This window comes from Cuculus canorus, chromosome 6, assembly GCF_017976375.1.
Source record: "Cuculus canorus isolate bCucCan1 chromosome 6, bCucCan1.pri, whole genome shotgun sequence".
In the NCBI taxonomy this organism is placed as follows: domain Eukaryota; kingdom Metazoa; phylum Chordata; class Aves; order Cuculiformes; family Cuculidae; genus Cuculus; species Cuculus canorus.
The window spans coordinates 24,280,666-24,421,143 of record NC_071406.1 but is presented as its reverse complement, the minus strand read 5'-3'; the positions used below and the strand labels follow the sequence as shown (position 1 = coordinate 24,421,143).

The 140,478-nt window shown below is 46.4% G+C and overlaps 9 protein-coding genes across 13 annotated transcripts; all 9 read right to left on the bottom strand.

Moving 5' to 3' along the window:
• Positions 1 to 16,774: 16,774 nt before the first annotated feature.
• Positions 16,775 to 51,121, bottom strand: MTX2 (metaxin 2). Its single transcript, XM_054070053.1, has 10 exons — positions 51,019 to 51,121; positions 37,100 to 37,147; positions 36,069 to 36,115; positions 25,110 to 25,182; positions 21,970 to 22,046; positions 21,199 to 21,291; positions 20,463 to 20,501; positions 19,934 to 20,059; positions 19,256 to 19,332; positions 16,775 to 17,247 (listed from the first exon to the last, which is right to left on the bottom strand). The coding sequence occupies exons 1-10, from the start codon at positions 51,056 to 51,058 to the stop codon at positions 17,037 to 17,039; spliced, it is 831 nt and encodes a 276-aa protein (XP_053926028.1). The 5' UTR covers positions 51,059 to 51,121; the 3' UTR covers positions 16,775 to 17,036.
• Positions 51,122 to 63,006: 11,885 nt separating this feature from the next.
• Positions 63,007 to 65,865, bottom strand: HOXD1 (homeobox D1). The gene is made up of 2 exons (XM_054069822.1): positions 65,513 to 65,865; positions 63,007 to 65,411 (listed from the first exon to the last, which is right to left on the bottom strand). Exons 1-2 carry the CDS (start codon positions 65,863 to 65,865, stop codon positions 65,159 to 65,161), a joined length of 606 nt encoding a protein of 201 aa, XP_053925797.1. The 3' UTR covers positions 63,007 to 65,158.
• A 6,839-nt stretch (positions 65,866 to 72,704) lies between these two features.
• HOXD3 (homeobox D3) lies at positions 72,705 to 85,498 on the bottom strand. The gene is made up of 4 exons (XM_054070136.1): positions 85,190 to 85,498; positions 79,535 to 79,618; positions 75,677 to 76,222; positions 72,705 to 75,301 (listed from the first exon to the last, which is right to left on the bottom strand). Exons 3-4 carry the CDS (start codon positions 76,170 to 76,172, stop codon positions 74,550 to 74,552), a joined length of 1,248 nt encoding a protein of 415 aa, XP_053926111.1. The 5' UTR covers positions 76,173 to 76,222; positions 79,535 to 79,618; positions 85,190 to 85,498; the 3' UTR covers positions 72,705 to 74,549.
• A 1,964-nt stretch (positions 85,499 to 87,462) lies between these two features.
• HOXD4 (homeobox D4) lies at positions 87,463 to 92,683 on the bottom strand. Its single transcript, XM_009555616.2, has 2 exons — positions 90,601 to 92,683; positions 87,463 to 90,196 (listed from the first exon to the last, which is right to left on the bottom strand). The coding sequence occupies exons 1-2, from the start codon at positions 91,007 to 91,009 to the stop codon at positions 89,892 to 89,894; spliced, it is 714 nt and encodes a 237-aa protein (XP_009553911.1). The 5' UTR covers positions 91,010 to 92,683; the 3' UTR covers positions 87,463 to 89,891.
• Positions 92,684 to 106,122: 13,439 nt separating this feature from the next.
• HOXD8 (homeobox D8) lies at positions 106,123 to 108,188 on the bottom strand. 3 transcript variants are annotated; one of them, XM_054070712.1, is made up of 3 exons: positions 107,909 to 108,188; positions 107,515 to 107,662; positions 106,123 to 106,955 (listed from the first exon to the last, which is right to left on the bottom strand). In XM_054070712.1, exons 1-3 carry the CDS (start codon positions 108,038 to 108,040, stop codon positions 106,660 to 106,662), a joined length of 576 nt encoding a protein of 191 aa, XP_053926687.1. In that variant the 5' UTR covers positions 108,041 to 108,188; the 3' UTR covers positions 106,123 to 106,659. The 3 variants fall into 3 exon arrangements, with proteins under 3 accessions (XP_053926687.1, XP_009553973.2, XP_053926686.1); XM_009555678.2 differs by having other exon boundaries at positions 107,515 to 108,188; XM_054070711.1 differs by having other exon boundaries at positions 106,123 to 106,952; positions 107,515 to 108,188.
• Positions 108,189 to 112,420: 4,232 nt separating this feature from the next.
• Positions 112,421 to 116,671, bottom strand: HOXD9 (homeobox D9). 3 transcript variants are annotated; one of them, XM_054070692.1, is made up of 4 exons: positions 116,622 to 116,671; positions 115,114 to 115,165; positions 113,226 to 113,819; positions 112,421 to 112,820 (listed from the first exon to the last, which is right to left on the bottom strand). In XM_054070692.1, exons 1-4 carry the CDS (start codon positions 116,622 to 116,624, stop codon positions 112,579 to 112,581), a joined length of 891 nt encoding a protein of 296 aa, XP_053926667.1. In that variant the 5' UTR covers positions 116,625 to 116,671; the 3' UTR covers positions 112,421 to 112,578. The 3 variants fall into 3 exon arrangements, with proteins under 3 accessions (XP_053926667.1, XP_053926666.1, XP_053926668.1); XM_054070691.1 differs by having other exon boundaries at positions 115,099 to 115,165; positions 116,622 to 116,652; XM_054070693.1 differs by lacking the exons at positions 115,114 to 115,165; positions 116,622 to 116,671 and having other exon boundaries at positions 113,226 to 114,192.
• A 278-nt stretch (positions 116,672 to 116,949) lies between these two features.
• Positions 116,950 to 120,208, bottom strand: HOXD10 (homeobox D10). Its single transcript, XM_009555615.2, has 2 exons — positions 119,396 to 120,208; positions 116,950 to 117,969 (listed from the first exon to the last, which is right to left on the bottom strand). The coding sequence occupies exons 1-2, from the start codon at positions 120,135 to 120,137 to the stop codon at positions 117,692 to 117,694; spliced, it is 1,020 nt and encodes a 339-aa protein (XP_009553910.1). The 5' UTR covers positions 120,138 to 120,208; the 3' UTR covers positions 116,950 to 117,691.
• A 7,493-nt stretch (positions 120,209 to 127,701) lies between these two features.
• HOXD11 (homeobox D11) lies at positions 127,702 to 129,150 on the bottom strand. Its single transcript, XM_009555614.2, has 2 exons — positions 128,544 to 129,150; positions 127,702 to 127,937 (listed from the first exon to the last, which is right to left on the bottom strand). The coding sequence occupies exons 1-2, from the start codon at positions 129,148 to 129,150 to the stop codon at positions 127,702 to 127,704; spliced, it is 843 nt and encodes a 280-aa protein (XP_009553909.1).
• A 5,950-nt stretch (positions 129,151 to 135,100) lies between these two features.
• HOXD12 (homeobox D12) lies at positions 135,101 to 136,207 on the bottom strand. Its single transcript, XM_009555613.2, has 2 exons — positions 135,646 to 136,207; positions 135,101 to 135,339 (listed from the first exon to the last, which is right to left on the bottom strand). Exons 1-2 carry the CDS (start codon positions 136,205 to 136,207, stop codon positions 135,101 to 135,103), a joined length of 801 nt encoding a protein of 266 aa, XP_009553908.1.
• Positions 136,208 to 140,478: the final 4,271 nt, after the last annotated feature.

The following is a 140,478-nucleotide window of genomic DNA, read 5'->3' as shown; positions in this document are numbered from 1 at the left end:
GAAGTATGATCTCCTCATACATTGACTGAGTCAGTGTACAAACATGAATGTACACACTTACTATCTTTAACATGATTTGAAAAACTTTAGCTCGTGAATCTCAGGAGTGTTCAGTCAGTCTCAGTAAAGGCGATAAAAACTTATTTGTTAAGTAAGTCTGGGTTCTTTTAGGAAGTTCATAAAGAAGGGACATTTCAGAAATTAACTTAGAGAAATTAGTGCATTTTAATACTGTTTGTAATACGCAGAAAAATACATGGTCTTGTTTCCACTTTTCTCATGTAGGTGTTGGCATGGTAAAAACAACCTCACATTTGTGATTATAAGACTGTGGTTTTAATTGTTTATTGTTCTCTAAAATCTTAATCAGAACAGCTAAGATTTGCTGTGGCTCAAAATTATTTTCTTAATCAAATAAATATGTTTAACCATTTCTGACAACAAGTTGAGAGAAAAATAGGTTGGTTTGTTCCTGTTAGAAAAAACATCAAACAGATGTTGAAAAACTTTTCCATGCATTGTCACAGAAAAGATGTCAGGGTACTTACGGTATTCTGCTGCTCTGGCTGTCCTTATTCATGTGAAAAAATCTACCGCATTCAGCAAAGCTTCCAACAAAAGCATGGTAAAAAAATACCTCCACAGTAAACCAGTAAAGAAATTCTATTTGTATGAGCTTAGAGATTCAGTAGTCTTGACTAATACAATCTCAGTAGATGCCACTCCATTAGTCATTCATGGCACCTCTGTCTTGGCCAAAACATCATCTTCAGGGTGCAAGCGAGCATCTCCTGCACAGTGGCCACAGGGCCCAGACCCTGTGGTGCAGCTGCTTTTTATACAAGCTGTAAATTATTTAGAAATTTAGAAAATCATTTAGAAAATTTAATTTAACAAAGAAATTTATTTGGTACAATAATTTGGGAATTTTTATTCTCAAAACTGAGGAACATGTGTAGAGCTTAATCCTGTATAAATAGTACTTAAATTTGTGTATATGCATCCTCTTCAAGTAGCAGAGCAGAGCACTATAGCATGTGCTTAATCTTAAGTGTGTAAGCAACTTCCATGGAAATTAAAGGGAATTTTTTTAAAGTGCACTTTGAATGTTTTGACAATATGAATGGAAATCAAAGGATTACCTCAGTGAAGTTTACTCGCATTCCTTTAAATATAAACAAAGCAATTACTTTAAAGATATATACACAAGTACCATTTCTGAAATTGCAATGATCCGTAACAGCAAGATGTATCCTATGGGCTTGAGAGGATGTTCAGTGGCTGGGATTCTCTGCACGTTACACATTTGGACAGAGAACCTAATAGTTTTGGCCATACAAATCGCTGACTCCTAAGCCTGTGATGACTGTAAGTGAGAAAAAAATTAGTAATTAAGTGCTTTTCCACTCACAAATAACCAGAAATGCCACCTCACAGATATATTCAATAGAATTGAGCCACACAATTAAATCTTTCCTTTTTCTTTGTATGATCTACTGGTTTAAATAGTTAAATGACTGCAGATAAGATCACAATGAGAGTTTTGTTTTGTTGGCTAAGTAGCCATGTTTCTTCCTGGGGAAACATGGAAGCACGTGTATACCCTAGGGAGAATTTCTTAAGAGATGCACGACCAAGAATTTTGCCTTCTAAATTTCCAGATAGCTGAAGCAAAGAAGGACCAGCAGAGAGTCACAGCCTCAGAGCTGCTGGCGGGAGGTGACCACTGGGGTGTCTAGTCCAACCTCCTGTCAGATCAAGGCTACTCCCATCTCCAGAGCCGGCCAGCTATGGCTTTGTATACATCTCCAAGGATAAAGATTTGACAGAGTCCCTGGATGACGTGCTCCTGTGCCACACCACCTCCAGGGGCAACTCAGCAATGCTGGTATTCAGCAATGTGCTCAACTCGAGCCAAAGGCCCAAGGAGGTTGCTGCCAAGTGGCTCAATGGAGGTTTGTAATTTATTTATATTCAAATTGTCTATTGTCTCCCAAAGAGAAGGAGAAAATGGGAAACCAGGCACCAGGCTGGCTTGTCATTTTTGTGCCTTAGTTTTGTCCTTCTTAAGACCTTTACTTACTAGTGAAAAGTTTGCTACAGAAGCAAACCCAGACACTGCACTTGAGTGAGACTGACAAGTCTTGTTTGTATTATAGGCAATACAAACATCACCTGGCTCACATCAGCTGGCAAGAGATGATGAGAGCTATGTAGAGCAGATTCTAGTCTGGAGTTAATTCCGTTTAGCTAGAAGTCTGTTGTGATCTTGAAGTGCTTGGAAATATAAGCATTACATTCAAATGTGATGTTGGAAACAGGTTGTTGCTTGCAAGTTTGTTCCAGTCCACAAGCTTGCTACAGCTTGTGATTTAATTTTAGCTCTGGAACTTGCTCCAGTTTCATAAGGTTACTGAGAGCCTGAGAGAAGCCGAATTTCTTACACGCACCAAGAATAGCATGATAGTATTTTCCTAAGAATTAAGCCACCCCAAAAAAAGTGCCCTTAACTCAAAGGACTTGAACCATGGTTTCCCACCTGTCAAACACATGCTGGGTTATTGCTGTTTGATAGGAATTATCCCCATCCCTTTCTTCCCATCAGCTCTAGCTTAGCTACAAAGATTTAATTAGTGAGCTTTTTTCCAGCTTCAGAATCCAGAAGATGCAAGGAAGACCAGGAGCAAAAGTTGCTTGGAGCTGTGGTTTATCTTGTGCCTTGCTTGGCTTTGTCTCCACCACCCGTGTTGTCAATAAAAAAAAAAAAAGTTAGAGCAGTGTTGGTTTGACTAACAGCCTGCTCTTTGCAAAGTATTTGTATTTGAGCTTATTGAACATTCATTATGTATCGGACACTCAGCCTTGTAAAATTGATCCAAGAAAGACTTGTCAAATCAGGCAGGCTCCTGCCTTGCTGGTTGTGTGTTGAGGAGAGCATCGCTTTTGCTTCCACACTCAAGCAGATAGCGCAGCAATAGCTCCCTGAAGCAGCCTACCAGTGCAGGCACAATAATAGCTCTTTTCCTCACCATTAATTCGGACATCATGCAATCAGTCAAATGAATCTGTCCTCCTAAGCAGCTCTTGTGGAGACTGCTGTCCTCTGAGCTCCAATGAAAGGGACCCCGACTTGGTAGGCTGTGTCTTCCTTTAATTAGAGCCAGTGATAACCCACAGACCAGCTCATTTTGCCAACGACCATATATCACAGGGACCCCGCTGCCCGGCATCAACAGGTTGCTGTCTATGAACAGAGCACCTTTGATAGGAAGACGGCAAGCATGAGAACAGCCTACACAAAGTACAGCTCTTGTAGTCCTCCTCTGAGGCTGTTGCACACCGCCTGGCTGGGTTTTCATGTGATTCCTAAGCTTTAATTTTGATCCCATGTCATAGCCTTAAGTGGCACGTCAGCCTTGAAAGAGCCCTTTAAAAATGCTTACGTAGGCAGCCTTGTTTCAGAGCTGAGCTTAACTGCTCCAGAGCAATCTGCATTTTAAAGAGAAACAGCTTTGGCAGTCCATCAACTTTCCTCTGTTTGTTGCTGCTGCATATTTTATGTCACCACCATATTACAAAACAAATACGCCATATTACAAAATTAATATTGGGAATATTTTCTTTGCATTTCGTGGACTTGATTTGTGCTTTGTTTTCACACTATTGTCTTATATTCATCTCTAGAGAATTAGTAGTATTATTATCAAGGGCAAACAAGCCTGGAATTAATCTGATTTAACGTTTAATTATTACTTACAATGTTTTTTAGATTACATACCAGCATTGTAGAATGCCATTTTGCAAGCTAGAACAGAGAGATGCACAGTAAGATGGGACACTGGGATTACTCTGAGACCTCATCAGTGAGATTTTTCAGCAGTAGCTTCAGCTGTTGTGTGGTGTGAGGTTTGGTTTAAACTGCCGTTGCTCTAATCAAGGGAGCAGGCACCACACTTGGACAGGAAGCTGAAAAAATAATAAAAATTTTAAAGCTGAGCTGAGAGGACCCACCTGGATAATTTTGTTTTGAGCACAGCTCAGGCTTCCCAGCCTTCCTCTTTGACAGCAGCTGTTGTCTGCGAGGTTATGCTGAGCAACTGCTATGAAAAGGAATAAAAAAGGAGCTGGAAGAAGATTACTGCACACGTGTTTAGTATCATCTATTTAGAGGTGAGTATTTATGTGGCTTCCTTTGAAAGCTGATAGGGTTGGGATTCCCCTTGAGTGTACCTGGCTGTCTTGCCTGCAGAAATTCTGAACAATACAGATGGAATTTTGGCCTCTCTGAAGTTCACAGATAAACCAAAGTTGGCATCAGTGAAAGGGAAGGGGTGAGACTCCAGTTTTCCCCTAGTCTTTACTTTCTGCCTGCCCTGGGAGCTAAAGCGGGGACCTGGCTATGTCAAAAATGGCTTTGGCAGGGGCACTCGGGAGAGCTGGGCAGATGCCCACCCCCTTCAGCCTGCACCCCCCCTGCAGCCTGTGCCCCCTGCATTTAGGACAGGGCTGTGCTGAGGAGCTCTGTGTCAGCAAGCCGGAGCCTGCGTGGCACACAGCAGTGCTGATGTCTGCTTTGAACGCTGAGGATGACCTGAAGATGTTCCATGCAGGCCTGTGAGCAGTCCCTTCCTTGGAGGATGATGATAGCACACAGGCTAAACAGGGCTGTCTTCATCGGGTAGGGCTCCGCACTTCATAGGGGAGTGCATGCGTGATAATCTTTTGAGATCATTTGTAGGCTTCCTACTTTGTGTGTGTGATGAAACCCTGATGCTCCGCACTGTCTGGGCATCAAAATCAATAGCAGGGCAGCACCATCCTCTTAAAGATGCGCTTGCAGCCCTGGAGGTGTTGTTCTGAGAGAGATTAAGTTGTTGGAGGGGGAGCTCAGGTCTAGCAGAGTTGGAAACACTCGATTTCTACTCCAGAGAAGAAAATTTTACTTTCATATTTCTCTTTTTCTCCTCCCACTAAAAAAAAAAAAACAACCAACCTTGAATACTAATGGTAATAGTGGAGGTAAAGGGTGACTAAACATTAAATGCAAATTATTTGATTTAAAATAGGGCTTAGAACCTCCTGGCAATTTCCAGGCAAATTGTTCCTAAAAAATCCTTATGAACCATTGCTTATTTTTGTTTGCATTTGAAGTTTAGTTTACATAAAGATTTAGGAGTAGTGCTAAATAATTACATGGCAGGATAATCTGTTGGTTTTATATATGCCTCTAATCAATTAAAAAAATCTATTCATGGAGTAGTTCAGGAACAACTCTTCTTCTGCAGCTATTTTGGGTCAATTCAATGCATAGTTTATTAGAGGTATTCTGCTGCAGAGTAATGAATCATATTTGCAGTCAGGAAGGCTCATGTAATTGTCACTAAATATAACGAATACAGAGCTATTTAAAGGATTTGGGGTTTGTCTGATTTTCTGGAAGACGATTTCTCTGGAGAGGAAGGGTAGAAACCCCTTATTCCATCTGCTCTCAGAGGTTCAACATGGAAGAAAGGGACCTATCAGGTTTTGTGCAACAGCAGATTGTCCCACCTTTGCAATTCCTATATAAAGTGAAAAGGGGGCTTCTTAATTTGGAAAATTGACTTGTAAACTGGGTATAAAAGTATAGCAGAATTCCTCTGTGTATTAAAGCCTAACTTATCAGTTTTAAAACTACCCCCTTTGATTGTGTATTCTGAGTTGTATGTTTACACAGGAATAAACCCCATATTGCAAATCAAAGCAGGGACTCTGAATCTACTCTGACTGCTGCAGGCAAATTCCCTGGTGCTTCATTTGACAAAAAGATAAAGTAAACTCCAGAATATTATTATGGCCACCTACATGAAAGATTGTTTCTTCTATTTCTATTAATTACTTATTATTATTATATGGAAAGAGCTTTCCATATTTTCAGCTCTTTCAGATGTTTTGAACAAGATGTATTGCTTTCTATAGTTTCTTATTTAAAGAGAACCCTGACAGAAAACTGGAATCTCGGCCATCGTGCGCAAGGAAATCATTGATGTGCTCAAACGACGTCCTTCAGGGAAAACCCCGGGTGAGATTCTTGGAAAGGTAAAAATAAGTTTACAAATAGTACTGCAGATAGGTAATTTCCCACCCAACAATATTGTCAAGAGTTAATATAGTAATTCATTTTAAATTGGAGCATGGAAGGAAAAAGGAGCTGAGCATCTGGGGCTCCTTGGGCATATGGCTGTTGGGGAGCAGCCCAGGGCTTGCAGTGGCCCTGATTGTGTGACAGGACCACAGCAGCCCCTCACTGGATGGCTATTTGACCAGGATGCGGCTGCCCAAACACCTCCTTCAAGCAGGCCGGCATTAGTAACATCATCTGCCTGTGGTAATGCTTGAGAGCTTTTAATTAGTTGGAAAGAAACACAGCAGAGTGGCTCCTACAACACTGGACTTTTATGCTAATCGGATGAAGAGCAGGAGGGTGAGATGTCCTAGCTGAAGGCTTCATAGACAGTGTGGCCTCTCACTGTCCGGTCAAACATTATAGATCAGATGAGAGCCCTTGGTCAGGCAGCTGCTAATATGGCTGTTGATCGTTACAGCCTCATCAGTGCTACAGCCTCAGCTGGGAGGGCCTTCTCATACAAATCCTCTTGGTCTCACCATTCAGGATGAGCAAAGGCCTTTTTTCTGCCTAGGAAAAGGACTAGAAGAAGAAGAAGCAGTTACACAGGTAGGTGGAGGAGATCGTGTGTAAGAACCTTAGAGCGTCACTGAGCACTCACTTTTTCTGTGGAGATCTCTAAATGGAAATAACCAAGGCAGGTTGCAAAGAGGACAGCACTTCAGCATCCTGTCTGAGAAGAGGAAAAGAAGCTTCTTCCAGTTCAGGGGTCTGGGTTTCATGGCTATTGTGCACAGAAGTGATCACAGCATCTTGGATTTGAGGCAGAAAGGCCTCACAAGTCTAAGGTATCAATTAGCAAGAGACCAATATTTTGTCAGCTGACTGCATGAGATGCAGTGGTGAGCTTTTCACAGCCTGAGTTTGTTAAACGGGTAGTTTTAAAATAGCTCCTTGTACGTCATCAGCTGATCTGTCATTTTCCATAATTCATGAGCACTGGGGCAAGATTAGACAATAGAGTCTTGAGTGAGAATTCATGAATTTCCTCCATGTTTTTAGAAATGTCAGAGACGTAAAGCTGAGAATAGTAGAAGTCAAACCTCCTTGGGTATATCTACTGTGCTACAAAGAATATTACTCTGAGCATCTCTGATAGTATACACTGTCTTAGTGTGCATGTGTCTTTAATTGGTATGCAAGGAGTTTATCTGCTTTACTGCTTGCACTTATCAGAAAAGATATAAAATGGGATGGTGATAATGGCTGCCTTCAAAGAAAAAGATATGCTCTTTCAAGGGTGTAAGTGCAATAAATCTTTCCAGTTTAAGGGCTCACTGGAAGCAGAAAGATTCTATTCTGCTGACAACTGTATACGGGAACTTTCCCAGGGGAAAACAAATCATGTTTCTCTATTCAAAATATAGTAAAAAGTCACTGAAATGTGGTACTCTAGAATGTAAATTACAGTGTTTCCTGACTCCTTTACCAATTAAGACACACTTACATAACTAATATGTTTGTCAGACAGTTAATGTATAGTATCTGGCAATGAATACACTTAGAATACACTCGTGAATGATTTCCACAGCAATCTGTGGTTCAAATTTAAAGACAAAAAAAAAAAAGGCTGAAAATAAGTGGTCATCTTTAGGTCTTTTTTAAACTATACCAAGGAATTAATTTGCCTGGAATAAAAGAGACAATGCTGAGTTCATTGCTATTCCACAACCATTCTGAACGTCTGTGGAGGGCAGAGTTAATACTACAGGCACCTACTGGGTCTTGAAGGGGTGTTTTGTGAGCTGAAAAGAAATCAGTATATTTACTTTAGAAAAACCCACGTTATTCATAAGAATCAAATGTTCTGCCTGACCATTACAAACAAAAGAAACAAAAGAGACAGGAGTGTTTAAAATTGATCTGTCAGTATGGTGCTTTCCCAGTGCTCACTTTGTTCATGCAGTCAGCAACTGATCTTAGCATGAATTTAAATAATTCCTCTTGCCTTGAATAATGACCACAAAAGTTGAGTAACGGTATCTAGGAAATATTCTAACTTTTGAGGAGCTGCCTCTTATCTGGGACTGTTTGTTTGCACCTCATCTCCTCCTGCCCCTAATTGCAGGGAGGTGCTCCACACAGCATATGACTAAACATAATACAATTTGATTTGTGTTGCAGTCTTCTGCAAAGAACAAATCTGTAAAATTACAACATGTGAAAGCTTAACACAATGATATAAAATGGCAGTGGCACGGTTCATATCTTAAACTGACAGACTGATGGTGATTATTGCAAGGACAATGCCCTGCATATGTCAAACGATTTGCAAATAATTTATGTCACCTTATCCTCCATTATTGTTTTTGCAAAGGACATAAACTGTGTCACTAATATTAAACTGTCTGCAAAAAAAAGCTTACCTCAGCTTTTTCCTAGCTGAGAATGCAAAGACGTCTGCACAGAGACAAACATGCATATGGCCATCATTTGTCCAACATCTTACACATTGTGAAGGTTTTTTTACTTGAAATGCCAACCTATGTGGCAGATGATGTATGTGTTTCTTCAGTCCTGTGATTACCAGCACAGAGCTGCTCTGCAGTGCTCTTCACCTCATCAGTTCCACAAGCTGCACTCCAAGGTGTGTGAAACATTTGCAGGGAGATGGCATCTGACATGCAGCGAGGCAAAAGCATTCCGGTGTGAATATTTGACTCCAGATTTTGTTCAAATCAGGGTCAGATTCTGACCTGGAGAAATTAGTGTGGGGAGAGATTTAGCACGACAAAATAGCAATTTGAAAACTGAAATGAATATATTTTAAAGATGGGGAAGCAGAGGAAAGTGGTACTGTCTCCTAGGTGACTCCCAAGGGACTGTAAAGGAGAGGGGGAAGGCTTTATAAATGACCTGGAGATTATCCTTTTGGAAATAAGCAGAGGACAAGGCAATCTTAGTCATTTATGTTTGTTGTGTTGCATCATCTCAACTGCTGGGTTCTTTGTTTAGGTTCTGATCGTTCATTTATTACTACCAAGAAATGCCTTTGAAGGGTTATTTTCAGAGGCTGTTGTGGTTTAAAAAGCAGCAAAGAATGCATTGTGGTGGTTGGTTGGAGCGTGGAGCTGAGAAACCAGCCTTCAGTCTCCTGCTCTAGATTTTGCACTGCTCACATTTGGGACAAATTACTTGCAACTGCTGTGGTTTAACTTGCTCTTCTGTCAGGCAGGTTTTTGTCTGACTGACTCACTCGGTCAAGTTTGCCAAGTATTTTGTAATCTTTGGCTAGAAATCACTCGTTTGATTGCAAATCAGTGATGTTTCAAATGGGATGCATCAAACAACTTCTGTTGTCTTCAGTGCAAGAGGTGGCTCCAGTTCACTGTAGTGAGATTTTAGGCATCATAGTTTATGGAAACACGAGGTGCTTCCTGTGGCAGTAGCATTTGGACCCACTGTAGAGATATAGAGCAGAACCTGATAGGTTCGAAGACAGAACTCTCTGCCTAAACAAATCCTAGAAAGCATGCTGGTTCCTCTGTTTGTGCTAAGATGATTTTACTGGCACAAGGAATCTCTTTTAAAGCAGAAAGAAGAATGCAGTCCAAAGGTGTGAAAACCTTTCCTAAGGGTGAACCCCTGTTTTTTCCCAGTGGAGGAAGATCCTCAAGCAGCAGCAACGGCAGGGGGATCATGAAAGGATGTCGAGGAGAAGGGGAAGCAGGAAGGGCCCCAGGAAGATGCAATGAACCAAATGAAAGCGCCTCTGTAGAAACAGATCTCCAAGAGTCAAAAGCATTTCCATCAGATGATGGGTAGTGTTTTCCACAGCAGTGCTTTTAGGCTTTGCCACAAGTGTGCTTTGGCCTAACAGCAAGATCTTTGCACTCACACTTGCATGTGATACGCAAGTCACAGTCCGGTCTGTGATCATTACACACATAGGCAGAAACCTTCCTGCCTTTCACAAGACATAACAACCTACAACAAAATATGCTGGAGAGAAGTTTATTTTAGTAGATAAAAATGTACCCTTCCCATAATGCCTCCAAGCTACTGATCTTCATCAAATGGTTCCTTAAACATGCTACAACGTGGACTTAAAGCTACAAATGAAAGAGATCATGGAGATAGTCAGCAATCTCAGCTAGATACTTCTTGGCTAGGAGGCATCATAGATCAAGATGCTCTGCACTTCTGAGGGAAGGAGCAGAACAGAAACAGCAAAGAAATTTTAAAGAGAAATTTACAGGAATCACAATAGAAACAGCAGTGGACATAAAGGAAAGGTTTTATTGTCTTGACAAGAAAAGGCAGGGGGCAGCTCTTAATCTAACAGTCCAAGTGATAACACCTGAGAGATGAAGGATGACATTCACAAGTTAATCTCAGGCAACAACCCTGTGCATTAGTGGCAAAACTGTTGATCTCAGCAGTGAGAGAATGGTGTGACCAGCAACAGATAGCTCCAAAGTCAAGAAACCATGCCAAAACTGTATTTTGTAGCTAAAAGGAGAGACAGAGATATCACCAGCCATGAGAGGATGATAGAGGCAACCTGAGATGTATGACTAAGGAGGTCATTTGCTACTGACAATCTTTGGTAAGAAGAAGTTATAGAGAGTGTAAATTCACACTGAGAGAAGAAAAGAAGAGGAAGATGCTCTGGGGAGTGGGTCATGCCACAGTTTGACCAGACCAGCTGAGTTATAGCTGGTGTTCTTTCCAGCTGTATAGGATATCTCATGGCTAAGCTGCACAGGTTCCTCCAGATGGTACCTGCAACAAGGTTCATTCAGATACCCTCTGATGGCTGACTGCTTAGACTAGGAAGATGGGCTTCTGTTTGCAACAAGTCCTTTGCTGCTGCTTTTATTTTCTAGGAATGATCATTGTTTTCATTCTTGATTCAAGTCTTTGTCGCTGAAATGAAGTCACAAACCTTGGAAAACTGATGATTTGAGCACTGCTTGCAGGGAAGGTGACCATCATGCCCTATGTCTTCAAGATTTCCAATTTTCTTCTTAAAGGCAGAATTATCTTTTAGTATTAAAAAAAAAACCCTACATGACAGATCATTTAGGTGACATAAAACTTGCTTACAAAAATGTCTTTATTGACAAACTGGGTTACTGTCAACATTAAGCCAACTAGGAGATATATGAGTTCATGTTGACCCGTCATGCCAGCTCACTATTTCAAGTTAGCCTCTGGGCACACTGGCTTAGCAGACAGGAATTACTTTGGCTGCCACAGGTGCCAGCAGGAGTGGTTCATCTGTGTCAACAGTAGGAAGTTCTTCACCTCAACTAGTACCAAATTTAAAGTCTGCAATGATAGATGGGAGTTTTTGATGCTCTCTACGGAAAAAGCCTATGCCTTCCTTCTGGCAACTGAATAGTTAGAGCCAAGAGGAGTCTCTAAAATTCTAACTATTTTTCTTTTTTCTTGTAAGCCTCAACAAGCAAACCAAATTGTACCCAAAGTTTCTGGTGACACTCCTCTCTAGGGCTGAGTTCTTCAACCATATTCAAGGCTAACAGTCAGTTCTTACATCTCATTTATGAACCCAGAAAATGGCATTTCTGTGGACATTACTACAGAGTCAGGTCCTCAGCTCCCTGCAATGGTCTTGCAGGGAGAGGACGTGATTGGACTTAGTGGCTTAGGGTTGTAAGAGCACACATAGATCTCATTTCAGTGTAATCACTTCTGTGTAGGTCAACCCTTTCTGTGAATACATGTGAAGTACTTCTGATTAAGCATCTGGAATCTGTGGGGTCTTTTAATCCTGTAGATGACTTATGGCCTCAGTATGGATATAGTTACCTGGGTGTAAACTTAATTCTCCTCATGTCACTGCTTTTGTTTCCTGCACTTTCACACAGTGGTGTTTTGCCAAGCTGGTAACTGTTCCAATGGCAAACCTTCCCAGCCTAGACAAGCCCTAGAAGGCTAAAGTAATTTCAATGTTCCTTTCAAGACAATTACACAATAGGCCTTGAGCTCCGGGCCAAATGCTACTTTTTACAGAGTTGGTGATGGGGGTGGGAGCCAAGTATTGCAAACCTGTGACACAGACAAGTGTGTGTTAGCAGTTAGTGAATGACAGCAACAGAGATCAGCCAGGAAAGTTTCAAAGTACATCAGGGTATAGCCTGACTTTGCTAATACTTTCTACTTCCAACTCCTTTTATCCTAAGATCAGATAACGAGTAGCACTTTTTCTTTGTAACAATTCATTAATCAGAGAAATGATCCTTGCTAGTGTTTAGATGTTTTACTTAATTTGGTACTTCTGGCCTGCTGCCCCAGTAGTGCCAAAATTATTATTTCTCACCCAGCAGGTGATAAATAACAACTTCAGTCATGATTAATACCATGAATTTCTCAACCTGACTAATGCAAAAAACTTCAAACCTGCAGAACAAGTGGGTGCTAATTGTTGTGAGAGTCATTGGAGCTGCGCTCCCTGTAAAGAAAGAAAGCCACAGGAAATGAAGCGTTTTCTAGCAGCACAGCTGATCCTAAGAGGCATCATTAAGTGCAGCTCAGCAGCATTCTCCTGTGTAGAGCTGCGTTAGGCTCTTTTTTTCCACAACGCTGAGCTTTAAGTACATTTGAGAAGCAGGAGATTGCCAGGTAATTTTTCTTTCCTTGGGGAGAAGGAAGGAAAACAAAATAAAAGGCAGAAAAAATAGCAGACTAATATCTCATTAACACCAATCAGTACTATAATTTTTACTAACTGATATGTGGAGAGTGATAGATCATAGCAAAAGTTGTTACCACTGCAGCTCCTTCACATAATGTCCGTCCTGAAATCTCATCACAACATAAAATGTAGTATCAGAGACCGTCCATTCAAGGAGCGCTTTCTTCAGAGAGGCACAAAAACCAAGGGCTCAGGAAGGGCTGTAAACTGGAAATGATCCAACACTATTAATTAGTCAGTGGCTGAAACCCTGTCCACTTTTGAATCATAAGCTGTTTTGCCACAGTGTGTGGTGGAGCCGGATGGTTGCTCCATTTTCTGTGCTGTACATGCAGTGGTGTGGGATACACAGGATCCACTGTGCAGCTATGCCAGCAACGCTGTGCTGGTCAGGCAAACGAGACCTTCACAACATCTGGAATTGGCATCATGCATTTGTGATAGGAGCAGACACCAGCTTCCAGCAAGGGCAAGAGCAGGTAACTGTCCTGAGCAAGATTAGTTCCTTCCACAACCCCAAAGAAGCATCTTGGGAATGGAGGAGCAGGCCTGTTTTCACCAGGACTTTCCCAATTGTTTTAGCTCCAGAAGGCAAGGAAAGCATCTGCTACCTTCCAACCAGCATTTCGCTTTAATTGAGCATCTTCGTATAAAGCTGTTAATTTGTGGAACATAAAGACTGCAAGAAGCAAACCGCCATGGGCAAGTGATTCATACATTGTTCAGACTCCATAACGTCTGTTCACTTGTAGTTATCAGTGGGTTTATGACTCTGTGTACTGTTTTGGTTGAGTGACTCCTGCAGTTCCTGGTAGGACATATTCGGAGGATATATGTTAAGCCACGTTGCAGCTGCTCCTGATGTTCTTTCTGTTAGAAATCTAATTTTTGTCTTAACTTTGGGAAATCGAAGAAGTTCCAGCTGTTTCTTCACCCAAAATAGCCTCTGGGAGCTTGGGACTTTTGAGCTTGAACAGCTAGGAAAGAAAATAATTATCCACACTGTCCTGCCTACATGAAACAGGCCATAGGCCTTCTTGGCCAGATTCCTGCCTCTGATTCAGCAGTTGTACTTCAGTCATGCAAAATCTTCTAGAAAAAAAACACACAACCCAAGAGCAAAATTCTCACAGGCTCCACTTGCACAGCCTCATCTACCAAAGGGCCGCCTGGACTAACAGAAAGTCCTCTGTCCTTGGCCTTGGATAAGGTCTGGCATTTGACTTGCTCAACTCCCTTGCTATAAAGGTTACTGGGTTTGGGTTGGTTTTGGGTTTTCATTCTTAACTGATTTTATTGCTGGTCTTGTTTCAACTACTCATTCTTTTTCTTGAACTGTGCACAGCACTTCAGAGCAATCAGCACCAGTGGCCTTTGTAGGATTGGGGCTTCCCAGCGTTAAAGCATGGCTTACAAGCTCTGGTCTTCAGCGCTCATCTCAGTCTGCTCTGTAACACTTAGTCACACTGGCAGTGTCATTTAAAGAAAGCATAATTGTTTTTTTTTATTTATAAAGCACAAGGTATGTCCTTTGTCTAGGATTTTAATAGCTATTTTCAACACTGATAGCAAAGCCAAGATTTTCCTTTTAATTTTATGTTGAGATATTGCACAGAATGAGATGCAGCCTGAACTACCAGCCAGCCCTGTGGCAAAGCCTCCTCAGTCAAGGAAGTCAAGAATGCCTTTTTCCATTTAAATTTTGGTTTAATAATTAAGTTATCAAAGTCACACACAAGGAACGAGGAGTGGTTAAGCTCTCAGAAACTATTCAGTTTGGCTTCCAGAGCTCAGTTGCTGCTTGTCCTCTCACTTCAGTATCAAAAACTCCATGTAATTTGCCTGTCTCTGTATCCTTAAGTGCAGCCTCAGTGGCTCAGGTGGATTTTCACAAACTTTGTTTGCAACAGATCAGTATCTTTTGCCGAACCACTTCCACAGCATTTGAGTATACTTTGTAGATGAGACATTCAAAGTGGGTTAATGCATATGGCTACCTCAGCGAGTTTTTATAATCCTCTGAAGTTATAAAGCATTTGAAGGGTTGTACTGCCACCAGTGCTTGCTCTGCCTCACAGAAACCTTGCCACAACAGAATAAACATGGTTTAATTAAATGCTGTTTCAAAGCAATTACTAAAATTTGGTTACAAGTTGGCTAATAGCCACTCTCACCTTGAAGGAGGAGGAATACATGCCCATTTGCACTTTTTCAGACTGCGTATAAACTAATGCCTGTGCATAGGTGGGTTTGGAAATCCATTCAGTAAATTACTCCTGTAGTTCAGTCTGGTGGTAGCAGAACTGCTGAAACCACAGAAGCTAGGTTGAAATCTTTACTCGTGAATGGTGCCCTGTAAATAGCAGGAAGTAAAAGGCAAGGTTAATTGCTCTGGATTAAGATACTTCACTTTTCACACAGGATTTCCCCATCACCAAGGCATTGCTCGCTTTAGAGAGTGGTTTTCTCTAAAGTAGTGTGTATCACAATATTCTCTCCAAACTAAGAAAAAACCCACAACAAATTCTCTTCCAGTTTTTCCAGAAGCTGCACTAATGCAGAAAAGGAGGTTTGAAAGAAAGATCTGGGTTCTCAACTACCGACTGCTTTGATAGTGGAAGCTGTCACTAAGCAGTCAAGAGTTGGTGGGGTTTAGTTTGAAATGATATTGAACATACCCACGTGAAATTTTTAGACTGAAATGCAGGATACGGGCAATTTTCCCTTCCTGGCAACAGTGATTTGATAAAAGGCCTCCCCTTACACATTGCTACTTACATTAGCGTGACTCCAGTAGGCCTCCCGTATCAAAAAGGAGGCAGTAAGAATCCAGCTCCGTTTTCCAGTTGAGCTGATAAGAGTGGTCCCCCACAGTATGGATGAGTGAACAGTAGTGGCTCATGAGCCACAGAATTGAGGAAGACCTGGCCAGTCCAAGGGACACAGCGTCTTTCTGCTCAGTTTTTGAGAGAGAAGGAAATAGCAGCCAATGACCACTGCATAACCAGTTCAAGCCATTAAGTATTTTGACACTGAGGAGTGCAGTCAAAAAATGTATTTCAAAATAAGAAAACACAACGATTCCAACCAGCCGAACCTGAGCTGGTTCCCAATTGTGCCCAGGACTTCCCAAGTGTTGTTCTGGCCAGCAGCACATTCCTGGGGTTGCTGGCACTTTTGGAAAAGTGTCAAGGATAACTGACACAGCAGAACTGACACCAGGTGCCATTTAGTGCATCCAAGGTAATACCAGTCAGATCAAGTCCTTCCCTACACATGGAAACTCTCCCTTGACAAGTTCCATATTGCCAGGGTTTTTGGAGGACCACAATGCTATTTCTTTGCTTGCTGCCGTGTCATTGTGCCTACCTACAGCACAGGATATCACAGAGCAGAGGGGCCAAGGCATGCCAGCCACAGGCTCAGACCGAGCCCTTTTGCCATGAGAACCCCCCCAGCAAGTACCTCAAAGTTCAGAAGCAACGTTAACATACTAAGTGAAAGCTCTGAGACAGACGCTTACCTCACAAATTCATTTCTTAAACAAAGAGCAAGACAAGCTGAGGATTAGAACTGGGAAATCATAGGAAGAAAAAAAAAGTAAATCCAAAAACCAAAGGTGAACAAGAAATAAAAGCAGAGGTAAGAGACACATAAGAAGAAGTAATGACAGCCAGGAGCTACTTTGACACAAAATAAGAACTGACTGAGTAAAATCACATCACTTATGTGCTGCAGAGCTCCCAGACATTTTCATCACCCAGTACCTGAATGAATTTTGGCTGAGGCAGGCAAACTTAAGAGCTCTAATGTGTCCTTTCATTCCCAGCTTAATAATTCTAACCAGTTTACCGTACAACTGTCTTCCAGGTGTCCTGCCAACAGGTTCCCACACATTAATTACGTAGACACAAAACTTAGTAAAAAAAGCATTTAGAAAGATCAGAGAAACTTTTGAAAGTATTTTACTTTTTTTAATACAGATACAATATCTTTCCAAGGTCACTTCAAAGTAAGTGGCATGCAGGCTATTAAAAGTGGAAGTGCCCATGCAGTCATTTTAGGTTAAACGTGCACAGTATATTCTACAACACAAAAACTGCATTTAGAGTGTTTTCTTTATCCAGAATGATTTGGCAGCTTCAAAAAAGCTAACACACCAAAACCCCAAACTGAAATGCAACCCACCCCAGCCAGCACACAATGTGCTTATCTCAGTAAGGACCTTTTAGCAGATCGGGCCGTGGCAGTTGCAGAGCTGTCTTTATCGTGACCCCCAAAGTACTGCTGCTCTATGCGCCGACAAAAGGCCGTGAGGTTACTGTAGTTTTTCACTTTCTCAGAGAGTTCGTCAGTGATTAGTTGAGTAGTAAGGATTGTGAACAGATGTCCAAATACCAGAGCATCCAATTCAGTTGGTCTGTAAAAACAAACAGAAAAAAGAAAGAGATTTTGGAAGACAAGTCCTGAGCAAGAACCACCCTGCTGTTCTGAGTAACTTCTAGACAGCCACAGAATCTAAGAACTGGGAAGAAATGAGGCAACACTGAGCTTACCAAATGCATGAAAACTGTGTGTACAGTACATAAGCATACTGCTTGTACGACACCTTTCTTTGCTTTTGGTAGCTTGGAAATGTGGAAATAGCACTTATTAGAAGGGGCACAGTTACTGATCCCATATCAAACCCGGCTCCACCTTTTAGCTCCGTTAAGAGGGCAAATGCTTATCAAGTCTTTTGGGTTTTCTTCTTTTTCCTCTGCAGATGTATATGTTAAAACAAAAAACAGTACTTATCTCATGAAGGAAAATAAAAAGAAGGAGGAGGAAAAAAAAGAGGAGGAGGAGGAGAAAAAAGCAAAAATTCCCTGTTCTTTTTGTGCTTTTCAATAGTTGGGAATTATTTAACGAATAAGAAAAGGAGCTCCAGGGTGACAGCAGCTAGAAACATCTCTTTTGAAATGGGACTAGAAGGAAGAAAAAGTATTTTGGGAAACAATGGTCTATTGAATGTTTTCAGTCCTACCTTATTTTAGGTACAAGCCTTCTGAATTGTCATCCTGGACCTTTGTATATAAGCAGCCCATTTACAAACAATTTTTTTTTCAAATATATTAATAACTTAAGAGTCCTTCTTTACTAGTGTCCAAGGTAAACAGCACAAGGCTTTTCTAAGGGATAATTATTTTGCCTTTGTATTTGTGGATCCCAGTGGAGATGTGGACCCTTGTGAAACAAACCTAAATCTGTCAGCAATAGGCTGCTTTTCTTATTTACTTCCTACAGACTCCCAGAAGCCACAGACTGAAAAATGCTGGATTAAAGCCACATACTTTCTCAGTAATATTTCAGATAGATAAAAAGCTTAGAGGTAGAAACTGTACCAAGAAAGCCTGTTTAACAAATAACAAAAAACAAAATCCCTGATCTTCAATTCTTTACAGATACAGAAAGAAAATTTAGGAGATACCATGTTTAGGAATGATTTGAGAAGATGCAATTCAAACTTCTCTTCTGTTATGCATACTTCTGTATCCACCCAATTGACACTACCCACCCAGTGGCCACTTGGAAAAGATTAAGGGGCAAAGACACACACAGGAAAGTAACCAAGACCTTCTGCTGCCTTTTGAAGACATTTCTCTGTCCAAATGCAGTTAACTGAAGTCCAGACTTGAGCATTTCTAGTCTAGTTTATGCACAGAAGACAAGAAGGAGCTAACGTGATTTCATCTAACTAAATACATTTCGAAAATATTGAATTACAGAACAGAAAAAAAAAAAAAAAAGGAAAAAATCCCCACATTTTGCAGTTGGGAGAAAAGGGTGAGAGCAAAGGACTTCCCATGAAAGCCAGGTTTCATTTTTTCTCCCCAGGGAATGTGAATCTTAGTTGTCATTTTGCAACTGATCCTTTGTTGATACAAGGTTGGCTTCTCCCCCAGTTCTTACAACTCGCAGGCCCCCTCACACTGATCGAGCTCATTCAGAGCTGACTCTGGTGTTAAGAAGGGCAGCTAAAGCTGTCCTGCTCCAGAGGGTGTGATGTACATTCACTCCCCTGTACTCAGCAGAAAACATTACCCACGAAATACAAGTAAAGCTTTAAATATATAATTTTTAATAAGAAACTAACTGTATAATGGCATACATTTGTAGCCTACACAAGTTGTGGTAGACTCTGTAGAGGAGACAAGCAGGAGTAAAACTAAATCATACAAAGCAAAAAATAACAAAAAAAATCACAGAAACTTTCCTTTTAAAACCTTCAATTACCTTTTTCCCTGAAATTTCACGTTTACAATTCCAGTCACACATTTGTATTTCCTCAACTAATCATGTAGCATTAAAATAAAAGTTTTCCGTGTGTGGATGTGTATCTACATCTCACATTCCTGGATGTAATATTTCAATAAAGAGTAACTTACTGCTTATTGAAGAAATATGGTTGTGTTCCTAATCTCTGGGAGAGAGCCTGACAACACTGATCTACGTCCTCAAGCACCTATCAAAACACAAGAGATAAGAGATTCGTGTTGTCAAGAAATACCGACACTACAAAAAATAACCTTCTTGCTGTATTTGCACTGCCAGTGGGAACAAGGAACATACCACGGTGGAACATTAAAAGCTGGTAAAGTCAGTCAAACCTACGCAGCAGCCAGGTAGCTCAGTGTTACTTAATCTAACATTTGATGTAAAGCAATTCTGATTAAGTGCTTCCCATAACATTTATAACCTAGCATAATTAAAGGTACTAACTTACACATCAAACTACTTCACTTTTTTTTTTGTTTTAAGACCTCTGACAAGGGAAGCCACAATCATGCTAAGCCGGCCTAGGAACACCACACAGCCTAAGTTAACATCATCGGAGATGGACACTCATGGTAAAAAGCCACACTCATCCTTCCTCCCACCCCATCGGGTTGCACATAATTTAAGATTTATTGCTGCTGAAGGTAAATACCCGACTCCAGATAATGTTTTAAGTTTTACTACATCTGTTTCAAGAAAGTGTAACTCTCCAAAGCCTTTAAAAAAAAGAAAGAAAGAAAATAAAGATAAAACAAGGTAGAGAAATAAGCTTCACTTTTCGCACTGACCTGGTCAAGTGTCTTGCCAGCCCATCCAATGGCTTTCATCTTTCGCCTTACCTCCCACTGCTTCTGATAGGACAAAATGCGATTAAGAGGCCACGGGTAAGGAGAGCCATACCTCGGGTGAGTAATCTTTGTTTGGAAACAGAAAGGTACTGCACTATAACATCAGAAAATACAGATACCTCTATGCACAATATATTCACATATTTCTATCAGAAAGGAAGCTTTAAAAGAGAAAGCAAGCTCTGTGATACACTGTAATTATGTGCACGGAATTTATAGTTTGCAGCAGAACCATTTACAACTATTACTTCAGGAACATGTACAAAACCTGTATCTACTTTGCAGTCAGCTACCTCCAGTAATGACACAACTTTCCTAAAATGTATATGCAAGCAAAATTAAAGTGAAAAGACTGTATCATTAATGGTAGAAACCTCAATGTTTCATTTATGAGTAGGGACTTGCAATTGTGAGCAAAAGTGTTTTCTCATTAAATTTTAATTAAGATAAATGCTGCAGAACCACTCACCTCCTCTACTGTAGCATCGTCACACCACTGAAGATAGAGCTAGGAACAGAAAGAACAATTGCTAAAACTTCTAATAAAGAAGAATACAGAGACAATCATTTCTCACTAGTAGACTTTTCTGTATTAGATTAAATTTCTATTTCATTCCTTCTCTTAGACCTCTGAATGTAGAGAAGAAATTAAAACTGGAAGGCAAAAGCCCAGTTGCTAGGCCTTACTTTGCCAGCACTAGGACCACGCTGCTACGGAAGGCCCACTCCCACTGCTCACCCTGCACACAGCTCGGTACACAGGCTACTAGCCCTCGGCCACCTGCAGCTTGCCAGCACTTCCAACACTGCTCCTATACTGGGATTGCATCATGTCATCTGGCCATGGACACGAACCACAGGGGATCCCAACTAGGCACGTGAGCACGCACACTGCGGAAGGTGACAGTGGGATGGGGTAGGATCCCAGAGCCACCGTCATTTTCCACCTGCAGAGATCAGTTACTTCTACAGCTACATGACATACTGCAGGTAGGTTTGGGGAATCCCCCCTGTGGCTTGTGTCTACAGGAACATTTCAGCAAGCAATCCATAGGTACAGAGAATTAATTCCTGCCTCCTTTCACCTCAAAAGTCAATGACCTAATCTAAGAATAAGCAGTATTTCTAATACAGGGAAAAATCTTAAAGCTTTCTTGCCTATAGCCACATATGTAAGTGCGTGGAGTTACTACGGTTGGCTATACCTCTGCTGTCAAGAGCATATTATTGACTAATTCCATGTAGGCTTTCATCTCAGCTTTTTGGACTTCATCCAATCCATCACTGAGAGAATGGCCCTAATGGGGAAAAGAGAAGAAAAAGACAAGACGCACACATGTAAGAAAGGATATTGGAATATTCAGCAATGCCTGACCCAAGAACCTCTGAAGCCAACGAGCCTTGGCTCAGATCCCTATCTCTTACATAGTTCAATAACAAATTACATATGCAATTTTTACATAGAGTGCCCTTTGGAATTAAAAAAGAAATAATCATTCTGTAATACAGGTAATTCACAAGAAGCATAGGCTATTATCAGTTACTGGTGAACACAGTTTGAGCACACAGCCTCCTGGCTACTGTTACCTGTGACAAAAAGTAACATAAATTTACATCTGTGACACAGCTTTACCAGCTGCTCAGTGAAAAGACAGTGTTATTAAGAATATGGGAAGGAGGGGAAGCAAAGGCTTTGAACAGTACCTGATAGTTCAGGTCTTATACCAGTCACTTCCAGGTTTAAGAGCTCTGAGATCCAGAGACAGGGCATGGAGAAAAAGTCTCAGAAACTGGCACTGACATACCGCTATCCCACATAGAATCTACTTCCAGAATTTGAGTAAATGTCAAAGAAAAACATTTCCACCTCAATAAACTCCTATTCCAGGATATCTTTCTTTTAAAACAGCACCAGATTTCTACACTGTAAATAAAGTAACATTCCAGAACTGATGAAAACAATGTACTCTTATTACCTTGGCTTTCACAAACTGGACTATGGGCCCAAGCTCAGACACCACTTGATTTCCCACGTGAATAAAGGGTACTTTGCCTGTAACATGAGAAATACATTTTAGTGAGAGGTTTTTATACATGTAAAACATAATTTCTAATTTTCAAAACAATTAAATATTGCAGGTACACCTGAACATCAGTGGTTGTTTTCAAATGAGTGCAGGTAACGCTCTAACATACATAGCTCACCCACCAAATTCTTGTATTAACAAACATCTCACTCCTCCTTAACCTTTTCTACAAGTAGTAGTTGCAATAGTGTATTTCAAAGCTACTGAGTGAGATCTATCAGCTTGTATTTTAATAATGGATTTTTACTTTGCTGGAAAGACTTAATTCAATGTTTCTCTGAAGCATAGCAGGGATGTCCCAGGAAAGCAGACAGAGCCCTTGGCTAGTTTTATGCCACAATGCATTTCCACCCTCCCTTCTGGCCCACTGGCAGGGAGAAGGCTGCTGAAAGGATGATGGGAGATGTGGCACTGTGCCCAGAAAAGCAAGCAGGGGGAAGTGCAAAAGCACACTCAGCAAGGCATGGTCTTTACTCTCCCTCCTCCAGTCCTCCAGACTTCCAACGACTGGGCTACTCGGCTCCTGTTGGCTGCCCTGTCTTCGCCCTCTAATTGCAAGCTGACACTTGAGCTCCCATGGTCCTGGGGTCAGGAACAAGTTATTGGTATGAGACCTACACCTTCACAATCTGGGGAGCTTAGAGAGAGGAAGGAGCTTAATTATCATGGAAGCAAAATGGGGTCAAAGCTTAACATTAGCAAGGCTCAACAATCAGTCCATGGAGCTGAGCCCTGAGGGCCCAGCATGGAGCAGGACTGAAAACGGCCAGTCCTCAGAAGGAGACTGGGAAATGACTGTGTGGAACTTGTCTCCTGAGTCGGGCACTGGGCTCCCAAGTCTGTACATACCACCTTTTCTGCCTGCTAAATTTTCTTACATGCAGATCAAAGCCAAAGTTTTGCAGCAGGCAGATACACAAGAGGAAGCCCTATCACACAGAGCAAGCCACAAAGAACAGCAGAAGGTGCCTTACAGCTTTTTTTCCCAGCACTCAACGTGAAGCTGAGGGCTCCTGCTCCAACTCACCCTAACTACATATGTCATTCTGAAAATCTTCATCCAGATGTAATTGACAAACAACAACCTTAAAATTAAGACTAAATATTTTAGGATTACTTACACGATTGAAACCATTCACAACATGGAGATAAACACTGGATGTTTCATATCACTGAGAACATTCCCAAAGGCAGCACATGAGCCTGCCCAGTGGGGCACAACACACTCTTGCATTCCGACCTCTCACTGTGGGCAAACTGTGCTCTCAATAGACAGCCCAAAGATCAGCACCTGCCTGGCTCCAAATATCATATTAGTAATATATTCACTCTTTTCAGTGAAACACAAAAATTCTACTGTTCAGCCTAGCTCAAACACACTTCCTTCTAACAGTGAATTCAATCATGGTTTTTATCATTCACTTCTTACTGGCTTGATCAGCCTAAGGGTAATAAATGAAGTGCATCACACCAACAAAGGCTTCATCTGCATCCACACGCTACACGTTGTGGAAGGAAACACAGACCTCTCTGAACCGCAGAATTCAGTGTTTTCAGTCAGACTGTACCTCACACCCCAAGACAATCCTTTGGTATTCCCTTTTGACTCCCTCAGAATGGGTTTCATCATTACAATGACTGTGACAAGATAAATAACCATCCCCCAAAACGATGAGATGCAGATCTCTGACTGCTGCTGCTATGAAACAGGGAGAGGTAGGGAGGGAGAAGGGAGTAAATGAAAACCTCTAAATTATCATTAAATAATCAAAATATTATAAAGGAAGGAAATTGGAAAAGTAAATAAGAATAACAGGGACTCCAGGAGTAAAGGCAAAAAGAACACTTATTTCTACCTACATTTAAAATTGAAACAGTACCATTTTCCCTCTCGTGCTCCTTGTTTTCAGCAGAAGAAGGAAGGGTTCAGATTCACATTACAACATCAGATACCAGCAAGTGTGGACATGGTGTGCTGGTGGCAGAGAACGGAGAGTCTGCAACTGTCACCAGTCCTATCCTGTGTGTGCAAGATGCTCCTCTGGGCATGGATTCAACATTTCAAAGCTGCTTTTATTTACTGACGAATAACTTATATACCACCATATTTTGCTGTACTTCCTCTGCTGCCCAGCAACAGTTTTATTTATTTTGTTTTGTTTTGAATAGCCTAATTGCAGCTGCTTTGACTGAAATAACAGTAGCAGCAGCAGAATCCATACAGTTGGTAAACATATACTGACAGGCACTTCCATATGGCAGGCATCAGCCAAAGCCAAGTAGTTGGTAAATAAGTATCTTCTCACACAACAAAAATCTGAAGAGTGTAAGGAGTACTAGACTTTTGCCTCTGCATCCAGCAATTGTCTCCGATTTTCAGGCACCCTTCTGGAGCCAGCCTCTGGGGCGTTTTAGACAACCAGTCACCTCCAGTAGAAGGTAGACTGTACCCTTCTCATACTGAATTTATTGTTGGTGAGTTTGCACTTCTTTTCAAGACAGTCTCATTGATGAGAGGAAGGTTTAAAATCACCTGTCACCCTTAACAGTGACAACGTACCCTGCAATCTTCTCCTGCATCAACATCCTAGCAATCTTCTTCCAGACAGGGTACCAAAACATACTCCTCCAGTGTTATCCCACCACAGCAATGGAAAAATATGACAGCAGTCACTGGAATACTCCCTGGATGCAGGATAAAGCCGCTTTGGGAAATGTAAGTCGTTCTGCTTCAGAACACAACTTATTTTAGGGCATTTTAGAGAGTGTTTCCACCAGACATTTGAAGTGTCTGAATGCTATGGAGAGGTACTGCAGTCACAGGCACAGTTACAGTTACAAACTGTGCCAATGTTACTTTGCATTTGACTGTTTTAATTGTTTACAGAAGAGAAACTGCACTGGAGAGGAGGGGGAAGGCAACCCACACACGGTAGCACCGACCGACTGTTATCAGCCAGACAAGGCACAGTTGCCATGGTACCAAAATGGAAGCATAACGTAGTAATCTAAATGAAGGCCACACTTACCAGATGGGGACATGTACTCAGCATTTGCCCTGCAAACCACCCGGATTGGCAGATTGCACATTTGCAAAAAGGCCTGGAAACAAAGAGTTGCATTTAAAAAGCATTAATATATCAGTGATAAATAAGCATGTTCTTCTCAATACATTTGACTATGTTTTAGCCAGCTTATGAAGTATCGTTCCTTGCATACTGCCTTTAGGAAGAAAGAAGGTTAGGTTAAAGAAAAACAAGGTTTTCTAACTTCCTCAGGCAACTGTTTATCACCCAGTCATTGACTGGAATTCTTGTAATGAAAGTTCATCTACTTTCACAGTTTTTCTTCAAGATGAGCGAAGAAGCACTATCTGACAGACACCACTAATGCTGCAGCTGTTCAAAACTGAGTGAAATTTTTCCCCTCCCAAAAAGTAAGAAGTAGTTACATCTTCTGGCTAAAGCTAAGTGACCAACTTCACATTGTGCAACATATCAAACACATACAGCACCTTCCCACCTTATATTTACAATAGTAGCCAGAGCTTTTGCTCTCATACTGTCAGAACACAAGTTTGCTTTAGGAAAAAGCATTTATTGCCTTTAATTTATGTGAATCATAGAGAGCGTAAGTGATTGATTTACTCTTTCCTTCTCTCTGTAACCTCAGATTCAAACCCTTCTCAGTAGGATACCAACTTTTGTCAGCACCTGCCATCACCACAAAATCCCCCGTGTCCTTCTGTTGAAATACTAAAATATCAAGAAAAATACTTGCTATTTGGACAGAACATGGCAAATAAGGAACCTCTTAACTTCTGAAGTCTCTCACAACTGATCTAAGCCCTATTGCTCATTTTGTCTTCACAATTAGACAGGTCACAATTCCAGATTCCAAAACTGTATGTATTTATCCTCGGAGTTTTGGGGTGAAAAAAGACTGTACAAAGAATGCTACATCATGAAGAAAAATGCTCCTGTGACACAGCATTTCCTATATGAGCCTCCTCCTAGCTCTTCAGAACACAGGATCTGGCAGTAAACTGCACTCTCACAGCTTCAGATGCTCAGACCCTAACCACAGACATTAAAATAACCTAAACCCTAACCTTTAGATCGCTCATCTCTGCACTAAATGAGACCATAAGGAATGAACTAACACTGGCATCAGCCCTGTTCTTAACTTGGTGGCTTCTGTAGTATCCTACAGGTAAACAAAAATAACTCAAACAGCCTCTCCTCTCTCCTGCACTCTTCAAATCTTTTAATCTGAGGGATTAAATCCAGGGGAAACCCAATCCAGGGAAAAAAGTCAAAAGCTTTGGTTCTGTTCCAACTAAATCCAAGAACTGCACAATCCATTAGGACATTTCAATTTTGTAACGGTCATATACTATTCCCACTGCAAGTTCAGAAGAAAATAAGTCTGAACTGCACTGGAGTCAGGGCAACACAAAAATAACTGAATAGCTGGTACATGCAAAGACACATTTAAGCAAAAGGAGATGAATCAGAGAACTATTTTCATTTTTTCATATCAGCGTGTCAAAAATGAGACACAGTGACACAGAACACTTAGGTTACATGAGTTGCTTCAGCAAATTATTGCCTACTGTACTTTGTACCGTACATTGGCTGCTATATAGTACAAGGTTTCTATCAAGAACACAGACTGTGACTGTAAAAAAGTCCCCACCAGAGACTAAACTAGTTTTTAATGTAAAGAACTGAGCCAAGTTTCCATCAAAAACCTGAATGTGACCTTTCTCTTTCTCCTTCCCCTCAATAAACATCCCCAGACCAAGGAATATCAACCTTTATTACATTTGGCAGGAAAATTCTAACGCAGTTTCTGGCCTAGCGCAAAGGAGATTAAGAATACATTCCCATTTTGATATCTCAGAAATGCAAACACACTGGGTCCATGTGTCTGTTTTGTACTTCATAAAGAAAAGAGGAGTGAGGAGGTTGAACCAGAATTGAGCCCTAATGTGGGAACAAATATTAATTAAATAAAAATATTCACTACCCTGCATAATAAGGCAAAGGTACCAGTAAGCTTAGAAATAAGTCAGTTTATTACTGAGGTTAAACTTTTTTTTCTTCTTTAATTTTAAGAAAAGACCCCCAAGTAAGCATCAAATCAAACTGCTGAGAAAACTTCCTTGGAATAGTTATCTCTAGTTCCGATGAATATTTCATAAACAGAAGACCAGGACTGAGCTTGAGAAACCACGATTAAAATTGGGCAAATCCATCCAGTTCTGCGTTCACACCAGCAGTGCTCCTGCAAGGCCCAGAACCACTGACCAGTGGAGCTGCCTCTCCGGCAGCTTTACGAGGCCTGTTCCAGCAAGCCCCTTCAGCATCCATCAGCCAACACTGATCCACTCCAGTCCTTGTCTATATTTAAGATCAGCTTTAAGATCAGTGGTGAAACAGTAGCAAAATAAAAAACACGAGCAAACAGAACAGTGAAAGGGTTGAAGAACAAATCATTTAATGCCATACAATAAACATAAAAATTATTAAAAGAATAAAACACGCTATTACGTCTTTAGAAAGTAGAAGCCTAAGGAATTAAAAGACCAATACCTTATGCTATAGTTTGTATCCAAAGCATGACATATTCAATTTTAAATGCTCCTTAGTTACTGTTCTGCAGGAAAATGAAGGAAAGCTCCACAATATGAGAGGTTTAATTCCTGCTGGATCTAAGCTACTAAAATAATTGTTACTTACGGAAGTGGCCAGTATCCATTTCTTGATTCAGGTTAAATTAATGGTCCGCTACATAGCCTTCAAGTTGACCATAAAACACTTGTCAGCTGAGAAGAGTAGACAATACTATCCCAAACCGTGAGGGCTCAGCCTAAGAAATAAGTTGTACACTTTGCATTGCTATGAGAGTACTCACATTCTTCCACTGCCGTAACTGACAGGCTAGCGTTATCAACACAGGTGGGTTTGACTTTTAGAGCACAGTGAATATATTTCATGCTTATGGAAATTATGGCTTCTTTTAGAAAGATATGAACAAGGATCGTGACCAATGCATTCTTATAAATATCCACTGCCAGAAAAACTCAATTTTTTTTCTGATGCATTCAACTAGATAAATTAGATTCTAGACAATAACTGATGTTAGACAGTAAGTGGCATCAACTACTATCAAAATAGTTGAAACTGGCACAGATTAAAGAAATCCTACAGACCGATCATAGGACAAAGCAGTAATTCCTGTGAGTCTTTATCTCATATAACGCTTTATCCCAATGATCAAGGAAGGATTTGTTCCTTTTTTGACCACTCATGTAGAATGTCAAGAATCGGCACATTTGGTGTGCAGATGGTATCAGCCCACCATAGCTTCCAACTCTGATAAAAGATGCAGCGGAACACTGATTATTCCAGCTCAGAGTATCTTGTTTCCCTTTTGGTACCTCACATATATTTGAACAGCCAGGCAAACCCCTGCTTTTCTTGTGAGAGAAATCATGATCAAATGTGAGTGAGCTCAGCTCCTCTGAGTGCTTTTGGAGCAAAGGGCAAGAGACCAAAAGCTGAAACCACCCTGGTGCAGTTCTGCTGAGATTTATGAAGATATCAACATCCCTTCAAAGACACAGCATTGAAAGCTGAGCAATCAGAAAGATCAAGGGCCCAGGCTTATTCCAGTACATCAGAGATTATTGTTAACATCATAAATTTTGCTGACCAACTTTAAAAAGGGAATGCCAAGTGACACATAAGCTAGTTAAGTTAATCAAGCCCCTGTGAAAATTCATCTAAAAATGATAAGCAAGACAGTAATAGAGAAACTGGAAACAGGACACTTGAGTGAGCACAGCCTGTCATACCTTGCAAAGATGCTTGTAATTCCAAAGAACAGCATTAAATTTCGCACTTTCTTTTCCTCTGGAAAAAACACGTACTAGCACAGAAGTAATAGAGTGACTATTTTAGGCCACGACCTGGATCTCCTCCACCACCTAGAATTCTCACAGAGTTAACATCAAAGCAGTTGCAGTTCTTCAGAACAAGACGAAAAAAAATAGCTGTCGTCTGTAGTAAAACTGATACACGTTACTTCATCTAAAGTTTTCAAGTCCAAAGTAACTGTAAATATGTTCACTGAAAATGTTTATTCCTACTTTGAAAACAACTCTTCCAAACTCTAGGCAGGGAAAGGAAAACTAGATTCCTACCTGAAAGGACTAACTTTTTTTTTTTTTTTTTTTACACCCTACGCCTATCTAAAGTTAAATATTTTGATCCATTCATAAAGAGGAGGGATTAACATTCTTCTTTCCCCTTGCCCATGTTACAGGAGATCAAGAGATGACTGCCCAGTAGACTTTACACAAAGGAAATATCATTCAAGCATAAATATGCAGAATTCACTACAACTGAAGGACATCAAACCAAAACACTGAGGCTTTTAAAAAGAATGAGTAATTTCATGGCTCATACTAGATAATGCAACATAAAACAAGGGTAATGAAATGTCAGATTGGGAAGAACTGAGTTTATTCCCCTGGCATCAGCAGGAGTGCCTCCTTTATCCATATCCCACTGATTATTTCCATTTCTGTAATATTAAAAACAGGGCCCCATGCTCTTGTGCAGCATCAGCATTGGTCAATGACTGACGCAGACGCCTGGAAAACTACCCAGTTTAATAACTTAAGATCAATATAATGTGTGATAGGAACACTTTCCCCAAGTTACTTCTGGAACAAAGTGTGTCCTTTCTTTGAGCGAGGTTAATTTGGGAAACAGGTAAAGGCATTAAAAAGTAAAGATTCAGCTTAATAGGGTCTGTCAGCTTCTCTCCCATGCATGCTCGCTGCCCCTCTTCCCTGCAGGCTAAGTTTCCCCTTCTCATGTTCTTCCAGCCTCTCTACCTGTAGCATCACCTACTCTTCTGGCACTTGGGAAGGGAAGGGAGAAATGTGAATAATGTGTTTTTAAAAAAGCTACCTCTCTTCTTCCAGACTGAAGCACTGAATCTACAAAGCTGCTACTGCCTCTGTGCACCCTGGTTTTAGCCCTCCCTGCTGTAGACCGGGAGGTGGAGAATTCCTGCAAGTCCACGAGGAGAAACAGAGGAGAGGAAAAAAGGTGCTACCAGATGAATTATGTTTTTCACTCTCCTCACAATATTTACTGTTATAGACCAGGGAATAAGGAGCGTGGGCGTGAGTACAATGAATTTAAGAAAAAGCCTGTAGAAGCCTCTTGGTGCCTTTCCTGCCCAACTGCACACTAATCCACACAGGACCACCGCTTGCATTGCACTGCCTTCTCCCAGAAAGCGGTATGAGCCACTCTGTTTTTAAAGCCAGCACAGAACAAGCCAGTTCATATTTTTTTCTGTGAAAGAACATAACTGCAGCTATGTGAAAAGGGCTGATAGGAAGCTTTGAGGTGACACTTGTTACAAAATTAATCAACAATCTTATGCCTATCATTCATTTCAATCATGGCAGATGACGCCTCCTGACAGAATTACGGAGTACACTTAGAACAGCAGCATTGCTTAAAGGACAAATCAACTTAAGGCTTGTTTAGTTTTCCTATAGCCTGCCCAATTTCAAACTCAAAATGTAGGTAGTACACTGGACTTCAATTATCTAAAAAAAATAGAACAATCACCTTTGTTCTGCTTTAGCACAGGTCAAAAGCTCAGAGCCCAAAATCCACAGCTAGGCACAGGGCAACTCACCCCGCCCTCCCTTTCCTCGTCTTCTCACATATCCGACATTCCCATCTCTGCTGCTGCTGCCGCCCTCAAAACAATGCAAGAAAGTGATGCCATTGTGTCTTCCTATGATGACAGGGATGGAAAATGACTGCGCATTAAAAACAATGGGAAGGAATATGAGACGGGAGGGGGAGTTTTGTATTTATTTCTACAGTTAATTGTTTTAGGAGCCATTTCCACTTTTTTTCTCTCATCCTCTTTACCTTCCCCAGCTTAAGGAAGGGCTGTTTGGATGCTGTCAGCTGGAAATATAATAGACAGCGGGCAGCAAGCAAATCACCGTGTCAGAGAGCTCCATCACAAGGCTCTTCCCTTCCCCTTCAGTCCCCTCTCAGAATAATACATATAAGCAAACACATATACTCATTAAAAATGAGTTACAGCTTGACGTAAATCATATCCAGATTGCAGTTTCTGAGATCAGAGTAAAGAACGAAATTACTTATGCCAAGATTCAAATAGTTCACAACTTACATTCCCACATGAGGAATGCTATTTTCAGATGGCACACTCTAGGCTTCATTTGAAGAAGATATATTCATGATTAGTTTTTAATAAAGAGCGAGCCATTCCAAGCCATCTCTTATTCAGCAGCACTTCTAAAAGCACTCACACAATGCTGTTGCAAAGAAAGAGTGAGAGGCATTTTCTATTTTCATTTTTCCATAATTTCATGAGCATACAAAGGACAATATGTGATGACAACTAAAGAGTTATTCTCTACTTTATTGCAGGAACACATTTTAAAATTAAAAACCATGAGCAATTCTACAGAATAATTCAGTTTTCATATCAAACAGCTGCAGACCCTGTAACTGAAATAGCGTGTCTAAGGTTATAAATGAAAACTGTTCAGTATCATTCTTTGAATGACAGATTAAATTCCTAATCCAGTTATGGTAATGGCCACATTTGTAGTTTAACATAAATTAAGAGCTTAATTATATTTGTGACTATTTTAAACAAAATAACAAATTCCTTTGTACCTGTGAACGTAATTTATAGCAAAGCCACGTTCATTCTCCAAAACAATCTATTTTACACTGCAGCACAACACTGCTCTAATGGTATAATGTAATTCTTGTTGTAGAATGCGGAAAGAGTAGATTCACTGGTAGCACAGAGGTTTTGAAGATAAATGAAGATGCTATTCATTCAGGGGTAATTTCATCTTAGAACTATATGAAAGATGTTTCACTCACAAACAGTACCTGTATGGCTTGGGATTTAAGCATGTTTTCAGCCACAATGCAATGCTACTAGATTGATTAAGCTGATACTGCATTTCTCATCATGAAGAATTCCAGGTTTTATTCTCTTTAAAAAAAAGCGATTGTAAGATTTTCATTTCAGTACTATGCCTTTGTTCAAGCCTCAGCAACAAGTTCTATTTTCTGCTAATGTTTTGTCTAGAGAAAAACCAAACCACAATTCATAACACACACACACATACAAAAAAATCACAAACCTGTCAAAGGTAATTAATCATGCGTGATTTACACATTTATTTGATTACTTGTTGAAGTAAATAAGCAGTTGGTCTGTGTAACACAATTTTAAGTTGTCCAAACATCCTTCTGTCATTCAGGACTAAGAACAGACAATACTAAATGCACTTTCCTGGAATACATTAAGACCATTTAGAAGGACATCAATTGCACAAGCAATTAATACATATCTTAACATAATGAGCTCTAGGCTTTATGACCTCAAAATAGCTATGATAATTCTCCCAATCCTGAACATTTTAGACAGCCTTTTAAGCAAGACTCAAACTGCCTGCATAAAGATTTCAGAAGAACCTGTAGTAACAGAGGCAGTCTCAACATTCACATTCCTCCGCCCTACAAGTTGGAACAGTGCACAGAGATGCTCTGCGCTGCTATTTGAGGCAAGAGGCCTGGCAGAGCGCAGCTGTATTAACCCCCTCTCTCCTACTCAGCTACGTTACTTCCACCCGGGCAGTAAACATATAGGCTTTACCTGCACCAGGCGTCAATACAGAGACAGGGCCTGGAGGGGCTCTTACGTGGTAATTCAGTTTTAACCCATTTAAAACTCTCATTGTTCTCTCCTTCAAGCTGTGGAGCTGTTTTGTTATTGGAATATAGCTGTGTATTCATTTCTGGGTTTTAGTGGCTTTTTTTACTATGATAAGACTCATAAGCAGGAATGCTGCATAGGGGAAGCTGTACAATAAATAAGAGAAGAATGGTTTCAACCATGAGTCATGTTACCCAGGAGATGTATGTGTTTTCATTAACTTTAATGGGAACAGGGCTGAACATCTCACAGGCAGAACACAGCCTTCATTCTGTGTACAACATTCTCTTTCCTGTAGCTGAATAACCATTACTGATGAGTATTTTCACTCGTTTTTAATTCCTTTGCAGTGAAAATCAAATTTCATTCCGTACAAAGACTTTGCAGCCTAAGATCAAATGGGCTTCACTTTCAACAGGGCTCTATAACACACTACTTCATGTTAACAAACAAGGAGTGCAAACAACATGACATATAGGGGAACACACTAGCTCGTTTGAAGTTACGTTGCATTTTCAGCAAGTATAAAGAATCTGAATCCAGCAAAGGATTGGTTAATTTACTCCATTGGGCAGAAGAGGACTTAACACACGACAACAAATAACCACTACCAGAATCAGCAGAGAGCCTCCACGAGATGAGAGGGATTTGTTTTTTTCTGGTTAATTTAGTCGGTTTTATAACTACTAAAGGCACCACCATAGTTATCTAGCAATTCCCAGAAGACTCTGTCTTCCCCTCTCCTATCTGACATGCAGTCAGGAGTCCAGATTTCATTGCACAATAAGCCCTAAGTCCAATAATTAATAAAACAGCAAGACTCAACCAACTTCCTATGTTTAATCTGCAGCACTCACTACTCTATTAACATTCAAACAAAATGCCTGCAACAGTCTGTTACACCTACACCGAGAGTAACTTGCTCTGCTGTCTGCTTCAGCTGCTCTGTTGAGAAGTACACGAAATGTCATCTGTATTACAGGGTCACCAATTTTAAAAGTCAACTTTTACTCTGACTGATTATTTATTACAGCATTGGAATTTATTCTTTATTTTATATGTAGCTATCTGTATATATGTTGTCTGAGAGATGTCCCAGAGCAGCATTACAAAGAGGTGCTACAAAGAGATTTTGACAAAGATCTGAAAGACCAGTTGCAGCACATTTAGAGTCTTATGGTGAACCATATTCCTTATCATTCAATGGTGGATAACTCCACATGTTCTTCTGATCAGAGAGACTCAAAATTCTGATGCCTTTTCACCACATGAAAGTTCAACGAGCCAGGAACAAGCTATGTATCTGCTCTGGTGATACTCACATGCTTCAAATCACTAACATGGAGAAAAGGAATGACAGTAGTGGGAAAAAAAGGTCTCAGGTACCAGCTCCTCTTTCTCTCCCTATCCCCCACTCCCTCCTCAGGAAAAGAACCTCTCCCCTCTTTGGAAAAAAAAAAAAAACACCCACACCAGAAAAAACATATCCAGTAAAAAGATAAACAGGCTCTCATCAGAATAAAAGGTCAATTCTAAAACAGAGAAACTTGGCAATTTCCTTACGCAAAACAAACTGGTGTATTTAAAGCTTTCTGATCACTAAGCTAGTAATACCTAACTACAGATCCTAGTATCATTTCAAAATGAATCAAAGACACCAAGGCTGGCTGTTCTTTCGCAGTCACAGCCATGTTACACAGATTCTCCAAAACAGATATAATTCCCCAATATAAAATTGTTCTATAAAGTTTAAGATCAGATATCTACCAGAGCCATATTTATAGTCATGGCTACTATCAGCTGTCCAGCTAGAGAATATTGAAGAAAAACAAGCATTTTTAATATATTATAGTTAATTTATCATCTAAGTGACAGGTGTAGGATAACAATGGACTAGAAACAGTAAAGCAAAATGATGCATTAGAAAAGGAAATATTAGGATTATGTTGTTTCTTTTCTTTGTGTTTTAAATACAAGCCACACATATGTCTTGTTAGATGGCAACAAAATTCACAAGAACCACAAAAAATACAGTTGCTGGAATAAAAAGGAACACTGAGATCAAATGAGCAACAAACCCACTTATTTGTATTACTGTGCAGCACAATATAAAACACACTGCCCAAACAAATAAACAATGTCCCATTTATTTGGTGCATTAAAGATGACTCAACTTACCTGCAAATGATAAAGGTACCTTCTTGCTATGACAAAATTTACTTAGAGTATTTCCTAGATTGCCAGACTGGAAGGAAAAACCTTAGAGATCCTAGAAGCAGTTATCACGATCAAATGATCCTCACACTTTTACCAGTAATGCCAGTTACAGTCTCCAAGTGCTGCAGCTTGGCTAAAAGAGATGTGATCTTTTTGGATAGCCCTCAGAGGCTGCTTGCTCTAGCTGCTCGCATCTAAAGCACACCCAAAAAGCAAGAAGCAGGCGAACAGTGCAACTCCCTGCTACACAAAGAAGCAGCAAAGTTGCTTTGAAGAACAAGAAGCTTATAGACATCCTGCTCACCACCAACGACAGCCAGGCCCTCTCAGCTAACAGGCAAAACATCCCCTTGAGATTTGGGGTTACTGAACTAACAGATTAATGGAGTTTACGTGGACTTCACAGCCACAAAGGTGCTTTTAAGTCAACTGGAGATGCAAGTTTGTCAATTATATGGACTATTTCTTAAAACCACATTGGATCTCAACTCTGTATACATGATGAAACTGAGAAAATCTATCCGTGACATACAGACTTGGTGCTCACAGCACGAAGCAAACATGCCTGGAGTCTGCAGCAGTATTAGCTTTGCAAAGTAAATAACCAGCAAGCATCACGCAAGACGCTACAAGACAAACTGGCATACCAAGTGACAGAAGATGGGAACTATCCACAGTTCCCAGAGTAGGTAGACAAGCAGATACCATACAAACACAGACCAATACAAATACAAGTATGTGGAACAGCAGTCTATAGGATTTTCAAAATCCTTATATCCTCAAGGCTCTGGTATTTGAATGACAACGTAAAGACATCAGATGTAGGAAGCAAGTCATTGATTTTGATGGAAATAATTCTTCAGTTATTCATTTAGCTAAGTACAGTTACTTTAGCTAGTTAACAATCAAAAAACTAAAATGGAATTAAAATCTTTAGCTTAGTAAATATGGTATTTTACCTGAACAGCAAGGGAAGATGCATTATCAGAAAGCAAAATTTGTTCATCTGTTGGAAACAAACAAACAAACAAAAAACAAATAAAAAACACAATTACAAAAAATAGTGTCCATTTAGCTACTGACCTGTAACTTTAAGCCATTCTGGGTCGCATTTCTTACGCATAAAACAAGGAGCACATATATAATTATTAAGCAGCTGGTCTAGAGAACCTGTGATATGAATATTAAAGAAAGAGAAAAAAAAGAATACCAGGAATATTTCTCCTGTAAATGCAACTGTGTTTATCATACATTATCAACAATGTACAATAAAAATGCTCACAACTAAAAACCAAATGCTCAAGTTTTATGCCAATTACTCTTCTTCTAATCAAAGTTAAATAAAACTACATCTTCATAACTCCTCTGGCTAAAAAGTAAAAGCATTCAGAAATGTATAAAAGCGACTTGCAGTTAATATTGCACACTGTGTCTAGGTCTGTCACACAAAAGAAAGATGACAAGTTCACTGCAATAAAAATTCCATGCTTAGAAGACTAGGGCTGCTACCTATTAGTCTTCATTACTTTGCAGTCTTCTGACAACTGTAGCAGGCTGTTGAGCCCCAAATGGGGGCCATAATGTGATCTGATGATATATGAAGAGCTGCTAAAGGGAACCTGAACCATCCTAGCCTATACATTTTAACAGTTCCTTTTTACTGAGAGCCCACTTTACCACAAGACTTCAAAAATCTGCTGCCTCAGCTATTGGTGCAGTAAATCCGCCAACTGTGCCTGCAACCACATCATTTTACACTGCCTACAGCAGCCAATATAATGAGTCAATAATAAACCAAGGACCTTATAGGCCATGAATAGCTGGTTTATACTAGCAGATGCAAGCGTAGCTAAAACCTCTGACCAGACAAACAACACAAAGGACTCTTTTAACAGTTTCTGTGCTTCCTTGCAGTTAATTATCTTAGTGCGTATTTAACGTGTTTTCTAAAAATAAAGTAATTATTGATTGCAAAAACAAGTGTACGCACCCTTCAGTTGCTGATACAATGCAGCATTTTCTGGCCAAGGCTCTGCGGCTGTGGAAAGAAAAGGAATTAATTAACCAAGTCAAACAACAATGTGCTTGCAGATGCTAACAGAACACAAATGTTAGCTAGAGTAGGAACTCAAACTGCAAAGATGCTGATGCACAATTTAACCTGCCCTAAAAATGTCCCACGTCTCCTCCCATACTTCTCTCCTGCTCACAAAGGGACAGCATAGAGCATAAAACTGAGTCCCAAAATTAAATGTTGCAAGAAAAGCTAAAGTTCAAGCTAAGTGACAGAAGGGTCTTGTAATTCTGAAGTAGCTAAAGCACCATAAAGTAATCCTTGCGCACATTCCCATCACAATTCTGGCCACTCTCAAGAGCAACTACTTATTATTAACAAAGAATTCTGGAAAGACTAGAACAAGACACAGAGAGGCATAAACCTCCAAATCAAGTGTGAAGAATACTTTGGGGAAATGGAAAAGCTTTATGCCTTTTAAAGTTGGGTTCTCGCTGTAATACCCACAAAGCCAGGTGCTCAGGCACATCAGTTGGGTCCTATGTAATACCCACAAAGCCAGGTGCTCAGGCACATCAGAAACCTACCCACCAGAACAGCTGACACTATCTCGCTTTACGTGATGTACTGATCTACCCTAAAATGGGAGTATCAATAAGTACTAAAAAACCTGCATCATCAGTTGTTCAAGGCAGTTGAACAGTTGTTAAAAAAAAAGGCAAGGAAATAAGAGAATCACATCTTTCAGTTGAAAACCATTGCACTCAATCCATCATTCACCACTTGAATTTATGGGAATACAAAGGTAATAATCAGTACTAATTTACAGCTAACAGTAGCATTAAGATAACAGGTCACCACATTGTTTTGTCTCCATTAAATCCCTTGTTAATGTCTGATTAAAAAAAATATTTTTAAATACCAATTCAAACCTTGCATTCTACCCAAAATAGCTATTTGTAAACAAAATTAATGTTCTAATCACATAACTTTTTCTTAAGCAATAATGTCCATAAATAACTATGTGTCATTCAAACAGAAATACGCCGCTGGCTTCAGTAAGGTCGTTCTTTGCGTCTTTGCCCTCAGAACGCAAAGAGAAAAAAATGTACAATTTTCTTACTATCATTCTTTTTGGATTCTCATGAAGTATTCGCTTTTATGGAAGTCACCTAGAACTGTGAAGCTTAAAACACTGTACATGGTTTTGCAAAGGTCACTGCCTCTAACATTAAAGCACAGAGTCTATCAAAGCTATACTAGTATGGGCATGAGAAAGCAACTAATCATATTTAAGTGTCATCAAAAAATGTTTTATGTTTTATTATAGCACTTATTGGTTTTACACCCCTCTATTAAAGTTCTGCCCTGGAGTAAAAATTCTTGAGGTGGAAGTACACTCACTTCTTTAAATAAAAAGGGACTGAGATAAGAGTCTGCGGTACTACAGCCTTAACTGCTCAAAATAATTTATCTAACATACATTTCTTCAGGTCCACTGAAGACGCAAGACCAAATGGAACAAGGGAATTAAGAATGCTCTTACTATACTTTAGCAAACTTATCAGTGTTAAATTTAGAGATATTTACAGAAGTAACAAAGTCACAAACGTACACTGCTCTTGTAAATACTCCAGACAGCCAGTGAAAACATCCTTTCTACACACCCAAAATGGTACAGAGAACTTCAAATTGCATGAGCCCATTTCTACTGAAATTTTTTCCTGACCGTGTTAAGACTGAAAGGTCAGATTCATATCTAATTCTTGGATTCTGGTCCAAACTGGAAGTGGCCTATTTTGACACAAGCACATGGCTGAAATATTTCAGGCCCACAAACATCAGGTGAACTTTTCACTTGCCAACAAAATTTCTAGGTATATTTCAAGAAATCCAAACAGTAATTCCAGTCTGATCTTGGCACTAAGCTATGCAGCCAGAAGGATATGTTTGCTTCTAACAGCTTCTTGGCACACAGAATCCAATTCCACACTCCTGCTAAGGGCTGCCCATGCCCATGCTATAAAACAAAACAGGACTATAATATTTTTTCCCATTTGTTTTCCTTTATCAGCTTAAATTTTCCTTCCACATTCTACTGACCACCTATGAATTTTCATGAACTGCATCTGCTGAACCTAATTTCTTTAGTCATGATATGAAGTCTTAGTATAACCAGGAACACACATCCAACTTAAGGAAAGGACAAGAGTAGTTTAAAATCTCTGCATTCGCTCATTCACAATTTAGCTGAGTACTAATAATGTCTTTTGACAAGTAAATGAAATGAGAAGAAACAGCCCAATGCTAATCTCAGCCTTCGCTATCAGTACACCTTGAACTCCAGATTCCAGCAGTTCTAAGCAAATGAATGAACAATATACCCCCTGCACTTGGCACCTGACGGTCTACAGAGGGACGTCACAATTTTGACCGCGTTTGAATGAGGTGGACACGTGCTCACAAACCTTGAACTGAGGTCTTAGTTTCTTTGCAGACCAGACAGAAGATCATTGGTTTAGCAAGCACTGTACAGGCAGGGTTTAAAAAAAAATCAGCTTCATACTATGATTCACATACTATTACTTATAACCTAGAAAAAAATACTCTGCATCATGCATTCAGAATCGCACATGGCAGGTTTTGTTCCAGCAATACCAAAGGTATATACACAAAGCCTGACAAGTCTCTAGGGTCAAGGAATTAAATACCTACTCACTATCTGTCACATATCTTTCAATTCCCACCTATTCTTTTTCTTCCAAGATGTTTAGAATATAAAATACTTTTTCTGTGATGGAGCAAGAAGTTTTAATACACACTGCTACACGAGAGGTCCAGGTTTATACAGTGCAAGCAAAATTCAAACATCAGCTCCCAAGCTGCCTTCAATTAGTTGTAACGTGAAAACACACAGCTAAGGGAGACCAGAACCCTGGTGGGGAAAGAGGAGGAGGAATCACTGAAGGGATGTCACATGCCTCCACAAGAGGAGAAGTGTGTAACATCTTTAATGTACGGCAATGACTCTTGCCTTATGAATGTAGGTGAAGACATAATTTGTAGAATAATAGGCACTAATATTACACGCTGCTTCAGTTCTGTCATATTTCCAATCCATCAAGTTGATTAATGCTATAATAACTCCTCACAAACTTATCATTTGTGCACTAATGAAGTCAAATCCAGTTTATCCTTCGGCAACTATAATCTTCTGGTCTGTAGATGTTCGTTTCTCTGCTAACCATGGCGACTGTCACACTAGGTATATAAAGAGAATATTAACAAATGTGATGTCAATTCAGTTTCAGAAGCTTTCAACACAGAATCACATTTATGTGTTAGATCCTACGCAGCAGACATTTCTGCCATTAGCTGCTCACAAGATGAAATAACTGCCTGGAAGTATGCCTTACAGGAATAGCTCCTCTACATATCTTGGGAATAAGGAACTATTTGGTTCTTCCCTCTGCCTCCATAATCAGAGGAATCAGTATTGTGTGGTTTTCAATGAGTCTGCTTCTCAGGCTTGCACTCCTTACTGAAAGTTGTTTTCCCACTCTACTGAAACTTCTCCCATGCTGTACAAACTGAAATATTTAGTCTTTCATGTGGACTGTTTGCTGTTTGTTCAGGACAAGCAAACGTCATGCTGTTGTCCTTCCCTACTTCTCCCCTATAACACTGCTTGTTTTAATGCCAGTTACACAAAAGAATCACCTGCGGATCAGTCTTCCCCGTCAGATTTGTCTGAAATGATCTCCGAGTTCAAAAACTACTGGGAAATGAGAATTAAAGAGACATGGACACAGAAAGCATCACAGCATAAGCCTTGTTATCCCAGGAGCAGAGAATTCTGCAGATGCAGCACCACAACAAGCGGAGAAGTCAAATGGCAAGTAGACCACCTACATAAAATTCTTCTTTGGTTTTGTAGATGACTAAAAAGACATGAAAATTTCACAATGCTCAACATGTTTGTTAGTCAAAGTGGTTTACTTATTAACAGTTTAGCATAGAAAATGCAGATTTCAAAGGGTTAACAGGGTTCTTAGCTGTCAAATTAGACTTTCAGAAGAAAATTCTGTGAACTGGTATGTTGCATGTTCCCAGTGGAGTTTTAATTACTCAGGCTTGTAACTATCTATTAAAACAAACTCCTAGACTACTCAACTGTCATGAGAGAGAACTACTTAGAAAAGACAATTTCTGCTACACAATTTCTGCTAAAAAAAACCTTCCAAAACACAGAATGAGGCATAACAGTCAAATTCTTTGTCACTCAGAATGCCTTGCATTAGGTGCTTTTTCACATTTTGTGGTTAAATATTCTACTTGAGCAACTTTCAGGCTAGAAACAGATATTCAATTAGCATTTTTATTTCAGCATTTCTAGACGTTTCACACTGTCATTTCAATAATAAGACTTTATCCACACAAATAGTTTTAGGACAGCAAGAGAGAAGTACACACATACGCTGTAAGAAGAGATACTTAAGAACACTGAATCCCACTGTCAGCCAGGGATCAGCAGCTCACCTGAGGCCTATGCACATCTCAGCTCTAACTAATGCTCTCAAAACAGGACATACTATACTTGCACAGAGGTGAATTTTAGTTCAAAGAATGAGAGGCTGCAATAACATTTCCCCAGTCAAGTCTGTGCAAGAGGAAGCACCATGTTCCCAAGACACTCTGCAGCGCCTCAGCTCCACCAATTCCTTGTCCAGGCTGTTCAGTTTTTTTATGAAGATATAAAACTTGGTTTCAACTCCTACACTCTGAATTACTGAGAAACTATTCGTCCTGTGTCAGTGCTGCCTGGAACAATGAAGGACACAGACATTTTCATCCACCTTCCCCAAGCAGCTTCACAATGATGAAAGAGCAGTAATGAAATAAATGGTTTACAGTTATGCCTTTAATCCTGTTATTTAAAAAAAAAAATAAGACTCAGACTGTGAAAATGAGAAGACAAGAAATACTCTGCATGTTAAATTGTGGAATATTCTAAACAGTGATTTAGCAGATTCAGCAGTCTAGTATGAATAGCTAGTTTCAAGCAGCAGAGTAGGCATCATGGTCTGCCCTGCTGATCTGCCACTCATTTAGCATGCTTGCTGTCAAGCTGCAGCATTCTTGAATATCAGCCACCGGCAAATGCCAGAGACCTGTGGATCCAGGCATCGAGATACTCCCTCCTGCACAGGAAATGAAGTTCTCAACAAGTTCAAAGTTTTTCTAAGAGAACACTCAACTTAAAATCAGGCTGTTCCCAGCTCCCAGAAACACCATACAGTTTTGGCACGGTAAGAATATTTTTGGAAGGCAATGCAGATAGAAATCATTTTCTGTAATATAAATGGCCTATGCCTAATATGAATCAAGGCTAAAGAATTATCACCCTACATTACTATCCTGATGATTATTTCTCAAGTACTGAAACTATACATTGAGAAGTAAATCAAAGCAATCTCTGCCCCAAATCTCCTACAAACTAAAATTTACTGAATTCTCAGTATGCCAGCAATTCATCCTTTGATATCTTCTTTCTGCTTCTGTAAGTGAAGTACTCTGTCAACTAAAAAAACTCTTCCATGCAGTTCACTGTGTGCCGTTGTGTTGCTGAGGCTGGGACCTGGCCCAGGAACATCTCACCTTCTCAGAAAGAGCAACTTTCTGAAACATTAGGAACTTGTTTATGAATCATACAGAAATAAATACTACTCCTTCTCTAAAGTCATCACATTTGCATGGATCAGCTTCCTTTCTATTATATTCTTCTTAAACTTGCATAAAAAGTAGGAAAGCTAAAACATCTGTATATTTACCAGTTTGGTTCACATGGCATTAAAGGCCTATTAAAACAGCCAAGAGGCAAGATATCGCCTATTAAAACCAAACTAAGTTGGCCTTAATTTGAATCACTGTACTAAAATATTACAGCTGGAGAGATTGACTTACACATTATTTCCACATAGCTTCCTTTGGCCTCTCCCTAGGTACGAATTTGATTAAATTATAATGAGATACCTCAAAACTGTTTTCTCACAAGAGTAAACACTAAAAAGAGGTTTAGTCTTACATCTGGGTAACATCTATATCCAACAACATTACTTACAAGTCTCCAAACATTATGCAGCAAATATCATTAACAATCAGCAGGAAAAGTTTCCCAAGACTGGTGCTATGGGGGGACTTGCTGCCCACTGTGTTCTATATGCAGTAACCCAAACAAAACCACACGGACTCCAGAAGGCAAGATGATTATTAGCTGCTTGATATTAAGATGTGTCAAAAAGAAGCCGATGATCACTTCTTTCTCTTTTCATAATACAAACTGGTCACATTTTCAAGTACAATACACTGTTTAAAAAGAAAATGCCAGGAATTCATGTGTGTCTATATCCTTATTACAGGAAATAAATGGAGGAGTGAAGCTGCAGACACTTTGGAACCAAAGCAGTTAAAAATATCTATCTCTTACATTAGCAGTGATCAATAAAGGAAGCACAAGAAAGTTGTGAATTAGGTGCCTTGAGACCCACCAGTTCACCCCACCCACCCTGAGTACCGATCAATTGCATGTAATTGGCCTGATCCTGTAAACTAACAAGGGCCAAGAAAAAACGAAAGCATCAGCAACTCCCTGGCTCTGCTGACAAAGGACCAAAAAGTGTTTCATAGTCCCTTGCCAAATGAAAACGGACTTTCACACAAGTTAAACACCATGCATTAAATCATGTATCAAATAATTACATCACTTGCTTAAATCCATCCCAGGCCTCTTTCGTAGAGACATTACAATTCAGATAAATCATGACTGTTCAGTAATTATTGATCAAACAGACTGTCAATGTAAAGACTCAATCCCAGCAGCAATTCTCAAACTTGAGTTTCCTGTGGTTGCACCACCAAGAAAGCCAGCGTGTGACTACTGCACTAGCCATTTAGCACACCACAATCTGCTTCTTCACCCTCCAAGAAAGCTATTAATTGCATGGATTTCAGCATTAGTCCAATTCTGTTACTGTCTTCAAGCTGACTTTCCAGAGCGTACACATCTGCGGTTCAGCCCTCCAGGGTGCTAAGCGCTCTCACTGCTAGGGGAGGCGACGGGAGGGAGATAGCTCAGCGTCTCCACACTTGCGGAATCACACCGCCCATCAGAAGAGGAGGCCAAAAAATCTCAACAAAATCAAATCCATAAATAAAAGTTGTTCCTAAATCAACATCTGGATTTCCTCAGAAAAATCAGAGTGTGTGCCAGCTAAATGATGTCAAAAAAGATTCATTTATAAAGTCCTGACAAGCTGGAGCCGTTTTACTTATTCCTGATACTCAACGTAAGTGCTCCATCTTGAAGAAGCTCTGTAATTCTTAATTATAGCTTTTTATAGATCTCTAAATCAATCCCTCTCCCTTGTGCTACTTAAGCCCTTTTCCCCACTTTGGCTCTGACTCAAGAAGTGAAACTTCAAGCACAAGAGCTGTGAAAAGTAGGGCACTGGAAGTACGTCACTCACAAATGCCTGAAGTGATCCACTGCACTGGGACATTTCTTAGCCGTGCTATCTACATCTGTACACTTTGAAAGCTCTCTTGAACTGACAACCCCTCTTCTCTGTGGTAGTCTGAACTCTCTCCTCCCCTACAGACATTTGTCAGGCAGTCAGACCATCACTTCTACAAAGTGCCTCAAGGAGCTTACTGCTTTCTCCTCCACAGCACCCCTACTCTGATCCACAACAGAGATTCTAAAAGTCTGTCCAATCAGACAGGACCTCGGTATCCCATACCTGCTCCAAAAGCTGCTCCACACACACAATTCCCTGGCCCCTGTCCAGGCTCCTCTTCATTCTCTTTCCTATCTTGCCCATAGCCCTGAGCACAGCAGCACCAGGAGACACCATGTCATGACAATAGAGACTCTTGGTGCCAGTCTTGCAAAGGGGTAAGAAGAGCAGAGACCTCGAGGCAGGAGAGCTCCACAGGGTAGGGGTGCAAACAGCTAGCACTGGTGCAGTCAGCCAGACAAGCACTGCCACTAGCAAGGGGAAAGATGCTGCTTTACGGCTTGCAGCCTTTAAGTCAGCCCAAATCAGACAATGCTATTTGCAATAGCACCTCTCAGGCCTTTCCTCGCCTCGCCTGCAATGGGAAACATTGCAGACTCCATATTTCAAAATCCGAAAACGTTTATCCTGTTCTCTTAATCATACCCTCGCAGTCTTCCTAATGAGGGAGCTTTTCCAAAGCTTTCAGCAAACACACTCCAATGCATGCAGAGTTTCTCCAAAATGGCATTCAAACGCAAAAAAAGAAAAAAAAATACATATGCAGTTGCACTTTGAAGGTTCTTGCTAGGGATGCAAGAATTACATTGGGTTCAGTTTCATCACACAACAGCTAGAAGGCAGAACTGCAAAAAATTCCCAGCTCTCACCACTTTTATTTTCCAGTTCAGCACGCACATTCCGGGGTTTTGGTTGGGCTTCTTCCTCCCAAATGAGACTGGTATCAATTTCTCCTGCATTTTCTGCAGCACCACTGTAATTTCTTCCTTTCATGTTTCCAACCCTTCCCACTTATTTCAAAGGTTTTACTACTGCATAGAACTTCTTCCAGTCTGTATTAAAACACCCAAACTCCCATGACATCTATGTTGCCTTCTTAATAACCAAAGACCAGAATCTTAAAATAATAATGATTAAATTTCAGAACGTGGTATGGTCTTTCACTCTGTCCTCTCCATTGCTTGCATGCAGCTGCAGTTTCTTACTTACTTTCAAGAGAGACAGATGAAAATGCCCAGCAATGCAGCAACGTGCAATACCTGCTCAACTACAGCAAAACAGAACAGCAACCACGCTGTTTCATTGATTCTTATTTTGAAAAGGAAGGAGCTCATAGGGTCCAAACGACAGGAAGAGACCAGATGAGCACCTGAGGACAGTCCAAGAGAGAAGAGCATCCAAGGACCAGAGAGAAAACAGGAGTGAGAAAGAGAAGAAAAACCTGGTTCCTATCCAAAGCTGTTCTTCTGTGACCTCTTGTGAGCTGAACAGTTAGGCTGCTAAACAGCACTGGTATCTGGAATCATTCTGCAACTGATGAAAGCTCACTTGCAAATCAAGCTGGACAATATCAACATACACGTTACTTTACTACTTTTGTTACCACTGTTTCTAGAGCAACCTCATTTCTGGCATGAGAAAAGGAGCTATTAATTTAACAGAAAATATGCAACAATAAAGTGCTGATTAAACAAAGACTGCTTGGTCTTAATGGAGCCAGAAACAACTATAGAAGCATACTCTATTATAAACTGTAATCATATTACTTCTTAAAGCCAAGAAATAACAATATCTCAAAGTGAAAGATGTACTGTACTGTAATAATTGTGAAAGTCATTCTTCCCCAGCCTAAAAGAAAGATTACATAGGCAATCAACTCAGAGAATTGGTTCAAATCAAGTCATAAAACATGTCTGAGCACCAACTGGCAAGAGACTTGTTTATTGAAACTGAACAAGAGTCAAAGGGATTCCTTTTAGCTTGATTACCAAAAAAAAAAAAAAGAAAAAGCACATGTAAAAGAACACTGTCAGATAAAATCATACAACCTGACAAATTTGGTATTTTCAAATCACCTCTTTTTGACTACGAGCATCTCTGCATCAGCTTAAACAATCTGTGCTACAGACAACCTGTTATTAAGTAAGAATAACTATTTTTTTCACCTTACACGTGCAGGAAATGTTAACATTTACCCATGCACATTCTGATGCACAAAACGCATACTCGGTTTAAATTTTATGTCTTTATGTGCAGGAACTATTTAAATGGTTAGGTTCGGTTTAGCCAAACTGCAGCTAGTCTCAATACATAAAACATATGCGTCAGAGATTTATTTTTGCTCTGGCATGTCATATTGGAGGTAGGCTCGCTAAGAATGTAAAATATCTAAAGGCAGAAGGGCATCTGTTTTTGAAACTGTATTTGTTTTCCTTAGTATTAAAACTAGTCTCTCTGGACATAACTCAACAGCAATAAACCGAAATCATTTGCCAAAGATCAAAGGATAAACAAGGATCTTATTTTCTCTCTTTTGATCACTGATCTAAAATTGATGAGTTTTTTGGAGGGGGGAAGAAGGTAAAGCATATTGAGTAATTTAGTGATCAATTAAACATCTTTTCAACAGTCTTTTATAGATGATTTGAGCAGCCAGCTTCTCAAAACTACTACAGTTAGAAAGATTAATGTTCTGGACCACTTGAAAGCTGGCACTCTAATTCTTCTTACAGTGTAAACACTCATTTCATATCCTGTGAATATGTGATTGATGCTGAGCTACTCTAAACAAATTCTCTACCATATTATCCAATTAATATTTTCCTACAGTTCAGAAATACATGATTTAAAATGTGACATAACATGCTTGTAATTCATGAAGCTACAGAAATATTTTTTATTATTCACTGAGACACAGCATCAACCTCTTCATATTTCTGAATAAGCTTTATATTTTATGAATAAGTTGAGTGACATTATAGTGTTTTATTCCATGTAAGTGATTTAGTCATTATTTTGTATTTAATCTTTAATGCATTACAACAGCAGGCTGTGTTCAATGTCTTCCAGTGAATGCATGCAGAGAGAGGGTGTCGAATTAATCCAGAAGCAGAAGCAAGCTGCGCACCAAACAGCTTAAGTTCAAAGGCACTTCTGTTGGTCCAGGGTCAGCTGCGGCAAGCTGCCCAGGGCTATCTCCAGCTGAGTGCTGAGTATTTCCAAGGATGGAGACTCCACAATTGCTCTGAGCAACCTGCTCCAGTGTTAATCATCCTCATAGTAAAAGAAAGGTTTTTCTAATGTTCAGATGGTATTCTCTGTCTTTCAGTCTCTGCCCAGACAGTGAAAATACACGTCAGAAGTGAATTCATAACGTGCAGGAAGGTGAAGATGCATAGTACTTAGAAAAAAAAAGGGAAAAATTCTAGGCCATACACAAGCAAGTCAGGGTGTAAATGTTACTTATGGCTATCTTCTTTACTAAAACTCTTTCTTCAGCTCTTAAAATATTTCTAGAAAATGAACTATGCCGGGATGATTGTCTTCAAACACCTGCAGGCAAAGACACACATTTTATAGCTCTTACATGTTAGAGCAGCAGCAGTTCATTGCAATTGCCATGACAAAGCAACCAATTTCATGCCACTCCTTTGAGTCCTATCATTGGTCACCAGAGAGATCAGTGCCTGCTCCTCCTCCTTCCCTTGTGAGGAAGCAGTAAACTGCATGAGGCATCACCTCAGTTTCCTCCGGGCTGAATAAACCAAGCCACTTTACCTACTCCTCATATGGCTTCCCCTTTAAATCCTTCAGCAACTTTGTGGCTCTCCTCTGGACACTCTCCAGCAGCTTTATATCCTTTTTATACCGTGGCGCCCAAAACTGCACACAGTACTCAAGGTGGGGCTGCACCAGTACAGCAGGACGATTACCTCTCTCAGCTGGCCGGCAATGCCATGCTTGATGCACCCCAGGACACAGCTGGCCCTCTTGGCTGCCAGGACACACTGTTGGCTCATGTTCAACTTGCCACCAACCAGAACCCCTAGATTCCTCTCCGCAAGGCTGCCCTCCAGCCTCTCACTCCCCTGTCTGTCTGTATAACCAGCAGCTCTGATGGCCTCAAAGTATCACCTTAATAGTACAATTAAGGTACTAACACAGAGTCTGACACCAGTAAAAGCAGTATGCAAGTACCTTGAAGGCGAGGCAAGACTCTCTCCAGGAACACAGGAAGAACACTTCAGCAAAAAGCACCAGTTGTTGCAGAACTTTGTCTTCTTGTTCCCATTTTTTTAAACACACATTTTCCTTACACTATACTTAATTAAGATCTGTCATTGCTGTATTTCACCACAATTTGCTTATTTAGTGGGAAATTGTTGCGGAAATAACCCAACACTTTCAACAAGAAAGCAATGAGATGCCTATATACAATACAGTTTTGAGTCTGTATTTGTAATTCCAGAGTACATAACGGCAAGCTGTCACTCTAGAATATTCATAAAGGTCACAGAGCAGAGGAATGCAGCAGAATCAACATCTACTCAAATACATCATTATCCTTGTGTATCACAATATAAATAAAATACATTATATCATAAAGACTAGTAAATGGCAAGAAGCAAGGCTGGTTATGACTGTATTCTCCACATCCTGAGGATCCATGGCTCCAGGTCCCAGAACATAAGCATGGCTTGTGCTACCAACTAATAAAGAACACAGCACAACTTTTCAGCCTGTCTATGGGTACCTCTACACATCCAGGCTCAAGATCCATCACCTCCACTCTACCTACCAGTCAGCGGCAAGCCTGCTCTGGAAATCGTGCACTGATAGCAGGGAACCCAACTTGGACTCTCATACCAGTATCTCTACCGAGCAACAGAAAAACCAGCTCCTGGGACAAAACACCAGCCACCTCCCCAACAGGCCACTAGTAATTAAAATGCTGTTTTCCTGCAGTCTGTATTGTTTGTGAATTTATGTAGCAGCAAGAAATGAGGAACAGAGAATAACAAGTAAGGAGAAACTGGTCCATTTCAGTGTGCAACATACTAAATATATTTTGAACTTCCTAGCCAGGAATTATCCCAGGTGCATGTTTTTTTTTCTCCTTGAGAGCAAATTAGTATCATATTTTGCTAAATAACTCCACAGTGGTACACAGTTCTGTTTTGGAGCAAGGCTCACGTCCAGTGTACATGGCCCAGGTGCAGCAGATAACAAGAGCACTAACAAACAGTCCCATTACATTCCTCAGCTTCTCAAGAGGAACATCAGAGATGCAGCACACGCTGGTGGGGAGCTGGGAGAGGACGGCACCGCACTGAGCTCTCCCGGCAGAGTGTGAGTCAACTCCAGCTGCTGCTGTGATACATATGATGTGGGCTGAAGAAAAGTAGAATTAGAGAATGGTTTGGGTTGCAACGGACCTTAGAGATCACCCAGTTCCAACTCCCTTGCCATGGGCAGGGACATCTCCCACCAGATCAGGCTGCCCAAGGCCCCATCCAATCTGGTCTTGAACACCTCCAGGGATGGGGCAGCCACAGCTTCCCTGGGCAACCTGTGCCAGTGCCTCATCACCCTCATCGTGAAGAATTTCTTCCTAATGTCTAATCTAAATCTTCCCCCTTTCAATTTAAAGCTGTTCCCCCTTATCCTATCATTCCAGGCCCCTGTAAAAGTCCCTCCCCAGCTTTCTTGTAGCCCCCTTAGATACTGGAAGGTCGCTATGAGGTCTCTCTGGAGCCTTCCCTTCCTTCTCCAGGCTGAACAACCCCAAGCCTCCGAGCCCGTCCTCATAGCAGAGGTAAACAGTTTCTAAGACAGAGAAGTCGTTAAACCAAAGCACAAATGCACCCTAGCATGGCTGGGGACAGGCTCCGAGAGCTGGGGTTGTTCAGCCTGGAAAAGAGAAGGCTCCAGGGAGACGTTAAAGGGACCTGAAGGGGCTGCGAGAAAGCTGGGGAGGGACTCTTTACAAAAGCATGCAGTGATAGGACGAGGGGGAACGGCTTTGAATCGGAAAGGGGAAGATTTAGACAAGACATTAGGAAGAAATTCTTCACAATAAGGGTGGTGAGGCACTGGCACAGACTGTCTCCTCCCTGAGGTGCTCAGGCCCGGTCAGCTGGGAGGTGTCCCCGCGGCAGGGCTGGACTGCAAGGTCCCTTCGACCCAGCCCGTGTCACCTCCCCGTGTCCCCCTAGAGGCGGGGACCCCGCTCTGCGCTGCGGGCAGCCCCCCCCCCGCTCCCTCCCGCTCTCCCGGAGCGCCCCGTGCGGCCCGGGGGGTCACCCGGGCCCCCCTCACCGGCCAGCTGGGTGACGAAGGCCTCGGCCACGAGCGACATCGCGGGGCGCGCAGGAACCGGGCAGCGACTGCATCCGGGGCGGGGCGGGGCCGCGCGAGCCCGGCGGGGGGGGGGAGGGGGGCTGGGAGCTACGGCAGAGCTCGGTTTGGCCGAAGTCTGTCCTTTGGGAGGGCGGCAGGCGGTCCGTGTGCCCGCGGGCTTTCTCCTGGGCCGCGCTCCGCCGCCGCCGTTCGCTCTCCGGAGGTGACACCGCCCCGAGCGCAGCGTGAGCTGAGCTGAGGGCTGTGCTCCCGGATCCCAAAGGCGAGGGCAGGCAGGGCTGCAGCCGGCTCCGAATCAGCGAGAGAGCTGCCGCCGCCAAGTTCGTAACATTAGTATCAGACCTCGGAAAGCAACAGAATAAGATTTCTGGGATAATTTATACACATGTATGTAAATGGGAAATCTGTTCTGTCTAAGTCCTTGTCTCGCTGCACATGATCGATGGAGATCGCGCCCTGATAAAGGATGCTCGCCTTCTAGAACTCCAAAATGAGTCTTATGAGAGTTTTATTTGCTGGCATTTTTGGCATCACGGCGATGGGAGCATTGGCCATAGGATGCTGTCTCTTCTAGGAGAGAATCCCCACAGGGCTCTCCAGGGGCTGCTTGAGGCGTTTAAACTCAGTGTGGAAAGAGCTGTTGGGAATGCTGTAACCAGCTCCAGGCTCTCCCAAGAAAGGCAAGTCAAGCTGTCTTCAGTTCCTTTGTCACTCATCCGTGCAGAGCTCTGATACTTGGTTTCATCCTATTAGTGAAGATAACAGAAATGATTAAACATGGCTTAGAGCCTGGAAGCAGGCAGGAGGTCAGCTGCTGGCTGCCTGAAAGTTCCACCCTAACGACATGTTAGAATTCTTCCTTGGTATAAACATGAACAAAAATGCCTAGTTGTACAGCTTTGGAATATATAGCTCCCCTGGATTGGTTCAGAACGGTGTACCTGTTGGACCATTAATTTTTTGACCTTGAAAACACAGACGATGGAGGAGAGGCAAGGTGGACATAAAGTGACAAGGTGGACACAAAGCCTCCTGAACCTGACAGAAGGCTGTTCTGAAAATCTTAGGTCCTTCATTTAGTCACCATACTGACTATCCTCTTTTCAACACCGTGGTACTAAAATGCTAAAACGTCTTGGGGACAATAAGTTATAAGCTGCCTTTTCTTCAACCCAAGTAAAGGTTCCAGAAGACATACTCTGTATTTTGAGATGTACACCTTACTTTTAAACAACCTTTAATTTCTTAATTCTATAATATAAAATCCAAAGTGCAGGAAAATGCCATAAAATTAAATTATGCGTCCAACATGGTAGATTGCAGAGAAGACAGTGGATGTGTGAAAGACTTATTCTGTTATTCTACAGTGCCTCTCGATCCTCATTTCTTTAACCACACTTTAGTAAGAATTAATATCCCCTTTTATCAAAAGACTTGTTCTACTGTGAAGGACAGATAACACAATGATATTTCAGTCTTGTAAGGTAAGATCTTAAATCTTTTAAGTACTAGAAGATATGGAATGAATACAGAAATGCATTAATGTTTGAAAGGACGTGCAAGTCCTCTGGTAAGCCTTTTGAACCACTAAGAATCATTACTAAATACATTCTTCACATGATAGTGGAAGCATGTTATCAGAGCCGTAGCAAAGGCAGAAGAGCCAGTTAATACACTGGAACAATGGACCGAGGGCTGAAAACAGTGATGTAGAAGAGGAGTGATTATTTAAAAATGCTGATGAAAGCTACATTTCTTATTACAGTTGTGACTTGAATAGCACCAAAATTACAGAAACTCTGAGCAGTCTTGAGCAATTGAGTGACTTTGTATTAGGAGATAATGACAGTCCAAATTAAGCTGGTGCATTCCATTTGAGATCTTTCAGCACCAACAGTACTTAGAAGGCTAAAAACACAAGACGTGCTGCAGAAGTTGCCCTGATAAGGCTGAGCATGAACGAGGTATAAGCTAGGCCAAGCCCACATGTTAGGACCCAACTGAAGAGGAAGATTTCTCTGAGGAGCCCAGGTTGATATAGAGAGCTTATCTCAAGAAATGGAAGAGGACAATGCAAACCAAGTCAGGGAACAGAAATCAGGAAGTAATCCACTAAATATCCATCAACACATACCAATAGAAATCTATCAACAAATCCAAATAATTCACCAAAACAGGAGGAAGACTGAGTGGAGCACAACCCACAGCTCCAACATGTGGCAGGACAGATGCTCAGGTTCCCTTCTCTAGGACAGGAGATATGGGCTGGTTTTTTTGCTTCTGGATTCCAGGTCGTCCTCCCTAGTTCCACTGAAAGGACTGTTTTAGTGGAGTATCTTGTAGGAAGTCCTTCAGGGAGATCCCTAGTGATGATAGATAGTAGCAATGAAACTGTCTCCATCACCGTCTTCACATCTATTCAATACGCCTTCTACTCCCCCAGCTCTTTGAGTAAAGGCATTGCTCTTGTGAGCCTGGCTTCCTACCAGGCTTGCATGCAAATAATTTCTTCAGCTGGCCACATCATTAGCAATCTTCTTTCTGTTAATTCGTGCAGCACACCATAGAAAGCTCCTCAGCTTTCACAGATTTTAAAGGCGAAACAGGAGATCCCAAGACATTAGTCCTTCTGATTTCAGTACCAAGCGAAGGATGCACTTCCAGATAGGATTTCAAGGGAAAACAAGAAGGCAGAATTAGGTTGTCCGTTGGGCTTTGCATTTTAGAAAGTCAACCAGAGTAGATCTAGCAGAACCATTACCCCTTGATGAGGGTCTCACTTTACACAGGCATGCCCAAAAAAATGGAGTACAGTTTTCTCATAGTCCACCTCTCCACATGGGCTGCCTTTGCCAGGTAAGATATTAATTGCTAGGGTTAAACTGTCCGTTGGGGAAACAGGCCTAGGCCATATATACATACACTCCATTTTAAATAGAATTTTAAAAAGGATTAGTCTTCTGTCTAGGAAAAAAATACCCATTCCTATTAGTTCCCGTAATACTATTTAGACAGTTTTTAATTTGTTTAATGTTTAATTTGTATTGTTGTTTTGTTCCATGTTAACATTTAATAAAAGGTATGACTATCAATAGTGCATACTTATACCAGCAGTATAAGTCCTTTGCAGGTAGCATCATTTGGAATGTTTTTACAAAAGGCACTGGAAGATGGCAATGCAAGACTTGTGGTCTCCTGCATTTTTTTAAGCTGTGTGCTTTTTAACACATCCACGATCGCTGGCCATTCCAGTTATAGTCTAGCTGGCCAAATGTATGACAGGACATAAGATTAAACAAATCACAAAAAAGCAGAGGCATTTGAATGAGTTTCTTCTAACTCAAGTTCCGCTAGTTGTCACGTGCAGTTCTGGAGTCCATGAAGCACATTGTAGGCTAAGTCAAATTTAAGGTGGATATAATGGTATTGTGCACCAAACACTGATGGCAAACATTCCTCTTCGGAGCACTGTTGCGGTAGAGGACACTGTAGAGTTGTTCTGTGTTGTGGTGTGACCTTTCTTAATCCCAATAAAACCAGCTTAGGCCACATGCTGCTCAACAGACCTCATCAGAGCACTTTCACAGCACGTAACTGGGGAGTCTGCCCAAACTGCTGCTCTGGAGCAGGTCTCTAACAAGTCAGGCCTTTCCAAGACACAGGAGGAGTGCTGATGGTCATAGATTCAATTAGGAGTGGTTCTCTCTGAAAGAGAACTGTATGGAAGCATCACCGATGAGTGAAACCTCTGAAGACTGTGTGGTACAGCTGGCATTTGCTAATAGGCCAAGTAGTAGCCAGAGGCAGCAAATAAACCAGCATTGAAACACCTTCTTGTCGCCTGGCCCGCAGCCAGGCTGCCCCTTTGGTGTAGTCTGGGGCATCCTGGGAGCTGCTCTGCATTATGGTACCTGTCAGAGTCTTTAAAAACCTATTATGGCTGCTGGGAATCTCAGCAATGAGGGAAGACTGGAGTAAATCCTTCCCTGCCAACACATCCAGTGCCAGGCAGCAGCAGGAGGGTATTTTTAGCGTGACTTCATGCCAGAGGTTCCCTGTGCACTAAACAGTCTGGCAAAGTACACAGAGCAACAAAACCAGATGAGTCTGGACTAGCATGATCAAATGGATCTCACAGGGCATTCAGTATGTCTTTAATGCAACTGTTTGCCTACCAGCTATTTCATGCAATCCACTGTTCTTCAGTGTGAGGAATGGTGGCAGAATTGCCCAGGTATAAGCCAAGTTACAAGTTTTTCAGTCACACACACAGTTCTGTGAGTTTACTAAGGAGGTACTATTTTATACAAGAATCTGAATTCAAAATTGAAGTCAAACTTTTGCCTCTGCAGCTCCTGTGCACTTACTTGGGAAGCTGACATGTAGGTCTTGTGGTAGTATCCGTGACTAAGAAATTAGGGCGGTTTTATGGGAGCTCAGGTGTATCTTACAATATATTTTCACGCTAGGATAATATTAAATGCATGTTAACAGTATTCTCTTATTTTCATAATGAGGCGGGTACAAATATTTGTCCAATGGTTGTATAACAAGATAAGGTATGATTTCTAGCAACGTGCTTCTATAAAAATGCAACAGATAGAGTATCAACACCAACCGCTTTGCACTTATGGATGATACTACATGCTTAATTGACAAATCAATTAATGCTGATGCATTTCCAACAACCCACGGAAGGACAGAAAGAATTTTCATAGGGTTTTAAGAGGCACAATAATAGCATTTCTGAAAGCAAGCAGGGGATCTCAAACCACGTATGAAAGCCATTAGAGGAACCATTTTATCTTCCCTTCCTCACCTTCTTTTATTCAGCAGGGTAAGATTTTCAGGGGTGCCAAGTCTATTTTAGCACATCTGTCATCCTTGCAGCTGCACTGAGCAGGCATCAAAGCAGTTGTGCAGAAATTCCAGCTTCACTGTTTTACTCACTGGAGGCATTGCCGGCCCCCAGGCTCTTACATATCCTGTCATTCACAGCAGCTGCTGAGGAAGCTTTCCCCATGCTCTGAAAGAGCTGTGTTCTTAAAGTCAGACCCAAATCTTCCCAGCTTTAACTAAACTTTCATGTGGGGGTTCACAGTTCAGCAGGGCAAAGCCTCTACAGCTACAGCCCATCTTACTACTCTCAGCCCAGGGCATCAGGCACCTCCATGGGCTGAGATCCAAACGAGTAAAAACCACTGCTAGGCAAAGACAGTAAGTGCCCTGGACTGAGCTTTAAATAGATCCCCTGGGCTGGTCAGGCCCGTCAATGCCCTCAGGACCTTAGCAGTGCCTCAGCTGCACATGGAGCATGTTTCTCTACACAAGTGGAGATTTAGAGCAATAGGTTTCCCATAACTTATGTTATATAGGAGTAGGATTTGGCCTTTGAACAAAATCTTAGATCAGAGGGGCCTGCAAACAGAAGCTTCCAGAAGGGAGACAGCAGCTCCAACAGGACTTTCCCCTGGTTTTCTTGCCCGTGCTAGTGCACGGATTCACACTGCCTTCCTTTACCCTCTCTGTCAAACTCTAACTCTGGTGCCCTTGGATCCAATCTGTGTTAACAAATTGTCTATACTTGTCTTTTTTTTAATCCCTAATTGACCAGACACCAACTAATCTTTTGTTAAAGGATGGATCAGGGCTGCATTGTCAAAATGGCATGAATGTCAAAGTGGAATCATTACTCCAGCTTGCAGTAGTGATGGCTGTAAAGGTTCATCCTGATATTTGTGTAGCTCATACTACAGCAAAGTCCTGATCCATCTTGTTAGTGAAAGTAAGAATAATTGTTCACAGTTTGACTGTACGCACAGGTTAGGCAAGTCTTCTCAAACTCTGAAGATGTTATCTGGAAAATTAGGGAGCTGCAAGTGAAGTCGGTTTCTGGACAAGTGTGGTAGACGCTGAGGAGGTTTATTAATTCATCAGAGCTCCTTCTGAGAGTGTCTAAATCTTTCTCCGAAGGTAAGCATAGAAAGAATTAACTTTCTCCTTCTTCCTGTAGAAATGATCACAACTGCTTACCCTGCATGGAGGGAAGAGGCAGCTGTAATGAATTATTTATCTGTAGTGCACTCTAAGAGGGATGTGCTGTAATTAATTGTAGAGCTGGGCAGGAAATGGATTCCTTGTCCCAAAAGATTTTTGAGATTAAGAATGCGTTACTATTCTACACTGGGATAAAACCAAACCCCCTTTAAAAGATCTTAGAAACAGAAGGGGAGAAAAACCCATTTACAAAAAATCCTTGGCAGTCGTACGTGTAGGACTCTTGCAACATGAAAGCCCAGAGCCCGAGAAAATTTTAACCCCAAAGAAAAAAGTTTGGTAAAGAATTTGTGGGCACCAAGCCATCCCATGCAACCTCCATATCCTTGGGGAGTGCTCTCAGAAGGAGACCATTATGCCAGAGCAGGGACATGGACCTTGTTGATCTCACATGAATGCTGTCTCTTCTGAGCTGGGATGGGGATTTGTGTGGGACTTTCTTGGATTTTGTGCTGTCCGTTCCACTTCAGCAGAAGAGTCGCAGCTGGTTCTACCTGATTATTTGGTCCTGAGAGAAGCCACCCGTTGTTTATACTGACTTTTATAGCGAAATTCTGTAGACCTGAATGACCTTTTATAAACTTTTTGCCTCCAGATGGGAAACTTCCTTTTTTAAAAAGCTTACATGGAAGTGACTTTTTATTTTCTGAAAAATTTCCCCCATGTGTCTCTTAAACGAGAAGTTTTTCTCTATTTTTTTTTGTGAACACTTCCAGTTTAGACACGTAGCTTGACCATACAGGAGTGCCTTGCTATATTTTTAAGGGAGGATGAGAATTGATTCACTGGATATGACATAGCAGAAACTTCAGAAGTTGAATCTACTCCATCTAAAATCATTGTCTTGTTCCATAAAAGGAACCAGAAAAGCTTTGCCCTATCTTCATTACAGCTGTAGAAGTTCATACTTGACGTAGTTTCTCCCCAGGGTACAACTGTGGTAAGGAAAAAAATTGTGCTGACTGCAATAACTTGAATGTATATAGATTAAAAACATATGGTCTTCTTAGTAGTGGGTATGAGTTGGTGAGGCTGGGTACCTCCTGAGATTTGTGGGGAGATACAGCAGATCAGATTGATCCTTTTCCTGGCACCAGCAGAAGGATGTGAGAAAAGCACCAGGTCTCTCCTTTGTTCTTTTTTCAGACTAAGCAGTCAGAAATAAAAAGCAGTGCAGCAATGATTTCAGAAAATTTTGTGAAGAATATGCACTTCAAAGCTTTTTCAACACTGAGACATGGAAAAGGAATGCCTAATTGAGAAATATTTTGAGCCACACAAGCCAGATTCAGTTTCCATGAGTGTGCAGAGAGCTCAGGCTAGCTAAATTCCAGCCTAGTCCAGCTAGCAGCCGTGTGCAAGCATGACATCCCCTATCCATTACCTCCTCTCAGTTCCCTGAAGGCTGGCAAAAGTTACAAGAGTAATGTCATTAAGATTTGAATCCTTCTTAGTCAGATGTTCAGAATTAAACGTGTTTAGTAAAATGAATGTCTGGACTTGCCAATATACCTCAGCTCTGGTACAGAAGACTTACACTGATGAATCAGATGGCCAGTCTATCTGAACTGTCACCATAGTTGAATGCAGGCAGGATCAATGCAGAACAAGCCCTGAGACGGACAAACCAAGCCAACGGGAGCAATTGGTGGCACTGCTTGTACGTTGTGCAACCACCAGTGAGGCTCAGGCTAGCCTGCAGCTGATGAAGGCTCTAGGAAACAAACTGCAGACCGCAGTGACCGCAGATCTGAGTGTCTTTGTCTGGATGTGACCGCTGCCAACAACATCCAGATATGCCATCACCTTTTTATTAAATACAACAGATTTTACATTTAGGAAAAAGAAAAATCTTCAGAAGAACAGGCCAGAGCAATGTTCTTCTAGTTCTTGCTATGTGCACGCCTTTGAAAGCACTGTCTGCATCTGGGTTGGGTGAGCTCTGTTGCAGGCCTTAAATCACAAGTGACAGACACAAGAGCATCACAGATGACACTGACAACATGCAGATAGGATGTAATGCTTTCTTTTTTGTTGGATTTTTTCTTTCACATTTATGATTAGCCCCAAAGTTGTGACAGTCCTTTTCTCATGCAGCTCTTATTGTAAAATTCACACCTGTGAAGTTCCAAATCAGATTACCAAATCTATTTGATTTGGTACTGCATTTGAAAAGCAACCAGAAGCACCAGGTGGTCCATTTCTTAGGTGAGACGTGACGTTAAGAGTGTTTAACAGTCCTGTCTCATTTTTTTGAACTATCTGCCTGGTCACATTAAAATAAAAGTCACAGTGCTCCCAGTGATGCTTACAACTACAAAATTTTACAAAATCTTGGATCTGTTATAAGACATCACCCTGCTATGTGCACTTTGTTTTAGGGTCTAGTGTCTCCAGCATGAGAAAACAGGTTTCCTAACCCATTGGTGTCATGTCCCTTCCACACTTACTCTGCTGAATTTCTAAAGAGAAAGATAGATGGGTCTTATTGATAGGCTTTTAACGCTGCTTGATAATTATAATTGGATTTGATACACTTGGATGTTGAATAAAATATCACCCCACATAAAAGGTATAATTTATAAAACTATAAATGTGCTGCATTTAAAAATAATTATTTCAATATCTGTGCTTAATGTATGGATCTGATACTAGAGATTGTTAGGATTAGAAACTGTTTCCATTATCTGAACAGTAACTGGGCAAAATCTGATCTGAGTAGTCATTAAAAAATGTAGTGAGATTTTTATCTGTTTTCAAATACCACTCTAAACTTTATTGTGTTTAATCTAGCTTGCTTGTTAAAGGAACATAAAAAGGGGCATTAGGAATGTAGATTTAGTGCAGCACAGCCATTAAGATGAAGAGTAATGGCTGCAAAGCCTTAGCTCTCAGGTTCTCCTGCTGTACTAATGTCACCAAAATCATATTACTGGGACACGGGTGTTTTTCATAGGCTCTATGGGTAGAAGGAATGGTTCCTTTTGCCCGGCAGAAGCAGCCCTCCTGATCCACTGAATTCACACATGGGTGTAATTTTATACAGGCCCACAGCAGTATGCATTGCAAAGGTGTTTGCTGTCTATGTTAAGGGCACCAGCACTCAGGTTAAATATGTCCCCCATGCTGGTAGGTGCAGGGGTCCCATTCCAAGGCCGGGGCCATGGGCCAGACTGCTTGATTTAGACCTGCTAACATTTTCATAAGGCATGATATGCCATTCTGGTTAAATACGCCTCGGCTTCCAGAATAAATGTAAATTTCTTGTCATTTATTATTTGTAACACTATGCTTTGTGATGAAGTGTAGTAAAAAGATCTGTTTTCCAGGTGGTGAGAAGTAGGCTGGTAGAGAAGGAACTGACTGTATTTGTTTGTATATTTGTTTGTTTATCTAAACTGCTAGTTTTCAATCTGCCGATCACCAGGGGCTGTTGCCTTTTGAGGAAATAAAAACACAAGAAAAACTAAACTGTTTATGAAAAGCTATTTTGTGGGCCAGTGGTCTACTTTTTTCAGTATAAAGGAAGACTTGTCCTGCTTAACATAGTTCTCAAGACTGTTTCTATCTCTACCTGAGATTTTAGTATTCAATGCAGGCATAAATTTAAGTCAAGGAAGATTCACATGTTGCACGGGTGAGGGTTACTTTGTTCACTTGGCTGGTGCTCAAGAACAGCAGATGATTTCTAGATAAAACTAGAACGCTATAAGACACTGGCTCTGGCAACTGTCTTTTCCTCTATGTTGTCCAGAATTATTTAGGGGGCATCTTAAAGTTATGGGGGGAGGGGAAAATAACAGATGTTGTTTACAATAGGGAGTAGAATGATTTGTCATTTAGTTCAGCTTTCTTTCTTTCAACGGGTTCCATTTCCTGACCAAAGACTCCTCCACTTTATCGACATTAGGAAAAGTCATATAAAATTATGTTTGAGTGAATCGCACATACATATAGCTAAATATAATCACGTATCACCAATAGAAAAGAACATATTTCCCCTAAACTTCGGTCTCCTCTTAATGGTAAACTGCTAACAACCATGTCTTATTTGAGGTTTCTGTCCATACCTCTTTCTCCTTGGTCATTAGGGTTTTGCAACTATTCTCAGGATTTCCTTGGAATTCAGGCAAACAGAGCAGTGCAGGACAAATCATAAGTATGATTTATTAGCTGCTAGAGACAAGTGCTTGGAACTACAAGGAGGTCTTTGCATTTTGCGAATTTGCCTGCGAAGATTTTGCTCTACTAATAATCTGTACCACTTTATGCGTAAGCCACCATTCCAGGTTTTACCAATAAATACAGGAAATGGCACACTTTTAAAAGGAGATTAAAATGTGGCGATTGGGTTGCATATTTTTGTTTTCTGGCTTACTGCTGTGTTCTTTCATGGTCAAAATAAAACTGTGTATGTGCCTCATACCATAAACTGAGTTGCTGGTTTGACCCTTGGCAAAGCATTTCCTGTGCTGTATTTGCAAGTGATAACATACTCGTTCAGCTCTGAATAGGAAGCCAGGCTCTCAAGCAAGCCTGAGTTCTTGCCTGAGCTTGGTTTTCAAAGAGGTGTGATTTTCTGTTACCTATCCGAAAGATATTAAATCTCTACATTCACATATACCACTTAGGAACAGTAATTTTACAACTTTTTTCTCCTTGGAAGCCTTCCAAATCAATATTTTTGTTCTGTTTCAGGCAAAATGGGAACACAGTAAAAAATTGTTTTGTTCATATCCCTTTGTAGCCTGTGGCCCTTTGAGCAATACTCAGTAGGCAAAAATAAATATATGACTGAAACAGAATGGTCTTGCTGTGGTTTCTAATGGTGTTTGAGGGAAAATAAGGCCAGGAAATAGTATTCTCATAATTTGTGATAAATTATGTGGTGGTGGGTATCTAATGAGGTAAGTCTGAAATATTTTGTTCCAATGGTTGGGAGAACTGCAGCTTGTGTTCTTACCTCTATGTGCCTAATCTAAAACCTGTTTCCAACTGCTAGGCATCAAATTGAACATGTGTGAGACAACTCTTGGGATTAATGTTAAATGAGTGAATCTTAGACCTTATTTATCATTTATTTATCTCATGTGTGCACCCATGTATATCACAAGCATTTTTATTTAATCATTCAGGAACTGGCACAACTTGCATTAGCTTCTTCCTCTGAGTATCTTACTGACAGAACAGCGCAAAGGAGCAATATCTAATCCTCATACAGCTAAAACTTACCATGAAGAAGAAATATCCTATTAAACTGGCCCTGTCACGTGAGCAGAAATTACACTTCATACTAAGTACCAGTTCTTAAGAGAGAATATAGTTGTGCTCATAGCAGCAAATTGATTCAGACTGCCATAAATGAGTTGTAAGCTTCTATCTTAATTTGCAAGTAAATCTCTATATATTGAGGCTTTGTCATTTTGATGGATACAGAACTGTACACTGCTACAAGGCTGGCACATGTAATTATTTATTCAGGAAAATATACGGCATGAAAACATTCATTATAAAAGACTTAGTGTGCTCTAACGGCCTGATCCTGCACTACTGAAATCAATGAGAACCTTTCTTTCCATGTTGGTAGCACAGGAACATGCCAGCAGTGTGGAAAAACGTTCCTCTGGCCTGAAGTGCACAAATGTCAAAATCATTAGGAAAATAAAAAGCTGACAAACCAGCAACCTCATAGACGTGACAAATTTGGAGGGAATTGAAAACACAGCTGTTTTCTAAATTCTGCATGTGAACCATATGCTCTTAGAAAGATGGGTTATTCTGGCTACGTGTCTATGCTTATTTGTTGTTTTAAAAAAACAAGGACTACTAACAGGAGACCTGGTAAAAATGTACCTTAGAAGCAGCTGAAAAGGGTTAGTTAGTTGTTGACTTGCCTTTAATACTCAGCTTGCAAAACAAATTTGATTTACTTGAATTTTCATTAATTTTACCAGATTTTGCTTTATTCTGATTTAAACAGCATCTTCTCAAAAACAGGTAGCAGAAATGTTTTCCTATTTTTTAGCCAATGATCATCCTACAGTGTAAACACTCGTTTCGTGTCATTAATAAGGAACTGCAAACCATATATTTTGGTTGCAACTATTTTCACATGTTCAGTCCTGAGAATTTTTCAGTGATAACCCATGAAGTGAACCAGCCAGTGGGACATGAACCATAACACCACAGACAGAACAAAAACATCACTGTGTGCACGCACAACTGCGAGCCTCTAGCTTTATTGTACTTCCCAGGTACAGTCAGGATATGATGTGTAACTAAACACTTCTGTCTTGGGAGGTCCCCTTCCTCAGATGCTCATTGCAGGAGTACCATCTCCTTGCCAAGGAGGCCTCCTGCCCTTGCTCACCACGGTTCTTCTGCCGCAGCATCATCCCAACATACCTGCCAGCCTTCAGGAGCATGCAATTCCCCGGGGCTCCCACTAACCTCTGCTAAAGCTGCCATCGGCAGTGGCTGCCCAGTCCCTCAACTGAACAGAAGTCTTCATAAGCAAGCCTGTGTGCAGAGGGGCTCCTTGAGGAACAGAAGGTATTACAGAGAGTAAGTGTTCCCTGCATTGCAGACTTTCTGAACCAAGATGTCCATCTTCATTATCTTGTCTAGGTTTCTTTTGCCCAGCAAACACCCAGTGAAAACCAACAGCTGTTGGTGCCTTAGGCTGACTTCCAGATGGGACTGAGTGTTCACAGGTCCACAGAGATCCATCTCTCCTGGTGCTATATAATTTGTTCTTCATCCCAAAGTCCCACAACCAGGTGAAATCCAGAGCAAAGAGAGAGCTGTCCAAAATTCTTTTGTACTATAAATAATAAAATCACCTTCCTGTAAATTCAGAAGTCATCACTCTTTGCATTACTGTTATATTTTCCCAGTCACACACCAGATGCAGGAAAGAGTCAAGATTTGGCTCCTCTGTCCACTTTGATACTGTTACTTTATCTCTGGGAAAGATGAAGTCTTGAGAAGTGAGGATCACTGGTGGATTTTGCACTTGTATGGGGGTAATCAGTCATTGTCACTCTTTTTGGACAAGTATCTGAAGTAAAAGACAAAGGAATCCTCTTGGTCTTTTGCTGGCAGAGCTCTGTGGTCAAACACGAGCATCTTTCTGCACTTCAACAGCTCTTGAGGTTTTGCATGCGGTAAGATTTGTTGCAAAATTATTTAATATGATGCTTTCTTTAACCATAAGATACAGTCATGCCCGGGAGAGCTGGATGATCTGAGAGTCTGGCCCCAGATGCCCTAAGAGGCTCTACGTTTCCTTGTCCTTTCCCCAGCACATGGGAGAGGTGCTGGGAGCCAGCAGAGCGGGCGCTAGCTGGTCCTGGGCCGCCCAGAGCCCTGCAAATCTGTGCTTCGCAAAGAAAATCCCAGCACCACTACAGTTTGACTGGGAGAGAGCCTTTCTCCAAATACTTAGTTTCTTTTAAAACTTTCCCTCAAAGTTACTAAACAGATTTTGGACTAAATGAGCCACATCAGGAAAAGGAATGGGAACTAATGAGGAATAAATGCAAGCATGAACAGCCTCTTCTTTTGCAGCAATTTTGCAAAGGGTGGGACAGAAGAGAAAGGCGCTTTTTTCAAGAGAGGATCTTGGACGCACACTGGTAGTGGTGACAAAACCCCCTGCCCTTTCCCAGAAGAGAAAGTTTTCCCCGCTCTCCTCGGCTCTGCCTTCTCGGGGTTTCTCCCTCTTCGGCACCAACCCAGCCTGCGCCGCTGCCCTCCCGACGGCCTCGAGCGGACACCGACCCACCCGCTACCGCAGATCTCGGCATTTAAATGCAAAACGAAGTAGGGGTCGGGAGTTCGGTGCGGGACCCCGCGGGGAGCCGGCAGAGCCGCTTTTCCCGGGAGGAGCGGCGGTCCCAGCCCGCGGCACCGGCGGCAGCGCTTCCTGGGCACCTTCCCCTGAATCCTCACACATAAAACCGCGGATAAGTCGCGGAGCTGAGCGGCGCCGGTCGGGGGATCCGGGGGTGCCCGCGGGTCCCGGCGCAGCCCCCGAGCATCACGCGGAGCCTCCCGGGGCCGCAGGGGCGGCCGGCGCCTCCCGCTCCCGTTTCTTCTGCTTCATGCGGCGGTTCTGGAACCAGACCTTCACCTGGGCGTCGCGGAGGCGCAGCGAGCGGGCCACCTCGAGGCGGCGAGCCCGCGACAGGTACCGGCTGAAGTGGAACTCCTTCTCCAGCTCCGTGAGCTGCCGGGTGCTGAAGCTGGTGCGTGCGGGGCAGGGGGGATGCTCTCCCCCGCAGGGCGCCGCGCTGCCTGCAACGCCGAAAAACACCGCGTGGGCGGGGGAAAGGGAGCGGGGCAGAGGGGAGCCGGGATGGGAGCAGCCCCCGCCCGCGCCCCGCCGCCCCACTCACTTCTCCCGGGCGGGCTCCGCTTCGCTCGCATCCACTCGAAGGTGCGGGGCGCCGGGGCGGCCGCGCGGGCCGCGGAGCCGGGGGCAGCGGGGCCGGGGGGCGGGCGGCCGCTCCCAGGGAGGACGGAGGGGGCGAAGTGCGGCGGCTCGGCCCCGCGGGGCGGGCGGCAGCCAGGACCCGGCGGCGCGGGAGGGGGCACCGCGAACCCTGCCGCCCCCGGGCCGGCGGGAGGCGGGGGCGGCGCGGAGCCCAGCGCCGGGAAGGGTCCGTCCCCCCGCCGGGGGCAGGGGGGCCGTGGCGTCCCGGAGAGCCCGGGCGGAAAGGCGAGGGGAAAGTACCCCAGGTCCATGGCCCGCGGGGCAGCGCCGCTCCCCGCACCTGTCCCGCGCCCCGACGGGGTAATAGTGCCTTAATATAGGGCCGGGAGCGGGGCGGCACGTTCCGCCCCGCGGCCAATGGGAGCCCGGCGGGGAGAGCCCGCACCGGGGGTCCCGCAGCCGCCGGCTCCCCTGCCCACCCCCGGCTGCCCGAGGCTGGCGCGGGGCTGCGAGACGGCGGCCCCTCCGCGCCCTCCCGGGACTCCGGGGGATGGGCGAGCCCCTCCCGTTCCCCGCGGTCCCGTACAGATCGGCTCTGCCCCCTCCCTTTGCCCCCAGGGACCCCCGGGGGCGCGGGCGCCCTCAGACTCGCTGCACCGGCGGCTCTCGCTGCGCCTCGCGGCACTTAATGGCCTCGCTCCATCGCCTGAGTGCTCCGCGGGCTCTCCGAAGTGGAGCACAGGGCTCACCCCGTTAATGGGCTTTCGGTTTTCCCTTGGCGATTCTGCTTTGTTTACTGAGCGTTTCCAGCTGGCAGAGAGTGCAGCGAGTTGCACTGCCCAGCCAAACCCTCCAACTCTCTCTGCTGGTTCTCATCCCTCCTCCCCCACCGGAACGGCAGGGAACACGAACAAACCTGGAGGATGTGAAGCCTGGACTCCAAAAGGGATCATCTTTTTCTAAATGACTCCAAATGGTGCTTGACCATCCCGTCTTGAGTTGCACATCTGCTCGATTTGGATAATGATTGGTTTCATCCAGGTTATCAACTGATAACCACCTGTCGGTGCAGTTCAGAACAGCGAAAAGATGCACTGGGGAGAGCACACTGGGACTTTGGTGGCTTGGGACCGGACAGACAAGGAACACGAAGGACTGTATCACATCAATTTGAATTAGACGTGTAGCCTTCTAAGTCTTAGGAGGTGGATGTGGACTCAGCTGGAAAACACAAGGTTGATAATTTATTAAAAAATATCTTTTATTTTTAAATAAAAGCATGAAATTGAAATGCCTTCATCCGTCATCCAATATCTTCCATTCAACAGCCCAAAGCGCCATACAAGCTCTTGGCCAAAGTGCTGCTTCCTGCGGTCAGGAAGAGGCAACAAATTTTAAAAGGGTCAGAGTTGGTGCCAACGACCCAAGGGTAACCAGGATCCTCAGAGAAGGAAAAAATTCACTGGGGTTTTTATGAATTTCCAGAGGTTTGTTGGTGGCAGGGAAAAGATGCTGTGGTGAGACGCATATAGACCATTTCACTGATGCAGTCTCAACTCTTTCCCATGGAGACTGATGCTCTGCAGCTCAGACCTAGCTGACAGTTCAGAGAAGGCCTGGTTTTCTTCCTTGCAGAGGCCCCAAGAGGACGCATTCCTGGGACAGGCAGTCACAAACCCACAAGTGCATGGGAGTGCTTCACTGCACTTGGGCTCTGACCAGCATCATGGTCTTCTATTAGCCTTGCTTTCTTCCCAGCTCCTCCAGCCCACCTGCTATAAAGCAACTATTACAGAGTAAAGTCTGGCTATACAAATTACTGCTTGAATGTGCTTGGGACACATACAGATAGAGCGGTTGATGTAAGCCCAGAGACCCCAAAGCTGGGCGTTCTCCAGTCGCAGACTTGTACACTCTTCAGGGCTGTCCAGCCTTGCTGCACTAATAATGGGGCATAATCTCTATTTCCATTTGCAGAGGATGCAGGTATAACTTAGAAGAATAGTTTAAATCAAATGCACCTTGTAAGAAAATCTGCGTTTTGAAGGAGGGATTGAATTCTGGGTGATAGAAACTTGCTCAGCACGCTCGTGGCAATCAGAGCAGTTTGGAAAAAGCCATCTTCTGGCAAAACATAAGCCTAGGAACATCAGGCTTTCTCTTTAGCAGAAGGCGGCTGTCCACGCAGGAGAGCATCTGTGCTCTTCAGTTTCCCCTGCTGTAAAAACTCCTGCCCACAGTGAAGCAAACAGCACTGGCTCTGGAGGAGGGCTGCTGCTTGACTTGAATCTTCTGTTTGCAGAACACAACTGGTTTAATTACACCTAAAGCTGTGTTTTAGACACTAAAAGAGCTGTCCATGTTCACACTAACACACGATCTTTCCATTCACCCAGCTGGATTCTGTTATCGAGTTTCTCATTCATTACCTATTTGTTTTTGCAGGACTGTTTAAGGATGAGGAAAGCAGAAATCAGCGGCAAAGCGTCTCTTGTTGCTGTTCTGGCTTTCGAGTGGGATGTAATTTTATACGCTCCTGAATTTCACAGTGTTAAGATTTAAATAGCTACATCCTAGTGATATGAAGTTTAGCGACTGCAGCTGTTTTTTTGCGAGAGGTCTAATGGGAAAGAATCCCTGGAAGTCAAAGGAGGAAGAATAGAAATGAGTTAAAAAGGCAATGAGAGGAATGAAGTGCTGTCAAAGGCAATTTGAGACTGGCTGGGAAGTTTAGGAATGCCTGTGCAAGCAGTGCAGTGATGGCATGAGCCAGTGGAGCTGCTAGGGCAGAAACCTCTGTGATAACAACAGACCAAACCAGCCCCTCTGCCACCATACTTCTGGAAACATGCAGGCCATGTAAAAGCCCGAGATAGTCACTGTGAAGTGAAGGCATGATGTAGGAACAAGCCAAAACAAAAAGCCCCAAGCCCTGTTGGGTGCATACACTTACCAGCAGTGCCCTGGGGAGGCTGCTCGAGCAGTATGCAAGTAGAAGGTAATGGCAGCCCCAAGACACAGAAACTGCATGTGGAGGTAGGAGCATGTTGCCTTTCCTCTCTGGAGCAGATCTCCACCTTCTGTGCTCGTCATAATAACTAATACACAGGAGATTTAACAGATCTCTCCCCAGCCCTTAGGAAAATGACTTGGAAGTTCAGGTTCAAGCATGACCTTGTCCTTGCCCCTCTGCTGCCACAACACTACCAGCCAGGGAGAGATGGTTCTCAGCAGGACATGGGGACGCATATCCATGGTGTGGAGACAGCCAGGGTGTGAATGGGCATCTTGAAGAGAGGTAAGCAGACACTGGGGGTTTAAGAGGTGACGCTGTTAACACGGGCAAACCATCAAAGGCCCCTTGTCCTGCCACTCTAGAGAAGCCAGGCTCAGCATCAACACAAGCACAACCCTTTCAGGTGGTCAGGGCACCTCATGATCTTCCTGCAGAAGGTTAAGGTCTTCCTTAACCATCAATATTTCCCTGACACTAGCTCCCCTTTCCTGGCTGACCCCTGGGGCAGTTTCACCAGTCCTGAGCCAGGGACCTCTGCCCTCCTAGTACATGGGATTAGCTACAAAGACCTGCTGCATGAACACAGAGAAGAATATGTGTACTGACAACCTAGCAGGGTCAAGGTAAGCCACGCTGTCGTGTGCAAAACAGAGATGTCAGACGGTTTGCAGCCAAGATTTCTGCCTCGCCTTGCCCTTATTGCTCCCAAAGTTCCTAAAACGTGGTCCAGGGTCCCTGGAGAAAAGATGGAGGAGGCACACCTTGCTCAGCGTGGGATTGTCCACTCTCTCCCAGAACTGCTGCTGTTTAAAAAAAAAAAAAAAAAAAAGACCTGCACATCATCAAATAAAGAAAAAATGAACCCAAGTGTTCAAATTGTACACTCAGGAGCATTTTTACCTGGAAGACCTCCATCCTGCCAAGTACAGATCCCATGCTAATTTTATTCAGCTTTGTGCTTACGTTCGTTGCGGGTGAGCCTTTCTGGCGCTCATCCTAGAGCAGTTCAGGGAGCTCTAGGACCCTGGACTCTGAAGGTGGAGACAAAGGCTCACCTCTGCTCCCACGCAGCACGTGCAGACCTCGAGATGTGCAGGAACAGACATCTCACTCTGTCTGCTTTCGCACTGCAGCCTTTGTGACTAAAGGCGTTGGGTCCTGTCCTGCTACAGAATTCTATGGCTCTTGAACTCCTGGACTGGGCTCTGTCTTTGCTGGCCAGGGTTTCTTGCTGAGTCTCAGCTGGCTTAGGCCCAAGCAGAAGTAGGAGGAACCACTGTCAAGTGAAAATGTTCATCATGTGATTGATGATTCTTAATAGAGCAGTCCCTTCCCTCCCCCACCAGCTTCACTCCCAGAGAGGACCACAGGGTACTGTGGAATGGAGACCCATTACCTCTTCAAGGATTAACCTGCTGCTCAGCCCCTGGAAAGTGGCTGTGGCCCACAGGACTCTGGTCCAGCCCATCTCGCTCTTTTAGAAGCAGAAGTAGCTCGTTCATCGATATAAAACATCACATGGTGCCCAGCCAACCGCTGCGGCCCTGATTTTCGCGGCAGCACCAGCCCCTTTGTGCTGCCCGTCTGGCTTCAGCTTTTGTTCCCAGGCGGGTCTGCAGCAGTGCTGTAAGCCCGGGCCTCTCCGCCACACAGCGTGTTGTGCCTTCGCCAGGCTGCCATGGTGTGCAGCCGCTGGGCACACGCTGCAGCCTGGCATGCAGAAGGATGGTGTCACAACCTGCAACTCCTTCCTTCCCTCCTTGTCCAACAGCTGTCAGCAAGGCATCTTCACAGTGGCAGCCCAGCAGCTCCATCCACTTTACTCTCCTTTTTTCCCAAGCCGAGTAGTCCCTTCCATGCCTGGACCTCCCTGCAGGCTGTTTCACAGGGCTTCCCACGGAGCTGAAGGGATGCAGAGACCCCAGAGGTCAATCGTGCCTTCAGACTGCCCGCCATGGAGCTCCAGTGACCCAGCTCGTCCCCAAGAAATTCAGGGGGCTTCTAGTTGGTGCTGGTAGGTTCCCTTGTTGTTAGCCAGCCTCCTCCCTAGCTGTCCTTGCCTCCTGGGTGTTGAGCCAGATCCTTCCTCTTCACCCATGGGCAAGGTTGCCCGCAGCCGTGGGTGACCCAGGCATGATCCCATGGTGGCAGCCGTGTAGGGTGTCCCAGGTTTCCTCCCCAACCTGCCCAGGGACCAGAGCTGGGATGTTGTGGTGTCCTGCCCAGGGAGCACTTGCTAATGGAGCAGGAGGCATTTGGCTTGGTTTTACCAGCCCTACACAAGTTGCACCTGCGAGACAGTGGCACCCCTGGGAACGCCTGTTGGCGCTTGCCTGGGTCCGCCTGCCCAGGTGCTGCTCCCCAGGCCCGAGGCAGAGGGACATGGATGGGACCTCCCTCAAAAGAAACATGGCACGAAGGGGCAGCTGCACTGACTGCATGAAGCTAACACAAAAGACTCATCTCCTTTTTGCAGTGGGGAAACTGCTGTGGCCCCATTAAACAGTGGGTTACTGTAAGAGCCAGACCAGCAAGTAGAGACCCAAAACCCACTGATCTGAACCTGCGTGACCTCACCGAAGCTCAGTGCACCTCTGACAGCTCTCAACTGGTGCTGTCAGCAGCCTGTCAGCCCAAGCACTGCTGCAGAGCCTGGCATTTAGAGGCCCTGGCTTAGTGACCCTGTTATGGAACTATGTATGGAGGAATGTATGTAAGGAGAGGAAAGGGTGCTATGGCTCCTACTTGCAAAGAAAGGCAAGGCTGGGAATGAGCCCCAGGCCTGGCCTTGGCTGACAAGTTGCGTTCTAAATGGGTGACCGGAGTTCAGCACATCAGATGCTGTTGCGAAGGAGCTGAGTTACTGTTGAGCGTGAAAGGGGGTTGTCTGTAATTTATGGGTTTTAAATGATGGGCCAAGAAAAAGTCTGGCTTGTGCCAAAGTGTCTCTCTCCTCTAGATTGCTGATGCTTGTACAAACATTGTAAAAATGCCAGCGATCTCACTAAAGTAACATTACTTCTAATAATTAGGTTATCATCACGGACTTCTATCACATTACAAACGAGACGCCTATGCCAGAGTCATAGAGAAGAAAGTGAATTTATTTACAAGAAAGTTCCCTTCGCACATGCTCCTCCTCCTCCCCCACTGGCAACCAAGTCTGCAAACCCTGTGTCTCTGCACTACAGAAACAATTCAGAGCAGTGTGCCTCAGCGATGCCGTGTTTATGGTCAGGGTTCCTCTGAAACCCCCTTCTTCCTCAGATCTGGGGAAGGGCAATCTATAAATGGCCTTTTCTTTTTTAACAGATTTAATGAAGGACTAATGGTGTAAGTCAGAGCAGACACGGTTTCAAGAACAGCCTACAGAGCACCAAGGTGGGAAACACTTGGGAAGAGCACATTGGGTTACACCACGGATGGCCCTGCAGAAATGGTGATGCCTTGCCATTTCACAGGTGATGCAAAATGTGTTTTCAAGAACACACAAAAAAAAACCTACATGGACAATCCTGGTCGTGGGTACATTGATTATAGAAAGTTTTGGAGACACAAATGTGTATATTATAGAAGTATAATTAATGAGTGGTGTTTTGCCCTACTTTTTGCACTGTTTTTATGTTTTCTTTACTCCTGAACAGAGGTCCTAAGAAACAATCTGTGTGAAAACTTCCATAAAAAAACAATTTTAGGGCTCAAAATGGTTAAAATATGTCTCCGAACAAAGTAGTTTATTCTGTTCTGTTTTGCGTACAGATCTACAACACATATATCCAAATCTGCTTGGGCAAAAGTGAAATTTAACAAAAGATACACTTCTCAATGTAGCATGACATTGTTAAAATCACACAGAGGGGAAAATAAAACCCTAAGTAATATTTTGAATCATTACTGTCCATCCAAACACAAATATCAGAAAGTGAGGAAGAAAGAAAGGAAGAAAAGAAAGAAAGAACAAAAGAGAGAAAGAGAAGAAAGGGAGAAAGAGAAGAAAGAGAGAGAGAAAGGGAGAGTGAGAGAGAAAGGGAGAGGGAGAGAGAAAGAGGGAGAGAAAGGGAGAGGGAGAGAGAAAGAGAGAGAGAGAAAGAGAGAGAGAGAAAGGAAAAGAGAAAGAAAGAGAAAGAGAAAGAGAAAGAGAAAGAGAAAGAGAAAGAGAAAGAGAAAGAGAGAAAAGAAAGAAGGAAAATTGGTCTGTGTGGACCAGAATTGGAGGAGTTAAAATATCCCTCACAATAGGAATGCCAGGTCCTGTCATTAAGGATGGAGTAGGAGCTGCAGTGTTTGTCCAACTGGGAAGTGGCACGTCAGAGGGTTTGGCGGGGAATACAGAAGTTCGGCTTAATCTTTAACTTGACAATTTTAGAAAGAGATAAGAACAGTCTTCTCGGAGCGACATGTACCGTCAGGAAGAGACTTTAATGACAACGTTTACAAAAGAAGTATCTCTCTAAATTCAGCGAGGGATTCAACACAGCCGTGTAACCAGAGAGAAGGAAACACGAGGGTTCAGAGCATCGTTCCTTTTTTTTTTTTTATTTTATTTTATTTTATTATTTTTTTTTCTCTTTCCATTATTTTTTCCTCGTCCCCCCCGTGTTGCCCGTTCCGTTCTGGCGGGCGAGGCGGCGGCCCCGGTGCCGCGGGCAGAGGGGACGGGCCCGTCCTCGCCGGGGAGCGCGGCGGCACTGCCTCGGCAGCTCCCTGCGGCTGTTTAGAGGTGATTGTCAATTTTCTTTCAAAGTTTATTTTTATGAAAAACAAGAGGAAAAGCTCGGGCTTCCAAAGATGTCTAAAAAATTGATTTATGGTTAGTATAAAGACAACGGTATAAATAACAAAGGAGGCGGCAGCTGCTGCGCGGATTGCTATGGAGACCCTAATGAAATTAGCACTATCAGAGGGTTTCTAATTTTTTTGCGTTCTAAGCTTCTAATTTCTTTCCTATTTCAGATAGCCAGAATGTAATAAAAAAATTAAATTAAAAAAAAAAAGAGAGAAAGAAAGATAATACCCCACCGAAATAATAATATGTGCGATAGATACCCAGTCAATAAATAAATGTTAACCTCACCGAGGTTTTTGGATGGAGGATTTGATCTGAAACAAGATGGCCAAGCGCCTCGCTCTGTAGGTCGCCTCCTCAAAGCGGCGGCTCTCCCGGCTCCAGGAGGCTTCCCCAGGCCCAGCCGCTGCCAGCCCAGCGCTCCGCTGGGACATCAGAAATAAATACTTTTATAATATTTCCGATTCTTTTTTTCTTAAGTGTAACGGCTCTTTGTGTGATGTCACGGTTTTACTCTATTAAATAGACTTACAACTTGCTGTCTTAATTAATCCTTACATAAACTACAAACACCAGCCACTGTTACAACTGTTCAAGACTACTCTCTCAACTAGCTCAGACTGAATATACTAAATAGGTGAAATGTAAGTCACCACGGACCTGAATCTCTCTCCCGAAGTATTGGTGAAGGAACTCTACAAATACCCACATAAATACATTAAGACGAGGATAAATAATCAGTGATACAAAAAAAAAAAAAAAAAAGTCTCGCTTAAAATAATAAATACAATATCATTTAGTCCGATGCGATCCTCACGTTACGGAAGGATCCATAAATTAACTTCTCCGACATAAGCTCAGGCGCGGGCGAGTTACCACCGCTCACGGCTGCTCTAAAACACCTCAGCATGACGCGCTGCTAACACTACGGCATCTCTAAGACTTACCTTCAAGCACATCATTACCAGCTTATCAGTCCCTCGGTTTGCAGTATATTGCACTGTCATGCTTAACACAGCTCTAAGAGAAAGGCTCCTGCTCACGGACCTACCCGAGGCTGCGGGAGAAAGGAGGGAGCTGCTAGGGGAGACACATCCACTAATACTGTTGGCACTCGAGAGCAAAGTCACACTGTCCCGTCAGAAAAGTGAGGTAATCGAGAGGGGAGCGGGCCCCGCCGGCCGCCCCCCCCGCTACAGATGCGTGAGCTTGGGGGCCTCCTGCATCCGTCCCTGAGAGGTGTGGTGAGAGGAGAGGTCCGTGTAGGTGGGGTGGGGGTCGCAAGGTCCGTGGTGGTGGCCGCCGGGGATCTGGGCGGCGCAGCTGTAGTCCACGCTGGCGGAGGAGGGGTGCTGCAGGTGCCCCAGGTTGAACATGGGGCCCGAGGCCGGCATCGAGTCCACGAAGTTGCCCCCCACGTAGACGGGGCTGCCCTGCAGGCTGGGGTTGGCGAAGCCGCCGCCGCCGCTCTGCATGGGGTGTGGGTCGTACTCCGCGCCCGCGTAGCGCTTCTGCTGCGGGAGGCAGCTGCTCAGCGGCGCCGTGTAGGCGGCCAGCCCGTACATGCTCTGCTGGGATTTGGCGAACGAGGTGGGCGAGGGCGCGTCGTAGCTGAGGCTGTTGACGCTGGGGAGCTGGCTGGAGTAGGCGACGTGGTTCGGGCCGCTCAGGGGGGGGCTGCGGTCCGGGGACTGTCCGACGGGGGAGTGCATGATGCCTTTGGCTTTCTGGTCCTTTTTGTACTTCATCCGGCGGTTCTGGAACCAGATCTTGATCTGCCGCTCCGTCAGGTTGAGGAGGTTGGCCATCTCCACCCGGCGCGGCCGGCATAGGTAGCGGTTGAAGTGGAACTCCTTCTCCAGCTCCACCAGCTGCGCGCTGGTGTAGGCTGTGCGCACCCTCTTGGAGGCTGGACCGGGGGGGCTCTTGTCCTCGCAGCTCTCTCCTGCGGGGAAGAGGCGCGAAGAGGCGTTGGTTCCCCCTGAAAGCCCCCACGAGGTCCCCCGGCGCCCCGCCGCCCCCTCCCGCTCGGCCGGAGCCCTCACCGCTCCCGCCCTCCATACGGACACCACCACCACCCCCGCAGCTGCCTCCCCCCCCGGGACACCCGGTGGCCGCCCGACCCGTCGGGGCCGCGCCCGCCACCGCTGAGAGGACAAGGGGAGCGGGGTGGGAGCCCCCAGCCCCACCTGCAGAGCAGGGATCCCCGAGGGGGAGGCGAGGGCGGTGACAGCTGATGGGGACAGGGCGCCGGAACAGGAGGCTCAGCCCGAGGGGCTCAGCCCGGCTCCCCGGGGCGGGGGGGAGAACGTCGGGCTACCTGAGGGGGCGCAGGTGCTTTTCTGCTTGGAGTTCTGCCGGGACTCCTTCATCCAGGGGAATATCTGCTTGCTGAGGGTGGAGGTGGCCGAGCCCGCGGAGTTGGGCCCCCCCTTGGCTTTTTTCGGAGGGGGCGCGCTGGGGGCAGGGTTGGGCGGGGAGGAGGGCGGCAGCGCCGGGGGCTGCTGCTCGCCGATGCCCGGGGGCTGGCTGCCCCCAGCGCCGCCCCCGCCCGTCCGCATGCAGCTGCCGCCCAGCTCGCTGCCCTTGTGCGCCGGGGCGCGGCCGGGCGCCGAGCCCTGCACGGAGCAGGCGGAGCCGGGGTACTCGCCGTCCAGGCCGGCCTGGCCGTAGGGCTGGTGGGCAGCGCCGTAGGGGTAGGCGTCGGCCTTGCTGTAGGTGTAGCCCCCGAAGAGCCCCGCGTTGTCGTAGTAGGCGGCTTTCTGCATCCTCCGCTCTGCGATCGCCGAGGCCCGCGGCCCCCGCTCAAATAACATTGACTGCCGCCCCGCGCCTCACGTCGTCGGCCCGGGCCACTCGCAGCCACCTGGGGAAGGGAACAGCGGGGACAAAAAGAGAGACCTTGAGTGGGGGGCACCGGCTGGGAGCGCCCCGCACTCTGGCACTCCCAGCTTGGGGCAGCGCGGTGGGAGCAGCAGCGGGTGGGGATGGAGCTGGGGCACCGGGAGAGGCTGGAGAACACCAGGGAAGGAGCAGGAGACGTCAAGGAAGAAGCAGGGGACACCAGGTTGGGAGCAGGGGACATCAATGAAGGAGCAGGAGACACCAGATTAGGAGCAGAGGACATCAATGAAGGAGCAGGGAAGACCAGATTAGGAACAGAGGACATCAATGAAGGAGCAGGGAACACCAGAGAAGAACCAAGGAACACCAGAGAAGGAGCAGAGGATGTCAAGGGAAGATCAAGAGACGCCAGAGAAGGAGCAGGGGATACCAGGGAAGGATTAAAGTTGCCAGGGACCGAGCAAGGATTTCCAGAGAAGGAGCAAGATCAGCAGGCAGCAGCCAGGGCAAACCCGAGAAGGACGTGGGCACGCCAGGGAGAGGGCAGGGCATACTAGGGATGAGCTAGAGGACAACAAGGAGAGAGCCACCAAGAACTGTGGTGCTGGGGAGAACGGGGACACATTGGTGAGACTTCCTAGAGGCCACTTTTTGAGGCGTTTTGGGGACGTTCTTTTGCTTTGTTCTGTCTTTGAACCGGTCCCGCACGAGTTTCGCTGGATGGGTCCCCCGAGCATGGCGAGGCCGCTCTGGGTAGTGTCCCCGGGGACCCCCCGGGCCATTTCGGCTGAGACCCCCGCGCCCGTCACGCGTGCGCACGGCCCCGCGCGGCTGACATGATGGATGGAGCCGGGCTGCGGCTGGGCAGAGGCAGAAAAACCCCGTCCTCTTTGTAAACCCGGCCTCCTCCTTCCCCTGGATTCCTCCGGAGTTAAAGTATAACCGGCGCCATTCACTCCCTTCACTTTGCACTATAAAGGAAGCCTCAGGTCAGCTCCCCTATTTTAATTCTGTGATGAATTAAATTCCCTCACCCAACGCTCCTCGTCCCTTTTATTTTCCCCCGCAGAAAGAACCTGAGACGTTTGAGATCGGTTTTAGGGGGTTCTCTTCTTTTTCCAGCCTGCAGACCAAAGGCTCTCCCTTCCCCGCCCCCCTGGCTCCCTGATCGGGCTGCTCAGGCTGAAAGTGCATGGTCCCCCTCTGGCAGATGCTCTGGGGCAGAGTGGTTACCTCTCCCCTTGCTGATCCCAAAACTTCTCCGCATTTGTTACGAGCTAGAAACTGTTCTGCAATTTTCTTGCGGCTTTTTAATGTTCTCTGTTCTTATTTTTCTCTTCGGATAAGGATTTCCTCCGACATTTTTAGTAATTGTGTAAATTAGCACGCACTTCACCTGACAATATAAGTCTGTAACTCAGCGTGTCTCAGTACATTGTGTTTCTTCTGGGTTTAAGCCTTTTAACATACCAGAGAAGAGTAGCTAGACTTTTTTGGATAGCATTCGATTGTTATCATTCTCCAACCTATACTTAAGCAGTACTACCAGAGTACGGCTCTTTCTCCTATAGCAATAGGTACAGCCAAGTACCGCTGATCTGTTCTCTAAAATTCACCGGGAAACGTGTCTGTATAATTCAGAATAACCTCAACGAGCTGCCATCCACGGCCGCTCTCGGCGGTTTATCCCCTGTCACAAACCGCCGCCGTCCTTTTCTTCCCTGAACAAAAGCCTGGGATGATCTGCAAAGCTAATGGAAGTGGGAAAAGAGCTATTTTCCTGTCCTGGAAATTTTTAGTTAAAAAAAAAAAAGGACGGTGGTGACTCAGATGAGTTTTAATACAATGTGAAAATCTCGACGACTCCTGAAAGTATTTTTGTGGAAAATCACTCTGTCGCTTGTTTTCCACTTCTATCATCTATATTTTCAGGAGGGTCTGGACTGAGGACTTTTGTTAGCACAACGCCTCCTTAAGCGTAGGCTTTTATGTGCCTTGTAAAATATAGTTCCCAAAAGAATACGCAGAATCTTAAGAAAGAATATTGCTGTTAAGCTGTTAAAAGCCTTATTTCTTTTCTGAAATACCAACTGCTTGTGAACTCTGCTTGAACCTAAAAAGGAGGCTATGGGCCATAAATCACATGGACAATGCTCAACTGTTTGGTGGCTCATCTTTAGATCTTAAAAAGAGAGAGAGAGGGAGAGAAAGAGGGAGAGAGGGACCTTTCCAGGTTTTGATTTTCCACGAGTGCAAGGCCCGGGGTGATGTTTTTATAGGTAACACCAAAGCAGGGACTCGCCACTTGGTGATTTGGCCAGAAACAGCCTCCAGGGGGTTAAGAAAAAAAAAAAAGTGACATCCAAATGTTGAGGCCGAGCAGTGGGAGGTGGGCTTGAAGGCACAGAGGGTAGGAAACCGCAAAGTATCCATGTCTGTGTTTCAGATTTCCCTTCCTCCTCTCCAGAAAGGTTAACCTCATCTGAACTGTTGGGCGTTGCGCGGGTCTCTTTGTCCCGCCGCCGGTTCCAGCGCTTTTGGAGGGGAGCGACCCTCTCCCGGCTCTGTCTGGCAGCCGGGGCGGCCGCCCACGCCGACACCGCCCGGCACTGCCGGCCGCCTGCCTCCCGACCCTTTCGTGTTAAGCAGTCCTCTACTAAAACTTCCACTACACTTAATTCTGCTCAGGATCAATACCTAATATGATACCGAATAAATAAGAGGCGGCGAGCGCGGCCAGCGGAGCGGTTATTAAAGCAGCGGGGCTCTCAGGGTGCATATCAATGCACCTGTCATTGCGGGGTGTAACAAAATTTATGGCTCCTAGCGCCGTGGCGGTAAACGCTCCGGCCAGGAATGAAAAGGAAAATACTTCCCAAGCGCCGGCACTTTCAGAAGTGCAAAGCAGCCGGCGCGTAGGAGGAAGCCCGGCAAAAGAATCCCCCGCTCGGCACATTTCCCGGCCACCGGCCCGGGGCTGCCCCGTATATAAGGGAAGCGCCGGAGCTGCGGGCGCAGCCGGCCGCGGGCAGGGCAAGGGCGATGGGCACTCGCGCAGACACCGCTGCGGCGCCCGGGACGGGGGGCTCTCGCCTTTGGGGGTCTGAGAGCACCGGGGACGGCGTGGGGGGACAGAGAGAGGCGGGGCTGGCTCCGGGGCGCAGCGAGGGAGCCTTCCCGGGGAGCGCCCCGTTCCCCAGGCGGTCGCTCTCCGCGGGCTCCGATTCACCCGGCGGTCGCCCCGGTGTCCGCGGCGCCGGAGAGCGCTCCCGGTTCCCTGAGAAGGGCCTGGCGCTCTGGGGTATGGATGGAAAGGGCAGTGGGGACAACTCACCACACTTATGTTTTGTCTTGATTTTTGACTTTAACTGTGTGGGTAGGATCTTCAGGTTCCTTGGGATAATCCGTGGGCACGGACCTGCAACAGAAGTGAGAACTCTCAGCGGAAACTGCTTTGTTTTGGACTTTTCTTCCCTAGGACTTTCGGTAGCAAACGCACCTCTCGCCCGTAGCCCCTCACCGTGTCCCTCCGTGCGCCTCAGATCTTCTACCAGACAAAGGGCAGATGCTTCTCTTCATTTATTAATAGCGCTTTGAGAGAGGCGGGGAGCAAAGAAACGAGAAAAACCCCGCGGCCGCGGGCCGGAGCCGGGCAGGGCGGCCTTGCGGCAGCCGCTCCGCCGAGCCCCGGGGCGGGGGAGCCGCGGTCACCCCCGTCGGTCGCGGCCACCGCACTCCCGGCCCGCGGAGCGCCCCGCGGGAGCGGAGATAGCGCGGCTTCATCCCCCCGCGCCCCGGGTAAGAGAAAGATAAAGCGAAGAAACCCCAGCGCTGAAAATGCGTCTCAAATATTTGCGTCCCGAAATGAGCGTTCTGCATTTGGCCGTCTAACGTGGGGACTCAAGACTTTAAAAACTCGAGTGCCAGAAAATCCCTTGCAAAGAAGCCCCGGCCATTATAAAGACGATATCTAGCCACCATAAGCCTTTGAAATGACCTTTGGCTCGTATAGCAATAACTCACCACTTAATGAACAACCAACGGAAGCGCCTCCAATAGCTCACAACACAACAGACCTTACAACTTTCCACCAAGTCTTCTCTCTCCCTGCCCAAGCCTAGTAGGATGCAACATTCCCCTTCGAAATCACCTTAATTTATGCTGCCAAACTGGAGTTAGGGAAATGGAGCTTCATGATTACACATGATGCTCACTCAGGTTCTCGGCCCGGGCCTGTCCCGATAACATCTTATATAATATATTCACGTGGGTGTACGTCAACTTTAAGTGCTTTATTTTTTTTAAGAGAGTTCATTAGAAACAGCACTTTACAGAGTGTGTGAAGGTGGTGTAAGTTTAGTTGTTCCTTAGACCCTGAGCAGAGAGATCATAATATTGCAAACCGAGTCATTGTTAGCCTCTGTTGATTAATACGGTAAGTTTTCATTTTGTGCCTAATTAATTATCGACTTTTCATCCCTTTCTGAAACAGCTCCTCAGCCTCACAAGCCAGACTTCTTGCTCTAGACGTGCTTTACTTGGCGAGAGCTTGACCAAATACCGAGATTTCCACGGCCACAGGAATAGCCCCCAAAGTTTCTTCTGTGGAGAGGGGATCCCGGGCACTCTGCGCTCTGCTCCCAGCACCGCTACTGCACAGCCGACCCCAGAGAAGAAGTTGCCAGACCTAAACCCAGAGAAATCTTTAGAATTATTCAGGCGTGGGCCCAATATAGGTATTATTGAAATTTTAGGTGAAGTTATAAGTGAGTGCTTCCATCGAGCCAAATGAAATGCTGCTTGCAGTAATTGGATTCAGCTGACTAACTTGGCAGGCCAGCAGCTTGAAGGCATACAGCTAAGAAAAATGTTCACTGCCTTTAACTTCTGATCGAGCAGAGCAACACTCAATGGAAAGGCAAAAAAACCCACCCCAACTTTCTCCCCTTTCCCTCGCCTCCCTGTCCTGCTTCCCGCGGGGCGGAGGACTCTGGGCAGGCAGAGTCCCTCACACCCGCTCCTACTTGCCAGCACAAAGCCGGGCTTTGCGCGGGGGTCTTTCCAACAAACATAACCGAGAGTTCACTCAGGCTCTAGGCAGGCCACAAGACAGCGGAATCAGGCACCCCTGGGAGAGCTGGGCTGGTTGCAAGAGCCCAAGAGGAAGCTGAGCTGCAAATGTTCGCGGGGAGCCTGTGTGGCCGCTTCCAGCCCCCCAGTCCTCCCAGAGAGGCACCGGTGTCCCCCCCCAGGCACCTTCCCGCCGCCTTATTGATCAGCCAGCACAAATGCAGGGCGAGAAACTTCTCGGTAGATAAATATCAGCCGTGCTTCAAACAGCTTGTGTAACTCCAAGGCATGAGCATAAGAATATCAACACTAAAACAACTAGGGGAGGAAAACAACAGCCACTGAGGAACACGAATGCACGGCGAGGGGAAAAGGTACTGGAGGGCACTTGGCAGGAATATTTAAAAGACCCTGTGTAGGGGCTACATTACCGATGAGCCTATTTTAAATTGCCCTTTGCAAATCAACACGGCTACCCCCTGCCCAGCTATCCACGGCAACGCATTAACGTGATGCTCAATCTTAGTTTGGCAATGGGAGCATCCAGCAAAGTTCTCTCTGCCTCGTTTCTTTGCGTATTTGTAACTCTCTTCCTGCAACCACCGAAAATTAGGAACAGGATAGGGATAGACATTCTCCCCTAGCCTTTGGGAAGGAGTCGGCTTCTTATTTAAAGAATATAATAAAAAGAAGATACGGCTTAAAACGTCCAAGGAGGTGGAGACCACTCCATGCATTTGCAGCCGTTATGGGCAGAGATTACAAACAAATTCCAGACAGTCTCTGAGTAAAGGAGATAATGCAGCCCCTGTGGTTAAAGGTCCCATTTTGTCATGCAGTTGCTTACCTGTGTATCAATTTATCATAAACCTGGGCTCCTCACTTTTCAGGATCTGGGCTTGCAGTTCTTAGAACACATCCTTCACCCTTTGTCTGCAGACAATACTCTCCTAAACCTGATCTTGCGGTTTTACAAATATTTCCATACACCAGAATTCCCGATAGAACGAAAACAGGCTCAGGCTCAACTACCAATAAAAGAGAGCGAGTGGAAATCGGAATTTGTTGGGCTTTGAGGAGAAAAAAAAAAAAAAAAAAAAAAAAAAAAAAAAAGATCAACACACAAGCCTTTAGCCATCAGCCTCCTGGAACCAGAAGCAGCAATTGGCCACCTCGTGTTTTGTTTTGGTTCTAAATCGTGCGGCCATTGATGAATTTTGGGGGCGAGCAGGAGAAACCCCTGTATAATCAGAAATATAGGCACTGCCTTAAAATAGAGGCACATCGGCCCACGTGATCGCGGGAGCCGCTCGCCGGGCCGGGGAAGGCGCTCCCCGCGCCCCCGCGCAGCGGGGCTGCCCCTCCGCTCCGCGCCCGCGCTCCTCCCGCACCGCTCCGCGACGGCTGAGCCCGCACTTACGCGCCCCGTGGGGCCGGCGGAGCCGGGGGAAAGGTGAATTCCGCGGGATGATCCCAGGGCGCAGAAATCCCCGGCGGAGAAATAGGAGGTATTTGGGACCGGCTGCTGAGTGTGAGCCGAGGGCAGCTCCGCAGCCTCGCTGCACCGGCCGAAAGGCGTTGGGGCTCACTGGTGGGGGCGAATGTTTGTTTGCTCCTTCTCCACACCGGGAAGACGCCGGGCAGAGGGGTCTACCCGTGTCTGGAAGCTAAAGAAGCGTTGGGGGAAAAAAAACCCTCATGACATTTGTGCGTGTGTGTCTGCCCTGAGCCTGCCTCCCCTCTCTGTGTGTATGGAGAGACATAGAGCAAACCCGATGTATATCCGTCATGTGTGCCCACAAAGCTCCCCAACAATTCCAGTTCGGCAGAAAAAAAAATTTATATTAGCTCCTCTGTTAGATTTTTCTAACATATCTGTAGCTATAAATACACCACACCTAATCTAACATCTGCTATGATTTCATTACCATCCAAAGCATGGGGATGTGACAGTAACGTATTACCTTACAATACTAACCGTAAGTGCATTGTAACATTTATCTAAATTACATTGCTTTTCCTGACTTTGCAAACCAGTTATAAAAAGATTGGAGTCCAGTGATGGAAACATAAGTTCAATGTAAATTATTGTGTACGGCTTCGGATTTATAATCCTATATTTCTTCGAAATGATGCACTTAAATCTCGCCTCAAGTAAGAGGTAATGGTTCTTTATATCCTTTTCCGTCAGCCATATATTTCGGCGTCTGGGTAGTTTCGCAGAGCCCCCCGCGCTCGCGTGTCTGTGTGTACATACAGCAGCCCCTACACACACAGCGTGTCCTGCATACTTGTGTACATACACACAAAGCCGAACACGATTCTGGCCGCTGTTTAGACATTTTGCATGACTGAGAGGTCTTTGGCTTCCTACACAAAAGTGCGAGGGAAGAGTTGGGCATCGGTCGAGCAAAGGCACGAGGAAGATTCAGAAGAAAATGCCTTTTTGGAGGACAGTTCGGAACCCCCTGGTAAAAGCCCCACAGCCCTCGGGTGTCTTTTCAGATTCTAAGGCTTAAAAAAAAAAAAAACAAAAAAAAACCAACCACGAAACAACAAAAAAACCCGGCGAAATTTAACGTGAAAATGGAGGACGGCGGGAAGAAAGGAGCACCTTCACCACCGCCACCAGAAAGAAAACGTCGTGAAGGAGACTGAAAAAGTATTAAGGAAATGTAATCCTTTGGCTGGTGGGACTCCAGCTTTGCGTGAATTTGTCTCCAGTAAAGGATCTAAGACTTCTTCAATCGGAGCATATGTTCATAGAGCAATAAAACAGAAAGATTTACAGTCTCCGCCCGCCCCCCAGCAGCCTCGCACCCTTTCAGGAATTACTTATGATGATTTATAACAACAACTCCGGCAATTGTCAAACTGATAAAATAGCCCGGGCTATATGCGGGAATAAACGCTCTTATGAAAGGGCTGCGATTTATGTTCGGGTCCATTTTACTGCGTGTCTTGGTGGAGTTTGGTTTCTTTCCCGGACTAACAGGATAATAAAAAACTTCATTGATAAAAATGTAGGAGTTCTCGTGAGGTAGCAGATCTGTTCTTTAGTCACTACCAAAGCACATAAACATTTGTCATCTTTGAATAATTGAATTAATGTGTTATTGTTTGAATGTATAATTCATAACATAGGAAACTTTGTCTCTGTTCTGACACCGAAACGGAAGCAATAAAAAGCTACAATCTAGGCTTTTTTAGAAATTACTCCAGCAAGGGATAATAAAGAATATCCTGTTTGCAGAAAGTATTTCCAGCTGACTCTGGGATTTCACAGCGAAATCTCAGCCTCGTGGTCCATATTGTACAGAGTTCGTAGAGAGTGGCTTTGTATAAAAACACAAATCCGATCTCCCGCTACCCGGCTCCGCTGATCGGGAGCTGGGAAGACGCTGTGCTCGCTCCTGGGGCGGGATGCGGCCAGGCTCCTCGGCAGCCCCTCTCCGGGCGGAGGCCGGGATGCGGGGCCGGGATGCGGGGCCGGGTGGCCTTTGTGCGGGCAGCGCGGGGCTCGGGCGAGGGGGGGGTCGGCGCTCTCGGCTCTGGCTCCGGCCCCGCTGTCACAAGTAAAATTTACGACCCCGCTCGCAAAGGAGCTGAGGGCCTTTCCCGGCGGTGGGACCGGGCAGCCGCTGCCCTGACAGCCGCATTGTTCCCCCCGCGCCTGCCCGCGCAGGCGGCCGCCGCCCCGGGAGGCGCTGGAGCTGCCGCTCCGCGGGGCTCCGCGCGGCTCCGCGCTCGCCCTCTTCCCCCGCTCCCCGGGAAGCAAAGGTCACCGCTTGCGCCCGCTCCGGCCGCTGCCGAGCTGGAAATCAGGAAGCGGCGTGCCCTATTTGTCAAGCGTTTGACAGCTGAGTTCATTAAGGCTTAAATAAGAAGGAATAAAAGTAAAAAAAAAATGTTTACGTACCGGGCGTCTGTTTTTTTCGGCAGCTACCAACGAGCTAGGTGTGCAGAGAGAGGCACTGCACCCTTTGTATATTATATTCTTGGGATCTCTTCAGTTTTCAAGTCTGATAGAGTCCTTTGCTTGGCAGATTAATGACGACTCCGTGTTTCTTAAGGGACGTGCTGAATTAATTATTTCGCAAATCACGTGGTCAGGACTTGTAGAAATCTATTCTTATCATCTTCCTTGCACTTTGAAATTCTGCCTGTTATGACTGTTCCTAGCAAGATTATTTTGGTCTCCAGGCTTAGGGGAAGGAGGGGGGGAGAAGAAAAAAAAAAAAAAAGGAAAAGGAATCAGGGGAAAGGGCTAACAAACATGGCCGGTGGAAGCGGTGTGGCTCTGCACAGAGAGGTCCCTATTTACTGTACTGTACAGTGAGTGGGGTTTGCTATTGACTCTGCCTTTCCTCTTCATTCTTACCTTAACGACTAGTGGTGATATAATATACAGAACTGTATTGATGTATCGGGAGTAACAGGAGGAGCCATTAAACGGGAGAGAGAGAAAGTACAACCACAAAGTGTGTCTCGATATTTAAACTTAGCGAGCGTGTGATTGGAAAAGCACCCCCAGCCTCCCCTCCGCGCCCCCAAGCCAGGCAGGGCCCGCGCCTGGTTCTGTGCTCCATGCTCTTCTCCCGGGCTGAGCAAGGGACTGTCTTTTTGGACTCGTGCCTTGACCAGGCTCCAGGAGAGGGCAGGTCCTCAGTGATAAATACTTATGACAAAAATAGTGCAATCAGCTCCTCCTGGCCAGGGATACGTGTTATTGTCTGAGGTGCTTACGCAGGGGAGAAAAGGAATATGTTTGCTTTAGGTGCACAGGAAAGTTTAATCTCTCGAAGTTTGTGTTTTCTTGTGATCTTTCGTCTGTAGCGGCTGAAAAAAAAAGTGAAGCTTAATGCTCAGAGAAAGGTACTAGCTACATCTCAATTTCAAATTTCCACTTCTTTTTTTGAATTGATTCCTTCCAGGACTCACCTAAAGGGCACACATCCGTGTGGGGATCGAGGTGACTTCAGGTGTGGCTCCTTGCTTCCTACCACACATGCATAAATCCAGGAGTCATTCTAGGAGGGCTTGTTAAATGCAAAGCAGTAGCAAATGGATGACAGGCACTTTTAACTGCAGCCTAAATGTAAATATAAACTCCAGCTTGGCCTAGAATCACACCATTATGGCTGGGGCAATCAGCAAACCTGTTCAAAGGGACATTTGGAAGGATGCTATGCAGAGTCACTCATCTTTTAACATTGTAATGATGGGAGGGACCAGCATTTTCACAGAACAGAGACCCACCTTGTAAGGACTGTTTGCTCAAGGTACAAACCAGAATCTATTTCTCTACACCTTTTATTATTTCAAAGGTATAAGGAGGCTTACATCAAAACTACAGGCGACAATTAGGATAAATAACGCTTTAATCAATGGCAGCAAAACATTGCTCAAGTCTATAAAAAGCATCACACTTTTTTAACAGAGATGAGAGTATTGCTGGACAATGCAACCGCTTAACAAAGGCTCCGATGCACAACGTTTCACCCATGAGAAACAAAAATAACCAGCTTCCCTTTCTACACAAGATAACTCCTGAGGAGAGCTTAAAACCAATAAAAAATAAACCTCAGGTTTGTTTTTCGCGGGAGATAGTGACCAGTGGGTTCTTCTGGTCGTTGTTACAGGCATTCCTGACCCTTCGGGGCACTGGCAGCTGAAAACTATTTCTTTTGGCACTTTCTCCTTCCAGTTCAAGTATTCTCAGAGCTTACAGCTCAATTTACAACTATGTAAACTTACAGTGTCCCAGCCTACCTCAAAGGGGACTTGAAAACAAGGTTGTAAGAGTTGTGCCTGCTGAACCCAACACTCGTCCTGGAGATATTAACATTTCAAAAGACAATGAGACAAATTCTGCTCGCAGCTACATCCCTGTTTGACTTCAGTGGGCGGGGAAGGAAATCTGGGAGCAGAATTTGGCCCTTCAACTTCGGAAGCCATCTCAGTCGATAAGAAGCACAAAGCAAGGATTTGCTTATCCAAGGCCATTATATTCCAGAACTGTACCACAGATGCCAAAGTTGGTAGCTCACTCTCGAATAACAAGTTTGCCTTGCTCCCAGCCAACTTATCGCAGACTTTAAGCAAACAGCGGGGGTCTGGGGGGGGAAAGGATTTTCAAGAAATACAGTCAGAAAAGTTTCTGCCCCTTCTTTTTTTTTTTTTTTTTTTTTTTTTTTCCTTTTTTTCTTTCCCTAGATAAGTACGAAGAGCAAAGGAAGGGCTTTGGACACCTCTGGAGGCAAAAGGCCCCTACCACAGGAACCGAGTGTAACAAAACTTGCAAACTTGCCTCAGGAATTCCCTCCTCAAGCGCTGCTGCTAGCTGCTCTCCATGCCAGAGAAAGGGAAGGGTAGTTTGGGTCCAAAAGGTTAAGGGTTTAGAGGTCACTCTTCCAGGCTGAAATACAACTAATCGAATAGAAAATTTGTCCTCTGGGTGAACCTGTTCCTGCAATTTAGCCGAACTTCAGTGAAATACCTTTTCAGCTTCTCAACGTGAAGGCGTCAGAAAAAAGACGTCTTTACTATGTATGAACTCGGTGCTTTTTGTCATAGAAACAATGATGCGAATAATGCGGGAATATCCATCTTTAATATCACGACGTGGAGATATTCAAGTATTGCCATGTGCAAGTCTGAGAACTGGGCTTACCCTAAGGAAGAACAAAGAGTTTTCTCCAGCCTCTAAAACAAAAGACCAAGTCTCACAAGACACTTTGCGGACTTCTAGGGATGAGAAAAGGGCAGAAATTAACCGCTGGCCGCAGCAAATGCGGCCGAATACACTACTGTTGAAAAGCTCCCTTTTATTTTCGAATTCATTCAAGCCCCATTTTGGCCAGGGTTTTCCCGAGCCATCCCAGAAAGCTGTGAGTCCTCGGTGGGAAGAACCCAGCCTGGAGATAGGCACGTTAACTCACCCCGTGCTCTTCCACCTCCCTTCAGCCTTTGCTCTGGATTTCCTCCTTTGCCCCTTTTCACTTTAATAAAGGGATCACCTCGTTTCAATTTGGATGATATGGTCCCTCTCCCTGCCCTGAGGGTACAGGAGACAAGGGCTGAACTTTAAAATGGCCCGAGTGGAGGTGTAAGTGGCTAAGGGAGCTGGCTTGGCTGAGTTTGGTATTTACAACGCACTAAAACTTTGGCACCATGCAGCCAGTAGCCAGGGACAAATCCGTGTGTTTTAGACCAGCTCTGCTCCCATCCAAGCCTTTCCTATTTCCTTGAAAGCAACTTGCTGAGATTTCTAACCATTGCAGTCATGTCTCATGGTTTGTTTAAAAGCAATCACTGTTCTTCTAAAAACAAAACACACAAAAAAAACCCACTCCAAAAATAAATAATAATAAAAAAATCCAAAAAAAAAAAACCCAAAACCAATAACCCCAACACACCAAAATAACCCCGAAAGAAGACAAAGCAGCAACCCACATAGCCTGTCTCTCTCTTGGGCAGAAAAGGAATCTAAAATCTGATAGAAACAATGCATTCAGCCTTCAGCTTTGAAAGTCTCAGGTTATATAAGAAATCTCAACAATTTCTCACTCTGAGGTTTTCTTCCTAGTTTTTTGTTGTCGGGGAGGTCGGGGGTTGGGTTTTCTCTTCTTTTTTTTTTCGTCTTTTTGTTTTGTTTTCTCCATTAATACATGAGGTATCAGTGGTTTACAGCACAGCACTGAGAAGGGCAGATATTGGAAGCAGATTTTGGAAACATATTTCAAGCCTGTTAGCCCTGTATGGCACATGGTAAGGAGCAGGGACGCTTCTCCTATTCACAAAGAAGAAAATTTGGGGGGAAAAAGGGGGACAAGAAAGTTGTGTACGTTCGAGGCAAGTAAATATTATATATGTGTTCAAGAGACTGGGAAGGAGAAATACTGTATTTCAACTCCCCTTCCTCATTTTTGGTTTGACAATTTTTGTTTTTATCTTCACTCTTCTACATAACAAATAAATAAATAACGCTAATACTACCAGTACACAAAATAACCCGTTTTCACTTAACTCCTATGCACACCTTCTGAGACATTATGGAAATGAGCAAGTATTTTCATTACACCAAGAAAGGTAAAGCAGCACAAAAAGTTCACAATTACTAGTCTTTATGTTCAAATAAAAGACTATGCTATAAATTTCCTGTCCTCAACTTGCCCAAATGCATCCTCTCGAAACTGCATGGGATAAAAAAGACAACTAAAAGCAAAAATCCCAGAATAAAGCATCAAACCTTCACTTTTGAATTCAAAACCGAAACACAGGACAGTTTCATTTTCAATGATTTATTACTTTTTATGGACAGAAGGTCTCGTTTAATATTTTCCCAATTCCCACTGCCTGCATGATGTTGGTTGGTTTGGTTTTTTTTTCCCCCCTTCCCCCTCCTTCTCTTCCCTTTTATTTTTTAGGTTGTGCTAGCAGAGGCAAATAAAATAAAGTCCAAAGTAGCGTCATTTTGTCTCCTTTGTACAACAGTACCTTAAAGAAAGATGACAGTTTCTCGAGTCCTTAGCTGCTACATGCAGGTTCTGCTTGGGCAGTGTCACTTTATGTACAGTACTGGTCAGAAGCGAAGGATGAAATGGAAAATTTCACCTCTTCTACAAAGTTGTCAAGTCAGTCTGATGGTCCTTGGAACCAGTCTGTAAATGGGGGTTTGAACCAGAGGAAGAAGACCTGCCCTTCGTGTTGGGCAGTTTGTGATCTTTTTTCCACTTCATTCTTCTGTTCTGAAACCAGATCTTGATCTGGCGCTCAGAGAGACACAAAGTGTGGGCTATCTCGATACGGCGGCGCCTGGTCAGGTACCTGTTAAAATGAAATTCTTTTTCCAGTTCTAGGACTTGCTGTCTGGTGTAAGCTGTGCGGGAGCGTTTAGGTTCCCCTCCGTTGTAATTGGGATTCACTGGGAAAAAAATACGGAGAACTTTACAAAGCTAATCTTGACTTGCCGGTTCAACTTTACAAAAGAAAACCTTACGAGCTGCGAGCATGTGGCCGGGCTGGATTCGTCCCAGTTGCTTACAATGGACGGGCTGCTCTCCCCCTCGTTTAAGGCAGGCAGTACAGGCACACGCAGCTAGGTAGGCTGGGAGCCTCTAGCAGGCTTCGAAAATGGAGTTTTCTCCCTGCACGGCAGAGCCCCGCACGGCCAACGGCCTATTTCCTCAGCAATAAAAATTTATGGCGAGTGTAATTGGCTACTTCGGCTTAAAAAGCTCCTCCACGAGCCTGGCAGGGGCTCGGGCGAGCGTCGCTGAGGATGGTCGGGAGCAGGGGAGAAGAGCAAAGTAAGAAGAGGATCCTTACCCGAGTTAACATGGACTTTCTTCATCCAGGGATAAACTACTGCTGGCTGCTTAACTGCTGACCCGTTTGGGGCTTTGAGGGCCGGCTGCTGGCTGCAGGCTCGCGAGTTGGACATTGGAGGCGGTGGACAATGCTCTGCTTGGCCGGGGAAGTGGCTCGCTGGGCCGGATTGCTCCTGTCCGTGACCCCGCGGCTGCACGGCAGAGCCTTGGGCATTGCTACAGCTAAAGGGCTGCTCGCCGTAGTTTGACCGTGGGTAGAGTCCCTGGTGCTGGAAATCAGAGCCCTGCGAGGCACTGTAGTACTCGGCCCCCTGCTCGCCTAGGTAGTTATTCTGCAAATATTCCTCGCAAGGAGGAAATTTGGGATCCACGTACTTAGAGTTCACCATATACGAACTCATGGCCATTAATTTCTGAAGGTAGAAAATACTAATTTTTCTCGTGTTGTCTTTTTTCCCCCTGCCATAGAGCCCTCCTACTCGCTGTCAACTGAATAAAGTTAGGCGGGCATGTGACCGGCCCGGCCAATGGGGAGGCGGGAGCCGATCACCGGATTTCTCCGCAGCTCAGCATTTCCACCGATTTCACTCCATAATATCCCTGTAACCGAGTGACCCCCCTCTCCGGCGGGTCGCACCCCCCAAAGCAGGTACCGGAGGTGCAGGGATAACTCCTCGGGCGGCGGCCGCCTCCCGGCCCGCAGGTAGGGCCAGGCTTTTGTCTGAGCTGGCTTCCCCAGCCCCGGGGGAGGCTGCCCCGCCGCCCGATCTGCCAGCCGCACTCGCCACCGGGGCTCCTTACCTCGCCTTAAATAAAATATCGAAAGAACTACACGGAGCGAGGAGCTGGAGTGGGGTTAAAAGGGAGGACACTGATAAGGAGGCGAGGGAAAGAAAAGCCATCAAAGAAGAGGGTAATATGATGTACAATAGATCTGTCCTGTCTTTGTCTAGCAGAGGTCATCCAAAAGTTACCAGAATTTAGTTCTGCTGAATAAAATTAGGCAATCAGTAACTTCTCATTCACTTTGCAAGCCTCAATATATACGTGGGCATACGTATGCGCGCACAGACGCAAACGCACACGTCGATGTATAAATCTACACACGTATGTGTGTAAAATCATACAGATGGCAAGAAACCGTTCATTTTTAACCGCTAAAGTTCAATCAATTGAACTGGAGACGGCATTTAATTAGGTTAGAAATATCACGGGTTTAATGAGACAAATTCCGTCTTCCTTCGTCAATATCGTTCCTGGAGCACAAGTAAATACATTCCAGTGAGGCGAATGGTGCTTTTGCTGCTGTCGTAAATAATTTGATGCGATCTGAACCCTTGACAGGAAAATTTGGCTAATGGCTGGCATATCTAGCTAATTTGCGAGCATCTTTTTAAAGATTCATTCACTGATTGGTAGATAATTTTGTTTCAGAAAAATTATGACTTCTGGTGAGATTAACTGTTTAAATTCACAGTCTGTCAGTGACAGTTACAACTGAACGACAACTGAAATTTTAAGAGACGTCCTAAAACCTGGCAAATAGGAGCGAGGCAGTAAATTATAATTTCTGAGTGTTCAGCACGCACATGTCTTTTGAATCCGCCAGTTTATAAACTACTAACCATTTGCAGAAAGGTGAAGTTTTTGCATCGACCATATATTCCCCTAGAATCGAATCTGTGACTATATGAATATCACACAAATTCGGTTCTACAGGGTATATATAGACAACGTAATAACATTCTGTTTTCATCTACAATATAGCAGGTCTTTGCAATTCTCTTAGTTCTTACTGTCTTCTGAGGAATGCAAACTATTCTGCTGGGACTCAGGTCTGAAATACGGATTTGCAGGAAGGTGGGATTTCGGATAAGATTCACGCTTGTTATTACTGCTGCAACAGGGCTCTGCCACTCTTCACCAATTTATAGCGACGAATTTCACCTACCAAATTCTCAGAAAGACCTGCTGCTCACATTAGATGCTCTGCCGTTTACGTCCTTGCTACGGAAAATGGACATTACTGGCCAAATTGAGCTATTTAGATGAATAATTGTTGAGATAATTTAGAAAAGAATCTTTATCTATTTAAAGAATCTGAAGAGATTCTCCATAAGAAAAAAATTCCCGCCACCCTTCAGACAAAAAAAAAAAAAAAAAAAAAGAATTAAAAAAGAAATAATAAAAAAGAAACAGAAGTAAAACAGCCGACAACAGAAACAGCGATTGGTGAAAAAAGAGGAGATTAAAGGCTGGAGTTAGTTGCTCTCGGGAAGAAGAGAGTTTCCAAATTTACCTTCATCCCATTATGCTGGTATAGCTATTATCCCCGCGAGCTGCCCGCGAGCCGCAGCCTCGCACCCTCCCAGGTTCTCCCCGCAGTAGCGTTTATGGTGAAGGGCAGGGCGAGAGGTCAGCCGAAATCATTTACAAACATATCACAAAGTTTCATTATTTTTACTTTGTCGACAGCGGCACACAGGAGTACAAAAGTTCATGAATTGTGTCTGACCCAGCTCCTCACTGCTGTCCTGCAGTCAACCTCTTCTCCTTCCACTATTTAAAACAGGCACCATAAGGACAAATAATGGTGCGGGTGTGATACATCCAACCACTGCGTAGGGCAGATTTGGGGGTGTTGCGGTTATCCGAGCGATGCGTACCGGTTTGTTTGCCTGGCTCCAACTCCCAGCTGCCTGATCTGGGGGATGCTATTTTTAAACATCTGCTTTCTTATCACTGCGGTGGTGTCTTCTTCACAGCAAGTGCAACTCGAAACGACTTTTTGTCCCTAATCTCTTTTTTTACCTTCCTGGATTATTTAAATCTCCACTCAACTATTTTAAGCCCTCGCCTCGCTTTCTCTCCTTTCTCTAAAGGGAGAGAGAGATACATCCTCCTCGGGGGGGGTATCAACCACCCGGATGAGGGGACAGAGTAACACCCCGCCTCCCAAAGCGGGATAGCGTTTGGGGTGGCCCCCCGGGAGCGGACAAGCCCGCCGAGAGCTGCCCGGGGAGAAGAGATGGGGCTGGGGAAGCAGTACCTCCTTGCTCTGTTTAATACTACACATTTTCATATTTGTTAGACGCTGTGACCTGCGTTTCACCTTATTGCACGGCTTGCTCAGACAGGTCAAAGCCAAAGAGTTATTGATGAACAAAAGCGTTATATATTCACCTCTTGTTCAACTGCCCATACAAAATGCTTTTGATCTATCAGCCTTTTTGTATTCTGGTTCATAATCAGTATGCTGAATGTACGTTGGCAGAAAACAAGTAATCCATACATTTAGGGCTGGCCCCGGAATAAAATGCCAAGGGCATCTACATAGCGCGGGTTTGAGCTGGAGGAGGAGAAAAGTTACCTATGGAACACAATTAAAACTGCAACGCTTGAGGCGACCCTTTAGTTCGCATTTAAAGGGCTCGAAAACCAATACCACAACGTAAGGCGAAAAGAGAAGGAGAAACCTGGCACAAGCGCTGAAAGAGATTATTTATCAGCAAGCAGAGAGAGGAAACAGGGGGAAATGCAAACAAACACAGCTCCGCTCCTGTGCACGCTCCCGGTCAGAGCTGGGCTGGCAGGAGCAGGGAGGGCAATGGATACTCAATGAATCTCCAGATATCGGCGGCTTTCTTTTCCTGTTTGTGAGACAAGCCAGTTTCAGCCTCAAGCACCAGGACTAATGCACACAGCTCCTTACTGCAGCCAGAAAGGTTCAACAGCATCTCCTGCTACACACTGGGCTGCTGCCCTCTCCTCGGTCCCCCCGGCACAGCTCCTGCGGGGACCATCGGGGGTGCGAAAACTCCTTCCTAGAGTAAAAGGTTGCCTCCTACGCTCTGTGCCTTCACATTTACATCCACGTTTGTCTCTCCCTTGTCCGGAGAGACCTAGCAGCAGAGGCTGAGCGCTGCCGCCCCGCAAGACCCGGCTGGCTGGAGCTGACAGCCTCCAGAGCCCACCGCCACCGCCACCCGTTCAGGCTGTGCCAAACGAGGTTCCCATTAGGCAGCAGGAACGGCTCTGCTGCGAATCCCGTCTGGAGAAAAGAGGAGGAGTAGCCAAGGTTATGAGGCGCCGGGACACAACGTGATCCGTCCCGGATCTGCACGGGGAGGCGCTGTACAGTCCCGCCGAGTTAAAATGGAAACGCAGCTAATTGCCTCAGAGCCCTTAAGAGCAGGAGGACACCTGTACAGTCCTAGAATAAACCCTCAGGAAGCTGCACCTCTGCTTTTAACACTAGCCAGGATTATGACATGGTACCACAAACCGACTCCACAGGAGCCTTCCCATGCTGACACAGTCCTTTTTGGGGGTAGCAATATTCAGCAGGGACACACCATTCTTAATTCTCCCCGTCGGAAGGGAAGGAACAGGATTTTCAAGCAACTCAAACTCTACAAGAAATAAGAAGGTTACTTACCGTGGATGTCCTTCCATGCTGCCGAACCTGTTGCAATAAAAACGTTTGTTACTGTTGTATTCCACATACGGGTGATATTTCTGGAGAACAGTTACAGAGCACGTTTGATAGATGAAGGCAGAGAGGATCTGGTGGTAAATCCTGCGAGCAGCGGAGTGATGGGGTGGAAGCCCCTTCCGAATGAGGACCACGTTGCATTCAGGCAGTTTTTTTATGAACACATGCTTTCCCTGTGTCTGGGGTGTGATCTTTCACTTTTAATATTCATAATCTAGATTTTATACCGGATAATTTCTAAAGGAATAAAAAGACAGACCTCCCTCTTTCACTGATGGGAAAAAAAAGTAACAAAGGCCCTTTTTTGTTGTTGTTGTTCTGTGGCAATCCAGTCACTTACAAATGAAATATTCGGGTCACCTTTCCTAAACCATCACCCATAGAATGTCACAATATGCCATATAATATGGTATCCATGCTGAGCACACAAAGAACTGCAATTTTATCAGAATAAATCTCGGATTACTCTAGGATAAGTCCTCTTTAAGATCATCTAATTAACCAAACAGTAACCACGAGACATGCGTCTTTGTTTGCGTTTATAGAAGGACGAATTTGACTTGAACTTTCCTTCAAATTTTTTACTAAATAAATTCAAAGATAATACTAAAGAAAACAAAAGCATGAGTTCAGTCCAATGCTCCTTAAACACGTAATATATTTTAAGAGTAAAATACTAATATTGGTTTTGGGTTTTTTTCTGTAAGCGATTTTTCATCCTTTCTATTGCCTTCCTACTATACCTTGGAAAGTTATTCTACTACAAACATAGCAAGTGCCTCGGTATCAATAGTTCACCAGATAGAGCTCTGCAAGACTGCTTTTGTTAAAGAAATATTTTTGTAGTTCTGCCCACTCCTGAGAGTAGTCAGAGCTTGCGAGGACAGTGGAGTAATATCAGCATTTCATCACTAAACATTCCCTTCCTTCCTTTCCTTTCTATTATATATATTTTTTTAAATTTTAAAAAAAAAAAAAAAAAAAAAAGAATGTCTCCAAATAAGATGTTCCATTAAATCCAGGAATCTCAGCAGCCCGCTTATCCCGGCGCTGCCTTGGCCACCTGAGCTCTACCTGTCCATTTTTCCCCAGGAAAACTGTCCCGCATTGCCAGGCGGAGCAGCGCCGGTTCCCCACTCCCAGGGAGTTTCCAGGGGCACGGAGGGAGCGGAGCGCCCGAGCGGGGATGCGGGGAGCAGACTTACTGCGCGCTGCCCCCGCGGCCGAGGGGACCCGGGAGCGGAGGTGCCTGCACGGCCGCATTCCCGCAGACGGTTCCCTGATAACACTTTCCCGATTACTGCTTCCAGGAACGAAAGCATCTGCACTTGTATGCTCTTAAACTAATTTATGGTGGGAATTATATTTTGGCTTGTCAACTCTCAAGCCATAAAACAAAGTTTATTGGAATCACGTGCTTCTAAGTAGCCACTCAGGACCTATCTCTGTGGAACCATAAATAACGTTCGGCTTTAAACTTTTATTCGCTAAATAAAGGTTCGCTGAATCTGTCCTATTAAACGGGACTGGGTCGGAATAGCGGGGATGGGTGGAAGGTCAGCTCCGCGGCGTTACGCCGGCCTTTTTGAGGAGCATGTTTGTAAGGAAAGCTGCTAAGAGGCAAGTCAGCTCTTCCAAATTGCTCGTGAGAAGGGACCTGAGTGCAGTTCACCGTGGCTACCCGTCGAAATCTTTGTTTACATCTCCTAGGGGACAGGGAAGCCCATCGTCAGGAGAAAACCCAAAGGGTCTGTGGAGAGAGGAGGGTCCTCCTCTCCCTCCTCCGGATGTTTATAGTGTTTTGGTCAGGCGCCCTTGGAAAATGGTTCTGTGCCAGGGGCTGCGGGCTTCCCGGGCACCCGATGGACCTTTGCAAGCGACCAAACTGCTGGAAACAGCGAGGGCACTGGGCTTTGGAAAGGGTGAAAGTGTGAAGCCTGCCACAATGAGATCTTTGAGAACTGGAAGTTTAAGGAGGGTTATAAAACAATAAAAGAGCCCTGGTGTGAAGGGAGCAGGGTGTGAGTTAGCAAATGAGAATTTCAAGGAGCCCGAGCACAGGAAGTCAAATGTCCCTGGCAGTCACGTAGCATAAAGGAACCCGGGCATCAGCTCCCAATCTGTCACGGCTAAAATGAGGGACTAAGAGCGTCAGCAGCTCCTGGTGCCTCCAAGGAGGGGCTTGTCCCTTCCCGAGAGGACGGGGATCCGCGTCCGCCCCGTCGGGGACCAGTCGTGTAGAGAGAACGGCCGCCCCCCCAGGCCGCGGGTGCAGATGTGCCTCCGCCAGGGGCTAAGCTCTGAAAAACGAGCCAACTTCAGCTCCTTGCTGGGTGGTGGCACCAGCTGTCACCAGCCGAGTGGTGCCTGTCCAACGCCAGAGTTAGATGCCTCCTGCTCTGCTCTTACTTAGCCTTCTGAATCTCGCTATACAGGTTTGAAGTTGCCTAAAAGGGGCAACTTAGCTCTTGTCGTACTCTCTATGTGGCTGAAATCACAATTGATCAATTCTTTTTTCCTCCAGAGAGCAAGAAGCATCCTGATCACTTTTCCCGCTGCTTCTTTCCAGTGCGGGATTATGTTGCATTCCGCTATTTTTCCTTGTCCTGTGTCAAGGCTTTAATCATATGGCATCACCACCGTGCTTCATTAATGGCCTAAGCTGGGGGATGACTATTTTTCCCTGTGCCCTTCCCTACTCAGGAGAGCTGGCAGGGACAGGGCATAAGGTGACACTTCAGCAACTCTGTCGGGCGGCCTCTGAAAACCTGGGGGATCAGCCCCAGGCCCCCGGGAGAGGGGGCATTGCCCGGCGCAGGGCTGACTCAGGAGTTGCTTTCAGCCCACACTCCCAGCCCTGGGCAGGAGTATGCGCTCCACGGAGCTGTGCCCTGTGCCCTGTGCCCTGCTCAGTGACCCCGGCCTGGGCTCTGGACCAGACCCTGTGGCAGCCTCCCCCTCCCCCCCCCCATCCCCATCCCCCCATCCTCACTGGGGGAACGGCTCCAGCTACAGGCAGCTGCAAAATAACAGGATACTCGTCCCTTGGGAAGGTGGCAGGAAAGGCTACAGATCGTGATGCGAGGCAAGGGTGCAAAGGGAAGTCCAACAAAACGTGGGAAGGACAGACTAGGACGACGAGAACCACGATGCAGAGTCAGATGGGTTTGCCTCGGGCCTAGCAGCGGGTGCTGGTGGCCGAGGACCAGTGCTGACCAGCCAGAGCCACGGGTGTGCTCCAGCCCTTGTGCCAGAACGGGAGGGTGAGGCTGTGGGAAAGTTAGGAGTTGATGAGTGAGATACAGCTCCCTGTGATCTACGGGCAAGAGGAATGCTTCTGCAACTGAGTAATTCTAGCCCTGAGAAGTTGAAGAAGGAAATCGGAGGGTTTTCACATTTCCTTTTCTGAAATGCAGATGTGAAGGTTGACTTTGAAGCTTTGGTCAGTCCATGCTCCAGGCTTTTATGCGAGTTCTCATATTCTGGGCTGGCGATCTGGAGATGGATAAGATGTGGAATGAAGTAACCCAGTAATAATTGGTTTCCTTCTGGTAATTCTTGAAATAAAAGGAAGGGGAAATTGAATCGCATGTGTAAACCACCGTCGGTCTCCACGCTACTTGACAGACATGGAGACCAGCATCCTACCCCGAGGACCACGCCGCCACGAAATGACAGGCTCCATCTCTGACTTTGAAGACCTACCGAGCGCCTCGATAGCGTCCAACGCGTTAACCCCCTCTGCTTTTATGATAACCCGGCCTTTCAGCAGCCGCCTCGCAGCCCATGCCCTCTCCGGGCAGGGTGTGGGCCTGCGAAGGCCCTGCCCGCAACGCCCGCGGGCTGCCCCGGGGCGGGCAGGGCGCCCGAGAGCCGCGCCCGGCGTCAAACGGGGACAGCGGCGGGGGCGCTCCGGGGCCGCGGGGGAAGAGGGCGAGGAGCGCGGGGCAGGGAGGGGGGCCGGGCGCCGTGGGAGCGTCTGGCAGGGGCAGGGGGCCGGCAGGGTCATGTCCGGGCACGGCTGGGGAAGGTGAAGCCTGGAGGCAACAGGTGAAGCAGAGGCAGGGAAATCTGTCGGGCCCGGGCTTGCAGGAGGATGTGCGGGGCCGGGGGCTCTGCCCGGGGGAAGGGAGCCGGCCGGCAGGAGGGTGAGGGCACCCACATCAAAGGGGCGGGAAAGGAAGAGGTGGCTGCCCCACATCAAAGGTCGGGCCAGTGACCCGGAGGGCCGCGGGGCACTCGGGGAGAGCTCCGCCGGCACCGGGGGGGAGGCAGGGAGTGCGACGGGGCGGGCACGGGTGTGACAAGGACCCGGGGTGGGGTGAGGGGTCGGGAGGCCGCAGCGCTGGAGGCGGTGGCACAACTGGTACCCAGCTGGGGCGCTCCCGAGAAGGGTGGCGGAGCCCCGCGCGTGCTCCTCGCTCGCCGGTGGGCACCTCCCGTGGGCAGGAGGGCAGCCGGGCCTGGGGCCGGGGTCAGGCGACCGGGAGCCCCTCGCCCAGGCCGGGAGAGCGGCCAGGCTTGTCCTACAGCGCCTTCTCCTGGAAGAGGCCGTGGAGACGAAACGCCTGGTAGGGCGGCCAGGGCCTGCCGCGCCCCCGGCGGCCGCTCCGCGCCCCGGCCCGGCCGCCCCGAGGGTGGGAGCCGCTGGCAGGTGGCCCCGAACGGGCCAGCGGGGAGGGCGCCCACCCGCGGGCAGCGGCGGCGGAGCCGGGCCTCGACGGCAGCTCCGGGAGAGAGGCAGGGTGACCTGGCCTCCCCGCGCCCTCCCGGGGTCCGGCTGGTGTCGGAGGCTGCGTGGGGGCTGCGGGATCCCCCTCCCCGCCCCCTCTCCCCGGCTGCTGGGGGGCGGGTGCTGGGTTTGGGCAAAGCCTGCTGCCGATGAATGCACTTTTATTGCCTCTTGTCTCTGGCAGAGACCCTTCCTCGGCGCCCGCCCGGCCCCCGCGACCTGCTGCAATATTTATTGTGCCTCATCTTTTCCTTTCGCTTCCTGTTTTTTCCTCTCCCGCTCCAGCAGCATTGAGTGCCGCACTGCAGTAGAGCCGTAAATACCTTTAACAGCTGCCTGCCAAACGAGGGGTGAAATACTGTCTTTGTTCGGATTTTTTTCTGCCCCAAGAGCTCATAAAACTCCCCGTGAGAGTTATATTTATTCGGGGGAAGAGAAACATTATTGGGAAATAAACGAATCGGCGGGATTTTCTCTAGTTAAAAGCGCAAAACCAACGTGTATTTGTTCCCTCGGTCTTATACGGTTTCCCAGGCCCGCAGTGCACACCACCTGCCCTCGTTGCACCAAACCCGTGCCAGACTCGGGGAGCAGAGGCTGAACTTCTCCTCCAGGCAACTCGCAGCAGCTAAGAGGGAGCCCAACCTGACCTCCCAAGTGGCAGCCGGCGCCAGGGATATCTGGGCACTGCCAGGGAGCTCAGGCTGCCGTTTCCTGCTGCCTGTTTTGTGGTGGTGTGTTTTTACTGCCCGTGCGTCAGTAAAGTGAGGGTTAGAGATCGGCTGCTTCCTTTCGACAAAAAAAAAATAACATGAGTAATAAATTCTGCCGAATATGTTGGGAAACGAAGCAGGCGTGAGAAATGCGCATGTGAATTGCGTATTCAAAAAATTACAGCATACCAACACATCTGCATGCATATAGGTGCTAACATTACATAGATGTATAAAGATATATACAGCTACAGTCCTCGTATGTGACATATATATATATATATATACACATACAGACAGAGTTTGTCATAAATATTTTATAAACACATAGGTATATTTAAGAGCATACTTTTATGCTTTCATGTTAATGAAATAAATGGGGAGGGAGACCAAGAAAAGAGAAAAAGTAAGGAAAGAAGGAAGCCGTTGAGGAGGAAAAAAAAAAAAAAGCCAAAATCCCACATAAACCAGTGGGATTATAAATGGTTATGTGTAACCGTATGTGCCAGCATATGGATCCGCAGACACACACGTGCACATTAGAATTCGTTAGAATATCCTGCTTTTGTTTTCTTCTTTCCCCCCAGGGTACGAATAATTTCAAAACAGCTCAAGGACAAGAATTTTCGAAATTTTTTTTTTGAGAGATTTACAGCCAAGCAGCTATAAAACTGCATCGCCTAGGAGGTATTCTGAGAGCGAAACCTAACGCAATGCATATTTTCTAAGCTACTCTTGAAGACTGTTGCTATGTTGAAAACGATTCATCCCAAATAACCCCGAAGTCCTTCAGCAGTGCAGGGATGTCGACTAGTGCCATCAGCCAAAGGATGAGGGAAAGTCATCCTATCTCTCATCGGGGCTCCGGCTTAGCAGGGAGGTACTTGGGCATGGATTAAAGAAGGATTTATTTTGCGGCTTCAAAATATGTACCTGGGGCACGCCCCACACCTTTCCACCCTCACTGAGTATACTTTTATTCGGCATTTTGCTTTACCGTTAAATTAGTGAGGTAAATGGCGAATCGGTAAATTCCTGCAGTGCAGTGGCAATGGTGCATTTCCATCCTGAACAACGACATAAACACTAAACACCAGGCAGAGGGTTTTCTGCTGCACGATAACATTTTGAAAGGGAAGAGGAGGTGGAAAATATGTGTAAGTTCAAAACAGCATATTTCAAAAGAATATGCCTTCTACAGAGGTGTAATTAAATATATAAACGTACATAGGTAATGCGGACAAGGATCCTCAGGTAATGTAGATACTGTTTACGTTACTCTTCCATCTCCTCTACACGTTTCAAAATAAACCTGGGGTTTGGGTTGGATTTTCTTTTCCGATATCTCTCCCGCCGTTCAGCCCCACCGCGATTCCCACGTGGACGAGCAGCAGCGCTGCGGGGAGCGCTCCCGGCCGGGGCTCCGCGCATCCCGGCGAGTGGGAGCCCGGGGCTGGGACAGCCCTGAGCCAGCCCCCTAGGCGAGGGGCACCGCCGAGCCAGGCCCGTGTGCCCCCCGCCTAACCGCTCCCGGTACAGCGGGAGAAGGATGTGCTAAAGCCGTCACGGAGGGGCGGGCGGGGGCTCCGGGGCCAGCCCCGGGTGCAGCCCGCAGCCAGCCCGGCTCGGCTCCGCTGCCCTGCGCCCCCGTGGGAGCGCTGACCCCGCTTCTCCTCCGAAAACACCTGTTAAGCTTTAAAGTTACGCGACCGCCCTTCCGCCGCAGGGGAAACAAATCACAGCATCACCACACCGAACTTCAGACTGGCAGGGGGACAATACCCCCAAAAAAAGGCCTTGTATTGGAAGAAGCCCCGCGGCAGGACGGGCGCTGCCTGCGGGCCAGCCTTCCGCCCCTGGGCTGGGAGATCGCGGCCCGCAGCGCCTTCTCCGCGCCAGACCGCGTAACAGCCGCATGCACCCCGCGGCGTGCCCGCGACTGCCGCTGATAATAACAACACCGTAATTACAGCAGTAAGAACAGCAACGGCCGTAGTAGCAATAATAGTGATGATAGCAATAGTTAGGGCGAGAATAAGGGTCTGCGAGGGACAGGTGACCATGCGGGGCGGGGAGACGGGGGAGCGGTGCGCGGGCGCGGAGCACCGGCGGCCAGCCCGAGGGGAGCGGGGTGCTTACCGGTTCGCGGCACTGCTCGCCTGCGGAGGAGCCCAGGAGGGTCGCTGTAATCCATTTTGCACCCGCGTAGCAATCCGTGTGCCGGAGGAGATAGCGGCAGTAGGGGCGGGGGGCTGGAGGCTGCGGGCGCGAGGCTCCGCACATCCCCCCGCGGGCGCGGGAGGGGAAGCGGTGCGGGGCCCGGGAATGTCAGCGCGGCGGGACCAGCCGTGGGTTTCGGAGAGCGGGACACAAACATGAGGGCGACTGCCATACACCTCAGCCTAGACAAAGGTTAGGAAAAGAGGGGCTGAGGCTCTCTGAAGGCAGAATGCAGGGGGAAATTCGCCAGGGAAATCAGGAAAAGGCCATGAAAGCGCTCGCTGCCTGCACATGACCAGCCGCAGCCAATGACGAGCCCAAATAGGTCATAAAAAGGTCTATTACCAAGTTGTAAATTTTCTTCAAACAAAAAGGAATTTACTGCAATTCCTTGCGGATTTTGCACATACTGCTTCCCGGCGCCATGTTTCTTTCGCCTGCGCGCTGTGCTTTTACCGAGCCCCCGGTCCCGCCCGCGCTCGGCCTGCGCACCCCGGGCGCGGTGCGGGGTCCCGCGGGGCGCGGGGGATCCGCGCGGGGAGCAGAGAGCGGGGCGAGTCCCCGCGCGGTGCCACAAAGAAAGGGGGACCTCCCTGTCCCCCCGTGTCTGTGTCTCGCCCCAACGAAAGGGGCTTTACCCGCATTCTTTACCCCTGCCCCCCGCCCGGGCCCGAAAAGAAACCACGTTTCCTTTAGCGCCCACTGCTGAAGCCGAAGCCGTCGCCGACCTAAAAATAGTCCGAGCCGCTTCCCCACCCCGAGTGTGCGGTGGCCGCGGGGCGCGCCAGGCGCTGTCACCGCGCCCGGGCTGCTCGCAGCCTCCCGGCCGGACCGCCGCCGCCCCCGCTAAAACCTGCCCGGGGGCGCTGGGGCACCGACAGGGAGAATCCGATTCTTAGAAAGTACTCGAAAAGACTAAAACCGGCCCCGTGTCAGCAGGGACTGCCCAGAATATCGTGAGTGTTTCTTGCTCAATTTTTGTTTCAGGGACTGAGCAGAGCTCTCGATCAGCGGCCTCTGTGCTGACAGTACCTGCCTGGAAAATAGAGCAAACAAAAATAAACACCCCTAAGAACGCAGTGTCTTTTTAACTTTGGGCAGTTGCAGCCCCGTGAGTGCCCGTGCAGCGTGTCCCTCGGCCGCAGCGCCGGCACATGTCGCGGTGGCCCTGCAGCAACCGGAGCGGCTCGGCGTGGGAGCGGGGAAGATCCGCTGAAACCGAAGGCGCGGTACATCCGCGCTGAGGCCGCGATCCGGGCAGCTACGCCTTTTCCTTGGCAAAATACCACTGTTTGCTCCGGAGCTCGATGGCTCTGATTTTACCCGAGGTTTACTGACCGCTCAGGCCAATTTCTGGCTCGCTTTTCTTTTTCTTAGCAGGAATCCAAGTACGAATGAGGGAGAGATTCAGCTGCCAGGCTAAGCGGGGAAACAGCTTAGCAACTACACGATTTTTTGTTTTTCTTAACAAATAAGACAGGGAAGATCCCAGTTACCATTAGGCCTTCTCAAATGATATGCGCACAAGGAAGTCAGATTTGCCTGCGTGGCTGCATTCCCAGTCGGCCCTGGGAGAGCAACACGAACGGAAACTTCGTCAGAAATATTTCAATTTTAATCTGTTTGTCTGGAAATTAAAAACAACCACGGCAGCAGCTCTTTCCCGGACAAATATTAGCCCGGGAGGTGCTCCGCTGGGATGCAGAGGTCTCCGTGATGCGTTTCCCCCCGCAGGAAGCCCGGGTTTGCGGAACGGGGCCCCGCTGCTCCAGCCTGGGCCGCAAACGCGGCGGAGGGAAGAGGCCCGTTCCCTGCCCTGACACCCAACCTGACGGTGACACTGGCAGCGGTTTATTCCCACGTCAGGCGACTGGGTTTCCTTAAACCCGCCACGGCCAGCCCCACATCCTTCCTGGACTAGAGGGTTACCGGTGTATTTATGCAAATCCATGCAGCAAAATGTTTACTTCACCGCTTTGCTGCAGTTTTGCCGCGTTTACAACCTTTAACCAATTACGCGATTAAAATAGACCGAGAACAATAGCTCCGCTCGCTTCCCCTCACTGCGCTTTGCAGGAGTGGAAGCATGCCTGGCTCGGTGGCAGGGAGGGGGAGAAGAAGGGAATCGAAATGAACCAAACCCGCTGTACAAATCCCGAGCCCATGTCCGTTCCCGGGAACGGAGCGCTGGATGCGGGAGAAGGGCCCCCGCATCGGGCGGGCACGGCGGCGGCCGCCGCTTCCCGAGGCCCCTGGATGTGAGTTTCCAAGCTCGGCCCGGGCTTGGAACGTGCTCCCGGCTCGTTTCTTGGGCACATCATCTAAATTTGCCGTCTTTGCCGCAGCGATGGCGCAGCCCTGCGGTTCTCCTCATGGAACCATCACTCGGGGCCGGGGGGGGGGGGGGGGGGGGGGGGAAGGTGGGGGGGACTTGAAGCGGCGGGGAAAAAAATGAAACAGAAATCTTGTTGGGGATTTCTATCCCCCACCTCGCCCTCAGCTTGCTGTTCCTGTAAAGGACGGCTCTCGGCCGTTCTCTCGGGCATCGCGGGCGGTGCGGCCCCGCCGCGGAGAGGGAGAGAGGAGAGAGAAGGCGAGGGGAATTAAATGCCCTGATCGGAGCGCGCTTCTCTTCGCGAGGATGCGAGGAACCGGGCCTCAGGCTCCTCCCGCGCTGCCCGCGGCCTCCACTGGGAAACGCACCCGAACCGTACCGTGATATTTTGAGGGAGAAATGCCATTTTTTTCCATTTACGCATAGTTTGACACCACAGACCTCTGCAGCCCCACGCAAGGCCACAAAACCTTTGCATTTCCCTGCTCGTCCGCCATCCACAGGTGGAGGCCCGGCCCGGTTTGGTGGCGGTTCGCACTGCTCGGGAGGAGCCCTCGGGACCGGTCCCGCTCCCCCAGCCGGGCTGGCGGCGGAGGGTCCCGACGGGAAAAGAGCCGTCCGGCGGGTCGGGGGGCACGAAAAGGCAAAGGCAGGGCCCAGGGGCACGGGTGGAGGGGATCCCCGGGCAGGGCCGGAGGACAGGCTGAGCCCGCGGCCCCGCTGAGCGCTGGCCCGAGCCCGGCATCCTAGAGCCCCCCCCGAAATGTCAGTAGCGGAGACGGGGTGTGCAGGCGGCAGGGAGTGAAAAACAGGTTTTGTATCCGATGTGCCATTCCCAGGCCCCTCCGAAACACCCAGCGTCGGAGGAAGGACGGGGAAAAGCGCAGGAGAGTTAGTCCAGACGCGGAGGGGGTCCGAGGGTCACTGAAGGAGTGGATTACAAAACCAGCATCAGGAAACCACTACATTTTCTATTTGAATAGAATCGGTTTATTTTAATCAAATATCAATACCAGAAGGTTAAATATATTTCTAAGATCTTTTATTCAAAATTATTAAATTTATTTAATTTATTCAACATTAGATAAGAACAAGAATTAAAACAGTACAAGTGCACTTGTCTTGATTAATAAAGCACTGTTAAATGTCTTGCTTATTGGTATTTATTATTAGGAAGTTTACGCCGTTTCCCACAATCACCGTCTTTTAAGATTGAAAAAAATATGCATTTTTATATATATCATTAGAAACGTACTGCTACAAACTCTGCATCGAATCTCCGAAAGAAGCAGATGAACTGTTAAATCTAGAGAGTGTTCTGGATATGGTTAAAACCAAAACAAAACAAAATGAAACCACAAACAAATTAAGCACCAGAAGCAGAGAAATGTCAAGCGGACGGACAGGGGGTCACTTGTCCCACGGCAGGACCACGTAGAGGAGGAGACGGCCCTAGGTGTCAGGCTATGGCTCTGGGTATTTGTTGTTATTGTTTGTTTCCTGGTTTCTTTTTTTTTTTTTTTTTTTTTAATAGACATTCACAAAGACTTTTAGGGCAAAATTTAATTTGTCTGGCCTTCAGCTCCGTCTTCTTCCAGATCATGTGCTTCCTTTTTGGCCTCCCCTTCCTTTCCCTCCTGTCTGGAAGCGGGGAATTTGTCCTTGTTGTTCTCTTTTTTCCATTTCATCCTTCTGTTCTGAAACCAGATCTTTACCTGCCTCTCGGTGAGTCCTAGTGCGTGGGACACTTCGATCCTCCTCTTCCTGGTCAGATAGGGGTTAAAGAGGAACTCCTTTTCCAGCTCTAGAGTCTGGAATCGGCTGTATGTTTGTCTTCCTCTCCTCCTACCCGGCGCTGCTGTTTAAAACAAAGACACAGGATTTTGGAGATTGGTGTGGTCGTTCAAAACAAGGCGCAGACAGGGAGAGTCCCTCTCGGGTCCCTCTGGAAATCCCTCGAGAGAAGCCCCCGCAGAAACGCAGGGAGAGAAAGCAGAGGGCACGGAGGAGTCTAGAGCTTTACACACGGGTGCGGGAAAAACAGCATAGCAGATGCACGAAGCGCCTCAGCTCTCCCCCTGCATCGGGGTTTGCGGAACGGAGATTACGGGGTCACTTTATTATCTGGGAACCGGCCCCGTACCCTTCCCGTTGGGGCAGCGGCGGCGGGAGCCGGGCGAGCGTGTCGGTCCGAGGCTCCTGTCGGGGTGGCAGCCTTCTGCGGAGGTTTCTGTTTGCTCACTGCACCGCTCTATGGTCGCGAGGCACCGCAACGATAAGAATTGCGGGAGAGGCAGGGGGAGAGGGAGGCAGAGGCAGGGAGCGGGAGGCAGTGAGGGGGGGGAAAAAGCGGCAGGAGGAAAAGAAAGTTTGAAATTCAGACGTGAGATGGAAGCAAATTTTTGACTGCGTCCAACCTTGTGGTCTCATCCAGGGAAACATTTGAGCAGGAGACGACCTCTGATTTAAGTGGTCTGGTTCCTCGCCAATATTAGCACTGGACGATTTACAGTCAGGATATTGTACCAGCTCGGCCTCTTGCTGTGTCGTAAAAATCTGCTGTCTCTGTAAGTTATCGTATCCGTAAAATTTAGCGGGCTCCCCGTGACAGGTAACCCCGCTGCAGGGGGCAGGAGGCGGAGGCGCGGCGGGGGGAGGAGGAGGCGGCTGGTAGGCGGCCGCGGGGCTCCCCCCGGCCGGGTGGTAAAAGTCCGCTGCCGCGCCGCCGCCCCCCGCCCCGCCGGCGTGCGGGAACCCGGCGGCGGCCGCGCCGTTCCCGTAGAGCAGGGCGGCGGCGTGGCGGCCGCTCACCTCGGGCGCGAAGTGACAGTCGTAGTACGGGGGATGGAGGGGCTCCCCCGCCGCCGCCGCCGCCGCCGCAGCCGCAGCCGCCGCCGCCGCCTTGTACTTGGAGTACAGCGGGTTGACAAAGTAGGAGCTCATCGGGGAGCGGGGGCGGCGGGCGCGGGGCTGCTCTCCCGCCGCCGCCGGTGCCTCACGCCGCGCTCATCCCGCCGCCGCCGCCAGCCGTGCGCGCCCCGCTCCTGCTCTCCGTGTATGTGGTGACCAGGGCTGGAATATAATCGCTCCCAAAATGACCTGCCTCACTGCTTTTACTATTTCCTATTAGGCACACAGCAGCCCGCGCGCGCACACGCGCACACACACACACACACACACACACACACACAGAGAAACGCGCCCATGAGCTCAGGGGGGACTCTTGGCTTCAGTTTACATGTGCCGCTCCTCAGGCGAGAAAAAAACCCGGTGCAGCCCTGCCCGGTGCAGCCCAGCCGCCGCGGCCCCGCTCCCCCCCCGCCGGGGCGCGCTCGCCGGGAGGCGCAGCCGTCCCCGCCGCGCAAATCCCGCGCAGGGACCGCGGGCGCGCAGCCTGGGGGGCGCTTCCCGGGGCTCGGGGCCTGCGGCGAGAGCCGCAGCGCGGCCTGCGCAGCCGGGACGGGCGGAGACCCGCCGGGGGAGCCGGGGGTGCGGGCGAGGGTAGTAAGGGGGGGGCGAAGGTGCGCTGGCCGAGCGCCGGTGCCGGCGGACCCTCGGGGTCATGCGCCCGCAGGCGAGCAGAGCGCTGGGAAATGAGATGCGCGTTTACCCTTGACGCCGTGCACGCATGGCTGAGACTCCAGGTTAATTGATACTAAATGGGAATCATGCCTATGAATATACTTTCCACCATTTCACCCTTGGTGGACGTCATTACCGAGGCAGAAAGAAGGAGGAAAGAACAAAAAATAAATGTGTGGGTGAGCGGTTTATCCGCTCTCTGCGGCTGGAGGGGAGGGAGGCGCTGCCCCGCTGCCAAAGCACCGTGTCCGGTCCTCTCTCCTCCGCTTCGTCCTGCAGCGGGAACCACCTTTTCGGACAGACACCCCCAGGAGCTCGAGTCTGCCCTGTTTTTGAGAGAGGCGAGAAATGTAGGTGAAATATAATACGTGCCCCGCCAGGGCCACGTGTGACTGTCTGGTGTGAATTGACAAAAAAATATTTCTCTTTGCATAAAAGGCACGGCAGCTCCTTCCCCACCGCCCCCACCCCCTCCATGCCCGTTAACTCGCTTTGTCTGGGGATGCTGCCCGGCAGCCCGGACCCGCAGGAAGCCGGGGAGGCTCGGGGACCCTCGGGCAGCGGGCGGGGAGGAGGGGGTGGCAGGGCCCCGAGGGGTCGCAGGGGTTTTTGGTGCTACGAGGACAGAGATCAGCGAAATCCCATATCAAGAGAGCAGCGGGAAGGCAGGAGGCCAGGGCGGGCGGAACGGCAGCGCAGAAACGCCGTCTGACCCCGCGGAGGGACGCGGAGTCCACGCCAGGGACGCCGCCGGGCCCCTCCGCCCGCTCCTCCCGCCGCGCCCCCCGTCCCGCGGGGCAGCGCCGCCAGCACCGCAGCCGCAGGTCCCGCCGGCGCGGAGGGCGGTGCGCGGGGTGCGGAGAGCTGCGCGGGGAGCGGGGCGCAGCGGCGGCGCTAGGGTGGAGCGCGGGCGCCCTCTGGCGGCGCGCGGCGGCGGCGGCACCCACTGCCCGCGGGGGCGGCTCCGCCAGGAGCGCGGGGGCTCGGCGGCGAGCGGCTCTTCCTCTGAGAGCTGTTTGCTAATTGGTTTTCTTCCTTATTCTTTTCTCTTTTTTCCTCTTTTTTTCGCTTTTTTTCTTTTTTCTTTCTTTTTTTTTTAATCTTTTTGTTTCTTCCTCTCCCTTTTCCTTTTTTTTTTTTTTTTTCTTTTTCCCTCCCTTTTTTAGGTCGGTCGGAGTTCACAGTGCCATTTCCTTGGCCCATTTCTGTGATCCTCTTTTATTTTTTTTCCCAGTGCTATAATTAACTACATACAAAGAATGCGCCTCGTTTACACATGGCAGCCAGGAAAGACGCCTGAGCTTTGAAGACCGCTGCTATCGCGTTTTCAGTCATGTTTCCCCACATATTACACCATGAATTCTCCATGTGTGGTAGTTTCGGAGTTATACTTTTTTGTCTCGAACATGTTGTTTTGTTTGCCTGTGCATTTATGTATTTATGGATTGATTTATGTAAACGAAAGTAAAGATGAATCTTTGTTCACCCCCCCCTTCATCACATACGCCTGTGAATTATTTGGTATCATGCGTGCGCACGCGACTGTGCATATGTACAAACATATATTAACACAACCAAAGGGTAGGGACTAAATTATTGTTCAGTTTGACACTAAAACTCATTTCCATGGAAGAACTGTGTTTCGCCGGCCGACACGTTTGATTTTCTTTCTGCCATTTTGAAATGAGCACAGAAACGGTTAAACACAGCGAAAAGGAAAAAAAGAAAAGAGGGAAAAAAAAACCCCAAAACAACAAATATTCAAGGTAAAATCTGTCAATCTGCCTGAAATAAAATATTAAAAAGGCTTGGTGGCATTTTCTTACCAGACCCTGCGCTAGCATCAGCATTAGTGTCGTATGGCGAGAATATTGTTTACGTGTTGTTAGCTATAGATCAACCCCTTCCAGGGTTATTTTCGAAAACATGGAGACGAACGCCATAGGTTTCATCAACAACAGCAACAGAATACCCCGAAAAAATACATTTCAACAAATCAGCAGACTTTGTAAAATCTCTCAGCTTCGTGACCTTCGGGTCTTTTTTGAGTCTTGTTGCCTTGGCCCAACGGTGACATATTGTAATTTATAGTCCGAGATTTTAAGACCTGGTTTGTCTGCATTTTTTGGCTTTTTTTTTTCCCTCGAACAAACACAAACATCAAAATAAGGTGGTTTCAAAGAAAAGCGCCATAGCATATCGTAAACTCATTAGGTCCAGACGTCTAGCCATCTCAATGGTTTTATTATACCACGGTTCTTCCTGTTTTAAAAGAATTATAGGTATCTTCTCGACAATGGATGGGAAGCAATGTAACACCTTTTCCTGGCACTGCATGCTTTTGCCTTTTTTTTTTTTTTTATCAGAGGTAAAAACCGCTGAACACCAGGTCTCTCAGCTCTCCCCTTAATCTTGAATTAACCGAACTGCTCGTAAATATTTACGGGTCCTTCATTTTAATGGTTGCTCTTTAAACAAAGCATTTTTTACAATGAACTTCATCTCAATTATCTTGATACAGTCATGTGTGTTTATAAACGCAGAAGGCATGAGACGCGTCGCTAAATGTGCTCTCGCCAACAAAGCTGAACGTTTGGAAGCAGCCGTGTCCCCCCGGAGCTCCCCAAGCTCCGCATTAAAGAGCGCAGAGGTTCGAAACGGAAAAAAAATATAAAATCGATTAAAAAAATAATAATAATAAAAAGGTTTAAGCGCATAGGCAGAATTTTCCTTCAGTCTCTCTGAAGGCCCGGTGCGGAAACGTTTCCTACATTATCCCAAGAGGCCGCGGATGTTTGCAGGGGGCCCGTGCGGAGCGGGGAGTGCGGAGCCGGGCGGGAGCAGTGCGGGCGCGGGCGCACCTACACGGCCTCTCCGCCACGGAGGTCCGAGGGCCGAGGCCTGCTGGGCGAGGGGGACACTCGGGGTTGTCCCGCGGCCTCTGGGGCTGCCAGAGGGTGCGGCGGGCTCTGCCGTGGGCTCTGCAGCGGGGGCGGCGCGGAGGGGGCGGCGGCGCGGAGGGCATCGCGAGGGGCGCACAGATTCGTCCTCTCACCGCAGCGCTGTCGTTCGGTCACGGCAGACTTTATTGTGTAATAACTGAACAACAATTACAACAGGTCCGTAGTTCGAGGCGCGGGGCGGTTAATTAGTACAACAGTCACCGGGGGCAGGGACACCAGCGAGCCGGGGGACCGGAGGAGTGAGGCCTATTGCGAGCGGCTTCGAGGGTGAGACAACCTCCTAACAGTGCACTAAAGGGGGGGAATGGCTCGTGGCCTCGCTATGGCATCTATTGCGAAGGAGCGAAACTCAGACCTAGAAAGCAGAGGTTTTGGGTAAGGCTTCCTCTCAGTCAATCGCGGGCAGCACAGCACCCCCATTGATTTAAGCGACTGTAATTTAATATATAATTTATTATCGTAATTATAATTACTTTCCTTACCTTTAATTTGGCAAAGTAACTATCTAGACTACATCACTTTTAAGAAACATGTCGAACATTTAACATCAGATGGAGTTCCCAAAGCTAACGTGCACTCACAATATCATCAACCAAACGGTCTGGGAAGGAGAAGGGGGGGATGAAGCGACTCTGCAAAACACGTTCGCGAGCAAGACAAAATTTTCCAAAATACCTGACAGACCACGTTTCACTTCTATCTAAAAACAAATCAAACAAACAAACAAACAAAAAAAATAACAGATTGATTTAAAGTTCAATTTTGGGGGGGGGGGGGGGGAAGGGAGGAAGAGAAACGTGGGGGGGGGGGGTTGAGAGGGCAAGGAAGGAATAAAACCAACCAAAAAAAAACCAAAACCAACAACCCAAAACAAAACCCAAAAGCCCCAAACTCAGAACTAAATCAATATTTCCCAACTACGTTTCTACCCCAGCATTAGTCTCCTTTATTGCCTTTCTCCTTGTTCATCTTTTTCATTTTCATTCTTCTGTTCTGAAACCAGATTTTGACCTGTCTCTCTGTGAGATTTAAAATCCTAGCTACTTCGTAACGGCGGTCTCGAGTGAGGTACATGTTAAAGAGAAATTCTTTTTCCAGTTCCAGAGTTTGATACTTTGTGTAGGGACAACGCTTTTTCCTCGTTGAACGAGCGTGGATCCAGTTTGCTGCAGGGTTATCTGGAAGAAGGGAGGTATATAGGGAACGGGGTGGGGAGGGAGAGAAAGGTCGTTAAATTAATTTAACGAAGGATGGACTGTTTTCACAACTTTGGAGGAATTATCATAAAAGACTTAATGCCCCAGTCTGTTTACTGTACAAATGATGTCTTGATGGTAGGTGGTTATGTGGAGTCTTTTATGGGTGCTTGTTGCTGCTTGCGCTGGGGTAGGCGTCTAGACGTTTTTATAGGTTAGTAAAACTATCAGTTTTGCACATTCGAGCCTTACAGGTTTCGGCAATAAATCAAAGGGGCAATTTCTTTCTTTCTTTCTTTCTCTCCCTCTCTCTCTGCCCCTCTCTCTGCCTCTCTCCCTCTTTCTCCCCCCCACCCCCCCTTTTTTTTTTTTTTCCTTCTTACTTACTTGGGTCAAGTTGCTGCTGTTTCTCCTCCTTCAGATCGCTGCTCGGGCTGGGGTTGTGGCTGCAGGCGGCGGGGTCCTTGGAGCTGCCCGCAGCCGCCTTCTCCCGGGGCTCCTGGAGGAAGGAGCCGCACGTGTACTCGGGCACAACGATCCCCTGGGACTCCCGGGACGAGGAGCACTCAGTCCTTTTGGAGGAAGACGAGGAGGAGGAGGAAGACGAGGAGGCGGCTGCTCCTGTCTCCGGCTTTATCCCGTAGTGGCGCCCGTTGGAGGAGCCGGAGCTGGACGCGGAGCCGCCGCCGCCGCCGCCGCCGCCGCCCGGGAAGCCCGGGAAGGGCTCAATCCATGAGCGCACGTAGCGGCCGGCGTCGGCTGCCCCTAAGTGGGGCTGGTGCATGTAGGGGTGGTAGATCCCGGTCATTGCCGCTGACGGCTGAGGGTGAACCGTGGACCAGGAGGTGGAGAACACGGTGGATTTTGGTGCAAAGCTACAGGAGGAAAAATCTGAACTCTCTGCAACACCTGATGGCCTGGAGGTCGCACTGTGACCTCCCTGGACGAATCTACTCCCGTAAACTTCTTCGCTTTCATGGCCTATGAGAGAATCGACATAGTAGTTACTTATGGTGCCACTAGACGACATTTTAGGCTCCCCTCTTAGTCATATAAAAGGTTACACTGTTAACTGTATATGATACCCTCCCGGAGAACAATCGTAGTATTTTGCAGACTGCAACCCTCAACCATTGGTTGCGGAGCCCACGTGATCATATTTACCAATACTGCGAGTAAATCAATCCGCTAAACTGGGGCTGCTGTGATTAAAAAAAAAAAAAAAATCATCATCAACAACGGCCCCGCGTAGCGCCGCGCAGTTTGCGCGCCCGCACCTCGCCGGGGGCGCCCGCCCTGCCCGCCTGCCCGCCCTGCTTGCCCTGCCCGCCCTGCTTGCCCGCCTGCCCTCCCCGCTCGCCCGCCTGCCCTCCCTGCTTACCCTCCTGCCCAGCTCGCCCTGCCGCCTGCCCAGCTCGCCCTGCCCGGGGCGCGGCGGGCGTGGCCGCGCTGGCAGCCCACGGCCGCGGACTATTTCTTCACCTCCTTTGAGTGATTTCTGCCATTCATTTCTTAATCAATGAGAGGCAGGGTGTTTAAATAAATCCAACAGCCTTGGCTTGCTAATCACACTCCAAGCTGCTGAGGAAACCCGCTGGGAAAGGGGGATTCTTGCCTGTAAAAACAAACCATCGCAAGCTGGGACTGTAACGACTTCTCATAAAACTGGAAAATGTTACAGTAAAAGCACATTGCGGTACTTCCATATTTCAGAGCATGTGCGGGTATTATTATCCGTTCCCCCCCCTCCCGGACAGAAAGTTTCCATGGAAAGGACACACTTTTTAAAAGAGATGCCCATTGTGTTGTTTTAAAACAGGTGGAAGACCTCTGTAATGATTTTATGCCTTTCAATAAAAATTTTATGAGGTGTATTTGATTATAGATTAATGTGTCCCTAATAAAATGGACGGATGGAAACAGCAAAGCCTGTGTCTCCGAGCACAACTGACGTGTGGCTGAACACACGCACCCGTCTCTGCGGAGCGCCGGGGCTGCGCGGCTCCGGCTCGGCCCCCCGGTGCCCAGCGCGGCCCGGGAGGGGCCCGGGCACGGGGAGCGGGCAGCTCCGGCCCTCGGAGTCCCTGCTCGCTGCCTCCTCCTCCCCCAGTTCAGGGGAGCGGGCCCGGGCCTGGCTGGCCACGTTCAATGCCTACGTGCGATTTTTTTTTTTTCAGCTTGCTTTGCTTCCCTTCCCTCCCCTCTTCTCCCTCCCCGGCCCGGGTATCCTTCCCCGAGCGAAACGGTGCCCGGTTAGTACCGAAAACCAGATTACCCACGATCTTCTGGCCATGCCTGCTCTCCCGAGGCGGTGGCTGCGCCGGGATCTGGAGGAAACGCACACAGTTAGTGAGAGCCCGCAGCTCAGCCCGCCGAGGGCACGGCGGCAGCGCTGAGAAAACACTTCCTACTCGCCGACCGGCATGAGGAAGGGACTGAAATTCCTGTTTATTTAAGGATTTATTGCTCTCCTAGTTGTTTTCTTCCTTTTTTCTTCTTTTTTTTTTTTTTTTTGGTCATCTCAGTCCAGCGTTTTCCTTTGCGTTTGCACACATATTTCTCTCTAGAAGGGTTTGTGGTACGGCGAATAACTGCCCCTCGCTCCACGCAGGCATAAATTGATAAAGCAGGGAAATTAGAGTAAGCTTCTTTGTTTAATATACGTTAAACCTTTAGTATGGAGTCAGCTAATTACTTCCCACTGCTGAAACTTCTTTGGTGATATAGGGAGTATCTTTTAAGGAAAAGACAAGGCGGTTAAAATATATGCAATATTTAAAGAGGCTGTGTTTGGGGTTTTTTTTTTTTGAGCGTTGTTTTGCTGCTGGTTTTCCAAAAGAGAAGCACAAAATACCTACGGCCTTGCGGCTTCCGCAGCTTCAAAATGGTGATGCTTTGATTTGAGGAAAATATACCTTTGCTCTACGAGTAAACATGCACATGAGAAACTATTCGCTTAAATTAAATATCAGGGACAAGAGAGAGAAATACAACGCCACCAGCTGCAATAGGAGCAGTATCACTGTCACCAAGTCAGACAGTATTGGCCCTATCTTCCATTTAATTTCTTGATTTAGAAACTGCTTGGAGGAGGAATGGGCGTTGATAGCGAGGAAGTTGGTTTCCCAACGCCAACAGCAGCCACGCTATTTTTCCAGTATTGTTTGAAGGTGAAAGTTTGCACTTCAATTTGGAGTCACGTTCATTTGCGAGCCATTTGCAGTTCTGCTTAGTATTTCTGCTCACAGGCACTCATCCGCTCTCTATCACACGCGCACACGCCCTTCCTCAGTTTCCAGCGCAGAGCTCTGCTAATACCATTTTTCAGCTATGTACAGAAAGGGTTAAGAGTCGTGAACTTCATTATCTGGATGTGTGCTACTAAAACGGAATTGCACGAAATAAAACGATCTCTGAGCAAACAGAAATGGTGCAGGGTGACAAAAGTAGGTCTGAGGAGACTGGTGTACTTCTGTAAGCACGTTTCGGAGCGTTTCTGCTCAAAAAAGCCAACCCCGCCAGATGTTTGAGGCAATATTTTCCCATCCACCATCTTCTGAAAGCTCTTGAGCTGACCAAGAATCGAACTCCGTAACATTTACTTTTACCCAGCTTTGCATTTACTATGTTGAGTTTTTTTTAAGCGAGTAAAGACGTGAAATCAAAGTCTACACATTGTAAGCACGCAGCGACTGATATTTTTTAAATCAACATATGAACGTCAAATAAAATGACACACATATTGCTGACAGCTTGTACTAGAAAGATTTTTGTATCACTTACCATTTATGAGTTGATTAGATGAGGATGTCCAGTTTAGGTCATAATATTTAACTACGTTTTTCTTTTTTTTTCTTTCTTTTCTTTCTTTTTTTTTTTTTTCACTCAGTTTGTCAGACTGCGAACATCACACAACATTTTATCAATTAATCATTTGTTTACAGACACAATTATAAGTGAATTAGGTTTACATCATTTCCCGCACCAGTCTCCACCCCATCCCTAAAAAAAGGAAGGGAGGGGATTAAAAAAAAAAAAAAAAGACAGAAAAAAAAAGAAAAAGGGGGAAAAGAAAGAAAGAAAGCCAAGAAAGCCAGGCAGACACACACAAAGACTAGAAAATGGCAATGTACATCAGTCGAAAGGACTTGTGATAGAGAATGACCAGAAGACCAACTTGCATCCATACTTTAAACATATGTAGAAGACCAAAGGAACGGCAGTAGTTTACAGAGTTTATTGCATTATACATGCGAACAGAACATGCACAAGAGGACATATTGCTGCTGAACGACTACTATTCCACATATGCACCACAAGGAAATGTCTACAATGGAGAAGAAGGAAATATTCCATTTTACGAAGGACAATCTCTAAGTTCATTTGCGAGGATAGTTACATTATAATGTGCTTCTCTTTCCCCCCGCCCCCAAAGTTCCCCCCCTCTTTTTCTCTTAAAGTATTGAACGTACTCAAAATGTTATGGCCCGTGTAACAGCCCCACATAAATACCATTTTGTTAGTAAAAACATGAAAAAGTCACATTGCTTGGATGTTCGACAGTTCCAATAAGTTAAGACCAAATGATAATATTCAATAATAGTTACCCTGCATTACGATGAGAACAAAAATAAATTACACGTGCTAGGTTTTATATATACCATCATAGTAATACATATTCACTTGCAGCGCTAAAAGAAGGACGAAGAGTCACATTCTATCAGAAAAAATAAAAATAAAAATAAAACCAAAACAAAACTGGAAAATGCCGGGTTTTGCCAGAGTCTCTCCTGCTTTTAGCAAGTGGTGGTGCTGTGCCCATTCCTCACTGGTGCCCCCCCCGGGGTTAGGGTTTAAGAGAAGGTCAGATTAGCGGTCAGTTCCCGGATTCGGTTCTCCCTGCTCATCTTCTTGAGCTTCATTCTGCGGTTTTGAAACCAAATCTTGACCTGCCTGTCAGTGAGGTTTACGCTCTTACTGATCTCTAGACGGCGCTCTCGAGTGAGATACATATTGAATAAGAACTCTTTCTCTAATTCCAGTGTTTGGTGTTTAGTATAAGGACACCTCTTCTTTCTGCCACTCTTTGCAGTTAGCCAATTGCTTGTTGGAGTATCAGACTTGATTTCCTCTATCAAAATCAAAGAAGAAGAAGAAGAAGGGAAAAAAAAAATCAAAAATACCTCAGTCTGTTAGAGTGTACCCTTGGCCATGACCCCTCCTCTGCAGTGTCTGGCAGATATGGTGGATGTAGGCATTAAACACAGCTCGGGTGAGGTGTGGGCACGGGGAGGGGAGCTGCTGCCAGGCTGGGCTCCCTGTCCCCGCCATCCGCACCCTGCCCCGCGGCCGCCCCGAGGTCCTACCCCTTCTAGAAATGGGCTCTCCAGTTTTCAGCTGGCATTTAGCGTTTCAACACCATTTCTCCTGGCTCCAGCCCCATGGCCGCATTTTAACGGGTCGAGCCCCGCCATGGCCGCCTCGGGCTCCCACGACACTTGCTACGGAAACATCCCAATCACCAAACACCCTCGCACTGTATTTTGAAGCAGCTTCCCCCCAGCCACCAGCTGAATTACAGCAGCGCACCTAGGAGCGGACAGAGACGTTTTTCCAGCCAAAAACATACACAAGAAACTAACACCCTCTGCCTCGACCCTTTTTTCTTTTCCCTTTTTTTTCCACCCATTTTCCTTTTAGATTCCTTTTTCCCCTACTAGAAACAAATCTGCCCCACACCAACCTAGACCTGAGGCGTTAAATATAATTCAGATAAAAAGAATCTCCATGCACATGTAGGTTAAAAATCGACCTAGAGGTTGCAAAGTACATTTTGATTGCAGATAATTTTGCGTTTTTGGATTCCTCGACACACGCCGTTCGAAAGGAAGGCTTTAATGCACTTTCAAAGCGAAAATAAAATCAGATTACCATCACCTTCAGCTTCCAAACGCATTTCAAAATATTGCTGTACTTTTGGAAACCAACTCAAGGTTATCTAAAGCACCACACTGAAATATTTCACCTTTGGACCAGGCTGATAGCGGGCTGCTGCTTTCATTGTGCATTTGTATCCAACTTCACCCAGCCTGGTAGCACCTATTCCTCACCTATTTTAATAGGATCGTAATTAACTTCAAATGCAATCAAACCGCAGTAATGCTCAGAGAAAATAAATAAATAAAAAAAAATAATCAGCGAAATATTACGAGAGAAAAGTTGAGCTGGTCGTATTTTACAACCTCCAGACCTGCTTTTTTAGAGGTATGGGGCTGCTTTTGGCCGCTGCAGCGCACTAAGGAGCACACGGCTCTATTCCCCGCATCACAGAGGCGGTCTGCATGCACGAGACAGGCAGATCCCTACAGAAAATCTTTGGACCCTTTTGTGTAGCATTTTTTGCCTGCCAAAATCTTCAGAGACCCAGCACCTGCAGCCCGATACTCCTTAGCATTAAATGTGATGGCTGTGATGCTCGTTAGTATATTCGAGCGTGCTTTATGGTGCTGGCATGTTGGAGTTAAACCACGGCACGGCTTAAACTCGGTAATACAGACCTTTACTCTCCTTCTCCTGGACTTCTGGGCTGGACACGGAGCCTTCGGGCAGGCAGCTCCGCTCGTCTTGCAACGTGGACTTGGGCTCGGGACTTTCCACTTGAGAGACTTTAGCGGTGCTGTCTTGGTTGTTCGGGTTTTCATTCATTTTCTTTTCCAGCTGAAGTTGAGCAGATATCTGCGGTTTGGAGCTGCCGCGAGGGTTTAACTGTAACATTACAGTTGAACTCGTTTCAGGGCTATTATTGTACTCTTGGGTTTTCCCAGTGGCGTAGGTCTGGCTCAGTCTAAAATATCCTGGGACGGGAACCTCGGGGTTCTCAATGGGGCATGATTCAGACACCAGCCTCTGGTAGGAAGGGACGTCTGCAGAAATGAGTTTGGATCTCTTATCGGAATACATGCAGCAATTGCTTTCTTCTTTAATATTTGTAGTGAAGGAACAAGTGGGGACCTGCTGTGTAACAGGTTGCTCTATTCGACAAGATCTGTTCGGGTCTGTCCAAGTGTCTACTTGAGGTATATAAGGATGCACATTCATACCCATATTTTGGTGATTAACTTCTCTTTTAGCCAGAGACGGAAGGAGTCCACAGGTTTGCATCCCATACGTCCCAATGTCTGTGCTAGGTGGCATATACATGCTGGCGCTGTTGGAGTAGAAACTGTCACTCCTGCACGCACTGATGAGAGAATCTACTAAAAAAGTATTAGCGGCAGGAGAGCTGTTGGGAAAGGACATTTTGGGGCGGAATTTGAGGAAGAGAGATTGTGTCCTTTGTAGGCTGACATCTCTAGGAAAACATTCCCGTGTAATTGCGGATGCCTCCGCGCGACCACATGACAGCCGGGCCAATGGCAGCGCCCGCCGCCCCGCGCCCCGCCGCCCCGCCGCTGACGCGCCCCGCCGCGCCGCCCCGCCGCGCCCCGCCGCGGTCAACAGCGCCCCCTGGGCCGCCGCGCCGGCACCGCACCGCCCCGCCGCCCGCGCTGCGGCAGCCGCGCCGCCCCCCCCCCCCCCCCGCCGCGGAGCCTCCGCGGGTGCGGAACCCCCTCGGCCGGCACCGCGGGCGGGAACCGCGCCTGCCCGGGCTCCTGTGAGAGCCCCGCGCCTGACAAGCGCGGGGACAAAAGGTTGCGGGATTTATTAATGCGTATTAAGGAGAATCAGAGGCGATCAATAAAAGCCTCATCTACATTCTCGGGCTACTTGGTAATTTTCTTGCTTCTGAAGCTTTTTCAAGAGTTATACCCTCTGTTGCCGCGCACGGGAAGATATTTTATTAACAAATCAATCGAGACTTTGTAAAGGATAAGATTAATAGTTAAGATTTAGCATAATGGCGTTCGCGTTATGAATTATTGAAAATTATACTATTGATTTTTTTCCTCGCTGCTAACCGAGAAGGTCAATTTTTGTTTTAACACAAATCGTCAAATATTAAAAGCTAGACTTTTGTCAGAACTCGAGTTTTATAGGGAGGCTGCATTCCTAAAATTATTTTACAATGCTCTTTCCCGACCGCCTGGGAAAAAAAAAAAACACAAACCAAAAACAAGTGGGATTTTCACTTGCCCAGGAAACTGAAAACATTATAAAGATAATTCCTCCTTCTAAACTATCGCTCTTTAATACTTATGTCCTCTCTGCAACTCTTCGAGCAACTTTTCCTTTCTTTTTAATTTTTTTTTTAAAGTGAAATATAAATGCATCTGTATTATTAAAACAAAAAAAAAGTACCGAAGGCAACAGCAACTGTTTGCATGGCTAATCAGATTTTTTCGTCACAACATTTTAAACGTGCTTCATTGTTTTTCCCCCTCCACTTCGTACCCATAATTACCCCCCCAACTACTCCATTTTAAATAGTGACGGCATAAACTGTTTGCTACTCTTTTTCCTTGCTTTCTTTTTATTTTCTTCATTTATTTTCTTTACTTTTTATTTTATTTTTTAAACTGTTGTCGAACTGGAGTACTTCTTATCTGGGATTAGTGCTGTCAAGGACTCTCATCAAGACAAAGTGAACTTGTGGATAATTTTTGTTTCGGATTTATCCTCCTATTTATTTTGGGCCTTTCTCCCATCAAACCCCCCTTTCAGATCCCCAAGAGCGGGCAGCACGTGAAAGGATTTAAAAAAAATCTAAATGCTTCTTTCGCCCAGCTGAAAACATGCGTTTTCCACCAGCGTGGGTTTGGATTTTCCCCTGCTTCCTGGCGTTTGCACATTTTGCACTTTAGAGCACGCTTTAGACTGCTGGAAACAATAACCCTATTTAAAATTTCTCTGTGGCAATGGGACAGACCTTTTAAAACCTTATCGCAGCTGTTCAAATACAACATCATTGTCAGGTTAAGAGCCAGTGTCTTTTATAGCTGCAGTCTCCGGCTTCTGGGTTGCCGGAGAGTTTAAATATTACCTTCGCAATATTCGCTGCTTTCAAGGTCTCCCCGCAGCATCCCCGCGCCCGGCGCAGCCCTCTCCGGGGGCTGAGCGGAGAGACGGGCGCTCCGGCGAGAAGCCTGCTTAAGATCATGATCAGAGCCATTGCTAAGATTCGCCTGCGCTGGGAGAGAGAGAAGCGGCGCCGGAGACCACGACGCTCCCTCCGAGCGCGGCTTTTCCCCCCCTGGCTTTCCAGCAATTTCCTCTTCTTCAACAACAGCCCGGACAACCCACAGAGTTTAAAGAAACAAAATACTATTTTCCTTGACGCGGTTTAAGACTCGACTGTTAAATCTAATCAGGAATTTTATGCCCATCAGATGGCTCTTTCATAATCTTTATTTACACTTTCGGAAAAGGGGGTCCCAGAAATATCCCGGCTGCAGTATCAGCCCAGAGGTTTGCAGCGGGTTTCGCCCAACAGTAAAGTTAAAACAATAAGCAAACGCTGAGCTGCTTTCCACGCCAGCCTCGCTGGTGCTTCAGGAGCTGCCTCCTTGGCTCCTGAACAGACACGAGGGCTCTCTGGTTTGCCTTTTGTTTCTCATTTGAAAATATTAATTTCTTGCGTGTCATTACACGGAAACTCAGATGATGGCTGTGATGATAGTGATTTAAATATCGCATTCAGGACTGGCAAACGGCTCCGTAAGACCCTTCGCTCACGATAAATCATGAGGGATTTTTAAAACGGGCAGCAGTTTTTTATTGAAAATGAACGGTAGGAAAGTTTAAGTTTGATGTAAATAGAAGTTGAATAAACATGCGAGAGCCACTGGGGAACTCGGGACTTTGGCTCTGGGCATTTAATGTCACTCTTGTTTTAAATCATATTAAAATGGAATCAAGTAATTAACATTAATAAATAAATCAATATTGTGCAATAAATGAGATATACAATCTACATTAATATAAAGGTTTTCCTCTCAGAGCCCCATATTTTTCCGAATGATGGAGGGGAAAAAAAAACCCACAACGCAACCAATAGGTCTATGCAGATGTAAATTACTGTTTGTAATAAAGCATAGGTGGACATTACAATTTTCTCCTCTAGCAAACGTCAGGGCTAAAAACTCGAGGCTACCAGACATGGCAGCGGGGCTTAATTTTCACTGCCTTATCTTCCTAAACCTTATTACTGGCAATATGATTATTTCTCCTCTCGGCTGTGCTGAGGATTCTCATAGCTGCAATTTGCTGTGTTTGTGTCTCATTATGGGAGGGGGATGGGAGAGAGGTACGAAATAGGCTGGATATTCTGCAGATGCCTTCAGTAACAAAGGTATTGCGAGAAATATCTCATTTTAAAAACAGGTTGGAATCCAGGAAGCGTTTAGTAAAATTCACTCATTTAGTTGTTTTCAGGATTTTGTTTAGGTTGTCTTTAAACGCGCAGATTGTATTTTTATGCCACGCTGTTATATTGTAGGGAGATTGAAGAGTAGTTTTTATTTAAGGAAAAAGAAATGGCTACGATATTGTGTCCTTTCTCCTTTTAATAACGCGACTGTCACGTTACCCAGATTTCTATGTGTCATATTTTCATAGAAAGAGTCGGTGTCTGGGCTGAGACCTCAAATTCCCTGGATTTTTTTGACATAGGGCGGGGGCAGGGGAGAACAGGACGGCGTTCTCATGACATTATGTCTTTTCCTAAATATGAAAGCTTATAAAATAAACAAAATAGCACGCTTGCCATGTCTTCGAAGGTGTTATTTCTGAGCGCGGGGTTTGCACAGCAGCTCTGTACTCCCAGCTTCTCCCGAAGCCTCAGACCGTCCTCTATAGGATTTCTATATTTCTGTGGACACAAAAGTGCATTATCTGGTATGATGGGACTTAAGCCTGTAGATTGGTCGCCGATGCAGCCCTCAGCCTCGGTATTTGGGCTGCACGTTTACCTTTCGGCATATTCCTGGCGCTTTTGTAGTTTAATCAGAAAATAAACAAATGTCCTTTTCTTTCTCCTTGAAGGACAAGCCCAAAGACATTTGGAAATAGCTCACAGCCTTTTCAGTCTAGGGGAGTCGAACAGAGAAAGGAGTAAAACAAACAAACAAAAAAAAGAATATGAGAGGTTAAAGACTGGCACAGAATCGTCACTTTTACGAGATTATTAAAAAAAAAAAAGAAAACGGCCTTTCCTTATTCCTCTATGTTGTTTTTTTTTCCTTTTTAATTAACACCACATCCTGGCTCCCATCACTCGCTCACATTCGGCCTCACGGTAATTGCGAGCGGTTAAAGCCCCTCGTACGAAGCCTGACGGGGCCGGGGCCGGTGTGGGCTCGCACAAGGAGCGCTCCTACGCCAGGAAAAACAAACAAACAAACACAAACTGCTAAACATTTCCCTCTCGAAATGCGTATCTCCACCGAGAGACCAGGGGATTGTTCTTCGGGCTCCGTCTGCGCCTGCAAGGGATCCGTCCGGGATCCCGAGGATTTCGGATCGTACAATGCCATTTTATTATCGACGGAAAGGCTATTTCTAGGGAAGTGTTAACAATGAACTTCTGAAAAACAACTCCAACCACCTAACAACACCAACAACCCAGCAGACAAACTGCCAACTGATGCTTTCCCGAGAGACGGGTCTTGAAAAAATGCGGAATATGGCTGAACCAACGTGAAACACATTTCGATGAATTCTGCAAACAAGCAGAAAGAAATGAAGCTCTTTCCTCACATTTTGCCCAAAAGCGCGCATTGGAAAGGAAAAAAAAAACACACAACAGAAAACCAGAAAAACGGAACAAGCTCGGTCACTGGAGAGCGTCCAGGAAATTCATAAGCTTCACTTTAATTTTCTAATCTCTAGTTTCATTTTAATAGATCTCCATAGTACTTTTAAAGAGGAGGATTTCATTCAGCAATGCCTTGGCAAGGTGATGTTCGGATATTAAAAATATCTTCCTTCGCTTTAGTCTCTCTGTCTTTCTTCAAAAAAATAAGCACTCTCGGGATCTAACGTTAATCTCGCTTTTAGATAAAATACCTTTTTAAAATTAAGCTTTCTGCACTGAAAGGTTTATTTAAGAAAAGCCTCGAGGAAAAAATAGAAGATAAACTGTGGAAAATCATGCTTTTGATATTACTTTTGTTCCATCCGCATTAAGGTTGTCCTTAAAGGTGTAAAGAGATTTTCGTTCTAGGGAACGAATTCTGAATATCACTGGGGTATTTTTTTTCTTCCTTAAAATTATGGGATTTTTTTTAAAGCTCGGGTGCATTATAAAAGATTACGACCGCCAAAAAAAAAAATCTTTTAAAGTGGCATATTTCTCCAGCACGTCACGGTTATGGGTTATTTGTTTAATAAATCTTTTTGATGCTTTATTTTCTCATTTGGAAGGCCCTGAAATCTTATCGTTACTTATATATTAGATATTTTATTAGCAGTGGAATTATTATTAGGGGGAAAATAGACTTGAACGCCAGGACGGCTGCGGCATTTCAGCACATGGGCGCGCCCTCCCGTGGCCGCTGGCCGCCAAGCACCGGGGAATTCCTCTCCCAGGCTCTTTCTCCTCAGCTCAATTTGCTCTCGGTCATGGGTTTCTTCCTTTTTTTTTTTTTTTTTTCCCAAATAGAAACTTAAAACTGCTATCATTGAGCATTTATGCAAGATTAATGCTGGGGTGTTTCGGTTTCCGCTGCCCTCTTTTGCCGTGGTTTAGCATTTTAAAGGCGTAATAATCCGCCAAGATAGACTGTTAAAGCACTGCAGGGAACAGAAAATCAAACGACTCGTTCTAGCCCTGTGGATTAAGGCTCGGGAGAGACAAGAGAATTTTGTTCTAAGGTCAGACCAAATGCTTTGAGAAATTGCCCGCGACTTTGCTCATTTCTAATTAATGGGCTTTGTGGGGAAACGCGCATTCTCAGAAAAGCAGCATAGAAATATCCTCTTTTCCCCTAAACTATGTAGCATTTCCTACAGCCCCCGCATTATTTTTTAAGCTAAAACAATTTTTTTTTTTTTTTTTAGCTAAATAAAGGGAGATTAGGGATTTTTCCCGGGGAGCGGAAGAGAAAATCGAGGGAAGCGGGGAGCCCGCCGTGGTCCCGAGAGGAGCGGGGCACACTCCCCGCCCGCCGCGGAGGGCTCACCTCGACCCAGCTGGGATTTTCTTTGCGTTATAATGCATTTGCTAATACGGGCAGCTCTGCGGTCATAAGAGTGTGTGTGGCTGTGCGTGTGTGAAAGAGAGAGGGAGGGAGACGGGGAGAGAGCGAGAGAGTGGGTGGTGGTTGAAAATAACAGAGGAACCTTAAGGCGCCTAATTATTCAGAAAGGTTAAAGGTGATGACCTTGACATTTTGGAAGTTCAAAGGCATACACTTATGTTTTTCTTGCTAAAGGGTTTTAAAAAAATTTTTTTTCAGTCATGCGTCCTTCCGCTTCCACGTCTCGGTTTTTTGAATTCTCGTTTTTCTCCTGACTTATTTGGGCACTTTTTCCTTCCCTGCCTGCGAGCGTGGCGAGAGCCTCTTCGTCCTATTCAAAAAAGGCAAATTCTTTTCTCACTCCTCGCCTTTATTGCACATTGCGGAAATCTCTCTTTCACCCACCAGAAGGTGTATAATATAACCCAATTAAGCTGTTTAGAACCTCGGGTTTTATGGTGTTGTCTAGACAGTTCAAGGTTTTGTAAACAGCCGCGCCAGGTCCCGCAGGACGGAGCGGGGAGGCGCGGAGGGGAGCGGAGCTGCGGGAGCTCCCCGCGCAGGGCCCGCGGCTCCGCGCTGCGCTTCGCGCTGCGCTCGCCCTGCCCAGGAACTACATTTCAGAGATCCACCCCTCTGCCTCCAAGGGTTTTTTTTTTTTTTCCCTTTCTTTTTTTTTTTTTCTTCTTCCTAATCCCAACTACTGCCAATTGTTTATAGCTCCCTCTTGTCTGACTCGCCCCGATCCCGCCGTCTCTCTGCCTTGCCCTTCACTAACAAGTAAACAGCCATTGGCGTTGGGGATTCTGGGCTTTTCGGGAGCCTGACCAGTTTAAAGAAAGTCTTTTTCGTTGTTTGTAGTAATCGCAGCACCGTCAGAAGTGACGGGCAGCAGACAGCCATGTTGGCTCTGCCTCACAGCCAGCGCGGGAGGCTCCGCGTACCTACAAAGGGGCGGTTAGACGGCTAAACTGTTATTCCTTTAAAACGCGTTCAAAATAACCCGCCTAGGCTTCCTGCCCTTATTATTTAACTGAGCTTGGCTCTAGCCCGGGAAACGCTACGATCCTTTGGAGATGGAAATCCATACAGTGCACGGAAGTTATAACCTTAACTTTACTATAAACCATTTATTCACATGAAAAAGACAGTGGCCCATGCTTTTGGATGACAATAGAAACATATATATATATTTTATGTATAGCGAAGGTACATTTACCATCTCTTAAATTAACCGCATTCACTTAAAGGGAGGAAAGTGTTATCCTAGCTCACAAGCAACAACAGAGCCCCCCCGACCTCAATGAATTGTAAGCAAAAACTACCAGACACACTGCAGGTCCATTGCTGGTACTGTAGGAGAGGAAAAAAAAGCACCTTTGGCGAGAAACACTTGAGAGTGGACAGTTGGATTTACCCTAGTTTCCCCTTATCAGGAATCTGCTCCGCCAAGCCCCGAAATCTCCAGTGGCCATTCAGTGTGTGGAGTTGCACGTGAAAATGAAACTTTAAGTTCCGCAGGGTGGATATGTCATGTAAACCAATTTACTTTTGCATTCAGATGGCATGTCAGAAAGACCGATATATTCTTTGTTTTTTCTTCTTTCTTCTTTTACTTTTTCTCTCTCTTTTTTTCTAAATTTTCCTTTCTTTTTCATTTTTCCTTTTTTTTTTTTTTTTTTTTTTTTTTAAAACAAGGGATTCCCAGTGAAATATTGAAGTCGATCTCTGTTCAGTTTCTTTTCTTTCATCCTTCGATTCTGGAACCAGATTTTAACTTGCCGGTCAGTGAGGTTGAGCATTCTGGACAACTGTAGTCTTTTCTCTTTGTTTATGTATACGTTGAAGAAAAACTCCCGTTCCAGTTCTCTTATCTGATATTTGGTATAGGGACACCTCTTTTTCCTTGATCGCTGGGGAATTGCTGAAATTCAAGAGAGAAGAAACTGATTTATGCTGTTGCTAAGAACATGCTCATCTAGGAAGGGATGTGAGACTTTGACAATATCCCATTGCCTGGAAAGCAGCCCTCTAGCAGTTAAAAAAAATATTCCTTGGGCTTTTACTCTCTGCGTGACTTAGAAAAAGAAGAAGGAAAAAAAAAAAAGCGAATATTTCTCAACTTCTCCTTAAAAGAGAGCACTCCGAGCAACATTGAGAGATATTTAAATGGGCTGGAAAATATCCAAGTTTCTCAAACTCTTCTTCCCCCCCCCCCCCCCCCCCCCCCCCCCGCCCCTAACGAACGAAGATCTTAAGCCCTAAACCGAAGACAACTCGGAGCACTACCTGTGAAATCTCTCCATCTCCCCCCCGCCATATCAACAATTTAATAACAATTAATATCCTCTTCCAAGAATACCTTAAGCCCACCTAAATTGGTTTCCTATCGTAAACACGCTTTACAACGGTAAAGGAAATCTTATAGGATATATAAAATCCTTTGGATGCTTATAAAATTGCACATAAAAAGCGGCTTGACAAAGTGTTGGCCTTGTACTCTTGCCCCCAATTTAGTACTGATACCTACCTGAACTGTTGCTCTTCTCTGCAACAGCTTCACCAGAAGGGGAATCGGCGCTGTTTGCTGGTGTCACTTTCTTCTCTTGGCTGGAAGGTGTTTTACTGCAAGTGCTGTTCTGGGCTTTCAAGTCGCCCTTCTCGGCGTCCCCCTCGCCCTCGGAGTGCTGCTGGTACGGGGGTCCGGGGGCTGTCTCGTAAAACTGGTCGAAGCCTTGCGGCAGGATGCCGTTCCTCCCCACCGAGCTGTAGAAGTTGGAGGCGGCGGGAGACGGTCCGTGGTGGCCGCAGACAGGGTCCGTTTTGAATAACATTTCCGTCCTCCTGTTCGCAGGCTGCAGAAAGTCTCTGTGCATCACCTCTTCAGCGGAATAATAAGGAGCATAACTGCCCCTATACTGCCATTTGCTGCGCTCTAATCCGTATTCCCTGAATGCTACTTCGCGCACAGGTTGGACATGAGGTAAATTAGAAGAATAAGGAAAAGTCATTTGACAGGACGACGATTGCGACAAAAAAGAGGGTTTCGTCGAGAAATCTGAGGGTGAGACGTAATAAGCGCACCCTGGCAGATACATATTGGATGTGCCGTGACTGCAATCGTCAAACTCAGTCATGTCTTCCTTTTTGCGATTGCAAGCAACCAGGAGGCTTCAATGCATTGAACAAGATCCATCTATTGCACAAGAGGGTTTGGACAGGATCAACTAAGAAAAAATCCCCACCGTGTGCTGACGTGCAATTCATCTTGATTGATTCTAGTGGTAATTATGTCACGTGACGCGATGTAGAAATGTCCTTATATCTATATCAGCCCCTCGGAAAGGCTCCTAAGATCTCTCCAAAGAGCCCTCCCAGCACGGAGAGACGAGCGCAGCGTTTGTCCAAGCACAGGCGGTGCCCCCCCTCCTCTCACCAGGCGATGGGGTGCCCGGAGGTGCTGCGGTGCATCACCTGGGGCCGCGCCTGCCCCCCGCCCGGCGCGGAGCCCCCCGCCCGCATCGCAGCCCGGGAGGGAGCAGACACCCTCGGGAGCCCTCGGAGAGAGGGGTGCGGGCTCCCGGCCGGCTCGGGAACGTGATCGTTCCTCCTCAGAGGGAGCGATGCTCGGTGGCCGCCGCTCACGCGGGTGATGAGCGGGTGATGGTTCACTCAGGAAAGCCAAGTCCCATTCACACGCTTGGGCGTGCGAGTGAATCTGCCCGCCCGGCTCCTGCAATCCACAGTTGGCATCAAAACCGGTCGCGAAATTCAGAGCCTGAGTCCCGATCACCTCATTTTCCTTCGCTTACGAGCCCAAACACTGCGCGCTTGTGTCAGGGCGCCAGAGGCAAACCGAAGTGAGAAACACACAGACAGAACATCTCTCAGTAGCCGGTTTTATGAAAGGGAAACACTTTCGGGCTCTTCTGGAAAGCAAAGAGCTAGGGCAGGAAGAGAAGTCCACCAAGCACGGTTTCCTTGGGAAGCAGAGCAATACACAAAGTGACCTCTGTTCCCGTGCCTCCAACTCCCACCAAAATGTCCATTTTCATTGGAAGGGAAAAGCAGGGCTGGGAGCGAGTGACAGGCACAGCACCCGCCAGCCCCGCGGCCGCCCTGCCTTCGAGGGCTCATTTTGGCCAGTTTCCTGCTTCTGCTTTAAATATGATTTTACATAGATGAGCACAAACCGGGTCACAAAGGCTGAAAAGGGAAGAGAATAAATAATACGCGCCAGGCACAGCCCTTTGCTCTAGCAATCCCTCATTCCAGCACCGTTTGCCAGCTCTCTATGGGAATGCCTTTTCCGCCACCGTTCAGCATAGCCAGAGCAGCCCCACCACATGCCGCTCTCCAAATGCACCCCAAATGTGGGCGAGCTCTCCACGCCGAGCAGGGTCGCCCCCTGCCACCCAGGCAATCCCCGGGCGCTCCGACCGGGCGACAGGCCCCACATCACCTCCAAAAGGGCAGCTTCCAAATCCCACAGCATGCAGAGAGCCGAGCAGGTAGGGAACCGGTCCCGGAGCGTGGCCGGCGAGCCGGGGGAAGGCCCGGGAGCAGCTCGGCCAGGCGCAGGCTGCGCGCCCCCGGTTCCGCGCCGCCAAGAGGCTCCGGGGGCGGGAGCCCCGCAGTCCAGGCTGCGCCCCACAGCCTGCCCCCCGCTCCGCCGCCGCCACTGCCACCGGCACGGCCCCTCCTGCAGCCCCGGCCCCCCAGAGCGGGCGAGGGCTGCCCGAGGGGCATCCGCGCAGAGCCCCGGCTCGCTCTTTCTGAGCACCGGGAGATCAAAGCCAAGAAGATAAGATTAAACTCGTGCCTTCCCCCCACCTTTTCTTTCATTTTGTCCCTTTTCTTTGTACATTATGGTATTTTTCGCCCTAGTGCATCGCTCGCAAGCCACCTCAAACGCCACACATTGCTCCCAGCAGATAGACCCACACAAGGTATCACTAGAAATCAAGACATAAAACCACCATTCTCTCCCTTTATCGGTAACTTCAGAGCCTTGTCGATTCTGCTGCAAGACACGAACAACCCCCTAAAAACGATGCCTGCGCAGCTAAAATGGCTCCTGTGTCACTTACCACCCTGAGCTTGCAGCAAAGCAGGGCAGGGATCCGTTTGGATTGTACCCCAGGTTTCTGGTCGCTTATCTCATCTGGAGAGATGGCTCTGGGAATCTATGGAGCTTCATTTTCTTTACCATTCAAACAACTAATCGCGCCTTAGATAGAATCCTTCACCTTTCTTTCGATGCAGCAAACCTAGCATCAATTAAATTTTGGCGCAGGAGACAACCGGCTTCAGCTAATTCAAGTTCAAAGACATGGCGACGATTTGTTAACACGAAAACAGCCCTTTTAGGAAACAGTCCCTTAAAAAAAACAATCTAATTTGGGGAATGTGAAACAAATATCGCAGCAGAGACCCCACTGGAACAAGGCAGAGCTGGGGGTCCCCGCCTGCCAGGGTATTTTCATCCTGGGGTCGGTTCGCCAGCTCTGAACACCATACACATCAACCCCTCCAGCCCCTCTTTTTTCCCTACGCAGATTAAAATAGCATCGAAACATAAATGCACATCATGTACATAGTCAGGCGAATACTTTACCGTTAGGCGTCTTGAAACATCTGCAACGGTTGCCTGGAATTACCAAGTATTCAGGTCCAAGTGACATTTCCAAAAGCCCTCCGTGGAAATTAAGGCGACTTGCATAACATTCGGGTTTAAAAACGTACCCAGCCCGACTGGAGAAGATGCGGTATTTTTGTGCCACCCAAGATAAGACACTAACTTGACCTTAACTTTGTTATGGCGCCCCTAGTATCTGGAGAACGTGAACAGACACTGTCTGGCAGCTCTCGTAAAAACCGACTGGAGAAGAGATTCTGAGTCATTTCATTTATTGCCACTACAGTTCTGCAAGAAAGCTTTTCCTCCCTGCCAAACTTTAATTATTTATGCTCTTTTAGGAAGCACAAAGGCATCCAGAGCCATTCCCGACAAGCCGAGTTGCGTTTGCAGCCTTATCAAACGAGGAGGAATGGAGAGCCCCCTCGGAAGGGCTTTATCACGTTTAGGCTGCGGTCGGAATGCAAAGATGTTTATGTTGAAGTAAATAAAAGGATGGACGGTCGTCTGCGTGCTGCGGGGGGACGCGGGCGCAGCAAGCGGGTGCCCGCTGCTCCCCCCCGGCACAGCATGCACCCACAAAGCCGGGGCGGGGGACGAAATGAAGCTGGAAGGGCACCCAGTCGGAGGGCGTGAGGTGCCTCCACCTCACTCGGGTGCATCTCCCGCACGCCCACCCGTCGTGCCGCACACGCGTGTGCACACCAGTGCCCAAGGGGCGGCCGAGGCGGGTGTGGGCAGGCAGAGCCGCACAGGCAGGGCGCGCCCCGTGTCTGCAGCTCTGCCACACGCGGCTGTGCCTCCCCACACGCCCTGAGCCACTGTCGTCGCCCGCTGCTGAAACCCAGAGCACGGGCACGCTTGAAATCATGCACCATTTTCTCCTGCCTGTGCATCTTTCCAGAGTACGAGCCCTCAAACATGTATGTCTCCGTGTGCGCACACACGGTTACACACTACGGGCGCTGCTGCAATAAGTGCATCCATGTATGTACAGACACATACGATTATACACAATACACATACTTTCGCATCACATCCCACTTAAGGTTCTACCTCCTCTGATTTTTCTCCCTTCGTGGGCGATTAAGACTAGAAGCTTCACAATAAGCCACCGTCGTGGGTCTTATACGTTTAATAAATAATACATTTCTTTTCACATCTTTTCATCCGACGTTCTTCTTCGGATTTTCCCATCACCCATGTAATAAAGGGACTGGTTATACTGGGGCGGGTTAGGACAGGGAAAGACGATATAAAGAGTCTATTTCTCATGGACTGTAGCAGGCTGAATGTACTCCAACAGAGAATAAGAAAAGGGGTTTTATCTGTTTTTCGCTTTTCTCCTGGCTTGCATCATTGGGTTGCTTCTAGTTTTTTTAATTAGGGAAATGCTCCTGAGTGAAGAGACTTTTATTGTCCGCAATGCGCCAGCTTCCAGCACAGGGGCCGAATGCGTCGAAGGTTTGGAGGGACCCAGGGATGATGCCTCTGGCTGTAGGTGGCTTAGATGCGCATCCCTTCCCTCGGGGAGCCCTCGCCGGGAGCTGCGTCCCCTCGGCTTTTCCACTGGCAGTAGCCCCGCCGTAAGCGAGGTAGGTTTTTGTCTACATTGGGCACTGCGGTAAGAGTGGCCATTCTGGAGGGCTAGAAAAGCGCCTGCGAGTTGGTCTGGCTTTCCTTCTCCCTCCCCAAATACCACCCGGGCGTTACCTTTGGGGGCTCTCTGGAAAGCTTTCAGGAAGATGGCCGCATCTCTGTCCTCCTATAAATCCGGCATTTACCTCCAAACTCATCTGGACCACTGTGTCCTTGCGAGCAGTGCTTGCAGGCAAACGAAGGAGTAGGAGCAAAGTTCAAATATATTTCCTTATGAAATAATGAGTTTATTGCCTTCAGGAAGGCAATAGCTCGTGTAAATAGGTAGCTGCTTTGTGCCGTGCCTGGTGATTGTTTAGCCTTGTTGCATACGCCCCGAACAACCATATCTGAGCCTACTTTATATACTCCGCCAGCGTGATGATTATTACTGTTGGGAGAGGCAACCCAAGGGTTTGCGTGTGAAAACACCACTTTATTAGAAACAGATTTAAATGGAAATTGCAATCAAAAGACGTTTTAATCTGTACCTAAAATTTCGTGAGAGGCTTTATTATTACTGTTTTCTGAAGCATCAGACCAAGGCAACATCGAGGGTTTCCCTCGGCTCTGCGGCTCCGGCCAGCACGAGGGCTCTGGGGCTGCAGAGGGTCCCGGCAGAGAAAGCCTGTCAGCAAGATGTGGGGAAAACCGATTTCACTCCCGTCCTGGAATAATAACCAGGTCTGGGCAATGCTCCCAGCCCCTCCGGTCCGGTTATCCCCCGAGGTTTGTGTCTGGGCAAAACACCCAGAGCGTTCCCTTCTTTCCCTCGTAAAACCCTCTGCGGAAACGGCCGTGGGGACGGTCTCACAGAATAATCAGCCCCCCCTCAAACCTCCGGGCTCTCCCTTCTCCTGAGCCTGCAGCCCCTGGGGGCGAGCGGGGGCTCCGTTCGCCCCCAGTTCTGGCCCCTGCCGCGGCCCCAGCCCGCCGCCGCCTCGGCACCGCCCGCTCCGCCCGTTTGTTCGGGGCAGCGCTTGGACAAGGCCAAAGTCAGCGGCGCGGGGAGGGCAGAGCCCGGCGCGGCCACCGGGGGCGGCACAGAAGACGCCCGGCTCCGCGCCCCCTCCGCGGGCCACCGGGGGACGGGGATGGAGGAGCGCTCTTTCCCGAGGGGGATCCTCTCCCCTGTGCCCCTCCTGCGCCCCGAGGTCGCCTCCGGAGGGCACACGGGGCTCCCCTCCGCCCGTGCCGCTGCCGTCGGGGCGGGCGGCCGGGAGCGGAGCCGCGCGCAGGTTACGCGCGGTCGTCACGTGCCCTGCGGCTCCGAGCGGGGGGTGGGAGAAAAAGAAAGAAGGGGAAAAAAAAAGAAAAAGGTTTATTTGTTAACCGCTATCCCCCGTCGCTGCTCGAGCAGGTTACTCCAAACCACAAAACAAGCCGGCGCCGCAGGCTCGCCCTGGCGCGCAGGGCGGCAGCTGAAGGGAGCGGCCGGGACTCAGAGCTGACGTCTTTACTAGACGTTATTCCTTTATTTTGCTGCAAAATGGTGTTTACATACAGAAAGAAGAAATCGATTTTAGTTTAGCACCGCCCGTTCTCCGGGGAAAGAGGGGGGTAAGAAGCAGAAGAAAATCTACATAAAAGAAGAAAGAAAGGTTAAAAGCTGATAATACAGGTTTCCGTGCCGGCCCGGCTTGGCTTCTTCATTTTGGCTAAGAACTCAGCGTTTGCCAGTTTACGCAGGAATCCTACGCGTTTCAAGAACTTGGTTTAAACCGTAAAAATACACACTTCCCGCGAATGCGCTCTACTCTAGGGGTGAACACTCCAGGCACAAGTCCATGCAGGAACGGGTGGACTCTGCTCTAGTACATAGAAAGCGCCTGCTCTCGCATTACTACTCTCTTCTTTTTCATCCGCCGGTTCTGAAACCAAATTTTAACTTGCTGATCGCTTAAATTCAGTCTGTTTGATAGTTCTTTCCTCTTCTGTCGGTTAATAAACTCATTGAGGAGAAACTCGTTTTCCAATTCAGCAATTTGTTGCTTTGTGTAAGGTTTCCGTTTCTTTCTTGATCTCCCCTGGGTGGGGCACCAAGGCAAACCTACAACAAACACGTCGATAATTTAGTGAATTAGGTCTGAGTATTCGAGAGAATATGAAAAAAGAAACCAACCAAATAAAAAAAAAAAAAACACCAAACCCCAAAACCGCAAGATAACAAGGGCTAAACTAGATCGGCAAACAGGGCAAAGCACATCTGAGGACAATTTTTATCTGCCTTCGACCCGGATTAAGTGATTATCGCTCGGAATGGGCTACAGGAGGGATACAAAGCAATTACAGGCATCTCTTAGAAAGCAAGTATCGCTAGGTCGCCTCTAACTAAAGCGAGATATTTAAGGCATACCATCCTGCACTGAAGGTCTGAGGCATGACTGGACTGCTGCAGGCTGAACTGTCAGGTTCAAGTTGACGGAATTCTTGATGTCTTCCTTTAAGCTGGAAGTGCAGGAATTCACTTCAAATAGAGCAGCTGAGCCATGCAAACTTCTCTGCAAGCTCGAGTGGTCATACTTTACAGGCTTTAAGTTGGCTGTGTGAGTAACAGTTGGGTCATTTGCAAAAGATTGCCTCTGCCTGCATCTCTCCTCTTGTTTGGAGCTCGCATCGTGGGCGTAATATTTATTGTTGTCTTCCAGGCACTCTTTGTTGCCGTTGGAGCTGATGTTGATTGGAACGGAGCCGGGGAGGTAAGGCTGCGCCGCGCCGCCGAACGCGTGGCTCTGCGGCTGAGCTGCGCACGAACTTGAGCAAGTCCACGGGATCGAGCTCCGGGGGTAGGAAATGGTGGGCAGAGCCGCCAATTGACTGCCATTAGCCCGCAAATTGGGAAAATAAAAGGAATCTGGAGATTGCAAATTCAAGAGAGAACCAACGTAGCCAGATCTGTAGAGACTGCGATCACACATTTCCAACAAAGGACTTCAGCTGTTCTTACAGCAGTATTTAGTTACAACAGGGAATAAGCGGAAAGCCTGAAACGATTGGACGAAACTTTGCAGACAGGTTCTTCAAAGCCGGTAATTTCAGCACCGCCTCCAGCCACCGAGCCACGGAGTCCCCCCCTTTTTTTTTTTCCCCTTCTCTTCCCCCCCCCTTTTTTTTAAAGTCTTATGATAACACTTGAAATATGAAAATACCGAGCTCGCAAGGGGGAGGGGAAAACATGGTCTCCGCTTCTATAAAAGTAGCCGGAGCTGGCTGGCAGAACCGCGAGGGCAGCGGAAAGATGAGGGGGAAACAAACATCTGCAGAGCTGCAGAGGGAACGGGGCAGCCCCGGGCGCAGCTCCCGGCTGGCAGCACCCCCGGGCCGGCCGCCCTGCGCCGGGACAACCGCACCCGCCAGAGGAGAGTGCGCGGAGGGCTGGGAACAACCTACGGTGGCTCCTTCCCAGTAAGGGGAAGATGTAACTGTTCAGGGCACACATATTTATTTCTGCCCCTGTAAAGACCTTGTGCGTGTGTGTGCCCAGAATACGTATTTTGCCCGTTTTATATATGCGGGTTTTTTAATTGCGAGAAACGTGATATGCATCTGCATATGCTTGCAATTAAAATCTTAATTGATCGGATATTACCCGGATCGTCATTCTGGTACACTAGTGATTGGTATACTCTTAGGTCAACACGTCTGCCTTTTTTACCTTTTATCCTCACTCCTTAGTGAAGACAATTTTTTTTTTTTAAAAGCTTCTAAAACTCAGGGTTTATTTTGTCTTTAAAATATAATCAAACACCAGCAAATCGAGAATAACTGCAGCAACAGCAGAGGACTACTTGAGCAAGCCACAGAGATAATAAATAAATAAATACAAAGATCGAACGACTGCAAGAAATAAAATGCCCGGGTCTGCTCTACAGCAGAAAGGACGTGAGTGCAGCGATGGGCAGAGTCAGCCTCAGAGAGATGCCCCGCTGTTATCTCCCAAATTACCCATGAGAGATTTTTTCTCCTCTGACAAGAAAATTATCCCTTGCGGTGTTATTTTTGGGGAATGTCCAGTTTTTTACATTTTGGATAGATCAAACATGAACACCGTTGTCCTGTTATCGTTCCTATTTTCCCTGTAGCGCCCGAGGGAGTACGACTAAAATATCTGAGAGCATCCTTACGGGAGGTTGCTGGTGTCCTTTCCCAAGCCGAGGCCCCGGTGTGCTGCACCTAACGGTACCCGCAGCTGGCGAACCGGCCCGGAGGTCTCGGGGCAGCATCCCCCCTGGAGTCCCGCTCCGGGCACCGCAGCCCAGCCGGGGACTTTAGAGGCCCATCAGTCACCCGGATCGGGCGGTTCTATCCTCGGCCACTTTTCCACGGGGATCTCCCCTAGTCTGAGCAAACCTAGCTTCAGGCACAGACTTAATGCCATGACTTTGCCACTTTCAAGGCTTCGATTAAAAACTGGAATCTAGTTAACAGGTAGGGTTAATTTTCCGTGTTATTGTCCTGTTATTCATAGTTTTAATCATGGTTTTATTTCAACGCCGAGATCAGAGACGCTGCTCCTCTTGACATTTTCCTAATCAAATTCATCTTTCTGTTTAATGGGAAATAGGGGTAAATTCTGCAGTAATTTAATTGCCCTGGAAGAAACCTTTAACTGATGGCTCTCTCTCTTAGACCACACAGGACCACACAGGCATCGCTGGAGGATATTACTGACCACTGCCTTTAATTTTTATTGTTTGAGTTATGTCTACCAATTGAATCTCCCTCTTATTAGCTTACTTGTTTTCTGCTTCTTTTCTCTCCAAAACGATGGGTCATATTTTCTTTTCATAATCGCCTCTTACGAAAAAGCTGATTCTGATTTTCGGAAGACAGCAGAAGAGTTCAAAGACTATATTTTTTCCCACAAGAAGCACAAGGAATGGATGTGTGTTCCCAGTTACCGGAAAGAAAGGTGATACTTCAAACTAAGTTTTATGGGGTTAGAGAAAACAGAGCTTTCAATTAATGTTCAACTCATCTGTAATTGCTAATTAATACCGCGGAAAAAAAAAAAGAAAAGCAAAATTTGGAATAGCTGGAGACACTCACAGCCGCGGAAAGCCGTGTTTATGTTTAAATCTGCAGGGAAAAGAACTGACAGGAACATCTTGTTCCCGGGGCTGCTGCCGTGGTGCAGAGAGCTCGAATGGATTCGTGTTGTTTTTTTTCCAGCCGCAGCCGGCTTCTGGTTTGGGGGGCGGCGTTTCCATGCCGTGGGTGTCCCCCTGCCTGGGTCTGTACAGGAAATGTCACCGCTGAGGAGCAGAGCGACCCGGAGGGCTGCTTTCACACGCTCCTTTCCGCCCCTTTTATTTTTTTCGGGCCGTGTGTTAAATAGGCAGCGGGATGAGCCCGAACATCAGAGCTGACCGCACGCTGTAATTCCACCGCATATTCTCCCAGTTTACATTCGAAGGCTGCTCTGCGTGTGACCGAGGAGTCTCTCTCGCTCATTTATCACTCTCAAACGCGGCTCCCAAAGCGAGGGGAAGGCTTCCCCTGCCTATGCCGGGGGTTGTCCAGGAGATGGCAGGATTGCCTCAGACATGGCTGGGAATTCCTGCTGCCTGCCGGGAGCCGCGCTCCACGGTGGCTGCTGGGCGGGCGAGCCGGCCGGCCTGCAATGCATCATTGTGCCACCGCGCATTTGCAATACGCTTTGTCGAGGTACATATTAATTATCTGTAATAACGCACGCTCTATTTAATGCGAATCACGGTGCCCTTTCCTCTCCCCGTGGAGGGCTGTGCCGAGCATCCTGGGAAGAGCCCAGTCTGTGGTCCCGGGGCTTTTGGATAACGCTTGTCAATGCTCGGCTCCAGGCTCAGGAAACCCTTTTGATCCACCCGGGTAGGTGGACGGGCTGGTGTGCCCCGGCCCGCAGCCCTGGCCTCGCCTCTCTCTTGGCTGCTGGTTTCTTAATGTTTCTGCACGTTGTTATGAAGATAAAAGGCGACTCCTCTCCATCTGGTACCTATTTGCCAGCCAGTCCGGGTTTCCTCCTGCCCTGGAAAGGGAGCTCTGGCCGTGGCAAAGCCGCGTCTTCCGAGAGCCCGGCAAAGCCAAAGGTTAAGTCTGGAAAGAGGCAGGGAACAGCCCGCCACGGCTCCGCGGCCGGGAAGTAAACAGCTCGGGCAGTGCCCGGCCTTCCGTCTGGGCTGAAAAACTTCTCCGGCATGAATAGGACCGAAGTATCTGTGGTTGGGGTGAGGAGAGGTGCCAAGGGAGGGCGGGGGGAGAAGGCTTTAAAACATTCAGAGAAAACAAGGCTTCATCAGCAGAGAGGGCTGTTCCAGGTACTCGAGTGATGTGCCACGCAGCCTCCTCTTTTCCCAGCATCAACCAAAAATGCACTTTGAGATAAAATCTGAAGTGCTGATTTTTGGTGGTTTTTTTTTTTTTTCCTCTTCCGTTCGAGGTAAATAAACGTCTCAAAAGCCATGAACGTGCACGAGGGAGAGAAAATGGAAGGAAGAGGGCGCAGGAAGATAGCTCCCTGCTGGAGCCGGCCGGCTGCGGAGCGAGGGGAAAAGGCGCCGGCGCTGAGCCGCGCGGGGCTGCGGGCAGTGCCCGGAGGGGAGAACAAAGCGGCCACCCAGCACCGGCCCTGCAGAGCGGGCTCCGGGGGGAGAGGGGACAGACACACTCCCCCCTGCTTCCCACCTCGCGTATTTCTTGCGGCAGAGTGTCTTTCTCCGAAGAAAAGCTCTTTCCCAGCGGCAAAGCGCTCTTGCATGCGCCTTTCCCTTCCTCAACTCGCCTCGCGTCCTGTCTACTTCTCCTTTCCCGAGCATCGCAACCTAAAAGTGGATCTGGGAAGAACCCAGGAAACACTGAAGCCCGCGAAACGCCCTGCTGAAAAAAAGAATGCGATTTTCTTCCTCTTTTCATGTATAGCGAAAAGAAATCGTTTTATTAAAGACGGTTCAGGAACAGTTTGACATCATCGTTAACAGCTTGGAAGTTCAGCCCATGTTTCCAAGACAAAGTAAGAGCAGACTTTAAGACAAGAAAAGGAAGCGATACGGTTTGTGGAAAAATAGTCTTACCGTATGTCCTACCCTCATACGCTGGTAATCAAAGTGTTTAGAGCAATAGTATACTATAATAAATAATACTAGTTCGGAACACACACGTTTTAATAATTAGACGAGGCACATTAACGGCGACGATCTCGCTTCTTTCTCCT

Coding starts and splice junctions, on each gene's coding strand:
- MTX2 (XM_054070053.1), bottom strand. CDS start 51,058: ATGTCGCTCGTGGCCGAGGCCTTCGTCACCCAGCTGGCCG. Junction 36,116..37,099: donor ATTGTATCAGCAACTGAAGG/GTGCGTACACTT, acceptor TGTTTCCAACAG/ATGAACAAATTTTGCTTTCT. Junction 22,047..25,109: donor TGAGTACATGTCCCCATCTG/GTAAGTGTGGCC, acceptor CTCATGTTACAG/GCAAAGTACCCTTTATTCAC.
- HOXD1 (XM_054069822.1), bottom strand. CDS start 65,865: ATGGACCTGGGGTACTTTCCCCTCGCCTTTCCGCCCGGGCTCTCCGGG. Junction 65,412..65,512: donor AGCCCGCCCGGGAGAAGTGA/GTGGGGCGGCGG, acceptor CGTTGCAGGCAG/CGCGGCGCCCTGCGGGGGAG.
- HOXD3 (XM_054070136.1), bottom strand. CDS start 76,172: ATGTTATTTGAGCGGGGGCCGCGGGCCTCGGCGATCGCAGAGCGGAGG. Junction 75,302..75,676: donor AAGCACCTGCGCCCCCTCAG/GTAGCCCGACGT, acceptor TCTTCCCCGCAG/GAGAGAGCTGCGAGGACAAG.
- HOXD4 (XM_009555616.2), bottom strand. CDS start 91,009: ATGGCCATGAGTTCGTATATGGTGAACTCTAAGTACGTGGATCCCAAA. Junction 90,197..90,600: donor GAAAGTCCATGTTAACTCGG/GTAAGGATCCTC, acceptor TTTTTTTCCCAG/TGAATCCCAATTACAACGGA.
- HOXD8 (XM_009555678.2), bottom strand. CDS start 108,040: ATGAGCTCCTACTTTGTCAACCCGCTGTACTCCAAGTACAAGGCGGCG. Junction 106,956..107,514: donor TCCCTGGATGAGACCACAAG/GTTGGACGCAGT, acceptor TGTTTTAAACAG/CAGCGCCGGGTAGGAGGAGA.
- HOXD9 (XM_054070691.1), bottom strand. Junction 113,820..115,098: donor CGTGGGTAATCTGGTTTTCG/GTACTAACCGGG, acceptor ATTCTCTCATAG/GCCATGAAAGCGAAGAAGTT. Junction 112,821..113,225: donor ACAGCAGCAACTTGACCCAA/GTAAGTAAGAAG, acceptor CCCTTCTTCCAG/ATAACCCTGCAGCAAACTGG.
- HOXD10 (XM_009555615.2), bottom strand. CDS start 120,137: ATGTCCTTTCCCAACAGCTCTCCTGCCGCTAATACTTTTTTAGTAGAT. Junction 117,970..119,395: donor CCAGGAGAAGGAGAGTAAAG/GTCTGTATTACC, acceptor TGATTTTGATAG/AGGAAATCAAGTCTGATACT.
- HOXD11 (XM_009555614.2), bottom strand. CDS start 129,150: ATGACTGAGTTTGACGATTGCAGTCACGGCACATCCAATATGTATCTG. Junction 127,938..128,543: donor AGAGAAGAGCAACAGTTCAG/GTAGGTATCAGT, acceptor CTTGAATTTCAG/CAATTCCCCAGCGATCAAGG.
- HOXD12 (XM_009555613.2), bottom strand. CDS start 136,207: ATGTGTGATCGCAGTCTCTACAGATCTGGCTACGTTGGTTCTCTCTTG. Junction 135,340..135,645: donor CAGACCTTCAGTGCAGGATG/GTATGCCTTAAA, acceptor TGTTTGTTGTAG/GTTTGCCTTGGTGCCCCACC.